Below are 121,896 nucleotides of genomic sequence, written 5' to 3'. Positions count from 1 at the left end.
ACCGCCTGGCATGCAGCACTGCTGGCCCCCAGCCCCAGCTGCCAAAAGAGGCCATGGGCTTGCTCTGTGACTGAAGAAGACTCGCCGCCATGACTGCCAGCACCAGCTCGGCTCCCACCATCCTGGTCTAAGACAAACATTTGTACTTGCAGGCAACATCAGCACTCAGGGACCAGCCCACGGTCCCCAAGGACAGCAGTCCCACACAGCAGCCATGTCTGCTTGCAAAATGCTCCCGCACTGGTCACATGCGAGCCACAGGGCAGCTCAGGTTGGGACCCAAGGGCCAGCAGGGCTCAGCTCCCACCACGAGCTTTGGAGGATGATAGCAGAAACACAGCAGGACTGCAAGTGCTGCCTCTGCTGCTCAGCACCATCCCGAGGTGTTCTCTGAGGGGGCTCCAAGGGTAGCAGTCGCTGCAGATGGGGACATGCAACTACTGCAACATGCAACAACTCCATATGCCTACAGCAACACCAGCCCTAGAACATGTAAAGCCACCAAGGAAATGGTAACAAAATAGTTTTATTCTGCTTTATCAAAAGAACTTAACACTGTGCATGTAAACTTGAACATATGTATCGTGTTTCCTTAAAGAAAGTGCAGATCCAGTGGCAGACCCCTTTAGTCACACGAGCTCAAAGGCCTTTTGAACAGAGAGAAAAAACAGTTCAAACCCACGTTCCCAGTTGCACCCATCTTTCTGCTCTGCAGCTCCCAGCTCAGAGAGAAACAAAGCCCAGACTGAGGTGTCAAAGCCATGGCGATTCCCTCCTCTTGCACACCTACTCAGGCTTCTGAAGCGGTGGCTGGCAAAGCAGAGAGGGATGGAGGAGGCTTTTGCAGAAGGCACTGAGCATCACGCACACGTTGCTGCAGGACTTCAAACTCCAGGAGCATGCCCAGGTGTCCCTCAGACCACATGGTAAGAGGTGGCTAACGCAGGATGACATTTAGCCAGAGTGACAGCCACTCATGGCAAATCCACCTGGACAGCTGCAGGGAGGCCCAGCAAGGCTCAGATCCAAAGGGAAGCAGTCCTTCCTGCAGTGGCCTGGAATGATTTCCAGCTCCCCGCACAGGGATCTCACTCTGATCACTGCAGGAGAGCTGTGAGCTGTTTGCTTATTGCTTCTAGTAGTTCCCCTCATGCCCTTTGCTTCCTGTCATCTCCAGCTGGCAGAACCTACCCTGTCCACTTGGTTTGATGCCAGCACTGGGTAGTGCCCAACCCCAGTGAGTACCACAGGGAAACAAGTCTCCTCCAGGAGTGCTTCTGTTCTAAAAAGCCTGCCTTTGTCTCAAAATTCAACCAAAGTGGCTGCTGCAAGCCAGCAACACCGAGGAGGTGGAAGGTCAAAGAGATGCAACTCCACTGGCTCCTCAAAGCCCTTCCCAGAGGAGAAAGGGGACCTTGCGAGTCAGACAGTACTTTCAGGAGACATTTCAACCACCACAGCTATGAAATATGCCGCCATCCCCTATCTGTCCTCATACCCCTCCCCTGGGGAGGGCACTGCAGAGTCTAATGGGGCTAACGCTGTGCCTGCCCGCTTCTCTTTTGCCATCAGCCATGGGTTTCAGCTCTGCCCTGCCTGCTGGCTGAGCTGCCTTCCAGCATGACATGCAGACATCCTTCCTGCTCCTCTGCCCACCAGTGTCCTTTGAAGGCTGCTCTTCACCAGGGGGGCACTGTTTGCCCAAGACTTGGGCAGGTGAAGATGAGCCCCGCCACACAAAAGCTTGGCTTAGTGCTCCCCATGTTGGGATCTGCAAGGCACGTGGCTGTGCCACAATGCCTGTGCACCAGCTGTGTGCAACAAAAACTGGAGAAACCTCTCCTCCTGGCAACAGCAGTACCCTTCCTCTCACCCTCAGAGCACGAGGAAGCATGCTCACTCACCACATCCCTGGAAGCTGGGATTGGTGCTCAGCACCTTCAGCTGGCCTCGTACTGGGGCAGGGTCCTGGTCCCTGGCTCCTGCCGTGGCTGGGTTTGAAGAGGAGCTGGTACCCTCGAGCAGAGCACCAGCCAGGCCTTGGGAGCTTGCAGACAGATGGAGGAAAGAAAGACCACCTGAAACTGCTGCAAAGTCCCACAGCCAAGCTGGCCAGCAGCAGGAGAAGCAGGGTCAATGCATCCCTGCTCTGCCCCAGAGTTGGAGGAGAGGCAGCCAGGGCAGGAGCCGGGACAGCATAAGGCACCATATGTTACCAAACTTCCTTGAGGAGAGAGACTGCCATCCTCCGTGTCAAGCCACATAGGATAGGAAATCAGCACTGGAAAGCCTGAAGCCCACAATTCATTTGGACAAATCATTAGCAGAGGAGAAGTTCAGGCCATTTGTTTTGGGTTGAGTGTTTCACCAAGGCAAAAGCTAAGCATGTTCCTTCCCTTGCCATGAGGTTGCAGATGGTGCCAGGGACAGCAGATCTGAACGCCAGCACCAGCCGGCCTGTCCAGTGAACCACGCTGGGCCGAGCGCGGCACCTGGCTGCACCTGAGGGGACAGGAAAGCCGGATGAACATACAGATATCCCAGGCTGGCAGAGAAGAGGCAGGCTCTGATCATGCAGTGGGTTCAGAGGCAGGCAATGCTGTGGTGCTACCAGCTGAGGAACAGCGTTCCAGCTCAAGCTCTTGCCAGTTGCTTCCCCAGCCATCATCTTCTGGGATCATTGCAGAATATGAGAAACAGGTCCTAGAAACAAGCACATCCTCACAGACAAAGGGGAGGACAGAGGAAAAGAGGAAAGAGATCGTACCAGATTTGCCCCCTGAGCACATCTCTTTCTCTCACCCTGCAGTGGCACACATGGAGCAGAGGTTGGATATATTACAACGCACACCAGGAGAAAAGATCACCCTGCCAGCAGTGCCCGTGAGTCAAAAGCCCTGCAACACAGCAAAGCCTGGCCAGTGACGAGAGGGCCAGCGACAGACTCCCCACCGCAGCTGTTCAAGGACACACGAGGGAGGTCCCACTCCTTGGAGCAGTGGATTTTGCACTGGGGAGCAGTGATGCCTCACCCACTTTGCAGCTGAGGTGTCAAACATCTGATCTGCAAGCAGAGCAGGGTCCCTTCAACTCTTCTCTTCCCCTTCGCTTTGCCAGCAAGGCAGAGCAGTGGAAATTCAGCCCCCTTTCCCTGGTGAAAAGACCTACAGGGAGGCTGGGGTCCGAGCAAAGATTTCCCAGCTCTGTTCCCAACCAGCAGCTTGGAGGTGCTCCATGCACTCTGAAATCTGGTTTAGGGTGCAAGGTGAGACCCAGCCACCCATCCGAAACGTACTACAGTCAGTCACAGGCAGCCTGCGTGAGCCTCTTGCTTGGAAAGGGAGAGTTACAGAAGCCTGTTAGAGATTGCTTGCTCCGAGTTGTTACCTAGTGCCACTGCCTACAGGAAAGATGATTATGGTTATGCAGATCCTACTGAAATAACCTATTCCACACCAAACCACGCCTCGCCCTGAGCAGGAACACGCAGCCTCCACTGGCTAAGGAGAGCCCACTCCACTGGAGTCCTTGAGAAGAGTTAGATAGCGCTGGTAGAAACCTGCCTCCGAGTCCACAAAGCGAAGCTTCATCGACAGGATGAAGGAAACCTCTTCACTTGGCCTCAGCAAGGAGCACTGGGGAATGACCAGTGTGCAGCAACATAGCACTCAAAGCCACATCTCCTACCTCCAGAGTAATGCTTGCTAAATAATTGCACCTACTGCAGAAGGCTTTCCTGGTGTCTGTCTTTTAATATTCCAGTATAGGTATGTTAGTACAGGATTATCCCTCATTTGGAAGCACCAATTTAATAGGGGAAGAAACGGAAGAGGCAGAGCACTTGCAATGTGTTGCTAGAAGAAAATCAACCCAACTGCCACCTATACACAAGATGTCCACACATGCGCTGCATCTGCCCCACCAGCACAGTGCAACATCCCCATTCACAGCCAGGCTAGCTGTTGAGCTATACCAGGTATCTTTCTACCTCTGTCAGCCAGTGTTTTCCTTTGCTCTGAGGTGGCTTTCTCCAGAGGTCTCTGGGGCCTCCTGTGAAGGAAGGTTTGTTTCTTGGGCAGTCCTCAGATTGGCTTGCTGGAAGGCACAGGAATCCAGAAACACGTTGGGAATGCGGTCACCAAAATACAGCTTGCTGTTCGCAGCTATCGCTTGGTATTTCTTTAGTTCCAGATACTCAGGGGTAAGTTTCAGCTACAAAAAGAGAAACCAGAGACCATAAGAGACAACCTTCTGGGCCCCACATCATTAGATTTCATCTCAGGCAGCTGCTTCCTGGGGTGTGGGCTGTTAAATCAAGTGTTTTCCCAGTGCTGCCCACCTGAACCTAATCTCCTGTGCAGAGGAAAAGTGTAAGCAAGTCCTTTTCTGACCAGCTTTCAAGTGCTCACCTTGTTGGAATCAGCCAGCTTCCGAGCAGTGTAGTACTCCGCATCAGCTTTTGCCTTCTCTCTTGCTAGGAATGCAGCATCTAACACAGCAACAGAGGACAGACAGGAAAAGAAGCATTAGCAAGCAAATAGCCCCATCACATGGAGCACCTGAGCCTTTGTCCCACTGGGACGAGCTGACCCAGGTGTGCCCATGACACAGCCTGGCTGCCCGTGTACCTGCACTGCTGGCTTCTTGGAGAGGTACCTGCAAAGGGGAGGAATGACCCCAGCGCATAACCTTGCACTACTGCACCCTTTATTATTTTTGCAGGATGGCAATGCCTATCAGCTCAGTTCTAAGGTTCCTCTACCTGCTGCCACCCTCAGCTAGAACACGACCCCAGCAGCATGCCAGCACCACAGTTACCTTCAATCTCAGAAATTAGCTTCTCCGTTTCCTTCTCCATAATCTTCTGTTGATAGTGAATCCTGGCCACCTGAGCAGCCTTCTCTGCCTCTGCAATCACAACAGGCTCAGCTCAGACATTCAATTCTCAGGGCTCGAGCATCAGCACCCTGACCCCAGCACCTGGTCGCAGGATTTGCTATGCCAAGTAGTTTGCTCTCTGCTGCCTCCCTTTCTGCTTGGGTCCTACAGTGCCAGCTTGTACTCCAAGCAATACAGTTACAGAAAGAAAACAGGGCTGACATTTCTAGAGCGGCACTGGCTGACATCCCTTTTACAAGTGTGATTCCCCCTGGCACAGGGACATTTAGCTTCAAGCCCAGCCAGTTTTTCTGGCAGAGCTGTTACCTCTTGGCCTGCTGTAGCAGGAGCCCCCCTGTAGGACAGAGGTATTCACTGCTCTGCTGCTATGGGGAGGGAGGTGGGACATGGACACAGCAGCACAAACATTCATATTTTCTAAATGACTGCTGGTGCAGCCAGGCTGTGCTTCCTTCAGGGAGCCGTCAGCAATGCAAGACAACATCCTACCCTAGCTTACTGGGGGAGGTAGGAATGGAAATTCAGTCTGGCCCCCATCCACTAGTACTCCCAGCTGGTGACATACCAATGAGCGCTTTCTTCCGGTCTGTCTCTGCCTCCTTCTCTACTACCTTCTGCTTCTGGGCTGCGATCAGCAGCTTGGTCTTCTCAGCCTCCCTGCAGGGTGAGAAACGTTATCAGAGGGAAATAGAGCTGGGAGCAGCTCTGTAAACCAGGGCATGAGAGGCCAGAGGGACAAGAAGCCAACCAGTTGCCAGCATCATGTCCTCACAGCCATGAGGACTAGCTCTGTCTTCAGCTGTATGAGCACATGCATAGCCAGCAGGTCAAAGGAAGGTATTATTCCCCCTTCTCTATTTGGCACTGGTGAGGCCACATCTGGATGCTATATACGGTTTGAGGCCCTCAGGATGAGGAGCAAGTCCAGTGCAGGGCTACTGCAGATGTAGGGTGGAGGCCAGGGCATGTGAGGAGAGGCTGTGGGAGCTGGGCTTGCTCAGACGGAGATGAGGAGGTGAAGTGGGACCCAATGGCATCTCTGCCTGCCCAAAGGAGCCCCTGAGATGCCAGGGCTGGACTCTGGAGGGGCACAGCAAGAGCCCCAGAGGCACCGGCACAGCTGCAGCACAGGAAACCCAAGGAAACAGCTTGTCCCCATGTGAGCGGGGCATCCCTGGGACGGGGTCTCGAGCAGTGGGGGATCCCCATCCCCAAGGATGCCTGGACACAGCCCCCATCGACCTGCCGCAGCTGTGGCATTGGCCCTGTTTTGGGAAAGGGCTTGGACAGGAGATCTCCATCAGTACGTATGGGACTAAAATCTGTCTGCAATTCTGTGAGTTAGCTGGAGGGGAGCTTATGGGTGAGACATCAAGACCCCTGAGCCCTGAATTCAGTTTACAAGTCTTCTACAGGTTCTCTGCATCACACCAGCGTCCCCTCTACATAAAGCAGTAGGGACATAGCCTTGATACGGACTCTGTACACACAACCAACCATCTTTGTGAAGGGCTGAAAGGCTTCAAGGTGAAAGAGCCATGGAAATGGAGAAACAGAAAGCACAAGCGCACCTAGCCGACCACACGCTGACTAGAGCCCACCTCTCACCTTCTGAGCACCAGCTAAGAGCTTTCTAATAGCATTATGCCTGTGCTGGACCCTCAAAACCAATGCATACAATTTGATGTACAGCTACTCACATTAGCTCAAAATTTCTTCGGATGGCTTCTGGGATTTTGGGTTTTGTAACACGCACAGCCTATGAAAAAAGAAAAAGTGAGTATTTTAAATTAAACGTTTTGATGAGAGCTGAGTAACTAAGAAATGTCTGTGCAAAACCAGCTGTAGTGCTCTGGACATCTCCACATTGATCCAAGACCACACATAATGGTTCCCAATCCTCTTGTACAACACAGCTGGGCACAGTCACTCTCACAGAGGTGCCTTACATCTGTATTTCCTGTCTTTGCATCTTTTACGGCACCTAAGCGATCAAGTAAGGCCTGCAGAATAGACTCCTGAAGAGTTCCACCACCTTTGTTAAAAGCAGCTTATCTTCCCACCCCAAAGACTCTTCAAACATCATCAGACAACACTTCCCAAAGTACTGCTCAAGAAAGGGGCTCACAAACCCAAAGAAATTAAATTGCAGGAGTGAGACTTGCAAAACAGAGGCAAGGCTACGAGCTCAGGAATGGGTTTTCCAGGAGAAAAGCTTGCAAAAGTGACAACACAATGAGAGACATATCAGCAAAGACAGGGGAGAGCAGCAGGGCACGGATGGCAGCTGGGGACTGCTGTTGTTTGCAACTGCAGATCGTCAAGAGTGATGTGCACGGCGATGCTGACAGCAATACTCAGGTACATGCCAGAAACAGCCGCTAAGCTGCTCTGCGGAAGACTCCCTCTGAAATATATGGGAAACACCTCCAGAGGCAAGACCAGGAGCTACTGCTGCTCAGCTGGCATGTTGTGTGGCTTATTACCAAGCTTTGGGAGATGCAGATTGAGTCCACGGCTGTAAAATTGCTTCACGACCCTCCTGCTCCATCTCCACTGTAGATCTAGTGCTGAACCTGCTGCTTCTCTCTGGGGTAAGTCTGCAAAGAACCAGAGGGCTTCCACAGAGGGGAATGGGATACACACACGTTCAGACAAGTCTTCGTATGCAGTGCAAAAAGGGAACCGCTTCCACGTGACAGGCACCCTGCGTGGCAAACACACCCTGCCTGGGGAGAAGGAGCCAGCCTGTCATCAAAGCAGGACACTCGGGAATCACAGAATGGTTTGCATTAGAAAGGACCTTCCAAGATCATGCAGTCCAACCCCCTCTGGCCACAGGCAGGGACACCTTCCACTAGATCAGGTAGCTCAAAGGCCCGTCCGACCTGACCTTGAACACTTCCACTGATGGGGCATCCACAACTTCTCTGGGCAATCTGTTCCAGTGTCCTCATCACCCTTATCGTAAAACATTTCTTCCTTGTATCCAATCTAAACCTCCCCTCTTTCAGTTTAAAACCATTGTCCCTTGTCCTCTCACTACAGGCCTTGGTAAAAAGCCCTCTTATACATTGAAAGGCCGCAATAAGGTCTCCTGGCAACCTTTTCTTCTCCAGGCTGAACAACCCCAATGCTGCTGCTTCTCTGAAGGAGCGAAGAAAGCAGATTTATGGGACATCAGACCAGAACATCCTTCAGTGAAAGGATTTTTCTAAGCTCCTACCAAGTCCCTAGAAAGGTACCACACACAGAACGCTCACCTCAGCAGCCACCACAGGGTACGCAGGGGGATATTCTTTCTACCTCTATAATACCCTCTGCACCAAAGCAAAGATTGGTTTCCAGAAGCATGGCTTTTCCAACATAGGCAAAGATTCCCCTGTAATCAGGAAAGCCACCAGGTCTTTGAAAATCTCCACTAGCTGCTTCTTTTTCAAGCCAATGGCTCAACCTATTTAACGGTGAGATCTACTTCAATCTCCTAGGTGGAAACACTACTGTGCACTGTCAGTACTGTTAATAATCAAATGTTAAGGCATTGGGAGACACGGGAACTAACTGGCTGAGCAACAGCTTTGCAAAAAAGAGCATGAAGGAATCAAAAAACAAGCTGATTATATGACAGCATCTTCTTCCTGTGGCCATGAAGTCCAGCCACATCCTGATCTGTGCTGGCAAAAGCTCAGCACCAGGTTGAAGGCAATGTTATTCCAGTGTGGGGAACCCAGTATAAGAGATGCCAACAAACTAAGAGTGCAGTTGAAAGCCACTGAGATGGCAATCTAAACGTTGCAGAAAATGGGAATAGGCTGATGGTACGGTGCTTCTCCTCTCCTGTTGATCCTCATCCTTAATGCGTGAGTGACATTTGCCTATTTCCAGTTATTAGGGACCTTTCTTGAGCACCGCCATCTTTCAAAACTAAGAGAGTGGCTTCACGATGGTGTGGGCCAGCAACTCAGCACTGTGGATAATGCTTCACCTCTGCAGACTCTGCTGCAAGGGTAAGGAACGGGGAGGCCCAAGGATAGACCTTGCCAGAAAGAAGTCAAAGGTGGCGTTCAGCCTTTTCCAAGTCCTTGGTCACTATGTCCCTTGCTCCACAGCTTCCTTTTGCTGTGGATGCACCTCAGAAGCACTCTGGGTTGCCCTACACAGCCATCATTAGGTCCAAGCCTAGCTGAGCTTTGGTTTTCCTAACTCTGTCCATGCCCTCTCAGTCCAACTAGGTTTATTGCTCCCAGCTCATCTATCCCTACTCCACCTTTTGTGAGCTTCCTTTCTGCTTTTCAGCTCAGTCAGGAGCTCCTTGTTCATCCACACCGGCCTCCTGCCTCACCTCCTTGACTTTCCACACTTTGGGGTGTCCTTGGCAATGATGTAGGGCCTCCTGGCCTCCTTTGCTGACCAGGGCAGTCTCCCACAGGACCCCACCAAGCACATCTCGCACAAACCGAGTTCTGTTCTCCTTAAGCCCAGGCCCGTAATTCTTCTGGTTCACCTCATTCCTCCAAGAACCTTGAACTCACCATCTTACAGCGGCTACAGCTCACACTGCTACCAGACTTCACCTCTCAACCAGTTCTTCCTTGTTTCTAAAAGGTCCAGCAGAGCATCTCCCCAGTGAGCTTTGCTCACCACTGCCAAAACCTGTGTTCAACACGCTTCAGAAACATCCCGCATGGCTTGCACCCAGCCCTACTGCCCTTCCAGCGGACACTGAGGTGGTCAGAGACCCCCGTAAGTACTAGGGTCTGTGATCATGAGGTTTCCTCTGGTCTTCTACACAGCTTTACCTACATCATCTTACTAACTGGGTGGTCTGCAGCAGACAAAGACCATGTGATCCTCCAGGTTGGTCTGATTCTTACCTATATTGACTCTTATCTAAGCTGTTCCTCATCCATCCCAAAGCAAAGCTCCACATGATTTGAGCCAGTCTTTTGCAGGCAGCACAACCCTGCTACCTCACCTTCTCAGCCTGTCCTCCCTAGAGAGCATGTACCCATCCACAGCAGCTCTGCACTCAGGTGAGCTATCCCACCAGGCCCTGGGACTGCAAACACATGGATTTCCGGTTTCTCAAGTTTTTTTCCCAGCATGTGTGTGTGTGTTTTGTCCAGACACTTGAGACAAGCCCCAGGGTGTCCTGCTTTCACAGGGAAAGCACAGGAGCCTCCCCTATGACACTACCCCTAGACACTTCTTATCATCCACCGGCCTCTACTTCTCTTCAGGCTGTGGCCACCATTCCAGTTAGGAAAGAATGTTTTCCATCAGGCAGCTTGGAGGGCTTGTGAAGATTTCATATACACTAGTTTTAATAAACCTAGAAATAAATGCTGTTAATTCCCCCTAACAGCATCTTTTCAACAATGAGTTATTTTCTGTGTCACTTCTTTCAAAAATGAATTGTCAGCGATCTCTGAAGTACTCATGCATGCAAACATGCTCTTCAAGAGGAAAGCATTATGCCCAAATACAGAATTATTTCCCTTAGAGCTCATAAAACAATTCAGTTCTAGGTAGAGTTAAGTTAATCCGGGTTACACAGCTGCAAGTTAACTTGGACATTTGGAAGAGCGCTGCCATCTCAACTTTTGTGACAAGACACTGCCTGTGGTTCACCCTCATCAAAATAGAGCAAGCCTATGCACAAATGAGCTGCAAAGCAGCACAGTATTTACCGTAGCATTTCATGTGCTGCAACGGGAGGCTTTCCCTCCTTGCATGCAGCCAGCCAGCCTAGCTAAACGTAGCAACAAGAACGGCAAAACAGATTTGGTCTCACTCTTCCCTACAGTGGAAATCTCCAGAGATTTCCATCTTAGCCCTTGCGAGCCTAAGGTATATTTTTCTCAGTTGATTGCCCTGAACTTCAACATGCCAAAAAGCCAGAATGTCCCACAGCCCAGCTAAGATTAAACATGATTTTCCAATGTTAAGTGTAAGCAGAAAATGACTTAAGATATAACATCTTTCCCCATCTCTGGTACAAGCGCAGAGAAGATGAAGATCTCTTTTATTTTGCAATTACCTGTAGGAACTGCACTGGCACACTGGAGCGCCCAGCTCTGCAGCGGTGCCAAAGGTAGTTTAAAGAAAAACACTTTCTTGTTCTTTGAAAATTAAATCCAGTACCTGCAGGTCTGTGGCCTGCAATGTCCTTTTCTCTATTCTGCAGGTCTTCCCCTAACATAAAACTAGCACTTAGAAGTGGTCACTGTCATAGGGACAGTGACCACTGACAAACCTCAACTCAACTATTTCACATTATGTGGAAAACCAAAGCAAGAAACCTCATCAATCTAGTGAAAGGTGAGCAAATTAGAAGTAGAAAAAAAGACTAATCTTTGTTAGGGAATGAACCTACCTGGATAGTGAGACCTGGTGCCATGACATTGAGATCCTTCTGCAGTGCCAACTTCAGATTCTCATCTATCTGATCTGTGTTTGGAGGACAAGAGAGACACCACTTAGCTTATCATCATTTCTCCTACAGCTTGTGTGGCAGAGAGTCAGCTGGCCTTGAAGAGCAGGTATCTCTCTGGTGTAAGCTAAAGACTCATTTTCAGATCATTTGGCACATTGTTTCCCTTCCCACACCCCCTGGAAAATGTTCCCAAGAGGAAAGCCATACACTAGTGTCTCTAGAAAGGTTCAGCTATTGATGAACTCATGGTATCTGAGCTGCAGGCAAATGGCTTTCAGCATCGCAGCAAGAAAAAGTACCCAGAGCCTGAGGTAGAAGTCTATGCCTTCCTAGCCAGAGCCACACCAACCCTGCTGCCTGCAGCAAGCTCTGCCTTTAAGTCTCTAGGGACTTGCAGGATCCAGTACTTGCTACTGAAAAAATGCATTTTTGTCACTTCCAAGCTTCAGGAAGATCTTTCCATAGAAACAGCCAGTTATGAAGGGATTAAGCTCCATGCAGTATCAGGAAACTCCTCTCTGACTATGGATAATTGGCAAGCCTGAGTACAGCATTCAAAGATTGACAATCTCTTAATATTAAAACTATGGCAACCTTTTGTCTTCCATAAACCCATTTTCCCCTGCTCAAGAAGGAATGTGACTCTGTTATGTCTTTGGGAGTGCAGGTAGGTACCAAGAAGGAGAACACTAAATTTGCTCATTCCTGAACCACTGCTACCACCTTCTGAAAAAACTAGAGCACTGCAATGAACTGAGAGCATGTGCCTTCTGGCTCTCACTTGCTGAAAACAGCCAGAAGGAAGCTTTTAAAGTAAAAAAGTCAATTCAACAACAGAACAGGGGCCTAAAAGTAGAAGTAGACAAGGCAAAACCATCGTCATAGTGAAGGCAATGGGAATGATTGCACGTGCAAGAGCAGAGTGGCTACTTTGTGCGTCCAGAATTTAGACTTAAGTGGAAAAGGACCAAAATCAAATTCCCATGTGCAGATATGGAAAGACAAAGAAATCTGAATCATTAAAGTGTAAAGTTACAGAGGAAATGACATATGGATATATAAGGAGCTGGATTCTAGACTGCAACTCCAATCCACTTACCGAACAGCTCAATGTATACTTCCTGCAGAGTATGGGCACTGCAGAACTGATTCAGTTCATGATGAATTTTATTGAAGATCAAGGTCTTATCGTAGTCTGCAGTGTAGTTTCTCACAATATCGTACACTGAGGAAGTAAGAGAATTATCACAGGTCACTACTGACATGTGCTCCTTTCTGCAATGCCACAACCACAAAACAGCAGCTCAGGGTGTTAGGAAAGCAGTGCAGCACTGGGACAGGTGGGTGGGGGGTCTCCACCCTTGGGAGTTTTCAGGACTTGGCTGGACAAAGCCACAGCTGCCCTGCCCAGCTATTAGCGAGAAGCCTGTTGTGAGTGGGAGGGAGGTCAGAGGAGAAACCTGCAGAGGTCCCCTTCACCAGTGCTGCTGGGATTATATGACTCTGAAGAGCAGATATACTGCATGGTCCTGTTTTTTGATCTGCATAAATAAATGAAACAGTAAAGCCTGTCCAGGAGCTGCATGCATAGGAACAGATACTACTGTAACATGAAAACAAGTATCATTCCCACAATTACAACATGAATTCACCCTTCAATGCCTCAATAACGCTAGCGTTTTGCATTAAGCTGTGCTGCTGAAAAAAAAAGCTGTGTGGGTCCTTGGTTCAGCAGCTCGTGAAATGAGAAGGTAAGAGGCTCCTACGCAGGCTTTGCCTTTGTAATTTCCCCGGGAGCTGAGCTGGCCAGCACCTGGGGGCTTTGTCTCATGTATTTAGTTTCACAGCTGGTCTCCCCTTCAGCAGCAAGAAATAGGACTGCTTGAGTACCCATCACATTTCTAAATGTACAGGGGAGAAGCAATCCCAGAATTAATTTTCATCTTTGCAAATCTGCGGCTCTTTGAAAAGCTTGCAGACACATGCATGAAACTAAGTGCTACGGTACTGGGAACCATAAGGATAACAAGACGCAGAAAATGGAAGTCTTGCAAACCAAGACAGAGAGGCTACAGGAGGAGTGAAGACAGCCACAGCACTGCTTGTTGAAACAGGACGGGAAATACCTGCATACGGTGCCAATTTATTCACAACTTCTATTCGGTCAATGTAGATCATAACACCGCCACTGTAAGTGAAAAAGAGAATTCATGAATTATTACTGCAACTGTTAACAGTGGTCCATATTTAAAGCAAAGTCATCTTTTTCCTCTTTTACTAAACTCACCCAGAACAATTCTGACTCCTTGAGCACTTTGCAATTAGATGGCAACAAACCCCAGCTTTGTACAGACTGGTCCCACTCTCTGCATAAATCAAAAGCGTGCTCCAGCAAGTCTGCAAAGCACTTCTGCTTCACTTTGCTATCTCCTACTTAGCCAGCAAAAGGAAAACGTTTTTGAACAGGAATGCAGCTGCAACTATCAGAAAGGAGGAGTCCAGCACAATGAAGGGAAGGCAACAAGGACAGTGGACGATGCCTGCAAGCAGCAGAGCAGACACAAACTGCAGACGCACCACAGCTCTTCTAGGCAGCAAATACATTCTAAACAGAAAAGCCCCTAGTTTAAGTTCATGCATTTACTAACTCCAGCAGGAACCTGACAAGGCCCCTGTTAGAAAGGAAGAAACAAAGCACGTAACAGACTTTAATTCACATTCCCTGCATCAATGCCATGTTGCAAACAGCCCTCCCGCAACACTGCAACTGTGCACCTGCGCCCAGGCACGTGCACTGTCAAGAAGCTCCAGACACCTCATTGGAAGAGGCCTGCAGGCAGCCCTCTCCCCAAGGGATCATCTGCTGCCAGACCGGCAGAGAAAAGAGGGAATCAGAGGTAGGCCTTGACCCCAGCCTCTGCTCTTACTGACATGGCTTTCAGCAGGTCGTGCCCACTCCTGGGTACCTGCAGCACAAGGGAAAAGCACAAACTCTACAGTGAAGAAAAAAACCCTTAATTTTCAACAGCTCGTAAGTCTCTCGAGAGCGTATTTTTAAAGCACTCTTGCCATTTTGTCCTCAGGGAAAAGGCAAATCACAAACAAGAAGCTTTAAGCAGAAACTGTTTAGGGACAGCTGATCCCCAGCAGCAGACCTCACACATTTCCAGACTTAGTCTCTGTGGTGTTTTAACTCAAACATAAACCCCATGGCAAACTCGGTTTCTTATTTTGCAGATCTTAATCTCTGGCAGTTGAAAGCTAAGTCTGCAGAAAAATCACCTGAATTTGTCCACATCTGTCCTCTTTTAGAAAAGGTCTCCCAGGCACTGCCTGCATTCGCTCTGCAAACCTGCCTGCTTCATGGCAAGCTACGAGGTAAAAACATTGATGGTGGACTGAACTTGCCTGCCGGATGGGACAGGCCAGCAAAAAAAGTATTTGTGGCTAAAGAGAGACTTACTTCCTAGTGAGATACTACTGTTAAGAGTATTAACCTCTTTTTCACTCAGGATTTCTCTTTAGGCCATGGTCATTCTTGCTGGCTCTCTCTTAAGAAACGTTACTATTATTTTTAAATAAGATAGGCTTATGGATCTTTTACAGGTATGTAGGCTGTGCAAGCAGTTATAATGGCACGGTATATGTGTTCTTCTCTCATCTGTTCTACACTCTAACTGTCCCACCATATCCAATAAAATGACCATTTATTATTGCAGGGGACATCCAACAGCATTCCTCATGATCCTCTGAACCTGCTTTCATCCTCCTGATTTGTTCCAGTCACGACATCTCCACCAGGACAGGGAAACCTAGCTACCATCTTGAGGTATCTTCTAGGTATCCTGGTGAGGAACCAAAGCAGAGCACGTGGGCTTCTTCCACCAGAATCTCCTCCACAGCACCACCTTATGTTGGGGTTGTTTTGGCATTTCAATTTTATGGGGATGTTAGAAGGAAAAAGAGAGCACCCGAGACAATCTGCTTACTATGCAGGACTAACCCACGACCCCTCATCACCTCACGTGGAAGAAAGGCTGGCACCTCAGCCCAGAGGGGACTGCCTGCTGCCCGTCTGACTCAACCAACACCATCCACAGCAACCCTGCCAAGGATCTCAACCAGCATGGGTCAACAGGGTGGGGCAGAAGTGAATTATATCAGTCCTGCTGGTCAGGCAGTGGCTTCAAGGAAACAGGTGCCGCTCAAGGAAACAGGTGCCACTCAGAGCCCAAATACGCTGGCCACCTATTTCCCCCCTGTGGGCTTAAGGTTAAAACAAGCCTACAAAGCACTTACACTGTGTTTTCCAGCCAGCCAATTGCTGGAGCCATCATCATTTCACATTGTGCAATGGGGATGGCCCTCTGGACCTTGCTGCTGTAAACCCAGGAGCCAAACTGAACTGTAACACTCTGACCTTAAAGTGAGCATCTCAGACAAGACCTCCTCTCAAACAGCCTGGTCCAGAAGATGTTAGTAAACTCCTGGCGTGCAGGAGATACAGTCCTGGGCAGTTTTGGGACAGTTGCTCTGGCAGAGCATCATGCACTGATTTGGGGCGATTCACACACCTTGTTGACCTGGAACTGTACAAATACTCTCATCATTCACAGCTGCTTTCCTTGCCCTTTGGCACCTACAGCTTAAACACTGGCTCATTCAGTGCTCTTTCCATTCTACCAAGCCACTACCACTCTCAAAACATCTTTGTTTGCCAAAGCCTGCTTCTTTCCAGATGCAAGGCAGGGTGACTCCTACCAGGAGATTTCCAGTGCTTGCAACTCTCCACTGCAGTTTCCACAGTGTAACACAGGCATTTGCAGCCTCTGTAAGGGCTACTCACACCCTGCACGGTCCTCACTGCAGAGCTGCTCATGAGGCTGGTCAGGCAGAGCAGCACTGAGTTGAGCAGGCTCTTTGGTCAGGGAGGGAGGAACAAGAAGAAATTCATAGGAAGTCTGAAAGGAGGATCAACGCATTGACTATGTGCACCTGGGAGAAATTTAAGCATAATTAGGCAGCAATAGTGCCTAACTTTACAGGTGTCCTGGTTTCAGCTGGGATAGAGTTAAGTTTCTTCCTAATAGCTGGCATAGTGCTGTGGTTTGGATTTAGTAGGAGAATAATGCTGATAACACACTAATGTTTTAGTTGTTGCTCAGTACTGCTTACACTAGTCAAGGACTTTGCAGCTTCCCATGCTCTGCCAGGCACACAAGAAGCTGGGAGTGGGTACAGCCAGAATAGTTGATCCAAACTGCCCAAAGGGCTATTCCATACCATATGATGTCATGCTCAGTATAGAAACTGGGGGGAGTTGGCCGGGGGGAGCGATCACTGCTCGGGAACTGTCTGGGTATCGGTCGGCAGATGGTGAGCAATTGCATGGTGCATCACTTGCTTTGTACATTATTACTACTATTATTATTATATTGTTATTATTACTACTACTTCTTTACTCCATTTCAATTATTAAACTGCTCTTATCTCAACCCAGGAGTGTTTCTCACTCTTACTCCTCTGATTCTCTCCCCCATCCCACAGGGGCAGGGGGAGTGAGCAAGTGGCTGCGTGGTGCTTAGTTGCTGGCTGGGACTAAACCACGACAACAGGACAAGGTGAAAGTGTACAGGGGACTAACATACACTAGCAAGCATTTCAGTAGACCTTAGAAAGCCTCACACATTTCAGGATTTTAGCTTATGCCAGGCCAGGAGAAGTCAAAGGAAAAACTGAAGGATGTTGCCATAAAAAAGGTGCTGTAAAAAAAAAAGGCGAAGGTTTAATTCTTATTGCTAGAGCTGACCACAAACAAGACCAGACCAGGTTAGACAATCAGAGCATGCAAAAATTGGGCTTAAAGGTCAGGTCTGGGATTAATGCAATACATCCACTTGCAATATTCATGACACATTTTTCCATGTGACTGGCTAAGAAACAGGGATCTGTCCCAGAACAGCATTCCTCCAGTGCTCTGTTTGCGTTCCTGCCAACGATCTGCAGCACAAGCTCAAGATGACTCTCACACCTTTGCAAGTAAACATCTAATGCTTGAGCAATATTACTGCTTAGCGTCCTGACTATCTACCGTTTCTTGGAATTGTAAAAACCTGTACAACATTTAGCATGATTCTTTCCAGTTAAGTTTATAAGAAAAAATGCTACTTACCTAATTCTCTCGTGCAATACTTGCACGACACCTTTTTCAACCCATTTTTTGTATTCCACAATTAATATACTCATGAGTATATTAATCCTCAATTAATTCTTTGAGTCAGTCCTTTGGAACACTTTGCTCTTCTAAAACTATTTTACTGAACTGATTTTCCATCAGTTTTTGGAGATCAGCAGACCTGCCATGAGGAAACTGCTGCACTTTCCAAGGAACTGTGCACACATTTTCTTGTTGGGAAAAGCCAGAAATCTCAGACACCAGAGGCAATTCACAGCTTAGAGCAGATACGTATTCTTCCTGCTGTAATGAAATGGTTTCCGTCTCTGGGGTGACAGCTGTTTTATGAAAAACAGTCACCTGGTGCCAAAGTATTTTAAAATCTGTATTTAATGTATTCACTTAATGCTGTCAAATATAAATGGGACAGGTAAGGCAGAAATTGGGGATGGGACACCCACACAGTCGTTCACAAGCTTCCTAATGTAGATGAGGATACAGGGAACAGGAATATGAATATGGTGGAAGAGAAACCCAGCCTTTAAAATCTGATGGTTTAATATACAATTACAGAAATTTAAATGCTTTAGGATCTATTCTTGTCATGAACTTTGAAATGGGATAGTAGAATTTCAGATTTGATCCATCTGTTGTTTATAAGCTTAACGCTTTGCTACAGAAATGTGGATTCAAAGCTTTGGCATGGAGCAGCTGCAGACTTTGATTCAAAGTGCAGCAAATTTAAAGGCTCCTGCAGCAACACCTTAAAAATGGACAGGGCTACTAGGACCTTTGGTCTGAAGTGTATTCAATTATTAACTAGGAACTGCTTCACCAGCTGTTTGGTGTTTTAAAGCACATTTATTACCTGTAACTTCACAACCACCTGTATCACACACAACTGAATCCCACAATGCTGAAACGTAACAGGAACTTAATGAACTAACTATACAGAATTAAACAGAATATTTAGCTCCTGAATCACAGACACACAGAATAGTCAAGGCTGGCAGGGACCTCTGGAGCTCATCTTGTCCAACCTCCCTGCTCATGCAGGGTCAAAGCAGCAGAGTTTTATTTTTGACTGCGTTAGCATGTCTAATGTGGTTAAGCTTCAGCGGAAAGCTTTGCTTGGTCTGCTGAGAAGGCTTGCAGGACAGCAGCACACCATCCCTGCCCCAGAGACATGATGCTATCTTACAACGTCTGGCAGGTGAAGTATTACTCCTATTTATGCTACTTAGGAGCTAAAAGTTGCCATTAAACACATCGCTAAAACTCTGCTCCAATAACTTATTTTTAACTATGCCATTTAAAAGATACTGATACAGAACATAGTGAGTCTTATTCCTCCTTCCTGCAATTACTTTTCGCTTTGAATCTTCACCTGACCACAAAGCCCTGTCTGCAGCACTGAACACTAGCATTATTTACAGACACTCCTGAAAGAGGTTTGAGATCTAAAACTAAAATCAGCTAGGCCCCATGAGAACTTGGTGTTAATATTTAAGCCCAAGTGATGTCTGATGAGTTGCTACAGGAATAGTTCCAAGAACTCATTTCAATAAGGGCTAAACTGGATCAAAATTAACTTTGCCTCATTAATGTTGCCACTGATGTTCAACTTTTAATTTCAACATGGTCCTTATGTGTTATCAATCAAGTCATACTGACTTTTTTTTTTTTTAAAAGAAAGAAATATTGTTGAGTAACCCAGAGCTAAAAGACCAGGATAAAAACAAAACTGGTGATTCTCCTTAAGAGAGAGATTCAGTCATCACTTCAACTCGTCAATGAACCAACACAACAGGATTTGCAACCCAGCTCAACTATCCCTCTCCTGTTACTGCTCCGCTTGTTAAAATTATACAGATCTGTGCTGACAAAGGGATCAGCTTAATTATGAAGCAGGCAGGTGCCACCCATGCATAGAGTTCTTTATCCTTTCTCACTCTCTCTTTATGTCAGGTCAAACGTCAATTCCAAAAACGCCCAAATGATTCCAGGAGACTCATTTTCATGAGCTGTTTTTGAAATGAACCATCTCCCACCAGGAGGACTCCCATTCACCATTTACTTTTGCCCACTGCTGGGGCCACACAATTCAGACTAGAAATACTGCAAAGCAGAGGGCAGACCAAAGCACAAGCAACAGGCTATCAGAGTAATCAAGGGAAGAAACCAAGAAAGATTAAGAAAATGTCTCTATAAATGCAAATACCCTCTAAACATCAATTCCAGCAAAAGCAAGGGCACTCCTTCCCATACCGCCTGCTCTATTATTTCCAAGTGTAACGTATGTGTGCATGTTTGGGACTAATTTTAGGGTATGTGCCTTCACTGTTCAGCCTCTCTGTCGCAGCACTGTAAAGGACTAGCTGCAAACTACACAACAGAGCGCATGTGTTCATTGCCAGAAGAAACAGAAAGGAAAAACATACCTTGTCCCACAAGGCACATTTTTCACTTCATCAGTCTGCAACGTGGTCTGAAATAAAAAAAAAAAAACCAACCAGTGCTCACAAAACCTCTCCATTCTTCAGGAAGATCATGCTGTGCCCAGACTCTCACAACCATGACACGGGAACACAGAGCCAAAAATGTCTCCTCTGCCTCCCTCCTGACTTTTGCAGGTGTGGGCAGAAGACAGACTTCTTTTCAACTTGCCTTTTGGGAGATAGAAAGGCAGTTGTGCTCATTTCCCTACTCTCAGCTCCTGCAGCACTAAGGCCTGCAGCTCTCCTGGGAAACAACTGGGGCCACACACACAGTCCATCCTCCCAGAGCAAGACATCTCCTGTCCCAAGCAATGCTCACACACATTGTGGAGATTCCACCAAAATGACAAGTCCCAGTGCACAGCTGGGTCCGGCACCTAAGGCAGAAGGAACCAAGGGCTTCCTAGGAGCTGTTGCTCCGACTACCATGTTACTGAGCCACTCTGCAAACACCACTTGCACAAATCGGCCCCATCCAGCAACATCCCTACCGACATCTGCTCCCACACCCCCTCTTCCAAGACAAGATACTAACCTGCACAGATTTGAATGTGGTAATGAACGGGAGCATGATGTGGTAGCCTGGTCCGCTCGGACTAGTTAACAATGCACCACCCCTACAGAGAGAGAGAGAAAAACGGGGAAAAGGCTCAAGCAAGTGGAAAATAGTCTAAGTGCTGGCTTTGAGAGCAAGTACATTCAAACTACTAGAGGTCACAGCTGTGGTAGTGCAAATTACATTACTCACCTGCACCAAATTTGCCACCAATTCCCCTACAAAAGGGCTGACTGCACATGATGCTTGCCTGCTGCAACTCAACAATCCTTTGCTTTGGTCCTGTGAGCAATTAACTTTTAGAGAAGGCAGATATCACTAAATTCTTCCATCAACTGCAACATTGCAGAGAGCTTCAAGAACACACATTTTCCTCTCTAAATAGTTCACTGGTCACCATGGAAAAATCCAGCAGTTGATGTGATCTCGCCGGTTTGGATTTCCACAAGGTATTTGGCACAGTCCCTTACCCAAAGCACAAAGAAAACCCACAGACTCTTCTGGGGACTGGCAGGTGGTTAAAAGACAGGAGACAGAGGAGAGCTCTAAGCAATCGATCCTCACAGTGCAGTAAGGTCTCCTGCAGCATCCCACAAGGGCCCGTGCTGTTCAAAACACTTGTAATTAAAGAGCAGCGCAAAGGAAACCGGCCTGTGGTGGTGAGTGTGAAGGGTAGAAGAGACAGGACAGAAATATAGCAGATACGGCAAAAAAAGCAGAAAGGCTGTTGCTGAACTTCTCTGTTTCTTTATTTAAATTTGAAGCAAAATCTAGTCAAGATGTGGCATTCAGTGACTATGACCACTCACTGTTATGGACTGACAACAAGTTGCTCTACAGGTGCTATTCAGGGCAGTACGAGCCCCAGGTGAAACTCAGCCCAGGGCCAGGGAGAAGACCCATTTCAAAGCCACAGCAAGGTGGGTACTCTGGCTGGCCAACAGTGTTGGGACAGTGGTGACAGCCCTCGACAGTAGAGGGAGAGATCAACAGACGTGAAAAGACTGGATGGAGCAGGAGCTTTGGTTCTCTAAGCTTTGAAATCCAAACTGTGACCCAGAAAGGGGGAGGAAAGGAGAGGGAGGAAAAGTAGCTGAGGATTCAGAAAGACCAAAACTCGTAATGATTCTGCACAGAGCCAGGCTACCCAGGCCCACGTCATTTCTGGTGCAAGCAAGCAAAAACAACACAGCCTGTCTGCCTCGGGGCAAAACCTGGAGGGAAACACAGAGGAGAGCGATCACCTCCCCAGGTGATCTGGGGCCAGGGGGGAATCCCAGCTGCGAGACAAAAAACTCAGGGAAGGCTGCAGAAGCCATCGAGGCGCTGGCAGGGCACAGTACCTGTAATACACAGCCAGATGCCCCTCCTCAACCTTGTGGATGGAGGAGTACAGGAAGAAGATGAGGAGTCCCGCGGCAGCTGCGATTACGGCTCCAGCCTGGGCCATGGTCATCCTCACATCACCTGCGGGACAGAGAGCGTTACCACCAGCGTCCCGCCGGGGCCGCCGCTTTTCCGTCGCCTGCACGGAGATCTTCAACGCCGCCCCTCGCTGACGGCGCCTCTGCCCCTTTTCCAATGAGAAAACCTCCTCGGCTTTTGGCCAAAAAGCCAGGGAGCAGCCTGAGAGCACCCCGCTGCGCCACCCCCCTCACGCCAACCACAGCCGCGCACGGCGACCTTCGCCTGACAAGACCGCCGGCGCAGGCACGCCCGCCGCACCGGGGGCCGGCAGCCGCCCTTGCGAGAGCCGGCGGCCCGCAGAGCTGCTCCCCGCCCCGTCTGGGCCCGCCGGCGGCCCCCCCGGGCCTGCCGGTGCCCGCACCTCAGGCCGCTTCCGTGGGCGTTGACGGCCCCCGCCGGGCCCCCCCCCCCGCCCCGGGAGCCGCACGGCGCCGGCACCTCAGGCCCCAGGCCCGCCCCCTCTCCGCGCGCGACCGTACCTGCCGCCGCCGCGTGCCCACGTGCGGCTGAGGCCCCGCGCCCGCCCCGCCGCGCACGCGCCGCCGCTCGCGTCCCCCCGCCCCCCAGCACGGCGGGGCGTGTCGCGGGGGAAGCGGGCGCGCCGCGCGGCGCCTACCGATGGCGTCACGGCCGCCGCCCTTGTTGCTCGGCAACCGGCGTAAGGGCGACGGCCCGCCCCCCCGCAGCTAAGGTCTCGCCACAGCGTTTATTGCAGTTATCTGTATTTAAAATATACATACATAATCTATACGTTCATATGACACACGTGCGCAGTCGCGGCTGCCACCCTTCGCTCTCCACTCCCTTTCCAGGTGCCGCTGGGAGGGCAGCGGGCAAGGCAGGTCGCGTCTCTCCTACAAGCAGGTTACTCGTTTCGGTGAAAGCCCAACTAGGCGGGAGCCCGTCACACACTGCTTGTCACGGCCAAGGGTGTATCTGCCACCGGCCACCACCTTCGCAATCAACGCCACTAAGGTTTATAAAAGACAAGGCAATGGATCAACCAGTCCCCTCCAGCGCGTCACACGGAAGGCTTGCCAAGCCACCTCTCAGCATGCAGGCATGTTGCAGATAGCAGCACATCGGCTCCTTTGGCTATTTCAGCCAGCTCCAATCAAAACTCTGAAAGAAGAAGCAAGGAAACAACTGAAGTGCGGGAAACGGCTCTTGAACATACATTTCCGAGGTGGTGACCAAAGGATGCTCGATATCCTGCGTCTCTCTCTTCTCACAGAATCATATTGATCTAGCAGCCGAAAAACAATCTCACAGTTTCACGGCTCAGTTTGCCCCCGATACAAAATCCCCCATACTTATAGTGCAGTGCTGAGGCATGTCCCATGTACTTGCTTTGGAAATCACATTTTGCGCCGGCACAAAACCTGTCACCGGGGTTCCTGTGGGACGTACTGGTAGTGCAAGAACACAAATGAAAAAGAAAGAAAGGCTTCAAGCCAAACGTATCCAAGAATAGAGAAAAGGTTGTTCTTCATCCTTTTTTCCTCTCTTTTTTCCCCAAGCAAATTGAAGAGGACAAATCCCGTTTTCTGCTGCTTTCCTGTTGCCTAACTTCTGTCCCCTGATGCAAGGAAAAAGGGAAAGAAACCAAACATAACAAACCAGGTGCTGATCTGTGGAGCGTGAGTCCATAACAATGAATAATCTTTCTGGGCTAAAACATGTCTGAGAGATGCTGCAGCTTGGATTGTGGGAGATGACAGAGACATGGATGATTAACATGGATGATAAGAAGCCCGTCATACGGCTTCTCACTCGTCTCCAGCCACAGCAAGGAGACAGGACAGGAGAGAAAATTGTGCTACACAAGTGATACCAACCCTGTCAGAACTGAACAAAGAAGAACAAAGCATTCATCAACCAATGGATGAAGACCAGGGTATGCAAAATTAAGGCTGTTTTCCCCACTAACATAATTACTTTGCCTTAATCGGTAGCTAATTTCATTTCCCCATTCACATTGCTCAATCTCTTGCTAATACAGTGTCATCTGCAACTCACACCAATAAGCTTTCATTTCACCATCCCAGATAACTTAGTAACTCCAGTAAACTCTTGGTTCACTCTTTACTATTATTCATAAACATTAGAACATTAAACTGTTTATGAATTGTAAAAGCTCCATTCCATCAACCACCTCCACTTCCCCAACCCCCTGTTCCTTCTTATGTCAGCAGTTACAATTGGTAAACAGCTTCAACTTTTTTATCCCACAAGAATGGAAGTTAACCCTAAGGAGACCTTTAAGAAGCTTTTTGAAAATCCAAGTTACAGCATATCAGTGGATCTTTGACATCTTTACAGGACTGCAATAAATTTGTGAGACAATCTCATGCTAACAGAGGCTGTATTGACTCTTCTGCATTATAAACAGGTCAATCTACATGCCTAATTGTCCTTTTGTCATTATATTTATACAGGTGCTTCTATGGTATAGCCTCTAAAATCAGCTGAGAGCCTCTTCTAAAAGACCAGTAATCTGTGGCGCTCTTCATTCTTCTGCGAGCCGGGCTCTTTTGAGCAGTAACTTACTGGCTTCACTTAGTAGTTGAGGAACATAGTTTCAGACTGTATCAAAACATCTGGGTGATCGTTATTCACTTTTTTCACTTCTTGCTATTTCAAATACCAATTTGTGCAAAGAGCATTCTTAGGACTCTCTAAAGCCCCACTTCTGCCATAAGGAGAGCTTCAGTTAATGATTAGGAAAGGGCTCTGGAAATGGAGAGCCCTGCCCACGCCAGTGCAGGGACACAAACCAGGACTCTCCAGTCGAGAACGCAACCAGCATTCAGAGCAAGCTCTACCAGCCGGAGGGTCCCACAGAACAGCCCACTCCGCCACGCAGCTGACACTACCACCAAGTGCTACCTTCCATAACGATCAGCATGTTAGTGGAGTCCAGGAGCGTTGACAGACATCACACGCCAGCCACAGCAACTCACATCATCACAAATGACCCCATTTAAGGAGTTCTCCACACCCCCAGAGGACCCTGCTGTGGCTCTTTAAAAATCAGGTCCTCAGAGATACATCAACAAACTTACCATCATACTGTTGTTCTGCTCCTGCCTCGCCTCCTGCAAAATACTGCTAAAGAGTTCGAGGTAATTCAGATTCTCTTCTATCACATGGACAAAATTTTCCCTGCAGGGAAGGGAAGGTATAAGATGACGGATTTAAAACACAAAGCAACACCAATGTCAAAAGGCTCTGCACTGGGGAAAAAAAAAAGACCAAACAAAAACCAACCCAAAAAACTCATTTATAGTTCTCTGCAATTGTAGGAGCTACCTTGCAGGGCACAAAAACATGCCTTGAGGTGGCATCCTGCAGATCCCCACCCTGGAATTGTGGAGTTTTGCTCTCCTTCCCTACGGAGGAACTGCACAAACCACACTGAAACTCAGCCTTAACAGAACCTAGGAAGCGAGCCGAGTACGAGGGGCCTGAAATTACTGCCCACTCCCCATGAGGTTTACATCTCTTGACTCTTTGTACAATGCCTCGTACAGTGAAGTGATGGTCTGAAGAGGAGCTCTGAGGCGACCCAAAGGCACCTTGCTCAGGAAAGCACCTATTAAAAGGTGATCAACCCACATTACTCAGAGGCGAAAAATGCCCCGCAGCAGCAGACAGAAAAGAGGAAGCAGAAAAGGTTGCTCAGGGTTTCAGAAAAATCAACTGACTTCCAGCAAAAGCCTGCTTAGAAGATGTGTATCTTCAGAACCTAGGTATTTCCCTGACCACCGAGAAAGAGATGGCCAAATAGTTTGATGCCTATGTTCACAACCCCTGCCCAGCACCCCCCAAACCAGCATTGCTCCGGATTGAGGGCTGAGCAGTCTTTGCAGGGTGTCTTCCCTTTTGTTACGCTGACTGGAAGTAAATTTGCTATTGAAGCAAAGAGAAAAACCCCTCAGCTCCTGACAACCCTCTTACTCAACTAGGGCTGGCTGAGAGAGAGGGGCCTTAATAACCAAATCCAACCCCAAAACAGAATAACATGACATGCAAGAAATGAATAGCACAGTGCCAGCTGATGGAGATCACAAGCTTTAGCTGAGAGTGGTGTGTGGAACCTGCTCAGGACCAGAGAGCGGAGCTTTCAGAATAAAGAGTTCAACCCAATTCCTAATTTTTTAGAGCATTAGTAACATATGAGCTATGGAAACATCTTTTGGAAGGATAAAAAAAAACCCAGATATTGAACCAGATGGATTGCTTGGTACTGACCCCGACTTCAGACCTCTTCAGAATTAAGACTTTTTAAAAATCACTGAAGCTGTAAGAAGCACTAAATATGGCCTGATTTATCTGGGACTTACACTAGAACTCAGGCATGAAAAGAAACTGCATTTTGCTCAAAATCTCATTGCTGCATTTTGCTGTGGTATGGCCATAAGTAAGTTACTAGAACTCCAGCCAGGAGTTGAACAATGCTGCCTTCAGAGACAGTCTAGCATGCCAAAACTGTCCCTGGCCAGCATATCCAAAAACCCACCACATGGGACATGGTGAAGAGATGCCCCTCAGGCCCCCTCAGCACTGGAGACTCCAGCAGCAGAGGACAGGATTTCAGGGTGTATGCGTACAAAATGGCTACACCAACTTCTCTGCAGTGGCCTCCTCTCCCAACAGCTCTTACCCATCTTCGGGAATTGCCACAGATGACAGAGGGTGAGGTACACTCCCTGAGGAGCTCTGTGGGAGCCACATGGCTGCCGGAGTTGAGGCTGTCCCTTCCAGGCTAGAGCTCACCAGCGATCGAGAAGAGCTCTGAGTCTAGAAAAAGAAGAAATTCATCTGCTGTGATGGGCAAAGGAAGAATTTAGTCAGGCTGAATTATTTTGTACACAAGACTTGCGATTAAACATAAGCACTGTTTGTAACGTAACACACACAATCTAGGCCATGCCTGTGGCCGGCAAGTCAGCTGATAGAACCCTCCGCAGTTTTGCAAATAGCTGGTACCAAATGTCTCTGCATGTAAGTCACCTGTGTTGTTCACGGCATGTCTTCTACACTGAAGAATTAGGAGGCAGTGCCGTGTCCTAAACTGTGAGTCACACACAGCAGCAACTCTCCTGACAGGGGAAAGACATACACGTTTCCTATCCTGACCTTGAATGTAGGCATGCGGAAATCAGGAGATTGCTTCAGCTGTATAGTCACTGTAATTGATGCAGAAAAAGCAGTGTAGTCTTATAACACCTTAAACTAACCAGGAGAGCACCTATTCCGCTTTTGCAGCACTAAAATCATGATAGGTTTAATACATCAGGCTGAAGTGCACCTATCACAGTGTATGCCCTTGCAACAGCAGCACTAGAGGTTCAGGGAATGTAAGAACAAGGCGTGTGGCACGGCATGTCTGCTGTACTCCAGCCACCAGTGATTTCCAGTTTGATGACTTACTGGGACCAAGGACTCCTCTACTGGGCTTCTTTTCCATGAATTTGTCTAGCCCCCTTCTAAAACTGTGTCAGCTTTTAGCATCTCAAACTTCCCTTCTCTACAGTGAAATCAACCATTGTGTGGAAGTTATCCCTTTTTGGTCTCTTCAGAGTTGCATTTGATGTTCCCTGGCTCCTGCACTGGATGGAAGAGCAAACAAAGAGTCCAAAAGCTACTCACGCAAGCAATTTTCAGCAAATGCCATATCTCCCTTTGTCTTTTGCCCTGCATCTGCATCACAGAGTTGTCAGCTTCCTTGATGTTATTTAGAGCTACTTCAATCTTTGGAAGCAAGTCAATGATCTTCTGCTTACAGCCCAAGAGCTTGCTATAATAAAAACCAAACACAAAGTTACTTTCCAGCTTGTGTGGCAATATGTTTTGGCAAAACCAAAAGCCTCACCTTAGGACTCAAGAAAAATTCTGTGATAACACCTCTTTCTCTTAGCACAGCACTGTGATACCTGCAGGTACAAAACCTGCAAGACTGGAGGGACCCCTGGACTTCTCCAAATCCAGTTAAGACTCAAAAAAGCAGGCAGACAACACTACTATTAATAGCCACAATATAAGCTCTTCTTATTTGAAGTGCAAAAATTGATCCTGATGACAATGGACAGCACAGCAACTCAACCATGGTATTTTGTTAATTTTCCCTGATCTGTGCTGGTCTCTGTGGGCTGCCCATGCCATACCTAACAACTTTCTTTATGGGATCTACTATGCATAAGCCACAGATGAAAATAAAACTAAATCACACTTTGCTGACTACTGAGATCTGCATAATGACATTTTGTCTGAACTGCTTGAAGAATTAATGAATTAATGAACAAATCACTGTGGTATCTTCTCAGTTGTTACACTATTTCTTTTTTTCCCTTAAGATTTTAATCCTAACCTAAACGCTGGCAGAATTTGTCTCATTTTAAAGTGAACTCTTGGATGCTAACAGCACAAGCCATTGCATTCTCCTCCCCTTCCCTATTAGCTATAGACATTAGCTATACGTTTGAAAAAAAAGTACGTGGAAATTCAACACAGACACAAAGGAGCAAATTAATATTGCTATAAGAAACGTACACCTGTGGGTGGAGCTTTTGGGCTCTCATCCCCATGGTTTTCCCTCTCCTTTCCTGCTACAAATGCTGCAAGTTGCATTTGTTTGGGGTTTTTTCTGCAAAAAGTACCTGAGATGGCCGAAGAGCTCCTTGAGAACTCGATCTTGGCTCTGTACTGTCTGCACAATGATCTTCACCATGTCCGTGCTGTCACTGTAGGCATGATCTGAAAGGGCCATCAATCACCACGTTAGTAAAATGCTCTTCAGTGAGGAGCCACTCGGGACAGAAATGCCCAGAGTCAAGGAAAGATTTGATTTAATGAGTGCAGCCAAACAAACTGAAACACAATGAAACATCTTAAAATCTGTCACAATCTCTCATTAGGCACAGCTTTTCCTTTATGTCTCTTCTCTCCACACAGTAACATATACAATTCCAGCCACTCTTGCTGTCTAGATACTCTCTCCAATAAGGACTGCAGGTAGCTGCCAAATGCACAAGTAATTAAATCTTTCCGCTCAGCAGCTACAATGTTCAGAACATAATAATCCCTTGGGTTGGAGCGACACCAGAGGAACAGCAGCTCTTCCCGTGTCTGGGGGGAGTAAAGCAATAGTACTGGGGGCAGGCAAAAAGGCAGAGAATGCCAGAAGGCAGACACGTGTTCAGGGCAGATGCTCCAAGACTGAAAACCAAAAGACAAACCCAGGGCTCAGGAACAGGACTACAGTAATCTGGGAGAGCTCTAGGCTCAGCAAAAAGATGAAATCAGCTTCAGGTATGCCCTTGAGTCTGGTTAACTTTAATACAATCATCTGCCTTCTCCTACCAAACGGTATTTTCTGGGTTTGAGCTCTGAAAAATTAGTCATGGGGTATGAGTGTGAAACAGCCTTTGAACCATCTTCTTCCATACCTGGAGGTCTTGTTTTTAATTGCTTGTAGAGGTCTATGGCTCTCTGTTCCCTTTAAAAAGAAGAAAATGATTCATACATGTATCAACAAGCAGGTGACTCGAAAAAAATTACCCTGCAATTAAGTTATGCCTTGCTGAACCTCATACATCGGAGCTGCCACCTTATTCTATAGCTAGTACACAGGTATGACATTTGGAACACAGGGATGGTCTTTCCATGATGGAAACCAACTCTTCCCGAAAAGCTGTCTCTCTTTTCCTCCGAGTATGCATTTTCTCAGATAACCATACCAATTGGAGGTTCTTTACAATTTCAAATTCTCACATGGCTCAGCTGTGTTTTCTTTCCACGGTATCCTTAATTATAAAACTTCATTTTTCTAACTATAGGTACTTCTGCACAACTGCCTGAGATATTCTTGTTCCTGTTCTGCATTTTTTTTCCTGAATTTTACAGTGATATTCTGCAAATGGAAAGAGACAGCTGCATCACAAACAAGAGGACAGAGTTTCTCTTCTTCCCATTAAATACATGTTACTTCCCTCAATATTTGAAAAGCAGCCAAACACTGAAGCTTCCACCCTTGAAAAAGTCTTCACTGTTCTAAATCAAAAGTCTGACAGAAACAAGCAGCAGTTTAGCCAGTTCTAACTCTGCTTTTGGGCCCTCACCAGCCCTCTTCTTCCCCTTAGGTGCCCTTAGATCACCCCAATACTGTTTCAAGAGATCATGCAAGCTGCTTCTGCTTCTGTAAGTCAGCATTTCTAGCGTGCTGGATAGTTATCCATCTTGAAACTCCTGCATCAGCCAAGGACAGGGGGAGAGGTGCCCTGCTGCACCGGGAAAAAGAGAACATTAGCATCCAGCACCATCAGGTAAATTTGAGACATCACCCAGGATCCCTGTGTGTCTCGTGGCTGTGTATATCAAACCTTAAGGTAGTGCTCTGCAGCATGCTTTGCTACAGCCCCAAAAACTAAAGAGCAGGAGACTCAATCTGTTCTCCACTTCACTCATTAAGAGGAGTAGCTTTGGACCAGAATAATCAACAGCTTAGGGCACACTTTAATCACCTTGCAAATAGCTGATACAGCCTTGGGTTTGCAGTGGTGAAAGTGCTTAAAAACAGTGTTTTATGGGGCAGGTTCCTGATTAGTTTAAGCTGCTCTGAATGTGGGCTACTGCTGCAAGAGGTGGTTTCTCCCTTCCACCACTTCCTCCCCTGCGCACCAGTTCTGCTGCTCCTGCAACTACACATGGTAGCAACTTCGTGGATCTAGCTCTGCAAAGAGGGAGGGGGGAGAACATGCCAAGAACAGGCACATTTCCTCGCAGAATACTCAGTCATTTGAAAGAGCTCTTACTAACAACAGATTTAGTGGCTATTCAATCTTGGTGGCTATTTGATCCCTCTCTTTTCTAATTGCCACTTGTGCTCTCAGCAACAGCCCAAACTACAATATTTGCTTCCTACTTCTTAACATCAGTAATACCACTTAGCTCTTGTGTATTTTAATACTTTATAAAAAAATAAGTATTCAAGTTTCTAAATATTCAAGTATCCATGAGCTGTTAATTATTAGGGCCACCAAAATGACCTGAGGGCTGGAGCACCTCTGCTACGGGGACAGGCTGAGGGAGTTGGGGTTGTTCAGCCTGGAGAAGAGGAGGCTGCAGGGAGACCTTATTGTGGTCTTCCAGTACTTAAAGGGGGCCTACAGGAAGGATGGGGAGAATCTTTTTAGCAAGGCCTGTTGTGACAGGACAAGGAATAATGGATTGAAACTAAAGAAGAATCTGACTAGACATAAGAAAGAAATTTTTTTACAATGAGGGTGGTGAAGCACTGGAACAGGTTGCCCAGAGAGGTAGTGGAGGCCCCATCCCTGGAAACATCCCAGGCCAGGTTGGACGGGGCTCTGAGCACCCTGATCTGGCTAAAGCTGTCCCTGCTCACTGCAGGGGGTTGGGCTGGATGAGCTCTAAAGGTCCCTTCCAACCCAAAGCATTCTGTGATTCTATGATTATCCTTGCTTTGAAAACACATTGAAGATATATTTAACAGGATTTTACAACGATCTTGTAATTTTCTGAGTCAACACTGTAAAATTCACTCTTGTCCAATACAAAAAGAAATCCTGCATTTTTCAGTTGAGACTAAGATATATCTTAGGCCCACCCTCTTCTAAGATGAAGTTTCACAGTCAGTGACAGAGAAATGTCCTGTCCTCCCCAGCTGTTTTCCATGTTTCCCCAGGTCTAGTCATTGTGTGGCTGGAGGGTAAGTTCGGTAAGTTAGATGAGTTTACTCCTGTGACTGAATGTTAATCTTTCTTGCACAGCTAGCTTTCAGATACAGCAGTGTCCTGTTCTGCCTTATAGTGCTGCCAAATGATCATTAGAACTTCAAGAGGAAGGAGGAACTTACAGCCGCAAGAGGTGGGATCTTCCCTTTTACCAGCAAAATGATCTTAAACCGATTGTAAACTACTTCATACTCACAGTTTGCAAAAAGGCAAGGAGTGCGTTTCAAAAGTGCCGATGGAACCAACAGAGAAAAAAAAGCCCCTCAGACAGTGAAATACGTAAAATCCATTTATGTGCAATAAAAACAGTAAGCAAAGGACTTACAAGCTCTCCATGACCTCTCCTTGGCGCCTTGCGTATGGACTCTTCTGAAGCTCTACAATCTCTGTGTGCAGAGCCATGATCTGCTCATCCAGATATCCAATATCTTCAGCCTAATGGGGAAGCGTAGGTACAAATCAAACTGAAGGAGGAGAGCAATAAAGCAGATAAAGATATCCAGAATACTTCTTTGGATAATGGGCTGACTCCATGCAGAGTTTAGGAGAAAAAAGCTCTTTGACATGACTGCTGCTACAATAACTGAGGTTACGGTTATTATCTTCTCAGTGCATGATAGCACCTAGATCCAAATCTCTGACAATCACACTGGATGAGAAAAATCAGCTTCTTCATAAATGATATCTCTTTGAGATGCGCACTGCACACACACACACACTCTCTGGCTCTACATACATTCCAGCAGCAAAGATTTATTCTCCTACTCTTACAGCATAGACAGAGGGTGCTCTCAAATTTTACCCTCCTGTATACATTTTGGGTTAACGCTTCTCCAGTATTTCACACCTTACTCAAAGCAATATAAAAGTTACCAATCTCATGCCAAGCCCCCACAGTAAGTTAGGTGAGGCAGCCAACAACAAAATTTCTGAGTGTGAGGAGTAGCTATGTGGTGCCAGACATGCACTGGAGATCCCCAGCATGGTTAAGAAAGCACTGGTCACCATAATGGGTCTTGGCACCATGGACTGTGGGCACTGATCTGCCTTCCTGAGAAAGTATTTCGAGATATTTCAGCTTCTCCTTTCTGACCTGGGGCTGTAGGACCTGAAATTGAACATTTTCCAGAACATACCCCTTGCTGAAGCTGCAGAAGTACTTGGTGTGAGGCTATGGGATGTGATCCCTGACCTGAAAGGGATGTCTGTAGGTCTTGCAGGTAAAGAATAAATCAAGAAGAAGCAGCAGCGAGAAGCCACATAATCAAAGGCGAATCGGATTGTGAGAAAAGAAGTAAACTCTGCTTTCAAAAGAGATGTCTTTATCTGGAGCACCATGACTCACCACACAGCATAACTCTGTCTCTTGAATTCACAGAAGTTAAGCTGCCTGCTAGATAGACTGAGATACCACTGTGCATCACAGAGTAAAACATTTTCCATTCCTGATAAATGGACACGGTGTGACTGTACACGTGGACTGCACAGCTTGAAGACAGAACATAATTCTGATGGTCTGCAAAGTAATTATTTGTTGAGGTTCCCAGTTTTCTGGAAACAGCCACTGACAGCTTTGAGTTATTCTGCTAGAAGCAGCCTCCCTTTTATCTTTGTTGCTTCCTAACAGGAAGCAACGAGATCCCAAAACTTAGAGAGCTAAACAGAGGTGAATTCAGGTGGGAATCCCAATTCCCCTTATCTCCATCACAGGAGCAAGCAGAATCAAGGCTCTAAGAACCTTTTGACTTAGATGAAGATAGGTAATGGATCCCAGAACCTGAGCTACCCAGTCTATTCCTTCACAGAGGAAAAAAATAGGCAGAGTAATTTATTGTTTGTGTTTCTAATGGTGTCTGGGATTTTTATGTATTAATCAGTGTGCTCTGTATTACTATGAGAGCCAATACAAGAACTCCCTGCAGGGGAGAGCAGAAATGCGAGACATCAGCCCAGCAAACCACGTGACAGTCCTGGTCAGCAGAACACGCAATGTTCTTGGCACTCCTGCAGCTAGCTACTATTGCAGAGCACAAAGAAGAGAGTACTTTTTGAGAAATTTTAAACTGAGAAATACATTACAAATGTGCTGATATTTTTTTTTTGCATTCCTTCTGAATGTCGCCACTTCTGAATGATCCCCTCTGAATGCCTCCCCCCTCACAAGCTTTATTCAGTACATCCAGTAGAAGAGAAGAAATAGCTTTTGACAATAAACTACGACCATCCTAACCCTGTCCCTAGTTTTCACCGCTAAAAGCTTATTCCTTCCCTATAGGCCTGGACAGAAATGTAGGCAGAATTATTCTCTGTCAAAAAGGCCTCTGTCTCCTCATCATTTTCAGCGGAAGTAAAATTAAAATGCGCATTCTCAAAAGACAGCGATCAGAATTCTAAGCAGTCGATAAATTTCAACTAGCCTTTCTCGCAGAACTAACTCTGAGAAACAGAAAGCCATTATGTCAGCTCAACTGTCCATAAACCACAAGTGAAAACATCTGTTAACTATTAGGACTACTCAGAGTAAGAATTGGCTCTAGCTCTGCTCTAAATTTCTTAAGGATGACTCTTATTAAAAACTAATTTCCATACTTACTTGCAGAATACCAGAAACTTATGTCTGTACTCCTAAATGAAGTACTGCAATTTTGAAATCACTGCATAGTAAAGTGATTGGTATTATTTTCAGCTTTAGCAATGGAAATTTTTGTGTGCAATAAATCCAACCAGGAAGACTCTTGTCTATAGCAACACCATTTCTTCTGGGCAATAATGTGTCTCTATAGTCTACTTTCCTATATAGACAACTGAGCCTAGTGACGTTTGTGCTGGTTTTGTTCAAATCACTAGATTCAAACAACTTGGTGACTGAGGACTGTTTCTTTTTTAATGCATCTGCAATGCTATTCTCATTCCCACAGCAGGCAGGATATGAAACACACTGAAAGGACATGGCAGTGGCACATACAGCACTAAGTTCCTGTCATGATCTCCTTCACAGAGAGATAATGGAGCTTCTTTAATATCCCCTACCTGCGCACACTGAGAGGCCTTCTCTTCCATCTCCTTCCAGGCTTTCAGCATCTTTTCTGAAGCTTAAGAGAAGAGAGTTGTTAATTTATAAAAAGATATAGACACAAAAATAAAGCACGACCTGACCTTTATGTACATCAGTTGAACACAAAGAGCATGACGCTGAATCTGCAAGCGGGAGTCATGACCCAGAGAGCAAAGACAGACAGCAAAGTTGCAACTTAACAACTCCATGCTTGACCTTAACTCACACGCGAACCCTTTGGTAGGATTTCACTGTTTGCAATCACCGGCCTAAAATGAGTTTGAGTCTTTAAACTCCACAATTAAGCTCAACAACTGCCACTTTTGATTAAACACAGACTGTCCCAAACCAGTTCACCAAGTCTTTACATCTTCCATCATCATCCTTCAGACCAGTCATAATTTTTGACTCAAGTTTTGGTTTTTAGCCATATATCCAAACTATGCATAAATCTTACTATTCTCCCCTGAGTATTATTTGTAAGATCCAGATGTTTCTGTGACATTAAAACTGTAGCTGACGCTTTTTCACCTCATCTCTCAACCTGACTCATTCTACCTCCTGATATCAAGCACAGCAGCGTCACTCCCTTAGCACTGTTCAGAACGGTGTTTCTGCAGTCACCACGCCTGTTTGTTCTGCCATGGATGGTTAGTGGCCCTTCCACTGTACAGCAAGTGCAGCAGCTCTGCCCTCCACTTTATGCCCAGTGACAACTCCAAATTAATCAGACTCTGCATGAATAAATAGCAAACATTTACATCACCAGTACTATTAATACTCCAATTTTCTTAGCTTGGTCTCAGTGGGGAAGAGCTGACCACCTGTTTTGCTGTCACTGAAGGTCTCTAAAAACATTTTATTTTTTTATCCTCCTGCCTTTGCTTCTGCCAAACTCTTCTCCTGCATCTGCTCCAGCTAAAACATACCCATAAAGATGCTGAGGAACACAATAGCAGCTCCTGCATTCATTTTCTTTTAAGCTCTTACCCACAGCCCTTCATAGTCAGCCTGATCCTTTACACAATCAGACAAGACACCCAGGCAAGTATTACACAACACGTACATATGCCATAAGCCATCTGGTCACTGTATCTCTCCAGGTCAAGGCGAATGCTTTGATGAAAGAATTCCAGCTTTGCTTTCAGTTGCTGAGATGCTGACACCATATTGTTTTTCATTTTGATTAGGTTGGCATTATACCGAAGAAGACTGAGCCTAACAAATGAAACAAGAACGGCACACATTAGTTGAAAAGTGTATCTGGACTTACATGGCCAGTGCTGTCACATTACCTGAAGGAAATACATAGCTAGCAAAAAATCTCATAAGATCCTTGGAACAGGGAGTCTCAGTGGGGTCATAAGACTCCATCTCATGTTCTCAGAAGCTGCACATCCTCAGCAAGCAAAAGAGAAAGTCCTTCCTCATTTCCCAGGATTTTTTTTTTTTTTTGTCAAGCCCAGTTAAACAGTTTTTGCAGTGTAGCGTATTTCTTAGCATTTACAGGGTCCTGTAGTGCATCTTGTCCCTGGTGAATGCTGGCACCTTTTTTATCACTTGGGATATATGACACTGCCCATTCTGTGATTCAGTCACAGGACAAAACCCTAAAAATATAACAAACAGTTCCACTCATTCTGCCACTTGTGAAATTACTATCCTGGACAGCCTTAGAAGGAATGTTGCCAGCAGGTCAAGAGAGGTGATCCTTCCCCTCTGTTCAGCACTGGTGGGGCTGCACCTGGGTCCAGTTCTGGGTTCCCCAGTACACCAGAGACATGGACATACTGGAGAGAGGCCAGTGAAGAGCCATGAAGATTATTAAGGGACTGGAGCATCTCTCCCATGAGGAAAGGCTGAGAGAGCGGGGACTGTTCAGCCTGGAGAAGAGAAGGCTGAGTGGGGATCAAAACATACCCGAGGAGAGGGTGCATAGAGAACAGAGCCAGGCTCTTTTCAGTGGTGCCCAGTGACAGGACAAGAGGCAATGGGCAAAAAATTGAAGCACTGGAGGTTCCCTCTGAACATCAGGAAACCCTTTTTTACTGTGAGGGCGACGGAGTGCTGGCACAGGTTGCCCAGGGAGGTTGTGGAGTCTCCCTCCTTGGAGATACTGAAACGCCATCTGGACATGGTCCAGGGCAACCAGCTCTAGGTGGTCCTGCTTGAACAGTGGGGCTGGACTGGATGACCTCCAGAGGTCCCTGCCAACCTCCACCATTCTGTGAGTCTGTGACTATATTCAAGGTTCAAGTTTTTTCAGTTATTACCAATGTCAGGCACTACACGGTAGAATTCCTGGAGTGGAATAAGCTCCCAGGACAAGTATGTTTTATAATGTAAAAGTATAGAACAGCAGAGGGCTGTAAAACTTTGGGTAACCAAAACTCCTTAAGATGTACATTTCCATACAAACATTCTCTGTATTTGCATAATAGTGAATCTTCTGAATGAGGAGTAACAACTTACATGGCAGCTCTCTGGCCCTGGAAAAGCCTGCTATAATCTTCTTTTAGCCCAATCACGTAGTGAACTGCTTCTGCCCATACCTTGCGCAGCTGAGGAATTGGCAGTTGGATTTTACTATCCTGTACTGAATGCAAGAAAAACACAATTGTACACAAACGAAAGGACAACTCTAGAAAAGGACTTCAGTGCTTACAACATTCCTAATTCCTGCTTCAGGTGCCTAAACTAAGGGATCACGCCACATAAGGTCTGCTCAATTTTTATGTGACGCTGCCTAAGCATATGTAAGCTTTTCACATTACAGCTCCCCAGGTGTTTGACAGCCTACTACTGGCCAGGCAACAGCTCATGTTTGAACTCACAGCTACAACAATACCAATTTCTTTGAACACTTTGGCCTACTGGCACTAGCAGACATGGGGCACGCTGCATGAAACATAGCACAAGGCAGGACCCATGGGTGGTTTTATCCAAAAACTCTACCTAGAGCACTTGCCTAAGCAAGCAAAGCAAGTTTAACTGCTCCATTTAATCAGTTGATATTGGTCACTGTCCTGATGTGCATTTCATCTGAAAATGTCTTCAAACCTTTTATACATTTCTTCCTGGATTCCTGACATGGATGTTTAAGGGAAAAAGACACAGGATTTATGTGTGTTCCCCTATAGAGAAAGGGAACTGTCAGTACATTGGGATATCAATAAACACGTTGTAAAAATCTTGCCTTAGCTCCAAGACATTCAGCACAACGACACCATGCAATGAGATTCACCAGAATAAAATAGCCCAGAACACAGAAAAGAAACAATCAGAATAAACTGGAGTGAGAGTAAAAGGAGACAGGGAAAACCAGCACAACTTCTGCAGAGCCAGGCCAAAGAAAATTATGCTACTTAACAGTAACTGTATGTCACAAGGCATTTCCTTTACATGCAGTATGCCAGTAGGTGCCTCCTGTTCCTTGACATTATTTTTTCTTTCATATAGGTATACAAGGTCCTTCATACGGGTATATTGGGTATATATATATATTGGGTATATATATTGGGTATATATATACCTTCACAGATGTATATTAGGTCCTGCAGATGACTGCTGTCATTTCAGGAGACATGGAAGGGAAGCTGTAAGCAGATAAGCAGCTTTCATGCATGGTCTAGAAGTATACTGACGATGCCAGGGCCAGGCAGCAGGACCAGAAATAAGAGGGACCAAGTGGAGCAGATCCCACCAGCATCCATGCAGCAGTAGGCAGGCTCTACTCCTAACAACTCAAGAGGCAAGAGGGGCCCGGGCATTCTCAGACACTTGGCTCTGCTTGGTGAGACCAGAAGTAGGATCAGTGCTATGGGGTTATGGACACATTATCAGTACAGCTGAAAACTGTTGAGAAGACTGTACAAGAGTGCAGGTTTTGAACCTCTGCCAAGTGTCTCTGAAGACCAGCCCTAATGCATAACCTCCACAGGGGGTTGACAGCAGCTCTGCAACTGGTGGAACACGGCCAAACACACTGGCTTGGCCCTGTGATCAGAGCAAGGAGGATTTCCTCATACAGGGCCTGAACGATCAGCAGCATAGAATGAGGGACCTGTTCTTTCACTTAGGTGAGACACAAGAGATGGATCACAGGTGAAATGCAACTATCACAGATAGTACAGGGCAAAAAGGTAATCTGTATCCTCAGGATGCTGATATGGGGTTCAGAAGCATAAATCTCAGAGAGCTGTAGGAGGGCAAGTGCTCATAAACATCCAAAGCTCCCAGTCTCAGGAGACCAGACTGCAAGGAGCTGAAGCCTGTACCCATGCCCAGGGAGGAGGGAAAGAGGAGAAGGGATATGTGCACAACTTCTACAGATGCTAAACCCTAAGGTAAGAAGGTCCCTGACCCTTGGTACCACCAAAGGACATCTATGTGGGCTATCACTCAAGTTCTGCAAACATCTCCCGGCATGATGCCACTGCAACACTCTGTGGGTGTGAAGGGACAAGACCCTTTAGCAGAGCGGAAGGCCGTGCAAATGACACCACAGTCCCCAAGTGAGAATCTTCTTTCCAGAATGTAGCATGCAGACATAACCAAAAGTTCCCCTCTTTAGGCCACAAGATTAGGTTGTGCGTATTACCTCCCAAGCCTTCATTCACATTGTGGTTCTGTTTAAGTTGGGCAATGCTTAGGTTTAGGTATTTAGGTGGGGTAGATGCTGTTCAGGACACAGAATTTAATACAAGGGCAAAAACCTTAAATGAATTCTTAAGTTGGTCTATAGGAGAATTCCCAAAAGGCAGGCAATAAATTCTCTGAACTGTTATATCTACAAAATGTGGAGATACAGTACTGTAGATGAAACTTTGTTAGGCTGTTCCAGGTTCTTAAATGGTCCTCTTTGAATTAGAGAGTGCCCTTCAAGATAACACGTAAAGATTTGTAAGGCAAATCTACTTTCATATTACACAAGAAGCAATGCTTTCAGTTCCCAGCTGTCCTCCAGCGTACTTACCAATGTAATTTACACAGTCAGACAGACTTCGAGAAGCAAAGGGTCCATCATAGACAGTTTTGCTTTTATCAAACAAATAGACCATGTAGCTATCCCAACCTCTCTGGCGAGAAAAGATAAGAGAACATAAACAAGAGAAATCCCAAATACAGCTCATACTAAGCCAGAGGGTCCTGGCTACATCATGAACTAGTTACCGTGGGCAGACACTCTTCTTATCATGTGCCTTAAAGAAAATGATTTTGATAGAACCCACAGAAAACACAGGACCCTTTGCTAGCAAGTTACTTTATTTAAATATTTAGACAAGAGTATAACTATAGGGATCTGCTTACGTTACCCGATAAATGAAATAATGCTAGAGCTGAGAAGTCACTACACTTGCAGAGCAAACTGTCCCCAGTGGGAGAAGATTAAGGCAATTTATCTTCCCTAAGATTTTAAATTCCCTGAGAATGTGAAAGACATCAAACGAACAGAATCATTCTTACCACACCATCAATAACACACTGGGAAGCAGGTTTCCGAGGGTCCAGGCAAATCCCCGTTTCCAACAGCAGTTCCTGATTTCCAGTACTTATTCCAGTTTCAAACTCAATGCGAATCTGAAGGGAATGAAGGCTTTCCTCGGGATGCAAGAGAAATGAAACAATCTTGGCAGAGGTCATGTTTAGGATGTGTACTATCTGTAATGAGTACAAGTTGATTACAAGTCACCGGCTATCAAAGACAAAGGACACAAAGACCTGGGAGGGACTATGTAGCAATTAATATGTTAGACTGAGAGCATCATTTGAGTTTTAATGACTACAATCATCAAGTTCAGCAGTAAAGGCCCACATAATAAAACTCAAAGTCTGGGCCTATAACTTTTAACTTAATGTCAGAGAAAAATTACAGTCAAACCCACTAATAGCCTTCACAAGCCATGCTGCAGCTTAATTACATCAAAGGAATGGTGACAAGCTAGCATAAAGGCCACCTTGAGCCTTGTTGTCTCTGATGCTGGCCAGTAGTGCTCCCAAGAAAGGGAGTCCCATTTCCTTTAATTCCTCCGTACAAAAAAGCGGTTACATGCCAGTGCTTGTCTTCTCACTGCTCTCATGGCCCTCTCTATAGTTTAACCATATCTGGGCAGAGACTGTAGGACCCAAACCACACCATGATATACATATTTTTGACAAGTCCCAATTATGGGCACAATATTTTGTTTTTTGGGCTTTAATTCTTTTGGAATCCTTCCAGATCGGACAAAATTATCCTCTGGCTTCTACACATGCTTGCCTCAGCTAGTCTTACTCCAGCAAAGCTCCAACAATTACTTGAAGGGAAGAGTCAGGTGAATGTAATCTCTGCTCTGCTACAGGTACTACTATAGTACATGGGCCTGGAGGTCACAGCATCAGCAGTGGAGTTCAGGAAAACTGTTATTAGCAAATATTAAACTATTATTTGATCTTCGTGAGTCCTTTCTGAGATGACACAGTAATATAGGGTCATTCTTCTACTCCAACGGTAAAGCTAGAGATTAATATTCCTGGTGACATTTGGCCTTCAGGTATGTACTGTACAGGCTATATATATATATCCACTCACTTCCCAATACCAACAAAAACATTCCTCATGATCCTGCAGCTGGATGATGCCAGGATTATAGCTTTGCTCCACTGAACACGCTTTCTGTCCTCTGAGATGCTTTCAGTGGGCCTTTAAACCCAGTAACAGCCCTCACTCACCTTCAAATTCAGTATGTGATCCATTATTACAAAACACTTTGGACGACTGGTCTCAGGATCTAAACCTCCACCCCTCTGTTGTGGATCCCAATTCAGCATCAGTTGCAACCAGTTTTCCATTGGTTCTACAATTAAACTAAAACAGAAGGGCCGTAAGAAAGAGGAGGCAGATACTCTACAACACTTTGTCCACTTAGGAAACTAGGGTCTCACAACAGCAATAAGGTTACAACTCTTTGGTTAGAGACCATACGTGTGCAACATCCGCTGAACATGTGTGAAGATCAGCGATTTCACTGCAGTCGCTCATCCCGACAGCAGGGAAAGCCTGGAAGGGGAGGAAAGCACACACAGAGCGAGCATCCCTGCTGTGACAACAATCTTCACTGAGCTCAGCAGGAGCACATGCCCGTCCCATATACCTTGCATTACACTTCTCCCTCTTCCTGACTCATATTCATTGAGTCAAAAGTATCTTGACACATCAGTAAGGTGTGCCAGAATGGATAAGAGGGAGAATTTGGGTTTTTTTCCTCCAAAACACATCCGTGATACACATAAAATCAAATAGTTTTCAAAGCCTGGTCTGCAGAATAACCATTCCTGTGCTGCAGAGTTGCCTGGAAGGTTCTCCTCCACGTTTATCCACACAAGAAGCACATAAGTTTATTGTCAAGAGCGTCTTTAAAGACAGTACACAGTGCAAAAAGTCCAAAGCACTGGCACAAAGCCACTTATTTCATCCTCAACTCCAGTACTTTTCCTAGAAATCTGCCAGTGCCAATGAATTGTGCTGCACTGCTGGGCGCATCTAAAGACACAAGTGCTAAGTAAGCGACAAACGATCAAAGTCTTGGTACAGACCAATGAATTCGGGTTGAAGACCCTCCTGGAGGTCTACAGTCTGAGCCCTAGCCCACAGCAGGGCCAATGTCGCAGCTACAGCAGGCTGCTCAGGACTGTCCCAGCGAGTCTGGGCAGTCCCCACAGATGGAGATCCCCCACTGCTCGGGGCCCTGTCCCAGGAGCGCAACGCTAGCACGGGGAAACCTTTTTCCTGTGCCCAAATTTCATTTCCCTTTTTGTAACTTGTTCTGTTGCCTTTGGTCCTTTTGCTTTGCCTCTCTGAGAAAAGCCTAGATCCGTTGCCTCTGTAACACCCAACTAGATAGTAGAAAATAAAATTAGATCCCCCTTTGCCCCTTCTCTTCGCCAGACTGAAGAAGCCCAGCTTCATGGGCCTCTCCTTGTGTGCTCTATTCAACAGGCTCTGACCATCTTTGTGGCCTCTGCTGGACTTGCTGCAGTTTTCCCAACACAAGTACTAGAAGCTTCTGCTTTCATGGGGCAGCGAACTCAACTTGATGGTACTGAATCTCATAAATCAAGCACTTATCAGGTAGATATCACTCAGTGGCCTCAGCTAGTTTTACTCCAAAACTGCAGGGCAAACTGCCACTAGAGAGGCCCAAAGTATCAAAAAAGAGCCATGAGGCTACGGGCTATTCCTTAACAGCAAACGGTAGCTTGCCAGGAGCTTGAAACGCTCTTTAAGAGAAAGAAGGAGGACCCCTCAGTACTTGGCATAAAGAAGGAGGAGCCCTCAGTTTAAAAGACAAGCCAAAAATTACCACACGTAGTCACAAGGACACACTTACCCACAGAGGCTGTGAGGCTGTGGCAAATGGGTACTAAAGCGAACCTCCCCATTCATCTCTTCAGAAGCAAAGATGTGCTTTGGATCCTTCTTCTTGATTTTTTCATGCCTAGAAAATAAAATCCTTTGTGGATATACTGACAATGTTACTTTTGTAAAGGGCCAATTGAATATATGGCAGCAGCAAAAAGCACCAGTCTAGTAGCTTTAGAAGACAAACTCTTCTTTCAGGACAAAGACAACGTTTCCAAACAACCCACCCAGAACATCTCCAAGTGGGAGAGGAGAGTCCTTGCAGTTAACTCTGTCTCTGGAAACATTTTTGCGCCTGCTTGCAAGGAGGTCTGGCGAGCGTCAAACAAGAGGATCAATAGGTAAACAATTCACTGACCACAGAGCAAGCCTGCACAACAAAATGAGCCTCCACACGTTAATGAGACAGGAAAGATTTGCAAGAGTCATCTGGCGAAACCTCTGCCCTTACCTTGAGCCAAGTGAAGCATCTCGTAAGTGTTAGAAATGCAGCATGCTATTGGATCCAGTACCAGGGAAAGCATCACCAGCAACTTTGCCTCAGTTTCCTCACCTTGGCTCACTTCAGCACTGGTACAAACCTTGCCTCGAGCTCAGCTGCTGCCGGAGCAGCAGGATTTCCCAGGTCAAGTCGACCGTCATCAGTCAGCTGTGAGGCAGCTGAACACTTCCTGCTCCTGGAGGCTGCCAGCCTGCTCTCTTTCCCAGTCAGCACCAACTGGAACCAAAGCCACACGTGTGTGGCCTGCGCTGTTCTCTTCTTTTATGGACAGGGAAGAGCTGTTTCTAATCTCATTCATTCATTAGTTTTCTACTGCTTGCATTAGGAAACCAAGTTTTCCATGTTGGAAAAAAATGCAACAAATATTGAACTATTAAAATAATAAAATGCCAAGAATTAGCAGTTAAAAGGGCAGCTATTGCAACATATCGGTTAAAATTATTTTTTGTTAACACATAATAACTTTTTAAGCTAACACTTGCATAAAATCTCAAAATTACCTTTTCTCCTGCTATTATTTCAATGCTAACAGAAAAGCAAGTTTCGTATTTTTTCTGTTGTGGAATCACCCTTTTAAAAACCAAGCTTACATACACTCCTGGTATTGCAAGGTAAGAAATGGAAAGACAAAAATATATATTTTTGCCCCTTCTAGCCCTTCTTCTAGCAAGCAGAAACCACATGCAGGTTAAAGTCTTTCAGTCACCTCTTTTGTAAAGTTACTTACAAACACATGACTGTGCGTTTACTACACAAAACATGCTCTGTCTTGCTGTGTTATTTATTGCTAAAAATAAGTAACCTCACAGCCTAGGTGAGCAAAGGACTGTATCACTCCTTCCCCTTACATTTTTCTGACACTGATACACAGACCGGTTTATAATTATATTTTTTGATTCAAATTTCACTTGTGAAGGAATCAGTATAACCAGAGGCTACCACACAATGTCATAAGCGCATACCACAATACGTACAAAGAGACAGTCAAACTGTCATTGATACTACTAAAGTATCAATGGCTTCTGCAAAGCTTAGCAGACCACCAGCTGCAGCACCTAACGAACAATAAATTTATCATTCTGGTTCACGCTGTCACCTCACCACACACAGCAGCTGTCATTCCTATTGCCTGGCATCACCACTTGCAGAATAAGTGTCTTACCAGGTAAATGGCTGCAGATTATGTAAGAAAGGTCTAAATCCTGCAATGCATTCAAACACCATCGTTCCAAAGCTCCAGTAATCAACAGTAACCAAGTAGGATTTATTCTCAAAGAGTTCTGGAGCCTAAAAAGGATCATGAAAAGACACTTTGAAAGGGGTGTTTAAGGTCATCTATTTTCTTGCATTTCTGCAGAGACAAAACTGTGCCTAGGCGTGGCCCCCAGCTCCACAGAGGCACGGGGACCCTGCTGCGGCCCTGCTTAGGCTGGGCCTGGAGCACCCAACCCACGAGGAGAAAGGAGGGAGCTGGGCTTGTTGGGTCTGGCTGTGGGGAGGCTGGAGCGGGGGGCAGGCTGAGAGCAGCCCCCGACCGTGGCACAGGAAGGGATGGAGGGGATGGACAGGGCCAAACTCGTCTTGGAAGCGACAGGTGATACAATGAGGGGCAACAGGCCCGGATCACCATCTGGGGGGTTGAGGTTGGACGTGAGGAAACACTTCTTGCCCTGGACAGGCAACAGCCTTGGGAAGGGTCCCCAGGAAGGTGCGGGATCTCCATTTTCGGAGGTTTCAGGGCTTGACTGGGCCAAGCCACGGTTGCCCTGACCTGCTGGTGACAGTCCTGCTGCGAGCAGGAGCCTGGACAAGGGACCTCTGTAGGCTCCTTCTGACAGACACTTCTGTGATTCTATAAAATGTGGCAATACCACATCACTTGTGTACATGAAAAAAATAATATCTTACCAAATATTGTAATGTTCCAACAAATGAAGTGCATAAACTTCCTTGATCCAGATCCTTTGCGTATCCCAGGTCTATTATTTTGTGAACAATCTGTAGACAGTTTAAACAGTTCATCAGAAGAGCAAATTCAGAGAAAAAAAAAAACCACCAAACCACCCAAATATCTATGCAGTGACATGCACAGCATGCACTCAAGAAGAGGAAAGCCAGAATGGAAATGCTGGAGAAAGTCCATAGCAAAGCTTTGATACATGACACAGCATTAAGGCTTTCTGTTTCACCACATAAGCTAGCGTTGTCCACCTATCTCAGCTTAGACTCGACTTTAAATAAAGCAGCTTGCCAGTTACAGCTTGGCCAAACAGAGTATCTAGCTTTTTACCTGGGAATATAAAGTTATTTGTTTAAAGAGTAACAATAGAGAAAACAAATTTCATTACAAAATCTATCAGGCTGACTCTCTGAACTAGCTTGATTTTACATGCAGTCCTCAACGCCACAAACACGGGGATATGCTACAATCTCATATCGTTCATATTCTGTTGCAGGCAAAATCTATCAGGCTGACTCTCTGAACTAGCTTGATTTTACATGCAGTCCTCAACGCCACAAACACGGGGATATGCTACAATCTCATATCGTTCATATTCTGTTGCAGGCAGGATTCTTGAAGCAAAAGTGGTTTGTTTTTCATGACAAGGATTTAAGAATAAGGCACAATAGGATTTATGGCTTCAAGAAGACATAAGCTTTTAGTAAATTCACAGTGCAGTTTTCAGCCCAGTTCACTGCCACAAACAACTACTTCTCTTTTATTTCTCTCAGGCAAGACAAAGCTGCTGTCAACTTCCAGAAAGGACAGTGGGAACACCACTGACAGAGGCCACTTGACTTACCTTCCCACCTTCATCCTGAAGAACAATATTTTCAGGCTTTAAATCTCTGTGTATAATTCTGTTTTCATGCAAATACTGGATACCAGACCCTGAAAGACATGTTTGATTTAATAGAAAATAAACTCACATTGATTAAAGATACATCTGATAAAATCTAATATCTCTTGACTTTGGGGTTGACATCAATAAATTTTCATTTTAAATCACCATTAAGAACTATTAACTAAAACATTCATCAGCTTAATGCTAGGACTGAACTAGCTCTGTTCCTCTGCTCTGCAGAAATGGAGGTTACTATGGCATTCAGACCTCATGACATAACCGCAGGTCACATCTCTTGTCTGTAAGCCAAGAGAGAAGACAGCTGAATTCTTCTCAAACTGTAGAGTTACAAAATGAACCACAGCATGCAGACAAGCAAAACAGGTCTCCAAAATGTGCAGGCAGCTTGAAACAGCTCTGCATGTCCTTTAGCCTAAGATCTTGGTAAATTAACACAGGATAACAAAAAGACCCATTTATATATGTGAGCACATTATGCGAGATGCTGACGAAAGAAAGCACTGAAATGAATTAAGCAAACGAAACAAGTCGAATTTCCCTTTGATCTAGAACAACTGCCAAACAGTGGCTTATAGAGCTTCCAGTAAACTTTCACCATTGCCAAAGCACCACAATGCAAACCATCCCATCAGGGAAGGGACCATCCGGCTGCGACGAAGCAGAAGCATGGCTAGAGCTAAAAACTGATTCCTGGGCAGCCTCTGGTTAACGCTGTGTGGAGCAGCTGACCAAGGTGCTGCTAGCAATGCCCCGGTCAGTATTACCAACACTGAACTTAAGGGCTCAAGGCTTCCCCTCTGCTGGTGGGGGACTGGTTCTGTCACTCCCACTGCTAAAAATGAAATTCCATGATTGCTTTAAGCCAACCTATGGGGCTGTCCCCAGAAGGAACACAGTTTCCTAAACTCTCCGTTCCCAGACGCAAATTTCCATGGCAGCACAAGCATTTATGTCACCGCATGATCAGCTTGATCCTGGGACAGATCCAGTTGGAAACCACTAAGAAAAAAAATCAGCAGGTTTTATTCAGGCTGGTTTCCAGAACCTGCTCCTCACCTGGGTACGGGAGTGGCTGTAATAGGGGAGGGAATGGGAGCGGGTGCCCAAGAAAAGGCAAAGAGCAGAACTTTGCCTTGCGGCAACAGTCCACACTTGAACTGCCTTGAAGGGACTGTGGAGCCACTAACAAAAAAGAAACAAGAGAAATCCTGCCTGCAGGAAGGGCGAAATTTGCTACTGGCCCACCCAAATAACAATACTGGCCACTAAATAAAAGATTATCAAGCAAGTGTCTGCCACAGGACATAGCCACAGACAAAACAGAAAAGACGACTTTCAACATTTGAGGTTGGGGTTTTTTTGGTTTGGTTTGTGGTTTGGTGGTGTTTTTTTTAAAAAGTCATGATTTTTCAATCTTGGAGATGTGAAAGTGGAAATTAAAGAAAAGGTCCCATGAAAGCCCCAAAGCAGGTACTGTATTTTCTCATCTCCATCACGGGGTATTTTAAATTTTCCTATGCTAAAGATACTCTGACTGCACATCGTGCAAAGCCTACTACCAGCCGTGATTGTAAATTCTTTACGGGATTATTTTATGAGAAATATTCAACCAGTATGCTTTGTCCACAGTTTGAACACTTTCTCCCATGAGGGAGAAAGTCCCCAGCCTTCACTGATTTACCGTTTATACATTTAACAGCTTCTAACTTGCATTTCTTCCCACTGCATTTTCAAATCTTTGTCAAAGACATGCCAAAGACATTCAACTTATTATGAAGACAACAGATCCCGTTCTGCAAGTGGAAGGGGAACAAGTATGAAGAAATGCAGAGTTGCACTTGATTTTGGGAACTCAACTACAAGCCCTCTGAATGCTGAAAGGACAGAAGCCCAGGCCAGTAAGTCCAAAATGCTTTCTCATGCCAAAACGATCTCCAGTCCTACAAGCAGAGATGGGTTATCTGTAAGAGAACTAAAAAACCAAGGAGCTGTACTGAGGAGCTCTCCTGGACAGCCTGCTTGCTAGAGAAGCCATCTGTAGAAACCTTCAATCAGATGAATTGTCCTCTCCAGGGTGTCCAAGCAGCCAAGGTACTTCCTGATGGACAGGAAGGCCAGTCTGAAGTCTCACATCTTTTGTTTTCTTGCAGTGCTCTCAGTGGTCAAGAATGGCATCAAGCATGCTAAAGCTCAACAGTTTGAAAAATGAGATATGTGATGAAACACTTCTGGACACCATCAAGTTTGTGTCGCAGAATGATTTCAATAGATCACTACAGCCTTGGGAAATGGCTCTAAAGCAGGCACCCAAAGGTATCAAATTAAATTGTTCCCTATGAGCAATGCTGTCACCTTGGGCTACTCCCATCCTGTATGGATTTGCTGCCTGCTCCCTTCCCAAACTGCAGAATCTGAAATCCACATGATATCAGACACCTTCTGTAACATGGATCAAGTTGATGTCTGGCTAATTCTCATCTGGTCATCACTCTGCCTCCCTATAGGCTGCCTTGGGACCCTCCCTAGGGCTGTGCACAGCACAGCAGCAGTGTTGGTGGGAAAGGTGGTTTCTTCTCCAACCTCATGCTTCAGCCTCCCATGGCGCAACATGGGGCTGGTGCCCCTTGTTACACAGCTCACCAAGTACAGTTTGGTCCCATCTATCACCTTTGCATCTGCCCTTTCTGTAGTCACAGGCTGCGCTCAGACCCTCCTCAGCCCCCCTGCACTCAGACCCAGCAAGCCCAACTCCTGGTGGGTCAGGTGCTCCAGGCCCTGGGCAGCCTTTGTAGCGCCTTGCCAGGATCTCCACATCCCTCTGGAACTTAGGGCCAGATGTGAACAACTGTATCCAGATGTGGCCTTCCCAGTGCTGAGTAAAGGAGACAATGATCTCCATCACTGTGCTAGCCACAACTCTAAACCAAACAGGATTGCTCTTCTAAAATGAGAAGCTTCTCAACTTATTTTAATAAGGCACACTTATTTTGGGATCACCTACCTAATTAACCCTCAGTTGAGAGCAAATCATTAGCCAGAAGATCGCTGGACTAGCCACGGCATGGTTGGCTTCCTCTTCTGCTATGCTCTTACCTACTTTGCTCTCAGCTCCACTCCAGTTTAGCATCTCCTCTGTACTGTCACCTGGAACAAACAGAATTTCCCTCCTACTAAGCAAACCCTACGCAGTGCGGCTACAGGGCAATTTTGGCGCTTCTCACGTTGGTCTTCCTTTTTGGCTTGTAAAAGTCACATTCCTTCAACTGATGTGCAGTTTGGCACCTCCAGAGCCACGAACAGAAATGGGTTTGAATGGAAAACCATAACCTTAACTAAACGTTATGGTCATAGTTACCTACAACTGACCACTACACAGCTTTTCCAATCCCATTCCACAGACATGTCATTAGTGCAAGCTTCTTGTCTCTGTGATGAGCAGGGATACCAAGTCCTTCCTTTGCACTAGAAATGTGATCTGTTTTAACACCCTGTTCTCATTAGTTCCCTTTTCAGGGTCAGCTGAAAAAGCAAAATGCCATAACACATAATTAAAAAAAAAAACCCAACCCCCCCCCAAAAAAAAACCAAAACACAAGAAAGGCATTAGACTACGTACCAATGTCGCTAAGCAGAGAAAGTATTTGACTTTCCTTAAGTCCGCAGCAGTTTTCTGGTTTGTTTAGCAGCTACAGTAAAGAAAAAGATGTTTAGACCCACAGCGCGACAGTTAACAGTCAAGAACAACATCTTCCATCCCCTGCTGACACAACACTGAAAACAGCACAGCTCAAATATAACTCTAGTTGAATGAGGCAGTTGGCTTTGTGAAATAAAAGCACAGGGCAAAAAGAAAACAACTTGGACAAAATGAAAATTCATTGCACACAAAGATGGGTTGAAAAGAAGATTTGGACTGCTAGAATAATACCACAAAAGCATGAAAGCCATCAGAAAGCATATATTTGCATATATACTTCCTTTTACTGCCAACCTCGTCTCTTAGAATTGTCCCTACTGTTTTAAACAACTTGAAAACATAAAAAGAGGCTCAGTAAGTTACTGATACAGTAGCTGCTATCGCAGATATGCAGTTATTGCATTCAACATCTGCTCACATTCCTCCAGTGCCATTTAACACTGGTAACAAAAACGACAACAGAAAAATGAACTTCCTGATCGCTTAGATGAGGCATTTTCTAAGCCAACCTTAATCAACAGGGATTTGCTTCTTCAACCCTATACAAATGGTTGCTTCCTGAATCCAGCTGCAATGGAAAGGGAGCATGAACTCTTATCGGGCCACGCAGCCGCTGCCTGGGGAACTACTGAAAGGTTCCTTTACTCTTGGGTGTTGTTGCTTTGCAGAAGGGCAGTTCCCTGTTCAGCAGGAAACAGGAAAGTCTCTGAAGGCCTGGAGGCCCCAACCCAGTACCACAAGGATCCTTGCCTGCGCTGAGAGCAATACAACACTGGATACATGCGAACCAAAGCCAGGTCAGACTCCAAACAGTCTGCAGCAGACTCCAAACAACACTGCAGCAAAGCCAAACACTCTGGGTGCGAGTATCTAGGCTACAGCAAGCTGTATTAATGCTAAAGCAGTTCCATGAAAGGACACGCTGCTTCAGGACAAAAGCGTATCTGCCCTTGGATTGTTCTCTGTCCTCTGGTTTAAAAAACACAAGCCTCATTTCCCACGTGGTTTTTTTCCCCACTTTCCATTTACTTCCCCACGCCTGTACCTAAAAAGAAAAGCGCCACAGAACGTACACAGTTTCACAGACAACCATGGTTACAGAAACAGCATTAACCACTTATTTTGCTACATATTGCAAAGCAAAGCAGACATTACCTTCCGGAGGTCACCCCCCGAACAATATTCCATTGCCAGAAGAGGAACGTTGTTAACCAGAAAGTTCATCTCCTCGGGAACTTCACAGGCTCTTACTACATTGGGATGGTTCAACCTAAGCACATGGAAAGCTGGATGAAAACTCTGGACTCCTCTTTTGGAAAAATGAGACAACAGATTGTCAACCAACCATATTTCATGTTACAGGTACAATTTCTGTTCCCCAAATGTATCCTTGCTGAGAAGTACGCTCTTCAACTGGTACTTACCAGTATCCAAATGCATAAAATCCATACCTTGGGAACACACAAACCAGTGGTAAGCAGAAACGACATCTCAAAGTCCAGGTACAGCACTTTGATGATGGGGATCTAGGCTCAAGTTCTGGATTCCTGCACATTCCTGGCAAAGTCCTTACATACATGTCTCTGTTTCTGCATGTGGGGACAGTTTCCCCCCCAGTCCAAGGGTTTCATGGGAATCCGTTAAACTTGTACAATTGTACTAGGGAGGTAGAACCAGGCAGGTGAAATCCACATACATCGGGAAGGATTCATTTCTGCAACTGAATTCAAACAGCTGCTTCCCAACTGTTTCTAATACATGTTGCTCATGAGAATAAAAGACACATCCAGAAGGAAGTGAAGACAAATTACTTCTGTGTACACCTTCCAAAGCCTCTGGAAGCCACCACAAGAGCAGCTCTAGCTGTGCGGCTCAGTGCTTGGGTGCAGAAAATGAATATGGTGAAAACACTAACAAGATCACCAAGCCCCAACTTACAAACTCAGGTTGCCTGCAAGTGGTTTCCTCCAATGTTAGCGCATATGGCGAGCAGCAGGAGAGGGTGACAAGGCGGCAGAGCAGAAGCTCAGTAAAGCTCTGTGCAGCCAGGGCACTGCAGGCCTAGGTGAGGACAATTCACAACAAAAATGAGCAGCATCCCTGCTCCCACCAGTGGGGCGGAGCATTTCATGCTCCGGGATCTCTCTCAAAAGGGAGGAGGAATTCTCAGGACGAGGGAACAACTGTATGAGACCCTGACATCCAGAACCAGTCATGTCCACGAGGACAAACCTGGCCAGCTCTGGTTCACAGGTACCTCAGAGTGACATGCCGGAGAGAGGGATGGCAGGCAGAATAGAGTACACAGTTTCTCACAAGAAAGCGTTAGGAGACATTATTCTGTATATGCAGGAGTGTGACAGGAAAGAAGAAATTCCTCACCCTCCGTTTGCTAAATCACAGATGAATGCACTACACGGTATGGAACTCGGGGGTGTTCTCATGTCACCACATTAAAATGCAACGCATCGCATGCCGCAAGTTTGGAGGAATTTAGTTCCCATCACTAGGGGATGGATGGCCCAGGCAGCACAAGACCGCAGAGGGTTTGCACGTTGCTAGGTCCCAAGCCAAGACATCAGCTAGTACACCAGAGCAGACGCACTTGGGCATCTTGGGATGACAGATAAAGCAGCGCAGCACTGCTAGGCGACAGGCAGACCCTCAGCCTGGCTGGCCCAGGGGCTGGGAGCCGGCTGTCCCCACGCTCTGGTCCTTCAGCCTGGCTGGCTCAGGGGCTGGCTGTCCCCACGCCCCGGTCCCTCAGCCCGGCTGGTTCAAGGGCTGATGCCCCGGCTCCTCCATGCCCCGGTCCCTCAGTCTGGCTGTCCCCACGCCCCGCTCCCTCGGCCCGTCCGGCTGAGGGCCGCCATGCCCCGGCTGCCCGTGCCGTGCCGTCCCGTCCGCACTCACTTCTTCATGATGTCGATCTCGTGGCACCAGCGATCCTTGTTCTTGACGCTGAGCTCCAGCCGGCAGGACTTGATGGCCACCCGGGCGCCCGAGTCCTGCGGGACACAGCGCCGTCAGCCGCCCGGCCCTGCCCGCCCCGGCCCTCCCCGCCGCCGCTCCGCGCCGCCCCACCTGGTGCTGGTAGAGGCAGACGTTACCGAAGCCGCCGGTGCCCAGGCGGTCGCGCATCTCCCAGGGCCCGCAGCCGCCGGCCGGCTGCCCCCGCAGGGCCGCCCCGCCGGGGGCCCGCTCCGCGCCGCCGGGCCCGGGGGGGGCGCCCCGCTCCATCGCGCCGCAGCCACTCGACGCCACCGGCAACTCCGCCTTTATTGCCGCGTCACCGCGCGCGCGCCCGCCCGCCCGCCAATCGCCGCGCGTTCAAGCCGCCTCCGTCAGCGCCCGCGTCAGCAGCGCCGCCGCCCGTCCTCAGGCCTGGAGGGCGAAGTCGAAGGGCTGGAAGTCGCGGCGGAAGGCTCGGGCCTGCGCCGCCTCCTCCGCCCGCTCCGCCGCGCACCGCCGCCAGTCGGCCCGCTGGGGCAGCGCCAGCAGCGTCTCGCTCGCCAGCACCTCCCTGCAAGCACAGGCCGCGCGTCACCGCCGACGTCACGCGCCCGGGCGTGCCGTCAGCGCCGCGGGGCCGGGGTTTTGGGGGCGGGGGGGAACGGGGGAAAGGCACCCACCTGCCGAAGTGCAGCGGGAAGCGGCCGCGGATGCGGTGGAAGAGCTTCTCCCCCGTGTCCAGCTCCACGTAGAAGTAGGGCGTCCCCGGCTGCGCAACCTGCGGGGGGGAGAGGCGGGGAGAGGGGAGCCCGCTGCGGACCCCCGCCCCCCCAGCAGCACCGCAGCCCCCTGCCAGCTCTGCCCGCCTTTTGGAAAGGAGCAGACGTTTCCTAACCAGTCATATCTTTACAGAGCTCAGCAAAACAAACCAATCCACCCAGACACGCCAAACTGCACCCGCGGCCAACGTCAAACTGTCTTCCAAGGGACAATGAAGCGATGCATCACTTTCCACTGGCATCATCAGCTGAGGATGCATACAGGGCACTACCATAATATTTTTTGTGGTTTCATTCTGCAGTTACCACTACAGAGTCACTAAATGAGCGCGCCAGGCAGTTCTGATCATTCTTAACCTGCTAAGAGCTAAGTCATAGAATAGAATCATAGAAGTCATCCCGTGCTAACACGGCACATTTTTAGAGGAAGGAGAAAGCACGTGAAGAGACTACATTCACATTTCTCAGCTGAGAAATCAGCCTCGAAGCTTGCCAACGTGGGTATCAACAGCTGCGACGGCACAGAAAGAGACAAGTATGCACATGTGCTATTTCTGGCTCCTGCTGCAGATCAGGTCTCCCTGTGAATGCTGAGTGCAAACGCAAAAAAAACCCCTATGTCACTACTGACTCATTTCTCTGATACAGCAGGAAGATTTCTTTCAAATTCTTATCCAAGGGAACCTAAAACTACCTAATGTGGAGCAGCACTGAAAAGAGGGCTGGTGTTTGGTATCAGAAGGCATGAATTCAGCAAGCCTACACATAGCTGGAATAGTTTTGAGGTAAGCAACGCATCTGTTGTTCACAGGAACTTCACCCGGAGCAGAAGACATCTAGCACATTTCCCAGATCTACAATGGTCTGCCTCCAACAGCTTAACCCTACCACACAAAGTGACCTCAGAGGGAAACAGCAGCCCAGACAGGACAGAGGGAAAGTAAATAACAGGTAAATATCAAATAAATTCTTGTCTCATACTTGTGTGATATCTGAGTGCTCTGGGATTTCTAATAATTCAATCTGTTGTTCCTGTGCCTGTACAATAAAGGATTCTTTAATGTCTTCAGAAGTACACTGGTCCAATGGGACAGGAATCACCTGGAGAGGGAGGACAACATTTCCGTAAAAAGAAGAAAAGACAAAAAAAAACCCCAAACCCACTTGCAGGAAGCAATCAGTCCATCACTGGAGCTGTTGTGCTCCTCAGTATAGCTCAGTATCATCAAAGAAGACAGGTGAGCACCTATCTGTACAGACTTAAACTTATGAGATTTTTTTTTCTGTAGGAGCTGAACAAAAAAGCTGAAAACTAAAAGCTTGAAGAAGTTCTCAGCACAGCCTTCTCCTTTCTGATCTCTGTGGTAGTTCAAGGCCGCTCTGATACAGTTGCAGATCTGCCAAATACAGAAACCACCACAATAAACCCCTAAATGATTGACACACAAGGACAAAAAAAAAAAAAAATAATCAAAGGCTGGTACTGGTAGACTATGACCAGAGTTCTGCATGTAACTTTAGATTTTCAGCCTACTTCAGTTACAAATGTGAGCACCATGGTTCATGTGCCTATGTGAGCCGATCAGAGCCAGAACAAGGTCTTGCAACTTATCTGAAAACCTTATGGGCTTTTTAAATCAGTTCCATGCAGGGAAAAGTTTTCCACACCCACTCAACACAATCAACGCTGTGCTGCTGTAACACAAAGGATTAAATGACTATGGCAGAACCAGCACCGGTTTTATTTTTGCTCTGGCTCTATCTGTGGGTATGACGACTTCTCTCCATACTCTGGGAAGGCACAGAATAAAGAGGGAAATTTGAAGGTGAGCTTTCTCCTTCAATTCATTTGCAGATAAGTGCAAGTTTATATTCTCCAAGGGTGACACTAAAACCATACCTGTAACTGCAGATGCTGACTCCTATAGTTTCTTTCAAATAGGACATATCTCTTTCCCTTGCTTCTGAAAAATTCCTTTAGGGCAGACTTGTACTTGGTCACTTCTTCCACCACCTCTGAAGATAAGTCAACCACTGACTGATAGTGCCCAATAGGCAAAATCAAGACATGATCAGGTAATAAGCCACCTTTGGCCAGGGCAAGATAGCACTAGAGTGAAACAATACACACCAGTTACTCACTGCAAGCAACACTTACTTACCATGCTGTGGAAATTTACTCTCTGACTGCATTCTGAGTATCCTCCAGCCTAACGATTCTGCCTCAGGAACAGGAAAGTCGTCTCCTCTATGTCACTTATTGGGGATTGTTTATTAGCAATTTATTAATTACTAGAGGAATGAGAAAGAGAGAGGGACTCCTAAAGGACCAAAAAAAAAAAAAACCCAAAACCTTTTGAATGCCAGAGAATGACTTGTCTGCAGGAAAGTAGCTGAGTGAACTTCAGCACTCTGGCTAGAATTTCTTATTAGGACAAGAAAATCCATGTGAAAATTGCCTTTCAAATAAGCCCATGAACAAACCTGTCCCTGTAGCAGTTTGAAGTAGATTATGCTATACAGGAGCAATAACTTTAAGCAAAGTGAATATACCAATGATTGAATTAATCTCCAAGATGTACTTCCAGATGTCAACTTCAAAGCTATCTTATCTTCTGTTTAATCTATGTATAACAAAACTGGAACCAATCATCCCAGGGAGATCTGGCATAACTCCAGACAGTGCATCTTGCTGCCAAAGCAGGTCCCAGTTTACACAGAGTTCATACTGGAAAAGTTCTGCCAGATGATAACATAAGCAAACCATGAGGGCTGACACAGCAAAAAGTGTTCAGGCACTGTAATCCAGCTCTGCTGCCAAGGCAAAACTGGGCCATGCTTCATTTTTTAAAAGACTTTATATAATTTTGTAGGGGCGATGAGAAGAAACTGAAACCAAAACCAAGAGTCAGCTTCAAATAACGGGGTTTTTTTTAAGATTTAAAAGTAGAGATTGGTATTTTATATTGCCATGTCTTAGCATGATTCTGCCATCATGTAGCAAAGAACATGCTACAGGTACTTACATGCGTGCCAATACTAACAACCAAGTGCTTCTCAACTTCTGGACTGGCGAGGCAGAACCAGCAGGGCCCCGTGGGCTGTGCTTTATTGGGAGAAGAAAGAGAAACAATTGTTAGCACAAGGCTTATTTGTCAGAACAAGGAATGGAACAAGATCAGGAATTCCAGGTGGCTGGAATCTTCCAACCACCCTTCCCAGTTGATAAAGTGCTGAAGATGTCAGAAGGACACAGCTCCTGGAAGCAGATGTGGTCAGAGAACTGGTGCCTCTGGGAAATTCCAGCAAGAGAGGAGGTGGCAGCGGTCACACCCTTGTTGACTGCCATCCTCATCAAGTGCTCTAATTTAACGGAAGAGCACTAATTCCTGGAATCTAGTGGTTACTGCTCACTAATAAGAAAGCACCAACAAATTTAAACAAACAAATCAAAATGAGGCAAAATTACTGCACAGGTAGAGACCAGGACAAACTGTCAAACACACCTGTCAGTTCTGGCCTATTCATCACACTCAAAACACCTGGGATTCACACCCGAATTGCGATACCTGAGGTGACCTTTAATATAAGTTGATGGCATCGATAAGCTAGGCCTCTCCTTAGGGTCAAACACTTTATTCACATCCTTTGCAGGCTGTGTACAAGAACAGACAAGCAGCTTTGCAAATGCAATAAACATGACGGGGCTCTCCCAAGAACTGCAGGAAACCAAACGTCCAATTCTGGGGTTCATTTCTGAGCAGAACAGTGTAACAAGGCTCTCTTCTCATGTCATCAAACTCCAGAGGACTTTGGAAGTTATATGAATATGCACACTGGCACACTATATCCTACAGAAGTGATGGGGGAAAACAGTAACACCCACACACATTCTTTCATCAAAACGTCAGTTTGCCATTACAGCCGGTTCTGCCTCTGCAGGCATGTACATCTTAGCATAAAGTAATTTAGCCTGTAGAACTGTTACGTGCAAGGACTATGCAAAGGGTTTGAAAATCTAGTAAATAAAAACTGAACAACTTAGTCTCGTGTAACAAAAGCAACCAGACTTATCTACCAGAGGCATTTTTGAAGAATGTCTTCTTACCTGCTAGCAGTGGGAATAGCTTTCACAGAAACAAAGGGAAGGCTGACACCTACCCTATTTGGGCATTTTAAACCCAAATTTCTTTATAACCAAGACCAACATTTCTAAAGATACATGCTTGCAATAACACTGTCACTGAGAAGTCATGGTCCTTAAAGATTTCATTTCAATTTCTTCAAGTCAGACAAACTAATGAGATTTACAGCACAGAAATACAGAGGTAACAGAAAGGCTTCCTTCCTTCCCAGTTCATTAATACTTTGTGAACTCACAGCACAGAACAACTAAAGTGGTGTTTCAAGAACTCATCAGCACGTGATCCAGTCTCTTGCAGTCCCTCTGAATGGAAACATGCTGCTTTGTGAAACTGCCTGTTGTCACGTTCCGAGGCCAGTCTGATTCCAAGGGTAAATGGCATCAGCCCAACCACAACCACCACAGATCCAACTAGCTTTTCAACTATGCTTTTGACTTTTCTTTACTTATTGTCAGGTTTGTAGGAAACAAGGGACCCTTCATTCTTCTGTATTCCCACAGCATCTAGTATAGTGACAGAGCACATTGGCAAGCTGACATATTCAGATTAACAGCTTGAGAAAAATGAAGAGTGAGACAGTCCAATGCCTCACAGCTCAGGAAAAAGCATCCATATACTTACGGGGTTTTTTGGCTTGCTTAGGTTGGGAGTTCCCTCTGTCTTTCCCATCTGAGGGACGTTTCTTTCCCTGATGCTTGTTCAAATCAAAGAAAAACTGACAAGCTGATTCTTCCTGTTTAGAAAATGAAAACCAAAGCCCCTTATAAGTACATCCCAGAGACACAGTACATACAAGAATTTGCTTTTTCCAGAAGAGGTGTGTAACGACCCTTGAAAAGCATCAACAGCAAAAGCATCGATACCCTGGAACAGAATTAATTGAGCTCTTCCGGTAACGGAGCAGACTTTGCCTGCTGTCCTGGTTTCGGCTGGGATAGAGTTAATTTTCTTCCTAATAGCTGGCATAGTGCTGTGGTTTGGATTTAGGATGAGAATAATGTTGATAACACACTGACGGTTTAGTTGTTGCTAAGTGCTGCTTATGCCAGTCAAGGACTTTTCAGCTTCCCATGCTCTGCCAGGTGCACAAGAAGCTGGGAGGGAGCATAGCCAGAAGATGATCCAAACTGCCCCAAGGGCTATTCCATACCATATGGCGTCATGCTCAGTATATAAGCTGCAGGGAGTTGGCCGGGGGGAGCGATCGCTGCTCGGGAACTGTCTGGGTATTGGTTGGCAGGCGGTGAGCAATTGCATGGTGCATCACTTGCTTTGACATTACTATTACTATTATTATTATATTGTTATTATTACTACTGCTATTTTACTCTATTTCATTTCAATTATTAAACTGTTCTTATCTTAACCCAGGAGTGTTTCTCACTCTTATTCTTCCAATTCTCTCCCCCACCCCACAGGGGCAGGGGGAGTGAGCGAGCAGCTGTGTGGTGCTTAGCTGCTGGTTGGGGCTAAACCACCACACCTGCCTAGATACGCAGTCTCAGCCAGGGAAAAAATTCTGGGAGAGCTGCCCCAAATTGCTATGTTCTCCTATTTAGCCTTATGCTGAACATTCAGAATTGCTTGATTTTATGGATTACTCAAATCTCTTTTTCACTTGACAGGCAGTGCCAAAAGAATGTCTTTATTTTGTAGAGATGTTAACCTCTCAATAGACTCCCACAGAGGCTGAAAACATTGGACTAAGTTGTCATGTAGGGCAAAATGCCATTAGAAGGCTTTAATGCTGCAGAGGAAAGCACTTGGGAAAAGGATGGCACAGAGCAAGGCTGCTCACGCAAGCTTAGCTTGGCTCCCACTGGGGAGTACAACTGCAGTCTAAAATCCAACTTGCGCTGGAAGAACTGGCACGTACAGCGGAAGCATTTCTCCCAGTAAACTTGGCAAGCTTTTGTGCCTGTCTTCAATTGGATATTGAAGCTCAAAGGTACAAGAATTTTTGCTTCCATCAAGGTATTGACTGTTTGGTCCATGTGCATGCTGCGGGGAGAAAGGCCAGAGGGCAGTGCTTGCACTTCCTACCTGACACACTGTTCCAGCAAAGCCCAAGTCAAGCCTAACTTCAGGCTGAGTATTTCCCGCCCCCCCGCCAATGATTTCCCAATTTGGTTTCTTTACATTACATTAAGATATACAAGCATAGCTACTCCGCATTAGCAGAGTATCCCACAATGTTTAGAGGACAAAACATGGTCTGCACAGGGAAATAATCTGAGTCTCTACACTGATGAACACAATCCACTTGTCTGATGATCAAACTATGAAGCTGGCGATTTCAAAGCTTCTGACACCAACAGCTCAATGTTCAGGCCCCAGGAAGGAACTCTTCTGCCCTCAGGTGGCAAGCAACTGGTATTTAAAGGAGCATAGAGCTGGTAACTCAGGACACTTGAGGAAAAAAAAAAACAGTACCCAACACCACTTTCACCAGCATTAAGGGATACAGTGGAAATGCAACATCAAAAAAAGTAGCACCTGAGTAGCCAGCAGTCTAAAGGAGAAAAGTGGGGGCCAATTGCAAAGGACTAATTTGTAGTCTACAACTTAGAAAGAAGACGACCATGCGTGCTGAGGTGCCCATAGGAGACAGGCCTGACAAGCAAGCAGATTTAACTACAGCATCACCATGCAGACCTGCAGGAAGAATCATAGAATGGTTTGGGTTGGAAGGGACCTTTGAAGGTCACTGCCCTGGTTTCGGCTGGGATAGAGTTAAATTTCTTCCTAATAGCTGGCATAGTGCTGTGGTTTGGATTTAGGATGAGAATAATGCTGATAACACGCTGATGGTTTAGTTGTTGCTCAGTACTGCTTATGCTAGTCAAGGACTTCTCAGCTTCCCATGCTCTGCCAGGGGCACAAGAAACTGGGAGTGGGTACAGCCAGAATAGTTGATCCAAACTGCCCCAAGGGCTATTCCATACCATATGGCGTCATGCTCAGTATAGAAACTGGGGCGGGGGGGGGGGGGGTGGCCAGGGAGCAGCGAGTGCTGCTTGGGAACTGTCTGGGTATTGGTCGGCAGGTGGTGAGCAATTGCACTGTGCATCACTTGCTTTGTACACTATTATTACTATCATTATTATATTGTTATTATTATCATTACTATTTTATTTTATTTCAATTATTAAACTCTTGTTATCTCAACCCAGGAGTTTTCTCACTCTTACTCCTCTGATTCTCTCCCCGATCCCACCAGGGGAGGGGGAGTGAGCGAGTGGCTGCGTGGCGCTGAGCTGCTGGCTGGGGTTAAACCACGACAGTCATCCAGCCCAACCCCCCTGCAGTGAGCAGGGACACCTTCCACTGGATCAGGTTGCTCACAGCCCCATCCAACCTGACCTTGAATGTTTCCAGGGATGGGGCATCTACCACCTCTCTGAGCAACCTGTTCCAGTGTTCCACCACCCCCACTGTAAAAAATTTCTTCTAAGTCTGAATCTACCCTCTTTTAGTTCAAAACCATTACCCCTTGACCTATCGCTGCAGGCCCTACTAAAAAGTCTGTCCCCATCTTTCTTATAAGCCCCTTTTAAGTATTGAAAGGCCACATTAAGGTCTCCTCGCAGCCTTCTCTTCTCCAGGCTAAACAACCCCAACTCTCTCAGCCTGTCCTCGTAGCAGAAGTGCTCCAGCCCTCTAATCGTTTCTGTGGCCTCCTCTGGACCCACTCCAACAGCTCCATGTCTGTCCTGTGGTGAGGGCCCCAGAGCTGGACGCAGGGCTCCAGGTTAGGTCTCACCAGAGCAGAGTAGAGAGGCAGAATCACCTCCCTCAACCTGCTGGCCACACTGCTTTTCATGCAGCCCAGGATACGGTTGGCTTAAGAAGGGGCAAACTTAACAAACTCCCATGCATTGCATCTATACAATTTAGTTGACGCAAATAGTTTACACAAAACCCTGAAGTGTTTTGGACAGATATATTCCAAGCTTAAAGCCAAACACTGTTCTAAGCTCCCTGAACACAGAGTGAAACCAGAGTGTGTACATGGGGGAGAAGGCAGCGGTACCTCTGCACACAGGGGTGCTTTGGTCTTCTGTGCCTCCTTCTGCGATTTTCGGTATGGATTTTCAGTGACGTCCTGTGGCTGTTTCACCAGTTCTGCAGGGTCCATCAAGCTCATCGGCACAATGCTGAAGGCATAGAGGTACTAGAACAAAAACAGATGGCTCAAATGCAAGAAGCTTTTGCCATGACTGCAACTCCGAAGAGGTCAGCTGTGAACTAAGCCACCCTGAAATGGTAACACACAACTTAGCACTGCAAGAACTCAGCAAATCAGCGTTTAAGCTAAGGCAGGACATGAAAAATGCACTCCCTGTGCCAGACTCCCACCCAGTGCAACCGAGAGTTTATGGAGTGTTTCCAAGTGGCTCATTCCTTTTACTTTAAGAAAAGATCTTTTTGAAACGCAGCAGTGTATCCTAGTTGAAAAAGAAACCATCTTGATCCTCACTTGTTTCCAGGTCTTCTATCTGTCCAGAACGCCTAGACCTTTTTTTGTTACCAGCCCAGGTTCCTATGCCGCCTTAACCACTAGCAACCTGTCCTTCTATACCAATATTCTGTAACTTCCTTAAGGGGAGAAGAGAAACAGCTTAAAAACACCCCAAACCAAAACAGCCCCTTCCCATCCCAGAAGTTAGTTATTTTCAGTGACTTGTAAGGGCTCCTTTGGAATTTTACTTCCTTCTTAAAGCAGGCCATGCGAACAGAAAACACGTAAAGCAGTTGGGGAAGAGGAAGGAATGGCAGCTTTCTAACCACTTTCCTCTGCAGCTGTTTTCACAACTACCTGCCATTTGACCAAGTAGAGAAGAACAACGGTGCCTCAGAACACGTCTTGCAGCCCTTACCCTTCGGACATAACGGGTAAATGATATCTATTACTCAAGTAAGATAGATCCCTCCACTTCAGTCAAGCTTTTAAGTGATCGTCGCTATCCTCTAGCTAGCCAAAGCTGGGCTTACTGCCCTATTGCTTGTACTTGAGCAAAGAAGAAAGATTTAGGAGCGTCAGTACCTTTTTCTTGCTTGTATTGCCAACATCAGCAAGTGCAATAAACCTGCTCACATGCTGTGGGGTCTGCTGTAGCACTGTGTGATTTCTGTAAGGAAGCAAAACATGATTGTACTGGCACATACAATATAGAAAAGGACAGTGGGAAAACCACGTGTCCTCCATGAAGCTACTCAGACAGCACGCCAGCCATGTAGTCTTTGGCCAAGAACATGGAGGCTTGAGGACAGACAGATTCATGAGACCTAACAGCAATCAGCTGCACAGACCACAATGACATCTCATTGCAGTCCAAATACAGAGATGAGAGGACAATTCACTAGTCTGAAAACAGCTACACCTTTAAAGTGTTTCCTGTGGAAAGGATAATAATCTTACCCACCGTTAACATGGCAGCCTTAGTTTTATTTGTAGGTTGCTCTGACACCTACCTTACATGAGTAGTAACATTTTATGTACAAAGTTATGACTGAAGACACCAGTCTCTTCACCACACAAGAGCTTTTCCACGATACATTTTCAGAGACACACACCTGAATTAGGCTGAACACTGTTTAAATGTGACTAAGAGCAACCAACTTGGCATCAGATTCACAGCAATGTACTCAGGCAAGTGTTGTCAGCAATGGCACAGTTTTCAAGGGAGCAGGAATTATGGTAATAAGATGCATCTGAGAAACAATCTTAACCCTGTGTTGGGGCTGGATGAATTCATAAAATTATTTTAAAGTTGTCCTCCTGTGTTCTTTAAAAACTGAACTCTTATTAGAAAATAAATGAGATTTCACATGGTCTTACAAACCTGTAAGGAAGTCTTTCATAATAGGCTTTCTCCAGGGCAGCAAAGTGGTACCTTGGTTTGAGACTTGCAGCTAGATCAGATACTAACTTGGAGCCACATTTCTTGGTATCTATTTCTCCCTACAAAATACAAACCAAGTTTTATTTAAAAAAAAACTGTCAGATTGCAGTGAAAAGAAACAGCTTTATACAGAACTGCATGCTGGAAACATGGAGACTGACTGTAGTGGTCGCCATTACCTGGAAGTGGGGAAAAAAGTCAAAAGGGCTCTTATCAACAACCAGAGCTTACTCTTTTAATCCATTCTGTGTGCTCAGGGTTTGCATCCACTCATTTCACCAATCCAAGTTTGTCATGTTTTCCTTCTCTTGGTCTTGTGAAGCCAGGGCAGCACAGAGTGAGTTTGGCAAACACCAACAGATGTCAAAATCATTAAGACAAGTTTTGACCACATGCCCAGAGTGCCAAAGCTTTAGTGCATGAGTCAAGCGAATAGGAAAGCTCTGAGGTTTCCTTAGGAAGCAAAATTTTATCCCGCTCCCATCCCCAAGAAGTCAGAACAAAACAAAACAGAGGAAGAACCAGACCATTTAGTACAGCTGACTGACACTTAAGGAAATAAACACCAAAATGGTTAAAAAGTCTTGAAGAGGGGGAGAAAGAATGACTTAATGTCAAGTGGTATTGAAGATGCTTAGAGCATAGCATTCTCCATCGGAGACTAGCAGCATCGTTCCACAGCAACTGCAATCAACTGAATTCAGAGCAACATTTGCGATCAGATGAAAGCTATTGACTCTGATTTTTCAGCCAGGAACAGATACAATGCCCCAAAGTTTCACAAATCCCCCTCCCCATTGGTCCCTCTTCTCTGAAGAACCAGAACATCTGCTGTCCATTTTTCACTCTCAGCTTTCTCAAGCACTTGGAGATGGCCCAACTGCCCAAATCGCCACAGCAAGCAGAAAGGCAATCCTTGTTAAATCCATCTGGAAACACATTCCGACAGAAAACAGAACACTTACCGCACTGTTGCCAAAAGTCCCCACGTCTCTGGGCCAGGGGGATGTCAGCAATATATCCACACCTTTGAAGTTTGGGGTTGATAACAAGGATGTTTTTAATTCTGCCACATCCTTTGCGCTGAAACTGTAGGCAGGAGCTGGCTCATCCTGGGACTCAGTACCACTCAGGTATGCGATCTGCAGTCCAGAAGTACCAGTATAAAGACCTCGACGGCCTGCATTAATACACAGGCATGCATTTTGAGATGTAGACATTGCAAGTAATCTCTTAGTCGCATCATAGAGAGAGGATCAAATTCAGCAGTCCTGCCATACTTCTGCTGAAACTATCCTTACAAACAGCTCATTTTCTGTGCCCATAAACTGTGGTAAAGACATGTTTTAGTGCAATGGCTCAAACCCTGCCTACAGTGAAGAAGCCGTTCAGACAACCCCCAGTCTTCTCACTGCTATCTTGCTTCCCAAAAATCAATCCATATCAAAAGCTTGGTATGAAGGCTGAGTAAGAAAAAGAAAAGCCAACTGCGAGTGCCTTTACTTGTTACATTTTTTGTCAGGTGGCATTCTAGAAAGAAACTAGTTTTTCCTTTTAGCTTTGCTACAGCTTCATTACCTTTAACGGTGACACTTCTTACCTCTGCTACTCCAGTAAGAGCCTCAGAGCATAGCAAAAATCATACTTCAAGCAGCAAACCTTCCCCATACAAAGACAGGCATGCTATGGGAATAAGATATTCTCAAAGAACAGGCTCTTTCAGCTACTCTTCCTTTTGGTTAGCAAGTTCAGTGTTAGAAAACAACAAAAAAAGCAGGGTTCTCTTTCACATTTAACATAGCAGATTGTATCAGCCTTTCAACATGGAGTTCAACTCTAGTCTGAACCCCGGAACAAGAAATGCCACCTTAAAATTTCCAGAAAAAGGAAGAGCGTTGAAGTGGGAAGATCAGAAAGCATTCATGAAAGCACCACCAGGCAAATGCACATTCCTTATCACAAACCACCTGCAGCCTTACCTAAATAAGTGATGTTCTCAGCTAATTCGCAGCCACTGACATCTGGAAAATAGCTCACGGTCTCTTGGTCATTAGCGCCAAGCACGTAGGTTGGAATGGGAGCTGAGGAAGAAAACCACATGCACTCAGTCTGCTTGAATTCAAGTACATTAGCACAAGTTCAGTCGATGTTTATTATGAATTGCAGCAGGTCCCATCCATTCCTACAGGCCCCAACAGCACTCCTTTGCAGTGTGCCCAGGAGCAATAAGCACAGAACAAGAAAACTTCCTTCAAAATAAGTCCCCAAGCCTGGTGTTTCCACGGATGCACACAGAGAACAACCTCTGCTTTAACTACAACTCACTCTGCTGCCTACTTAAGAAGATCAGCTCCGAAATGATACATAGCCGTAAAAACACGGGTCTTCCCTACGGCAATGCTAAGCAAATACCAGAGCACAGGGACACCCTGTGATTCAGTTTAAGCTGATCCAAATTCGTATGGCTATTGGAAAACTGCAAACCATTGATGTTTTAGCGGAAAAGCTCAAGTTCATCAGCTCTTTGATTCACTTGGTAGAAAAACTTGCTGCATGACTTCACCTGAAACTGGTGGATATAATAAAAAAAAAAAAAAAAGCAATGGAAAGAACCAGTTTAAATTTCTCCATGGCTAGGTGATCAATAAAAATTGATTTATCCAAACAGCATAAATAAAATCTTTTCAAGCTATTAAAAGTTAGAAAAAGCAATGACCAATGTCAGAGACACCTCCTGTAGATTTCTTGGCAGACCCGTACACCAGTAAGCTGGTTAACAGTTCACCTGGTGAGCAGGTCTTAAGTTTTTCACTGAATAAAAACCACCTATAGTTTCCTGCTTAAGAAGGGAGAGCAGCAGCAATACAGCAGCTCTGCTACAGCTGTTCTTAGACTGTTGCTTGAAGTTCCAGCTCCCAGTCAGAAGATACCGGAGACTGCTTTCAATTGCAGAGCAAGAGTTTGAAAACCTTATGAACGGCTTAAAATCAAAATGAAGTGACACGAATCTTGTTTGTATCTGTGTGCATATAGATGAGGTTATAAGCTATAGATTTTTTTAACAGTTCAAAGGGTAAAGACAATTCAAGTGAGGAGGAGCAAAAATGCATCAGTCCAGGGAAGATTTTGCTGTTAACACCCACTCTTCTCCCTGCGGGCACAGGAGAGCTTCCTCAGGGAGTGAAGTTTAAACCACTAACAATTCTTCTTATATTCTCATAGCAACAGGAACACAAGGCAGCATGCCTCGCCATTGTAAGTCCTCAGCCACAAGCAGCAAACGGGACAGTCTTTGTCCAGATGCACAAACAAGCCAGGGATAACTGGGGAGTGATGCAGCAGCAGAGAGGAACTGGAAAGCAAGAGTCCCAGATCCCTTCTGGCTTGCCTCACACCAGGGTGAGAGCCAGAGTTGCACCGAAGAGGAAAGAAGAACACTACAAATGCTCGTGAGGTAGCATCTCCCTCAGAGACGGGTGTGGAAACAGGCAAAGAAGTCCACATAGGACTTTTCATATCCACGGCTGGAAAAACATCTTCAGTACAAGGGCTGCGGGGACCAAGGAGGAATGGGCAAACCCTGCTCCTTTGGAAAGCCTTCTGATCTCCATGGCTGGAGAACAGAGATGCTCAGCCCGCCGGCACCTCCGCTTTCCTCTTTCTCCTCAGGCCTGAATGCAGGGAGGGGAAGAAACCACTGCTACGCACTGCGGGAGAGGTCTGTGGTGGAAGCGCGAAGGTGCGTGTGAACAGGGAATGACCAGGAATTTCTGCAAGGGAAGCACCAGGAGTGGCAGAAGAAGGGCCACATACCAGTCGGCGTCCTGGGATCCAATGGCCTGCTGACCAAAGCACCGTAAACATTGACATACAGCTTCTCAGGCTACCCAGGTTGAGAAAACAAGGACCGCCCCACATGGCAGCCTACAGGCTGAAACTGTAAGGAGGCGATGGTAGGAACAGAAGTGCAGCCATAAGACATCCAGGCAAGGAGAGAGAAGACCCTGACGCCAATTAGAAGCATCCTATGACTGCAAACAGTGCTGGCCAGATGACCCAGGCACAAGCCTTGATGCCCAAATCATGGCAGGCTACTCAGGCACATGCATCTTCGTGCTCCCAAGTCTGAGAGCATGACGGAAATGAGTTTTGTTTTAAAACAAACCCATCTTTCCCTCCTGGGTGTTTTCCTACTTGAGTTTAACTGCTTTAACATTACACCGTTTAACTGCGACTTCTGAATTCAAAAGCATGCTGCGATGAGACAGTGAAGTGGGTCGCGAAATAGTGCAATCACCAGCATCCAGAGTGACAACGCTTCCCTTACCTTTCTTGGCCCCTGTGCGATAGTCTGCCCATTCTGTCTCTGAAGTAGAGCCAAAAAAATTCCCAACGCACAAAAGCATCTAAAAAAAATCAGATAAAGCAAGAGTTGCCATTTGACCAAAGACACAATAGATGCAACTTTTTCGCTGTATTGTCACAACATTGTGATGCGCATCACTTCAACAGCATTTTCTTTGGTATGGTAAAGAGGTTCCTCTGTGTTATCTGCACCTCCTATCAAACGCATAACAGCAACATTAATGGGGTTTTGACATGGCAAAGAGACAGTTGCTCTCCCGCACTCTCTGCCCACAGATTACGGTTCCTCCCAACGCTCTGGTGCTGTTCAGGGAGGGCTGAGGGGGTGCAAAGCCAGCAGAAAGAGGAGGGTCATGGCCCCAGAGGGACAAGGAGCGCTGCAACACCTGCCCCAGCACCCCCAGCACGTGCCCTCCACGCAAAACCCACCCAGGAACTTCTCCCGTGTCACCCCAGGCAGGCCCCTGACCCGCGCCACCCCAACGCCGCTGCTCACCCGCACGACAGGCACCGCCACCCCAGGCGGCACGGCCCCCATTCGCCCGCGCCCGCCGCCCCGCAGGGAGCGGAGCGGGGCACCCCGCACCCCGGCCCCCCGCCACAGCCTTACGTCGAAGCGGCCGCTCTTGTCCTGGATGGCCCGGACCCGCCCGAAGAGCGTCTCCAGCCGCCCCTCCACGTCGCCACACGCCAACCTGCGGGACACAGCGCGTCAGTGGCGGCCGCCACGGCCCCGCCGCGCCTCAGCGGCCCGCCGCCCGCCCCGCCGTACTCACACACGCAGCGACGCTGCCGCCATCGCGGCGGCGCCCTACCCAGCGAGACGCCACCGAACCTCCCGCCGCTTCCCGCTTCCGCCGCCTGCTTCCGGTGCTCCGCCTCCCAAAGCGCTCTGCCGCCCGCTTCTGGTGTTCCGCCGCCCGCTTCCGGTGTTCCGCCGCCCAAAGCGCTCCGCCGTCCGCTTCTGGTGTTCCGCCGCCCGTTTCCGGTGTTCCGCTGCCCAAAGCGCTCCGCCGCCGCTGTCGGTGCGAGCGGCGGTGTCCGGGCGGGAGCGGGCGGGCCCGTCAGGGACAGCCGGCACCGGGCCGTGCCTGACAGCGGCTGGCGCCCACGGGGGCTGAGGGAGCTGCCTGGTGTCCGTGCGGGGCCACTCTCCGTGGCCTTGGAGAGGGCCCAGCAACGGGAGAGGTTCCCAAATGTCGCCCATCGTGTTATCCAAGACTGATGCTGCTATAGAATGTCCTCTGTAAAGCCCTACCCTGTCTATGCTTTTGTTTTGTTAATAGATCCCTAATGACAAATTGTCCAGGGACAGGACATAAGGTGATCTATTATCGTCTTGACTACTAAACCATGAAGAGTTAATAAAGATCTGCCCAGAAGGAAAGTAGGGGAGAGGTAATTTCGGCAGGGGGAGATCGCGACGACCGACTCAATTAAAAACTAGAAAGACTACCGCCCCCGCCCTTGAGCATGCATAGTAAGTTAAAATCATGCTGTACCTTTAAATTTAAGCGAAGAAGATATGAACCAGTAAGACAAGTATACTTAGCTAATGTAATGATTATGTAGTAGATAGGTGTGGTGTGTTAATTGTAATGTATAAAAGTTAGACAAGACTTTGGTAAGTGTGCTAGCTCTGTGGAATTACTGCCCAGCACCCAAACTTGTGCAACTTTGAGAATAAAACAATATCTCGTCTCAGTGTGGGAAGATTGGGTTATTGCACACTGGGTAAACACGCCCTGTTTGGGACAACAATCTCTTCCAGAAGGACAAGAAGGAGGATCTGAGGAACTGCCAGCCCGCTGGGCTTCACTGCAGTCCCTGGGAAGGGGATGGAGCAACCAACCCTGGAAACCATCTCCAGGCACACAAAGGATGGGAAGGTGGTCGGGAGGAGTCTGCGTGACAAGGGGAAACCACACTTCCCCAGTCTGATCGCCTTCTACAGCGAGGTGACCGCGGGCACCCTCAGCCAGTTGGCAGGTGGTACAAAGCTGGGAGGAGCGGCTGGGACACCAGAGGGTCATGCTGCCATCCAGAGAGACCTCAGCAGGCTGGAGAACTGGGCTGAGAGCAACCTCATGAAGTCCAACCAAGGGAAGTGCAAAGCCCTTCCCCTGGGGAAGAATTCCACCATGCACCAGGACGTGCTGGGGTCTGACCAGTTGGAAAGCAGCTCTGCAGAGAAGGACCTGGAGGTCCTGAGTGGTGACAAATTGGACGTGATATACCATGATGTGATAAAGAAGAGGTTTCATCCTGACAGAGCATTTTTTTACAGTGAGAACAATCATTCACTGGAATAACCTCCCCAGGGATGTGGTAGAGTCCCTGTTGCTGGAGGGTTTCAAGGTGTGACTGGAAAGGGTGTGAGGTATAATCTGGGCTCCCTTTCCCACAAGAGGTTGGACCAGATGATCTCTGGAGATCCCTTCTGACCTAGGCTCCTCTATGATCTATGAGTCTATGAGCCAGTGGACTGGGTTGACCCCAGCTAACAGCCAAGCACCCACACAGCCACTTGCTCACTCCTCTCTTCCCCAGGACGGGCAGAAAATAGGAGGTGGTGAGGTGGCTCGTGGACTGAGATAAAGGCAGTTTAATAGGTGAAGGAAAAGCTGTGTGCACAAGCAATGCAAAATAAGGAATTTATTCACTGCTTCCCATTGGCAGGCTGATGTTAAGCCACTTTCTGGGAAGCAGGGCCTCAGCACACACAGTCTTTCCTTGGGTCGACCAATGCCATCACCAAAAATGTCCCCCCGTCCTCCTGCTTTGCTTCAGCTGGTGCTGGGGCAGGCTGGCTCTGACTGGACGCTCTAAGGGGAGGCAGGAAGGTCCGCAGATCCACCCATGCTTCCTGGCCTGGAGAGGCCCCAGCCATGAAACCCTTCCCTCCCAGGGTACGTGATGGCTCTGCCACCACAACCGCCCCTTGCCAGGCCCTGCCTGGCCCTCGCACCCGACCCTGGACCTCTGACTGGTGCCTGGGCCAGCACAGCCATCATGCTCCCCCTGCTCTCCAGCGTGCCCTGAGGAGAAGCACTGGTGGTGGGTCCTGCAGGCAGCATGCAAGGAGCAAGCAGCTGCTGCTGTGGCCACCAAGGATGAAGCGGCCTGAGCGGGGCAGTGCCCAGCAGAGCTCCCCAGCCTGGCCCCCACTCATCACACCCTACCTCTGCTCCGTCTGGACTAGTTAGCCAGTGAGTTGGTTATGTGTGATTTGAGCTCTCCCCATGACGCAGCAGCCTCTGCCCACCTGGATGCACAACCTCAACCAGGGAATGTGCACAGACACGCACATGCATGCCCAAAGACAAAAGCAGAGGCAAAGACACAGGTGCACGTGCAGACGCACCCTCAGACACAGGCACATGCGCAGACACACATGCATAGACACGTGCATACACAGACAGACACACACACAGAGATGTGCACGCACACGCAGACTCATACAGACACACAGACACACAGAAACAGACACAGACACTCACAGCCCAGCGCACACACTGACACACACACAGATGCACAGACATGCACGCTCACACAGACACACACACATGTACAGACACACAGACAGCCAGACACTGACACAAGACACCCGTGCACGCACACATGCTCACACAGACGCACAGGACGCTGGCACAGGTGGTCGTGCAGCTTGCCGCAGCCCAGGCACTGCAGTCACGATCACACACCAGCACTGACAGCCATGTCTCCTCCTCCAGGGCTGGCACAGCCACAGGGTCACTTGTGCAGACACACACACGACACTCAGGGCTCGCAAGCACACACACATTTGGGGATCCCCCAGGCACTGGCACTATGTTTGGGGGGGGGGGGGGGTGTCAGGGGTGCATGGGTCTCTCGTGTGTGTGTAAGGGGTGTGTGGGTCTTACTGTAAGAGTGGGGGGGTGTGGGTAGGTGCATGGGAGTATCAGTGTATGTGTGTGCAGGCTGAATGGGTGCGTGGGTCTCTGGGAATGCAGATTTTATGGGACTGTGTGTGTACTGGCCTGTCTGTATGTGAGAGGGGCACATGGAGCCGTGTCTGTGGAGTGCATGGGTCTGTGTGTGTGTGTGAAGGGTGTGTGTTTATTGTCTGAGAGCAAACAATGAGGCCCATTTTGATCAGCGTGCAGCGGGGGCTGTCCTCATTCCCCTGAGAGCAGGAGACACCACATCCCTGCACTCAGCATCACACCCCTTGCTGACTGCTGCCAGCGGACTGAGTCCTGAAATCACACAGTTCCCAAAAGGAGGCCAGAGGAAGACCTGTCAAAAATGGAAGCAAAAGTCTCTCCAGAGTATTGCCTTGCAAAGCCAGTCTTCTGCTTCTTTGCCATCCAAAATAGGAGGTCTACAGCTGCACCAAGCACATGCAAATTCTGTAGCCACACAGCTTCTCAGGGACCTCATGTCCTGTTGCAGCTCCACCAGACATGTCCAATTGTCCAACATCCTCTGCACCTGCAGTGCCACGGCCAAGGCAGCACATCCCAGCTCATCTCTCTGGGCAACCCTACTTCCAGCACTCCGAAGATGAAGCAGCCCCCAGGGAACTGCAGCCTGTGACCTCCACCCTGCTGCAGGCACGTTAGGGCCTGCCCACCCTCCTGCCTCTCTGGAGGGTCTTGGTGGCCCTGGGGGAAGGTGGGACATGCAGCCTCCATGGCAAGGAGGAGAGGCTGTTGCATGGCAGAGAAGTGACATGGAGGCACCTGGGCAGAAGGTGCCAAGCCAGAGCATGGCAGGGGCTGCTCCTCTGCACAGGGACACTGGTGGGGCTGCCACAGGGTGGGACAGTGCCCTGGGGTGCCATCCTGGTGGGAGATGGAGGCCAGGCTGCTTGGGACCACAACTGCCTTGGGGCTGCCACGTCTCCCTGTTGGTGTGACCAGGCTGCTGTCGCCTTTCTTTGCTGGGCCCTTTGTGAGGCTCTGGGCTCTGTCCCTGCTGGGTTCCCTGCCCTGTCACCCTGTGCTCCAGGGTCCCTCTGCCACCACAGAAAGGGAATAGTCAGGTCATACATAACCTGGCTTTGGGAAGTGGCTTCTCCTGCCACCCTACAAGCAGTCGGGTGGCAGAGCAGAGCCAGGGCAGTGCCAGGAGCTGGGCACTGACGACCTCCTGGGAAAGGTGGAGGGTTGGAGTAAATGTGAGCTGTTTGGGGCACCAGATCATGGCCCCGGCATGCATGTGGGATTGTGTTCCTCTCCCTTCCCACAAGATCAGTGTTCTTGTGTGTGCTCGGTCTGCCTGGGGTTGAGCTAGTTATCTTCACACCAGCCCATATGGTGCTGTGTTTTGGCTTTGTGACCAAAACAGTGTTTTGGTACCCAGAGAGTAGTCTGGGGTGGGCAAGAGGTTGGAAGGGGACACAGCTGGGTCAGCTGACCCCATCTGACCAAAGGGATATTCCATACCATATGACTTTGTGCTCAGCATTAAAACTGCAAAGTGGTGGTGGGGACCATCGCTTGGGGACTGGCAGGGCATGGTCTGCTTGTGGGATGTGATGAGTGACTGCCTTTGCATCACTTGCTTTGGTTTTTTGGAGCTGCTGTTGTTTTTTCTTTCTTCTTCCTCTTTCCTTTGCTTATTAAACTCTCCTAATTTCAACCCACAAATTTTCTTGCTTTTGCTTTTCCTATTCTCAGGGGTAGGGAGGGGGCTGGGGGGAGTGAACGAGCAGCTAGGTGGATTTTGCTGCCAGCTGGGGCTAACCCACAACAAGATGTCACCTGCATAACTGGTCACTCCTTCCATTTCTTCCAGTACCTTTCCAGAGCACCTTCTGAATTATCTTTTTTGAGGCTTGTACTCTTCCAAGGTCTTGATTATTAGCCTCGAGATTTCTCTGCCAACACCTCATCAACAAGCAAGTCCTATTGCTGAAACAACTCACTTGGCTTTGTCATGTATGCTGCTCTACAGCCCAGATCCTGTGCATCCACACAGGCCTTTCCTCCCACCCCCTCTCCCCACCTTAGACCTCCTTTCTGGCTGGATACCTCTTCCCCACCATGTAATGGTCTTGAGTAATTAAGCATCTGCCACCCTCCCCCCCCCACCCCCAACACTAAAGGTCTCAGTTTTCTAATAACCCCTTATGGCTACTTTCTTCACCACCATAGGCTCCTGTAGTGGATGGTCTTCCTCACCCTCTCAGTTCCAGCTACCCCCATGAGACATGCCTGGATCCTGATCAGCTTTACTTACAGATGCTACTCTTCTCTGACTGAAAACTTTTCCCAGAGATATCACAGCAGCCAGGCACCACACTTTTCTTTGTAGCTGAGTCTTATCAGCATTCAATGTATCAAGTTCCTCCTTCAGTTCTCACAATTGCTCAGCTTGTTTCTTTACCAGTGTTATTGAATCTTAGTGGTCATATCTAATTAGGAACCATTTCTAAATTATTTTGTGCACTTAACATTGCAGTTTTTCTCCCACTGCAGCTTATAAAGCACTGACAAGATCAAACCTCTGCCACCGAAGAGCAGAGCGGCTTTTTTTCCTCCCTTTGGATGATATGGAGAGGTATATTGTTCCCATTTTTTAACACTTTTGAGAGAGGGAAGAAGACAAGTAAATTGCTAATCCCAAAGATCCCCTCCATGCTCCAACAGAGCCTACACCATCAGACTCCTGCCTTCTTGGATCAGCAGATTGTTCGGAGTATCACTTCACCAGAATATCGCTGCAAGTAATACTGGGTTCCAAGTCCCAAAGTTCCAATGTAGGATTAGTACTGATACGCAGTTATGTTACTATAAAGAAATCTCATAAATCACCCACACCATTAACCTGCCATCCTGCTGTACTTAGTATCAAGGTATAAGCCTGCTCCTCCATTCAGGTTCATCCCTCCCTAGTCCAACCTTCCATGCCACGTCTTTTGGACACAGGCCTGATGGAGAGTCTGGTGAGGTGACCCACCTGGGTGCACAGGTCAGCTTCACCACTGCCCACGGGCATTTGCACTTCTACTTTTTGGCAAATCCCCCTGTTCTTTCTTCTCCACCTGATTTTGCACATTATTCTCCCTTCTTTCCCTGCACCCACCTTTTTGCCACTTCTGCTCCTTCTTTTCTCTTCCCAGACTTGTCCCATACAGACAAAGTGCCCCTAATGCCTTTTCTCATGGTCTCAATTCTGTTACACTTATATTCATATTTGGTGTTTCTGACATGGTTATATAAGAAACTTTGGCCCAATAGTATATTATTGATATTGTCATCAAGACGAGGGTGGTCTTGCATCACAGCACTTCATCTGACTGTACTGCTCATGCTTTTTATGCTTCATGTTTTCTGGACAGATTGAGCTAACGTTAGCCTGCCTAATTCCGATTAAACACAAGCAGTTCTGTTCTTCTGCATGCACACCAGAGCAGAAACATAAATCATTTTGTGCTCAGACTTTACCTTTGCCCTTCCATAGCTTTCATCATACTGCTGGTTGCCATCAAATGCTTTGGCTGTTTTTGAGGCTTCATGTTCCAGTTGGACATCCTGCTCCCAATGTTTTGGAATGCTAACAAACGCCTCTTCTCTTGCAGCCATTATAAATCGTAGTTTAAAAGATGAATCAGTATACAAGGACAAGGAGGCACTGTCAGGCTTTGAAGATGAGCTACCTCACCAAATGCCTAGTAGACAGGTAAATGCCTGTGTCTGTTCAAATTCTTCAGACTTCTGGGTCTTTGTAAACCAAAACGATCCAGAGACTTTAGGACATGTGTATTCCTTAGAGGACTCAAGAAAAAATGGACACATTCTGTCCATTTAGTTAAAAAATCTATATGGATTTGTATAGCCATCTTTATCCTTCCAGTTGCTCAGGTTGTTAAATAGGAAACTGCAGGCCAAATATGGTGCTGAGAAGAGTGAATTTCCTTGTGCCCTGTGTCCCCAACACAGCCAGCATCACCAACCTGGATTTGCCTCCCAGCTTGGTGTGGAGTTCAGCCAACACATCAGCCACCCACTGCAGTGGGATATGGGAGGCTTCTCCATCCACCAGCTCCATGAGTAACTCTTTCCAGCATCAGGTGGGATGCTGTATCTGGGAGCTGGAGAAGTTGTCACTGGCCCTCTTGGGCCTCATAAAACTGCACCATCTCCCACATGAAATGCTCCACACATAAGGAGCTCTCCAAAATGCCTTTATCAAGCATATTTAACAACTTTGGGTTATTCCCTGATCACTTATTTTCCTCTTTGTATTGGGCATTCAGATGGGAAAGCTTCTCCCTGGCAATGTTGATGCAAGGTGAATTTCAGCTGTTTCAGGAAAAACTGTTTTCCCACTGTAGAATGCAACCCTATTGCAGTAATAAATTCAGTCAAACCAGGGGGTACATCACAGTGATTTTGCTCTGCCTGGTGCTGCCCCGCATGGGTTTTGTGGTACCTGCGGCGGTGTGCCCCGGGCAGCGGCTCTGAGCAAGGCTGGGGGCCATCTCCCCAGTGGGCGGGAGAGCAGGGGAGAAGTCAGGCGAGCGGCGCCTCAGAGGCTCTCCTCTGAGGGCTGGAAGCTAGCAGCAGAGCGCGGGACGAGTAGCGCTTGCTCGCCAGGGGCTGTGTCGCGGGAGAGGAAGGCTCTGAGCCACGCTTCCTGCTGCTGCGTGTGTCAGAGGCATGCAGGGGGCCAAGGCTCGTCAGCGTGCTCCTGGTGCGTGACGTCCTTGGGGCCTGCAGGAGCGTGGGCCTGGCTCTGCGGGGCAGGGGAAGCTGAGGGAAGGGACTGTGTTGAGGGGAGACTGCCACCTTGCTGGGGCTGAAGTAGCCCTGAACGTGGCCCTGGCCTGCAAGGCCACCCTTCCCTGGCTGCAGAGCCGGAGCCGGAGCCGGAGCCGGAGGCAGCGCTGGCACCAGGGCTGGCGAGGCTTTTCCCAGGGCCACGTGTCGTGTCCCTCCCCCCCCCACCGCCACTTCCCAGGCCGTAGCTCTCCACCTCCCCCAGGTCCTGCACCATATTCCGCCTCCTGCCCTGGTTCCCACAGGCCATAGCCCTCCCTCTCGCCAAGGCCGCAGGAACTCAGCTGCCTCTCCCTCAGTTCCCAGCGCCACAGCCCTCCCTCTCCTCCCGTTCCAGCATCCACACGCCTCCCTCTCTGCCACTTCCTCAGCCATATCCCACCCTCTCCCCAAGTTCCCACAGCCATAGCCTTCCCTCTCCCCAGGCTCCCAGAGCCATAGCCCTCCCACTCCCCTGCTTGTGCAGCAACGAGCAAACCGGCACGGAAGAAAGCAGGCGCAGGCCCCTCTCAGCATCCCCGGTGTTTTTATTTCAGAGGGACCCCGGGGTTCCGGCCGCCCCGCTCAGAAGCGGAGCCAGGGCAGGCGATGCGCGTGGTCCCCAGAGCCTGGCTCCTCCTCCCGCACCCTCTGCAGCCATGAGGCATCTTCGCCGACCACCGTCGGGGAGCGCGGCCGGCTGCGCGCATCGCCGTCCCCCTGCCAGGACAGGCCCCAGGCACGCTGGCGGGGCACGGGGGGACTGCGCTCCCCACGCTCAGCAGAGAGTCTCCGGCGCCGGCGACCTCTGGGGCCCCGCTGCTGCTGCTGCTGCTGCTGCTGCTGCTGCTGCTGCTGCCGCCGTGGCGGCCCCGCGTAGGGACGGTAGCGGCCACGGCGATGGTGGGCCACCCCAGCATGGTCATCCTCCAGCTGCAGGTGGCGGATGGCCTCGATGGGCCGCCGGCAGAGTGGGCAGGTGGCAGCGACAGCGGTGTCAGCCCAGCGCTGGATGCAGGCATGGCAGAACGCATGCCAGCATGGGTCCACGCCAGCGGGCTGCTCGAGGGGACCCAAGCAGATGGGGCAGGTGTCCCCCCGCCGGGAGCTCCCGGTGGCTGCCGGCGCCGCCGGCTCGTGCCTGGACGCCTCCAGTGCTGCTGCTGGGCCTGGCTGTCCTGTCAGCTGTGGCTGGGCCTTGGTGTTTCGTCTGCTGCTGGCAGGACTGGACGGCTGCCGCTGGCGGGCCTCGGAGGCTGGGGTTCCGCCGGCGGGACTCGGTGGCTGCTCAGCTGCTGGCAGGTCACAACGTCTGGCGTGCCGTTGGCAGGACTCGACGGCTCGGGTGCTGCCCACGGGACTCGACGTCTCGTGTGCCGCTGGCAGTACACGACGCTGGCGTGTCCTAGTGGCCGCCGCAAGTGACGTCGCAGGGTGACTGTGACTCTCTGGTGACATCACAGGGCTGTCGGAGGCGCACGTGGGGACGAGCCCAGGAGCTCAGAGAGAGACCCTGTGACGCAAAGCCCATCTGGCAGCGTGCTTGACACCTCCGCGTTTGCTCAGGCCCCTTTCAGGCGGTGCCTGGTGGTGGTGGTGGTTGTTGTGCCAGCATCGCACCCTCCCAGAGCGCTTGGGGTTGGCAGGGACCCGCGGAGGTCCTCTGGTGCAAGCTCCTGCTGAGGGAGGGCCACCCCGAGCCGGCTGGACCCTGGGCACCGCACCGCACCGCACCGCCCAAAAAGAGCCAGGCTCCGTCTTCTTTGCACCCTCCCTTCAGGTATTTTGGATCCATGGAGAAGAGCCCCCCCAGCCTTCTCGCCCGCGAGCCTTCTCTTCTCCAGACTGAACAGTCCCACCTCCCTCAGCCCCTCCTCGTTGGAGAGATGCTCCAGTCCCTTCCCCGTCTTGGTGGCCCTTTGCTGGCCTCTCTCCAGTCTGTCCCCGTCTCTCCTGTCCCGGGGAGCCCAGCACTGCACACAGCACTCGAAGCACACCAAGGCATAAACTAGGATTTAACGTGACTAAGCTACGTAAAAGCTCAACGGTGGAACCGCTGATCTTTTGCATCCTGCCCCTAAATACTCAGCTATGCGGTGAAAAACTTGGAGTTCTTCCTGCCCTCTTTGGAGGCTTCTCTCGTGTCAAGAACACAACTGCCAAGCGATGTCTAGGAGGCTTTTTGTTCCATACGTCTTTAGTTTTCCCTGGGCACACAGAAACACAAGCGCAACTGTCCTGGTTTCAGCTGGGATAGAATTAATTTTCTTCCTAGTAGCAGGCACAGTGTTGTGTTTTGGATTTAGTAGGAGAAGAATGTTGATAACACACTGATGTTTTTAGTTGTTGCTAAGTACTGCTTATGCTAGTCAAGGACTTCTCAGCTTCCCATGCTCTGCCAGGCACACAAGAAACTGGGAGGGGGCACAGCCAGAATAGTTGATCTAAACTGACCAAAGGGCTATTCCATACCACGTAACATCATGCTCAGTACAGAAACTGGGGGGGGTGGGGGTTGGCCGGGGAGGAGCGAGCGCTGCTCAGGAACTGTCTGGGTATCGGTCAGCGGGTGGTGAGCAATTGCATTGTGCATCACTTGCTTTGTATATTATTATTATTATTATTTTATTGTTACTATTATCATTACTATTTTACTTTATTTCAATTATTAAACTGTTCTTATCTCAACCCAGGAGTGTTTCTCACTCTTACTCCTCCGATTCTCTCCCCCATCCCATCGGGGCAGGGGGAGTGAGCGAGCGGCTGCGTGGTGCTGAGCTGCTGGCTGGGGCTAAACCACAACAAACATGTTGGGGACTGGCCCATGCTTATAGAGCCCTGTTCAACACTATTCTCCAAGACCCACCACAGGTACTGCAGCCACTCCAACCCCAGTGACAGGCAACGTGGCTAAAACAGAGAATCAACCCGCGCTGGTATCAGTTGCCCCTATGCAGAAGAAAAAATACACAAGAAAATCAACTCATTTAGTAAGGGATGAAGATGAACCAGGGCCATCACCAGAGGAGGAAGAACCCATAAATGAGATGGTAACCACCCGATCCCTATCCCTGGGTGAGCTGCGAGATATGCGAAAAGATTTCAAGTCATCATCCAGGTGAGCACATCATCACCTGGCTACTCTATTTCATTTCAATTATTCAACTGTTCTTATCTTAACCCAGGAGTGTTTCTCACTCTTATTCTTCCAATTCTATCCCCCACCCCACAGGGGCAGGGGGAGTGACCGAGCAGCAGCGTGGTGCTTAGTTCCTGGCTAGGGCTAAACCACGACGTGCTTAACAGTATGTTATATTATGTGGAGAGAAGGGGGGCATTCTTCTCACCGTCACCCTCTTCCCAGGTAAGCCCTCAGATCACAGCGGTGGCTGCTCAACAGCTCATCGTCACCCCGAAGTTAAGCGCTCCTTTCCCTGCAGCAACAAGGTAGATGTAACGTACAATGACAAGAGGGGAAAAAAGCTGAGATATACCGAAGCGATCCTGGAGTGAGTCAGCCTGGGCATGACACAGCAGAGACACGCCGTGGGGTAGAGAAACATCTTGAGAATTCGTCTTCGACAAAAAGCTTAGAGTCACGCACGTGCTTTCTTCACCGAGGGAATGCTGCACATGCTTCAGCGCAGCTGAGGCACGCTGCCTTAAAAATCCAATGGAATAAAAATCAGTTCCTAGCTGCAAGTCATTTTATTAATACAATAGTGCACCGTGATCAAAGCACTCACTGGCAATGTCAGCTCATCTGTCTGGAAAAGACATGATTGCTGAGCAGTGCCCCCATGAACCATGGCGAGAAAAAAAATCAACACAGGCGAACCAAAGAGGACTAAGGAAATATGGTCATGGCATTGTGACCCACTTGAAGTGCGTGGAGGAAAGGCAAGTGCGGTTCACCGCTGTGCGTTGTGCCTGCGGTAAGCGCCGGCAGGGCAAGGTGAAGGAGCAGCCAGCACGCCCAGGGCTGGCGCCGTTGGCGTGGGAGAACGAGCTGGGCGCCTGCAGCCGTCGGAGCAGGGCTCCGCCGATCGCGCACAGCGGCGCTCCGTCCTTGCTTAACTCCGAACGCTTGCCAGCGCTCTCTCTTCACGGTCGGCGGAGCCCTGCTCCGAGGCCGCGGGGCCTCCAGCTCGTTCCCCCGCAGCGAAGGGACCGGCACGGAAAGCTCTCGCTCTTCCTCACCGTCCTTTGCCAGCGCTTCGCTGGCGACACACGCGCGCACCGCAGGTGAGCGGCACTCGCTTTTCCTCCGCGCACTCTGAGCGCGCAGTCTCGGGCTCGCTCTCGCTCTCGGCACGGCTCGGCCCCCAAAGCGCAAACGGCCAGCCTTTTGGCCCACAGCCTTGCGAGGGGACAGCACCGAAAGCTGCCGCTCCTCACCTTCCCTCACCACCGCTTTCGCAGCCAAGCACGCGCTGCGGCTGCGCGCGTGCCCGGCCCCGAACCCTGCCGGCACTCTGTCTCACTGTCCCGACCGGCAGAGCCCTGCTGCGTGCGACACCGCAAACGCCCGGCGCGGCGTTCTCCCGCAGCGCAGGTGAAAGCCCTGGGCTGCTCCCTGGGCTTTGCGTGCCGCTTCGGTGGCAGCCAAATGCACGCTGGGGCTCCGAGCTTGCCCAGCTCCTCGAAGTGCCAGCAGCGCTCTCTCTGTCTCGCCGTCCCCATCGGCAGAGCCCTGCTCCCACACGGCAACCGTCCGGCGCTTTCTCCCGCAGCAAAGGTGCGCGCGCCGAACAGCTCTTGCTGCTGCTCACCGGTGCCGTGCCAGCGCTTTGGCAGAAGAACTCAGAGGCGCGCGAAGAAGGGCCGGGAGGGCAGTTGCCCGGCGTTTGTCACTTTGGCAGCTAGCGTGCGCCGAGAGGAGTGAGCGTGAGCTGGAGAACGTGTATTGCGCGTGCTGGGAGGCCAGGCAAGGGCAGATTCCCCAGTGCGCCTTGTAGCCGCGAAAGCGCTGCTGAGGGAAGGGGAGGAACGCGCCGGAGCGCGAAGCCCTGCAGACCTGTCGTGTGGAGACATCGCCGCCGGTCGTTTGCACTTTGGGAGCTGCTCTCTGCCGAGGGTGGGAGCGCGCTTCAGAACGTGTGCTCCGAGTGCCTGGAGGAAAGGCAAGTGCGGTTCACCGCTGTGCGTTGCGCCTGCGGTAAAGCGCCGGCAGGGCAAGGTGAAGGAGCAGCCAGCACGCCCAGGGCTGGCGCCGTTGGCGTGGGAGAACGAGCTGGGCGCCTGCAGCCGTCGGAGCAGGGCTCCGCCGATCGCGCACAGCGGCGCTCCGTCCTTGCTTAACTCCGAACGCTTGCCAGCGCTCTCTCTTCACGGTCGGCGGAGCCCCGCTCCGAGGCCGCGGGGCCTCCAGCTCGTTCCCCCGCAGCGAAGGGACCGGCACGGAAAGCTCTCGCTCTTCCTCACCGTCCTTTGCCAGCGCTTCGCTGGCGACACACGCGCGCACCGCAGGTGAGCGGCACTCGCTTTTCCTCCGCGCACTCTGAGCGCGCAGTCTCGGGCTCGCTCTCGCTCTCGGCACGGCTCGGCCCCCAAAGCGCAAACGGCCAGCCTTTTGGCCCACAGCCTTGCGAGGGGACAGCACCGAAAGCTGCCGCTCCTCACCTTCCCTCACCACCGCTTTCGCAGCCAAGCACGCGCTGCGGCTGCGCGCGTGCCCGGCCCCGAACCCTGCCGGCACTCTGTCTCACTGTCCCGACCGGCAGAGCCCTGCTGCGTGCGACACCGCAAACGCCCGGCGCGGCGTTCTCCCGCAGCGCAGGTGAAAGCCCTGGGCTGCTCCCTGGGCTTTGCGTGCCGCTTCGGTGGCAGCCAAATGCACGCTGGGGCTCCGAGCTTGCCCAGCTCCTCGAAGTGCCAGCAGCGCTCTCTCTGTCTCGCCGTCCCCATCGGCAGAGCCCTGCTCCCACACGGCAACCGTCCGGCGCTTTCTCCCGCAGCAAAGGTGCGCGCGCCGAACAGCTCTTGCTGCTGCTCACCGGTGCCGTGCCAGCGCTTTGGCAGAAGAACTCAGAGGCGCGCGAAGAAGGGCCGGGAGGGCAGTTGCCCGGCGTTTGTCACTTTGGCAGCTAGCGTGCGCCGAGAGGAGTGAGCGTGAGCTGGAGAACGTGTATTGCGCGTGCTGGGAGGCCAGGCAAGGGCAGATTCCCCAGTGCGCCTTGTAGCCGCGAAAGCGCTGCTGAGGGAAGGGGAGGAACGCGCCGGAGCGCGAAGCCCTGCAGACCTGTCGTGTGGAGACATCGCCGCCGGTCGTTTGCACTTTGGGAGCTGCTCTCTGCCGAGGGTGGGAGCGCGCTTCAGAACGTGTGCTCCGAGTGCCTGGAGGAAAGGCAAGTGCGGTTCACCGCTGTGCGTTGCGCCTGCGGTAAAGCGCCGGCAGGGCAAGGTGAAGGAGCAGCCAGCACGCCCAGGGCTGGCGCCGTTGGCGTGGGAGAACGAGCTGGGCGCCTGCAGCCGTCGGAGCAGGGCTCCGCCGATCGCGCACAGCGGCGCTCCGTCCTTGCTTAACTCCGAACGCTTGCCAGCGCTCTCTCTTCACGGTCGGCGGAGCCCTGCTCCGAGGCCGCGGGGCCTCCAGCTCGTTCCCCCGCAGCGAAGGGACCGGCACGGAAAGCTCTCGCTCTTCCTCACCGTCCTTTGCCAGCGCTTCGCTGGCGACACACGCGCGCACCGCAGGTGAGCGGCACTCGCTTTTCCTCCGCGCACTCTGAGCGCGCAGTCTCGGGCTCGCTCTCGCTCTCGGCACGGCTCGGCCCCCAAAGCGCAAACGGCCAGCCTTTTGGCCCACAGCCTTGCGAGGGGACAGCACCGAAAGCTGCCGCTCCTCACCTTCCCTCACCACCGCTTTCGCAGCCAAGCACGCGCTGCGGCTGCGCGCGTGCCCGGCCCCGAACCCTGCCGGCACTCTGTCTCACTGTCCCGACCGGCAGAGCCCTGCTGCGTGCGACACCGCAAACGCCCGGCGCGGCGTTCTCCCGCAGCGCAGGTGAAAGCCCTGGGCTGCTCCCTGGGCTTTGCGTGCCGCTTCGGTGGCAGCCAAATGCACGCTGGGGCTCCGAGCTTGCCCAGCTCCTCGAAGTGCCAGCAGCGCTCTCTCTGTCTCGCCGTCCCCATCGGCAGAGCCCTGCTCCCACACGGCAACCGTCCGGCGCTTTCTCCCGCAGCAAAGGTGCGCGCGCCGAACAGCTCTTGCTGCTGCTCACCGGTGCCGTGCCAGCGCTTTGGCAGAAGAACTCAGAGGCGCGCGAAGAAGGGCCGGGAGGGCAGTTGCCCGGCGTTTGTCACTTTGGCAGCTAGCGTGCGCCGAGAGGAGTGAGCGTGAGCTGGAGAACGTGTATTGCGCGTGCTGGGAGGCCAGGCAAGGGCAGATTCCCCAGTGCGCCTTGTAGCCGCGAAAGCGCTGCTGAGGGAAGGGGAGGAACGCGCCGGAGCGCGAAGCCCTGCAGACCTGTCGTGTGGAGACATCGCCGCCGGTCGTTTGCACTTTGGGAGCTGCTCTCTGCCGAGGGTGGGAGCGCGCTTCAGAACGTGTGCTCCGAGTGCCTGGAGGAAAGGCAAGTGCGGTTCACCGCTGTGCGTTGCGCCTGCGGTAAAGCGCCGGCAGGGCAAGGTGAAGGAGCAGCCAGCACGCCCAGGGCTGGCGCCGTTGGCGTGGGAGAACGAGCTGGGCGCCTGCAGCCGTCGGAGCAGGGCTCCGCCGATCGCGCACAGCGGCGCTCCGTCCTTGCTTAACTCCGAACGCTTGCCAGCGCTCTCTCTTCACGGTCGGCGGAGCCCCGCTCCGAGGCCGCGGGGCCTCCAGCTCGTTCCCCCGCAGCGAAGGGACCGGCACGGAAAGCTCTCGCTCTTCCTCACCGTCCTTTGCCAGCGCTTCGCTGGCGACACACGCGCGCACCGCAGGTGAGCGGCACTCGCTTTTCCTCCGCGCACTCTGAGCGCGCAGTCTCGGGCTCGCTCTCGCTCTCGGCACGGCTCGGCCCCCAAAGCGCAAACGGCCAGCCTTTTGGCCCACAGCCTTGCGAGGGGACAGCACCGAAAGCTGCCGCTCCTCACCTTCCCTCACCACCGCTTTCGCAGCCAAGCACGCGCTGCGGCTGCGCGCGTGCCCGGCCCCGAACCCTGCCGGCACTCTGTCTCACTGTCCCGACCGGCAGAGCCCTGCTGCGTGCGACACCGCAAACGCCCGGCGCGGCGTTCTCCCGCAGCGCAGGTGAAAGCCCTGGGCTGCTCCCTGGGCTTTGCGTGCCGCTTCGGTGGCAGCCAAATGCACGCTGGGGCTCCGAGCTTGCCCAGCTCCTCGAAGTGCCAGCAGCGCTCTCTCTGTCTCGCCGTCCCCATCGGCAGAGCCCTGCTCCCACACGGCAACCGTCCGGCGCTTTCTCCCGCAGCAAAGGTGCGCGCGCCGAACAGCTCTTGCTGCTGCTCACCGGTGCCGTGCCAGCGCTTTGGCAGAAGAACTCAGAGGCGCGCGAAGAAGGGCCGGGAGGGCAGTTGCCCGGCGTTTGTCACTTTGGCAGCTAGCGTGCGCCGAGAGGAGTGAGCGTGAGCTGGAGAACGTGTATTGCGCGTGCTGGGAGGCCAGGCAAGGGCAGATTCCCCAGTGCGCCTTGTAGCCGCGAAAGCGCTGCTGAGGGAAGGGGAGGAACGCGCCGGAGCGCGAAGCCCTGCAGACCTGTCGTGTGGAGACATCGCCGCCGGTCGTTTGCACTTTGGGAGCTGCTCTCTGCCGAGGGTGGGAGCGCGCTTCAGAACGTGTGCTCCGAGTGCCTGGAGGAAAGGCAAGTGCGGTTCACCGCTGTGCGTTGCGCCTGCGGTAAAGCGCCGGCAGGGCAAGGTGAAGGAGCAGCCAGCACGCCCAGGGCTGGCGCCGTTGGCGTGGGAGAACGAGCTGGGCGCCTGCAGCCGTCGGAGCAGGGCTCCGCCGATCGCGCACAGCGGCGCTCCGTCCTTGCTTAACTCCGAACGCTTGCCAGCGCTCTCTCTTCACGGTCGGCGGAGCCCCGCTCCGAGGCCGCGGGGCCTCCAGCTCGTTCCCCCGCAGCGAAGGGACCGGCACGGAAAGCTCTCGCTCTTCCTCACCGTCCTTTGCCAGCGCTTCGCTGGCGACACACGCGCGCACCGCAGGTGAGCGGCACTCGCTTTTCCTCCGCGCACTCTGAGCGCGCAGTCTCGGGCTCGCTCTCGCTCTCGGCACGGCTCGGCCCCCAAAGCGCAAACGGCCAGCCTTTTGGCCCACAGCCTTGCGAGGGGACAGCACCGAAAGCTGCCGCTCCTCACCTTCCCTCACCACCGCTTTCGCAGCCAAGCACGCGCTGCGGCTGCGCGCGTGCCCGGCCCCGAACCCTGCCGGCACTCTGTCTCACTGTCCCGACCGGCAGAGCCCTGCTGCGTGCGACACCGCAAACGCCCGGCGCGGCGTTCTCCCGCAGCGCAGGTGAAAGCCCTGGGCTGCTCCCTGGGCTTTGCGTGCCGCTTCGGTGGCAGCCAAATGCACGCTGGGGCTCCGAGCTTGCCCAGCTCCTCGAAGTGCCAGCAGCGCTCTCTCTGTCTCGCCGTCCCCATCGGCAGAGCCCTGCTCCCACACGGCAACCGTCCGGCGCTTTCTCCCGCAGCAAAGGTGCGCGCGCCGAACAGCTCTTGCTGCTGCTCACCGGTGCCGTGCCAGCGCTTTGGCAGAAGAACTCAGAGGCGCGCGAAGAAGGGCCGGGAGGGCAGTTGCCCGGCGTTTGTCACTTTGGCAGCTAGCGTGCGCCGAGAGGAGTGAGCGTGAGCTGGAGAACGTGTATTGCGCGTGCTGGGAGGCCAGGCAAGGGCAGATTCCCCAGTGCGCCTTGTAGCCGCGAAAGCGCTGCTGAGGGAAGGGGAGGAACGCGCCGGAGCGCGAAGCCCTGCAGACCTGTCGTGTGGAGACATCGCCGCCGGTCGTTTGCACTTTGGGAGCTGCTCTCTGCCGAGGGTGGGAGCGCGCTTCAGAACGTGTGCTCCGAGTGCCTGGAGGAAAGCAAGTGCGGTTCACCGCTGTGCGTTGCGCCTGCGGTAAAGCGCCGGCAGGGCAAGGTGAAGGAGCAGCCAGCACGCCCAGGGCTGGCGCCGTTGGCGTGGGAGAACGAGCTGGGCGCCTGCAGCCGTCGGAGCAGGGCTCCGCCGATCACGCACAGCGGCGCTCCGTCCTTGCTTAACTCCGAACGCTTGCCAGCGCTCTCTCTTCACGGTCGGCGGAGCCCCGCTCCGAGGCCGCGGGGCCTCCAGCTCGTTCCCCCGCAGCGAAGGGACCGGCACGGAAAGCTCTCGCTCTTCCTCACCGTCCTTTGCCAGCGCTTCGCTGGCGACACACGCGCGCACCGCAGGTGAGCGGCACTCGCTTTTCCTCCGCGCACTCTGAGCGCGCAGTCTCGGGCTCGCTCTCGCTCTCGGCACGGCTCGGCCCCCAAAGCGCAAACGGCCAGCCTTTTGGCCCACAGCCTTGCGAGGGGACAGCACCGAAAGCTGCCGCTCCTCACCTTCCCTCACCACCGCTTTCGCAGCCAAGCACGCGCTGCGGCTGCGCGCGTGCCCGGCCCCGAACCCTGCCGGCACTCTGTCTCACTGTCCCGACCGGCAGAGCCCTGCTGCGTGCGACACCGCAAACGCCCGGCGCGGCGTTCTCCCGCAGCGCAGGTGAAAGCCCTGGGCTGCTCCCTGGGCTTTGCGTGCCGCTTCGGTGGCAGCCAAATGCACGCTGGGGCTCCGAGCTTGCCCAGCTCCTCGAAGTGCCAGCAGCGCTCTCTCTGTCTCGCCGTCCCCATCGGCAGAGCCCTGCTCCCACACGGCAACCGTCCGGCGCTTTCTCCCGCAGCAAAGGTGCGCGCGCCGAACAGCTCTTGCTGCTGCTCACCGGTGCCGTGCCAGCGCTTTGGCAGAAGAACTCAGAGGCGCGCGAAGAAGGGCCGGGAGGGCAGTTGCCCGGCGTTTTTCACTTTGGCAGCTAGCGTGCGCCGAGAGGAGTGAGCGTGAGCTGGAGAACGTGTATTGCGCGTGCTGGGAGGCCAGGCAAGGGCAGATCCCCCAGTGCGCCTTGTAGCCGCGAAAGCGCTGCTGAGGGAAGGGGAGGAACGCGCCGGAGCGCGAAGCCCTGCAGACCTGTCGTGTGGAGACATCGCCGCCGGTCGTTTGCACTTTGGGAGCTGCTCTCTGCCGAGGGTGGGAGCGCGCTTCAGAACGTGTGCTCCGAGTGCCTGGAGGAAAGGCAAGTGCGGTTCACCGCTGTGCGTTGCGCCTGCGGTAAAGCGCCGGCAGGGCAAGGTGAAGGAGCAGCCAGCACGCCCAGGGCTGGCGCCGTTGGCGTGGGAGAACGAGCTGGGCGCCTGCAGCCGTCGGAGCAGGGCTCCGCCGATCGCGCACAGCGGCGCTCCGTCCTTGCTTAACTCCGAACGCTTGCCAGCGCTCTCTCTTCACGGTCGGCGGAGCCCTGCTCCGAGGCCGCGGGGCCTCCAGCTCGTTCCCCCGCAGCGAAGGGACCGGCACGGAAAGCTCTCGCTCTTCCTCACCGTCCTTTGCCAGCGCTTCGCTGGCGACACACGCGCGCACCGCAGGTGAGCGGCACTCGCTTTTCCTCCGCGCACTCTGAGCGCGCAGTCTCGGGCTCGCTCTCGCTCTCGGCACGGCTCGGCCCCCAAAGCGCAAACGGCCAGCCTTTTGGCCCACAGCCTTGCGAGGGGACAGCACCGAAAGCTGCCGCTCCTCACCTTCCCTCACCACCGCTTTCGCAGCCAAGCACGCGCTGCGGCTGCGCGCGTGCCCGGCCCCGAACCCTGCCGGCACTCTGTCTCACTGTCCCGACCGGCAGAGCCCTGCTGCGTGCGACACCGCAAACGCCCGGCGCGGCGTTCTCCCGCAGCGCAGGTGAAAGCCCTGGGCTGCTCCCTGGGCTTTGCGTGCCGCTTCGGTGGCAGCCAAATGCACGCTGGGGCTCCGAGCTTGCCCAGCTCCTCGAAGTGCCAGCAGCGCTCTCTCTGTCTCGCCGTCCCCATCGGCAGAGCCCTGCTCCCACACGGCAACCGTCCGGCGCTTTCTCCCGCAGCAAAGGTGCGCGCGCCGAACAGCTCTTGCTGCTGCTCACCGGTGCCGTGCCAGCGCTTTGGCAGAAGAACTCAGAGGCGCGCGAAGAAGGGCCGGGAGGGCAGTTGCCCGGCGTTTGTCACTTTGGCAGCTAGCGTGCGCCGAGAGGAGTGAGCGTGAGCTGGAGAACGTGTATTGCGCGTGCTGGGAGGCCAGGCAAGGGCAGATCCCCCAGTGCGCCTTGTAGCCGCGAAAGCGCTGCTGAGGGAAGGGGAGGAACGCGCCGGAGCGCGAAGCCCTGCAGACCTGTCGTGTGGAGACATCGCCGCCGGTCGTTTGCACTTTGGGAGCTGCTCTCTGCCGAGGGTGGGAGCGCGCTTCAGAACGTGTGCTCCGAGTGCCTGGAGGAAAGGCAAGTGCGGTTCACCGCTGTGCGTTGCGCCTGCGGTAAAGCGCCGGCAGGGCAAGGTGAAGGAGCAGCCAGCACGCCCAGGGCTGGCGCCGTTGGCGTGGGAGAACGAGCTGGGCGCCTGCAGCCGTCGGAGCAGGGCTCCGCCGATCGCGCACAGCGGCGCTCCGTCCTTGCTTAACTCCGAACGCTTGCCAGCGCTCTCTCTTCACGGTCGGCGGAGCCCTGCTCCGAGGCCGCGGGGCCTCCAGCTCGTTCCCCCGCAGCGAAGGGACCGGCACGGAAAGCTCTCGCTCTTCCTCACCGTCCTTTGCCAGCGCTTCGCTGGCGACACACGCGCGCACCGCAGGTGAGCGGCACTCGCTTTTCCTCCGCGCACTCTGAGCGCGCAGTCTCGGGCTCGCTCTCGCTCTCGGCACGGCTCGGCCCCCAAAGCGCAAACGGCCAGCCTTTTGGCCCACAGCCTTGCGAGGGGACAGCACCGAAAGCTGCCGCTCCTCACCTTCCCTCACCACCGCTTTCGCAGCCAAGCACGCGCTGCGGCTGCGCGCGTGCCCGGCCCCGAACCCTGCCGGCACTCTGTCTCACTGTCCCGACCGGCAGAGCCCTGCTGCGTGCGACACCGCAAACGCCCGGCGCGGCGTTCTCCCGCAGCGCAGGTGAAAGCCCTGGGCTGCTCCCTGGGCTTTGCGTGCCGCTTCGGTGGCAGCCAAATGCACGCTGGGGCTCCGAGCTTGCCCAGCTCCTCGAAGTGCCAGCAGCGCTCTCTCTGTCTCGCCGTCCCCATCGGCAGAGCCCTGCTCCCACACGGCAACCGTCCGGCGCTTTCTCCCGCAGCAAAGGTGCGCGCGCCGAACAGCTCTTGCTGCTGCTCACCGGTGCCGTGCCAGCGCTTTGGCAGAAGAACTCAGAGGCGCGCGAAGAAGGGCCGGGAGGGCAGTTGCCCGGCGTTTGTCACTTTGGCAGCTAGCGTGCGCCGAGAGGAGTGAGCGTGAGCTGGAGAACGTGTATTGCGCGTGCTGGGAGGCCAGGCAAGGGCAGATCCCCCAGTGCGCCTTGTAGCCGCGAAAGCGCTGCTGAGGGAAGGGGAGGAACGCGCCGGAGCGCGAAGCCCTGCAGACCTGTCGTGTGGAGACATCGCCGCCGGTCGTTTGCACTTTGGGAGCTGCTCTCTGCCGAGGGTGGGAGCGCGCTTCAGAACGTGTGCTCCGAGTGCCTGGAGGAAAGGCAAGTGCGGTTCACCGCTGTGCGTTGCGCCTGCGGTAAAGCGCCGGCAGGGCAAGGTGAAGGAGCAGCCAGCACGCCCAGGGCTGGCGCCGTTGGCGTGGGAGAACGAGCTGGGCGCCTGCAGCCGTCGGAGCAGGGCTCCGCCGATCGCGCACAGCGGCGCTCCGTCCTTGCTTAACTCCGAACGCTTGCCAGCGCTCTCTCTTCACGGTCGGCGGAGCCCCGCTCCGAGGCCGCGGGGCCTCCAGCTCGTTCCCCCGCAGCGAAGGGACCGGCACGGAAAGCTCTCGCTCTTCCTCACCGTCCTTTGCCAGCGCTTCGCTGGCGACACACGCGCGCACCGCAGGTGAGCGGCACTCGCTTTTCCTCCGCGCACTCTGAGCGCGCAGTCTCGGGCTCGCTCTCGCTCTCGGCACGGCTCGGCCCCCAAAGCGCAAACGGCCAGCCTTTTGGCCCACAGCCTTGCGAGGGGACAGCACCGAAAGCTGCCGCTCCTCACCTTCCCTCACCACCGCTTTCGCAGCCAAGCACGCGCTGCGGCTGCGCGCGTGCCCGGCCCCGAACCCTGCCGGCACTCTGTCTCACTGTCCCGACCGGCAGAGCCCTGCTGCGTGCGACACCGCAAACGCCCGGCGCGGCGTTCTCCCGCAGCGCAGGTGAAAGCCCTGGGCTGCTCCCTGGGCTTTGCGTGCCGCTTCGGTGGCAGCCAAATGCACGCTGGGGCTCCGAGCTTGCCCAGCTCCTCGAAGTGCCAGCAGCGCTCTCTCTGTCTCGCCGTCCCCATCGGCAGAGCCCTGCTCCCACACGGCAACCGTCCGGCGCTTTCTCCCGCAGCAAAGGTGCGCGCGCCGAACAGCTCTTGCTGCTGCTCACCGGTGCCGTGCCAGCGCTTTGGCAGAAGAACTCAGAGGCGCGCGAAGAAGGGCCGGGAGGGCAGTTGCCCGGCGTTTGTCACTTTGGCAGCTAGCGTGCGCCGAGAGGAGTGAGCGTGAGCTGGAGAACGTGTATTGCGCGTGCTGGGAGGCCAGGCAAGGGCAGATTCCCCAGTGCGCCTTGTAGCCGCGAAAGCGCTGCTGAGGGAAGGGGAGGAACGCGCCGGAGCGCGAAGCCCTGCAGACCTGTCGTGTGGAGACATCGCCGCCGGTCGTTTGCACTTTGGGAGCTGCTCTCTGCCGAGGGTGGGAGCGCGCTTCAGAACGTGTGCTCCGAGTGCCTGGAGGAAAGGCAAGTGCGGTTCACCGCTGTGCGTTGCGCCTGCGGTAAAGCGCCGGCAGGGCAAGGTGAAGGAGCAGCCAGCACGCCCAGGGCTGGCGCCGTTGGCGTGGGAGAACGAGCTGGGCGCCTGCAGCCGTCGGAGCAGGGCTCCGCCGATCGCGCACAGCGGCGCTCCGTCCTTGCTTAACTCCGAACGCTTGCCAGCGCTCTCTCTTCACGGTCGGCGGAGCCCTGCTCCGAGGCCGCGGGGCCTCCAGCTCGTTCCCCCGCAGCGAAGGGACCGGCACGGAAAGCTCTCGCTCTTCCTCACCGTCCTTTGCCAGCGCTTCGCTGGCGACACACGCGCGCACCGCAGGTGAGCGGCACTCGCTTTTCCTCCGCGCACTCTGAGCGCGCAGTCTCGGGCTCGCTCTCGCTCTCGGCACGGCTCGGCCCCCAAAGCGCAAACGGCCAGCCTTTTGGCCCACAGCCTTGCGAGGGGACAGCACCGAAAGCTGCCGCTCCTCACCTTCCCTCACCACCGCTTTCGCAGCCAAGCACGCGCTGCGGCTGCGCGCGTGCCCGGCCCCGAACCCTGCCGGCACTCTGTCTCACTGTCCCGACCGGCAGAGCCCTGCTGCGTGCGACACCGCAAACGCCCGGCGCGGCGTTCTCCCGCAGCGCAGGTGAAAGCCCTGGGCTGCTCCCTGGGCTTTGCGTGCCGCTTCGGTGGCAGCCAAATGCACGCTGGGGCTCCGAGCTTGCCCAGCTCCTCGAAGTGCCAGCAACGCTCTCTCTGTCTCGCCGTCCCCATCGGCAGAGCCCTGCTCCCACACGGCAACCGTCCGGCGCTTTCTCCCGCAGCAAAGGTGCGCGCGCCGAACAGCTCTTGCTGCTGCTCACCGGTGCCGTGCCAGCGCTTTGGCAGAAGAACTCAGAGGCGCGCGAAGAAGGGCCGGGAGGGCAGTTGCCCGGCGTTTGTCACTTTGGCAGCTAGCGTGCGCCGAGAGGAGTGAGCGTGAGCTGGAGAACGTGTATTGCGCGTGCTGGGAGGCCAGGCAAGGGCAGATCCCCCAGTGCGCCTTGTAGCCGCGAAAGCGCTGCTGAGGGAAGGGGAGGAACGCGCCGGAGCGCGAAGCCCTGCAGACCTGTCGTGTGGAGACATCGCCGCCGGTCGTTTGCACTTTGGGAGCTGCTCTCTGCCGAGGGTGGGAGCGCGCTTCAGAACGTGTGCTCCGAGTGCCTGGAGGAAAGGCAAGTGCGGTTCACCGCTGTGCGTTGCGCCTGCGGTAAAGCGCCGGCAGGGCAAGGTGAAGGAGCAGCCAGCACGCCCAGGGCTGGCGCCGTTGGCGTGGGAGAACGAGCTGGGCGCCTGCAGCCGTCGGAGCAGGGCTCCGCCGATCGCGCACAGCGGCGCTCCGTCCTTGCTTAACTCCGAACGCTTGCCAGCGCTCTCTCTTCACGGTCGGCGGAGCCCCGCTCCGAGGCCGCGGGGCCTCCAGCTCGTTCCCCCGCAGCGAAGGGACCGGCACGGAAAGCTCTCGCTCTTCCTCACCGTCCTTTGCCAGCGCTTCGCTGGCGACACACGCGCGCACCGCAGGTGAGCGGCACTCGCTTTTCCTCCGCGCACTCTGAGCGCGCAGTCTCGGGCTCGCTCTCGCTCTCGGCACGGCTCGGCCCCCAAAGCGCAAACGGCCAGCCTTTTGGCCCACAGCCTTGCGAGGGGACAGCACCGAAAGCTGCCGCTCCTCACCTTCCCTCACCACCGCTTTCGCAGCCAAGCACGCGCTGCGGCTGCGCGCGTGCCCGGCCCCGAACCCTGCCGGCACTCTGTCTCACTGTCCCGACCGGCAGAGCCCTGCTGCGTGCGACACCGCAAACGCCCGGCGCGGCGTTCTCCCGCAGCGCAGGTGAAAGCCCTGGGCTGCTCCCTGGGCTTTGCGTGCCGCTTCGGTGGCAGCCAAATGCACGCTGGGGCTCCGAGCTTGCCCAGCTCCTCGAAGTGCCAGCAGCGCTCTCTCTGTCTCGCCGTCCCCATCGGCAGAGCCCTGCTCCCACACGGCAACCGTCCGGCGCTTTCTCCCGCAGCAAAGGTGCGCGCGCCGAACAGCTCTTGCTGCTGCTCACCGGTGCCGTGCCAGCGCTTTGGCAGAAGAACTCAGAGGCGCGCGAAGAAGGGCCGGGAGGGCAGTTGCCCGGCGTTTGTCACTTTGGCAGCTAGCGTGCGCCGAGAGGAGTGAGCGTGAGCTGGAGAACGTGTATTGCGCGTGCTGGGAGGCCAGGCAAGGGCAGATTCCCCAGTGCGCCTTGTAGCCGCGAAAGCGCTGCTGAGGGAAGGGGAGGAACGCGCCGGAGCGCGAAGCCCTGCAGACCTGTCGTGTGGAGACATCGCCGCCGGTCGTTTGCACTTTGGGAGCTGCTCTCTGCCGAGGGTGGGAGCGCGCTTCAGAACGTGTGCTCCGAGTGCCTGGAGGAAAGGCAAGTGCGGTTCACCGCTGTGCGTTGCGCCTGCGGTAAAGCGCCGGCAGGGCAAGGTGAAGGAGCAGCCAGCACGCCCAGGGCTGGCGCCGTTGGCGTGGGAGAACGAGCTGGGCGCCTGCAGCCGTCGGAGCAGGGCTCCGCCGATCGCGCACAGCGGCGCTCCGTCCTTGCTTAACTCCGAACGCTTGCCAGCGCTCTCTCTTCACGGTCGGCGGAGCCCCGCTCCGAGGCCGCGGGGCCTCCAGCTCGTTCCCCCGCAGCGAAGGGACCGGCACGGAAAGCTCTCGCTCTTCCTCACCGTCCTTTGCCAGCGCTTCGCTGGCGACACACGCGCGCACCGCAGGTGAGCGGCACTCGCTTTTCCTCCGCGCACTCTGAGCGCGCAGTCTCGGGCTCGCTCTCGCTCTCGGCACGGCTCGGCCCCCAAAGCGCAAACGGCCAGCCTTTTGGCCCACAGCCTTGCGAGGGGACAGCACCGAAAGCTGCCGCTCCTCACCTTCCCTCACCACCGCTTTCGCAGCCAAGCACGCGCTGCGGCTGCGCGCGTGCCCGGCCCCGAACCCTGCCGGCACTCTGTCTCACTGTCCCGACCGGCAGAGCCCTGCTGCGTGCGACACCGCAAACGCCCGGCGCGGCGTTCTCCCGCAGCGCAGGTGAAAGCCCTGGGCTGCTCCCTGGGCTTTGCGTGCCGCTTCGGTGGCAGCCAAATGCACGCTGGGGCTCCGAGCTTGCCCAGCTCCTCGAAGTGCCAGCAGCGCTCTCTCTGTCTCGCCGTCCCCATCGGCAGAGCCCTGCTCCCACACGGCAACCGTCCGGCGCTTTCTCCCGCAGCAAAGGTGCGCGCGCCGAACAGCTCTTGCTGCTGCTCACCGGTGCCGTGCCAGCGCTTTGGCAGAAGAACTCAGAGGCGCGCGAAGAAGGGCCGGGAGGGCAGTTGCCCGGCGTTTGTCACTTTGGCAGCTAGCGTGCGCCGAGAGGAGTGAGCGTGAGCTGGAGAACGTGTATTGCGCGTGCTGGGAGGCCAGGCAAGGGCAGATCCCCCAGTGCGCCTTGTAGCCGCGAAAGCGCTGCTGAGGGAAGGGGAGGAACGCGCCGGAGCGCGAAGCCCTGCAGACCTGTCGTGTGGAGACATCGCCGCCGGTCGTTTGCACTTTGGGAGCTGCTCTCTGCCGAGGGTGGGAGCGCGCTTCAGAACGTGTGCTCCGAGTGCCTGGAGGAAAGGCAAGTGCGGTTCACCGCTGTGCGTTGCGCCTGCGGTAAAGCGCCGGCAGGGCAAGGTGAAGGAGCAGCCAGCACGCCCAGGGCTGGCGCCGTTGGCGTGGGAGAACGAGCTGGGCGCCTGCAGCCGTCGGAGCAGGGCTCCGCCGATCGCGCACAGCGGCGCTCCGTCCTTGCTTAACTCCGAACGCTTGCCAGCGCTCTCTCTTCACGGTCGGCGGAGCCCTGCTCCGAGGCCGCGGGGCCTCCAGCTCGTTCCCCCGCAGCGAAGGGACCGGCACGGAAAGCTCTCGCTCTTCCTCACCGTCCTTTGCCAGCGCTTCGCTGGCGACACACGCGCGCACCGCAGGTGAGCGGCACTCGCTTTTCCTCCGCGCACTCTGAGCGCGCAGTCTCGGGCTCGCTCTCGCTCTCGGCACGGCTCGGCCCCCAAAGCGCAAACGGCCAGCCTTTTGGCCCACAGCCTTGCGAGGGGACAGCACCGAAAGCTGCCGCTCCTCACCTTCCCTCACCACCGCTTTCGCAGCCAAGCACGCGCTGCGGCTGCGCGCGTGCCCGGCCCCGAACCCTGCCGGCACTCTGTCTCACTGTCCCGACCGGCAGAGCCCTGCTGCGTGCGACACCGCAAACGCCCGGCGCGGCGTTCTCCCGCAGCGCAGGTGAAAGCCCTGGGCTGCTCCCTGGGCTTTGCGTGCCGCTTCGGTGGCAGCCAAATGCACGCTGGGGCTCCGAGCTTGCCCAGCTCCTCGAAGTGCCAGCAACGCTCTCTCTGTCTCGCCGTCCCCATCGGCAGAGCCCTGCTCCCACACGGCAACCGTCCGGCGCTTTCTCCCGCAGCAAAGGTGCGCGCGCCGAACAGCTCTTGCTGCTGCTCACCGGTGCCGTGCCAGCGCTTTGGCAGAAGAACTCAGAGGCGCGCGAAGAAGGGCCGGGAGGGCAGTTGCCCGGCGTTTGTCACTTTGGCAGCTAGCGTGCGCCGAGAGGAGTGAGCGTGAGCTGGAGAACGTGTATTGCGCGTGCTGGGAGGCCAGGCAAGGGCAGATCCCCCAGTGCGCCTTGTAGCCGCGAAAGCGCTGCTGAGGGAAGGGGAGGAACGCGCCGGAGCGCGAAGCCCTGCAGACCTGTCGTGTGGAGACATCGCCGCCGGTCGTTTGCACTTTGGGAGCTGCTCTCTGCCGAGGGTGGGAGCGCGCTTCAGAACGTGTGCTCCGAGTGCCTGGAGGAAAGGCAAGTGCGGTTCACCGCTGTGCGTTGCGCCTGCGGTAAAGCGCCGGCAGGGCAAGGTGAAGGAGCAGCCAGCACGCCCAGGGCTGGCGCCGTTGGCGTGGGAGAACGAGCTGGGCGCCTGCAGCCGTCGGAGCAGGGCTCCGCCGATCGCGCACAGCGGCGCTCCGTCCTTGCTTAACTCCGAACGCTTGCCAGCGCTCTCTCTTCACGGTCGGCGGAGCCCCGCTCCGAGGCCGCGGGGCCTCCAGCTCGTTCCCCCGCAGCGAAGGGACCGGCACGGAAAGCTCTCGCTCTTCCTCACCGTCCTTTGCCAGCGCTTCGCTGGCGACACACGCGCGCACCGCAGGTGAGCGGCACTCGCTTTTCCTCCGCGCACTCTGAGCGCGCAGTCTCGGGCTCGCTCTCGCTCTCGGCACGGCTCGGCCCCCAAAGCGCAAACGGCCAGCCTTTTGGCCCACAGCCTTGCGAGGGGACAGCACCGAAAGCTGCCGCTCCTCACCTTCCCTCACCACCGCTTTCGCAGCCAAGCACGCGCTGCGGCTGCGCGCGTGCCCGGCCCCGAACCCTGCCGGCACTCTGTCTCACTGTCCCGACCGGCAGAGCCCTGCTGCGTGCGACACCGCAAACGCCCGGCGCGGCGTTCTCCCGCAGCGCAGGTGAAAGCCCTGGGCTGCTCCCTGGGCTTTGCGTGCCGCTTCGGTGGCAGCCAAATGCACGCTGGGGCTCCGAGCTTGCCCAGCTCCTCGAAGTGCCAGCAGCGCTCTCTCTGTCTCGCCGTCCCCATCGGCAGAGCCCTGCTCCCACACGGCAACCGTCCGGCGCTTTCTCCCGCAGCAAAGGTGCGCGCGCCGAACAGCTCTTGCTGCTGCTCACCGGTGCCGTGCCAGCGCTTTGGCAGAAGAACTCAGAGGCGCGCGAAGAAGGGCCGGGAGGGCAGTTGCCCGGCGTTTGTCACTTTGGCAGCTAGCGTGCGCCGAGAGGAGTGAGCGTGAGCTGGAGAACGTGTATTGCGCGTGCTGGGAGGCCAGGCAAGGGCAGATTCCCCAGTGCGCCTTGTAGCCGCGAAAGCGCTGCTGAGGGAAGGGGAGGAACGCGCCGGAGCGCGAAGCCCTGCAGACCTGTCGTGTGGAGACATCGCCGCCGGTCGTTTGCACTTTGGGAGCTGCTCTCTGCCGAGGGTGGGAGCGCGCTTCAGAACGTGTGCTCCGAGTGCCTGGAGGAAAGGCAAGTGCGGTTCACCGCTGTGCGTTGCGCCTGCGGTAAAGCGCCGGCAGGGCAAGGTGAAGGAGCAGCCAGCACGCCCAGGGCTGGCGCCGTTGGCGTGGGAGAACGAGCTGGGCGCCTGCAGCCGTCGGAGCAGGGCTCCGCCGATCGCGCACAGCGGCGCTCCGTCCTTGCTTAACTCCGAACGCTTGCCAGCGCTCTCTCTTCACGGTCGGCGGAGCCCCGCTCCGAGGCCGCGGGGCCTCCAGCTCGTTCCCCCGCAGCGAAGGGACCGGCACGGAAAGCTCTCGCTCTTCCTCACCGTCCTTTGCCAGCGCTTCGCTGGCGACACACGCGCGCACCGCAGGTGAGCGGCACTCGCTTTTCCTCCGCGCACTCTGAGCGCGCAGTCTCGGGCTCGCTCTCGCTCTCGGCACGGCTCGGCCCCCAAAGCGCAAACGGCCAGCCTTTTGGCCCACAGCCTTGCGAGGGGACAGCACCGAAAGCTGCCGCTCCTCACCTTCCCTCACCACCGCTTTCGCAGCCAAGCACGCGCTGCGGCTGCGCGCGTGCCCGGCCCCGAACCCTGCCGGCACTCTGTCTCACTGTCCCGACCGGCAGAGCCCTGCTGCGTGCGACACCGCAAACGCCCGGCGCGGCGTTCTCCCGCAGCGCAGGTGAAAGCCCTGGGCTGCTCCCTGGGCTTTGCGTGCCGCTTCGGTGGCAGCCAAATGCACGCTGGGGCTCCGAGCTTGCCCAGCTCCTCGAAGTGCCAGCAGCGCTCTCTCTGTCTCGCCGTCCCCATCGGCAGAGCCCTGCTCCCACACGGCAACCGTCCGGCGCTTTCTCCCGCAGCAAAGGTGCGCGCGCCGAACAGCTCTTGCTGCTGCTCACCGGTGCCGTGCCAGCGCTTTGGCAGAAGAACTCAGAGGCGCGCGAAGAAGGGCCGGGAGGGCAGTTGCCCGGCGTTTTTCACTTTGGCAGCTAGCGTGCGCCGAGAGGAGTGAGCGTGAGCTGGAGAACGTGTATTGCGCGTGCTGGGAGGCCAGGCAAGGGCAGATCCCCCAGTGCGCCTTGTAGCCGCGAAAGCGCTGCTGAGGGAAGGGGAGGAACGCGCCGGAGCGCGAAGCCCTGCAGACCTGTCGTGTGGAGACATCGCCGCCGGTCGTTTGCACTTTGGGAGCTGCTCTCTGCCGAGGGTGGGAGCGCGCTTCAGAACGTGTGCTCCGAGTGCCTGGAGGAAAGGCAAGTGCGGTTCACCGCTGTGCGTTGCGCCTGCGGTAAAGCGCCGGCAGGGCAAGGTGAAGGAGCAGCCAGCACGCCCAGGGCTGGCGCCGTTGGCGTGGGAGAACGAGCTGGGCGCCTGCAGCCGTCGGAGCAGGGCTCCGCCGATCGCGCACAGCGGCGCTCCGTCCTTGCTTAACTCCGAACGCTTGCCAGCGCTCTCTCTTCACGGTCGGCGGAGCCCTGCTCCGAGGCCGCGGGGCCTCCAGCTCGTTCCCCCCGCAGCGAAGGGACCGGCACGGAAAGCTCTCGCTCTTCCTCACCGTCCTTTGCCAGCGCTTCGCTGGCGACACACGCGCGCACCGCAGGTGAGCGGCACTCGCTTTTCCTCCGCGCACTCTGAGCGCGCAGTCTCGGGCTCGCTCTCGCTCTCGGCACGGCTCGGCCCCCAAAGCGCAAACGGCCAGCCTTTTGGCCCACAGCCTTGCGAGGGGACAGCACCGAAAGCTGCCGCTCCTCACCTTCCCTCACCACCGCTTTCGCAGCCAAGCACGCGCTGCGGCTGCGCGCGTGCCCGGCCCCGAACCCTGCCGGCACTCTGTCTCACTGTCCCGACCGGCAGAGCCCTGCTGCGTGCGACACCGCAAACGCCCGGCGCGGCGTTCTCCCGCAGCGCAGGTGAAAGCCCTGGGCTGCTCCCTGGGCTTTGCGTGCCGCTTCGGTGGCAGCCAAATGCACGCTGGGGCTCCGAGCTTGCCCAGCTCCTCGAAGTGCCAGCAGCGCTCTCTCTGTCTCGCCGTCCCCATCGGCAGAGCCCTGCTCCCACACGGCAACCGTCCGGCGCTTTCTCCCGCAGCAAAGGTGCGCGCGCCGAACAGCTCTTGCTGCTGCTCACCGGTGCCGTGCCAGCGCTTTGGCAGAAGAACTCAGAGGCGCGCGAAGAAGGGCCGGGAGGGCAGTTGCCCGGCGTTTGTCACTTTGGCAGCTAGCGTGCGCCGAGAGGAGTGAGCGTGAGCTGGAGAACGTGTATTGCGCGTGCTGGGAGGCCAGGCAAGGGCAGATTCCCCAGTGCGCCTTGTAGCCGCGAAAGCGCTGCTGAGGGAAGGGGAGGAACGCGCCGGAGCGCGAAGCCCTGCAGACCTGTCGTGTGGAGACATCGCCGCCGGTCGTTTGCACTTTGGGAGCTGCTCTCTGCCGAGGGTGGGAGCGCGCTTCAGAACGTGTGCTCCGAGTGCCTGGAGGAAAGGCAAGTGCGGTTCACCGCTGTGCGTTGCGCCTGCGGTAAAGCGCCGGCAGGGCAAGGTGAAGGAGCAGCCAGCACGCCCAGGGCTGGCGCCGTTGGCGTGGGAGAACGAGCTGGGCGCCTGCAGCCGTCGGAGCAGGGCTCCGCCGATCGCGCACAGCGGCGCTCCGTCCTTGCTTAACTCCGAACGCTTGCCAGCGCTCTCTCTTCACGGTCGGCGGAGCCCTGCTCCGAGGCCGCGGGGCCTCCAGCTCGTTCCCCCGCAGCGAAGGGACCGGCACGGAAAGCTCTCGCTCTTCCTCACCGTCCTTTGCCAGCGCTTCGCTGGCGACACACGCGCGCACCGCAGGTGAGCGGCACTCGCTTTTCCTCCGCGCACTCTGAGCGCGCAGTCTCGGGCTCGCTCTCGCTCTCGGCACGGCTCGGCCCCCAAAGCGCAAACGGCCAGCCTTTTGGCCCACAGCCTTGCGAGGGGACAGCACCGAAAGCTGCCGCTCCTCACCTTCCCTCACCACCGCTTTCGCAGCCAAGCACGCGCTGCGGCTGCGCGCGTGCCCGGCCCCGAACCCTGCCGGCACTCTGTCTCACTGTCCCGACCGGCAGAGCCCTGCTGCGTGCGACACCGCAAACGCCCGGCGCGGCGTTCTCCCGCAGCGCAGGTGAAAGCCCTGGGCTGCTCCCTGGGCTTTGCGTGCCGCTTCGGTGGCAGCCAAATGCACGCTGGGGCTCCGAGCTTGCCCAGCTCCTCGAAGTGCCAGCAACGCTCTCTCTGTCTCGCCGTCCCCATCGGCAGAGCCCTGCTCCCACACGGCAACCGTCCGGCGCTTTCTCCCGCAGCAAAGGTGCGCGCGCCGAACAGCTCTTGCTGCTGCTCACCGGTGCCGTGCCAGCGCTTTGGCAGAAGAACTCAGAGGCGCGCGAAGAAGGGCCGGGAGGGCAGTTGCCCGGCGTTTGTCACTTTGGCAGCTAGCGTGCGCCGAGAGGAGTGAGCGTGAGCTGGAGAACGTGTATTGCGCGTGCTGGGAGGCCAGGCAAGGGCAGATCCCCCAGTGCGCCTTGTAGCCGCGAAAGCGCTGCTGAGGGAAGGGGAGGAACGCGCCGGAGCGCGAAGCCCTGCAGACCTGTCGTGTGGAGACATCGCCGCCGGTCGTTTGCACTTTGGGAGCTGCTCTCTGCCGAGGGTGGGAGCGCGCTTCAGAACGTGTGCTCCGAGTGCCTGGAGGAAAGGCAAGTGCGGTTCACCGCTGTGCGTTGCGCCTGCGGTAAAGCGCCGGCAGGGCAAGGTGAAGGAGCAGCCAGCACGCCCAGGGCTGGCGCCGTTGGCGTGGGAGAACGAGCTGGGCGCCTGCAGCCGTCGGAGCAGGGCTCCGCCGATCGCGCACAGCGGCGCTCCGTCCTTGCTTAACTCCGAACGCTTGCCAGCGCTCTCTCTTCACGGTCGGCGGAGCCCCGCTCCGAGGCCGCGGGGCCTCCAGCTCGTTCCCCCGCAGCGAAGGGACCGGCACGGAAAGCTCTCGCTCTTCCTCACCGTCCTTTGCCAGCGCTTCGCTGGCGACACACGCGCGCACCGCAGGTGAGCGGCACTCGCTTTTCCTCCGCGCACTCTGAGCGCGCAGTCTCGGGCTCGCTCTCGCTCTCGGCACGGCTCGGCCCCCAAAGCGCAAACGGCCAGCCTTTTGGCCCACAGCCTTGCGAGGGGACAGCACCGAAAGCTGCCGCTCCTCACCTTCCCTCACCACCGCTTTCGCAGCCAAGCACGCGCTGCGGCTGCGCGCGTGCCCGGCCCCGAACCCTGCCGGCACTCTGTCTCACTGTCCCGACCGGCAGAGCCCTGCTGCGTGCGACACCGCAAACGCCCGGCGCGGCGTTCTCCCGCAGCGCAGGTGAAAGCCCTGGGCTGCTCCCTGGGCTTTGCGTGCCGCTTCGGTGGCAGCCAAATGCACGCTGGGGCTCCGAGCTTGCCCAGCTCCTCGAAGTGCCAGCAGCGCTCTCTCTGTCTCGCCGTCCCCATCGGCAGAGCCCTGCTCCCACACGGCAACCGTCCGGCGCTTTCTCCCGCAGCAAAGGTGCGCGCGCCGAACAGCTCTTGCTGCTGCTCACCGGTGCCGTGCCAGCGCTTTGGCAGAAGAACTCAGAGGCGCGCGAAGAAGGGCCGGGAGGGCAGTTGCCCGGCGTTTGTCACTTTGGCAGCTAGCGTGCGCCGAGAGGAGTGAGCGTGAGCTGGAGAACGTGTATTGCGCGTGCTGGGAGGCCAGGCAAGGGCAGATCCCCCAGTGCGCCTTGTAGCCGCGAAAGCGCTGCTGAGGGAAGGGGAGGAACGCGCCGGAGCGCGAAGCCCTGCAGACCTGTCGTGTGGAGACATCGCCGCCGGTCGTTTGCACTTTGGGAGCTGCTCTCTGCCGAGGGTGGGAGCGCGCTTCAGAACGTGTGCTCCGAGTGCCTGGAGGAAAGGCAAGTGCGGTTCACCGCTGTGCGTTGCGCCTGCGGTAAAGCGCCGGCAGGGCAAGGTGAAGGAGCAGCCAGCACGCCCAGGGCTGGCGCCGTTGGCGTGGGAGAACGAGCTGGGCGCCTGCAGCCGTCGGAGCAGGGCTCCGCCGATCGCGCACAGCGGCGCTCCGTCCTTGCTTAACTCCGAACGCTTGCCAGCGCTCTCTCTTCACGGTCGGCGGAGCCCCGCTCCGAGGCCGCGGGGCCTCCAGCTCGTTCCCCCGCAGCGAAGGGACCGGCACGGAAAGCTCTCGCTCTTCCTCACCGTCCTTTGCCAGCGCTTCGCTGGCGACACACGCGCGCACCGCAGGTGAGCGGCACTCGCTTTTCCTCCGCGCACTCTGAGCGCGCAGTCTCGGGCTCGCTCTCGCTCTCGGCACGGCTCGGCCCCCAAAGCGCAAACGGCCAGCCTTTTGGCCCACAGCCTTGCGAGGGGACAGCACCGAAAGCTGCCGCTCCTCACCTTCCCTCACCACCGCTTTCGCAGCCAAGCACGCGCTGCGGCTGCGCGCGTGCCCGGCCCCGAACCCTGCCGGCACTCTGTCTCACTGTCCCGACCGGCAGAGCCCTGCTGCGTGCGACACCGCAAACGCCCGGCGCGGCGTTCTCCCGCAGCGCAGGTGAAAGCCCTGGGCTGCTCCCTGGGCTTTGCGTGCCGCTTCGGTGGCAGCCAAATGCACGCTGGGGCTCCGAGCTTGCCCAGCTCCTCGAAGTGCCAGCAGCGCTCTCTCTGTCTCGCCGTCCCCATCGGCAGAGCCCTGCTCCCACACGGCAACCGTCCGGCGCTTTCTCCCGCAGCAAAGGTGCGCGCGCCGAACAGCTCTTGCTGCTGCTCACCGGTGCCGTGCCAGCGCTTTGGCAGAAGAACTCAGAGGCGCGCGAAGAAGGGCCGGGAGGGCAGTTGCCCGGCGTTTGTCACTTTGGCAGCTAGCGTGCGCCGAGAGGAGTGAGCGTGAGCTGGAGAACGTGTATTGCGCGTGCTGGGAGGCCAGGCAAGGGCAGATTCCCCAGTGCGCCTTGTAGCCGCGAAAGCGCTGCTGAGGGAAGGGGAGGAACGCGCCGGAGCGCGAAGCCCTGCAGACCTGTCGTGTGGAGACATCGCCGCCGGTCGTTTGCACTTTGGGAGCTGCTCTCTGCCGAGGGTGGGAGCGCGCTTCAGAACGTGTGCTCCGAGTGCCTGGAGGAAAGGCAAGTGCGGTTCACCGCTGTGCGTTGCGCCTGCGGTAAAGCGCCGGCAGGGCAAGGTGAAGGAGCAGCCAGCACGCCCAGGGCTGGCGCCGTTGGCGTGGGAGAACGAGCTGGGCGCCTGCAGCCGTCGGAGCAGGGCTCCGCCGATCGCGCACAGCGGCGCTCCGTCCTTGCTTAACTCCGAACGCTTGCCAGCGCTCTCTCTTCACGGTCGGCGGAGCCCTGCTCCGAGGCCGCGGGGCCTCCAGCTCGTTCCCCCGCAGCGAAGGGACCGGCACGGAAAGCTCTCGCTCTTCCTCACCGTCCTTTGCCAGCGCTTCGCTGGCGACACACGCGCGCACCGCAGGTGAGCGGCACTCGCTTTTCCTCCGCGCACTCTGAGCGCGCAGTCTCGGGCTCGCTCTCGCTCTCGGCACGGCTCGGCCCCCAAAGCGCAAACGGCCAGCCTTTTGGCCCACAGCCTTGCGAGGGGACAGCACCGAAAGCTGCCGCTCCTCACCTTCCCTCACCACCGCTTTCGCAGCCAAGCACGCGCTGCGGCTGCGCGCGTGCCCGGCCCCGAACCCTGCCGGCACTCTGTCTCACTGTCCCGACCGGCAGAGCCCTGCTGCGTGCGACACCGCAAACGCCCGGCGCGGCGTTCTCCCGCAGCGCAGGTGAAAGCCCTGGGCTGCTCCCTGGGCTTTGCGTGCCGCTTCGGTGGCAGCCAAATGCACGCTGGGGCTCCGAGCTTGCCCAGCTCCTCGAAGTGCCAGCAGCGCTCTCTCTGTCTCGCCGTCCCCATCGGCAGAGCCCTGCTCCCACACGGCAACCGTCCGGCGCTTTCTCCCGCAGCAAAGGTGCGCGCGCCGAACAGCTCTTGCTGCTGCTCACCGGTGCCGTGCCAGCGCTTTGGCAGAAGAACTCAGAGGCGCGCGAAGAAGGGCCGGGAGGGCAGTTGCCCGGCGTTTGTCACTTTGGCAGCTAGCGTGCGCCGAGAGGAGTGAGCGTGAGCTGGAGAACGTGTATTGCGCGTGCTGGGAGGCCAGGCAAGGGCAGATCCCCCAGTGCGCCTTGTAGCCGCGAAAGCGCTGCTGAGGGAAGGGGAGGAACGCGCCGGAGCGCGAAGCCCTGCAGACCTGTCGTGTGGAGACATCGCCGCCGGTCGTTTGCACTTTGGGAGCTGCTCTCTGCCGAGGGTGGGAGCGCGCTTCAGAACGTGTGCTCCGAGTGCCTGGAGGAAAGGCAAGTGCGGTTCACCGCTGTGCGTTGCGCCTGCGGTAAAGCGCCGGCAGGGCAAGGTGAAGGAGCAGCCAGCACGCCCAGGGCTGGCGCCGTTGGCGTGGGAGAACGAGCTGGGCGCCTGCAGCCGTCGGAGCAGGGCTCCGCCGATCGCGCACAGCGGCGCTCCGTCCTTGCTTAACTCCGAACGCTTGCCAGCGCTCTCTCTTCACGGTCGGCGGAGCCCCGCTCCGAGGCCGCGGGGCCTCCAGCTCGTTCCCCCGCAGCGAAGGGACCGGCACGGAAAGCTCTCGCTCTTCCTCACCGTCCTTTGCCAGCGCTTCGCTGGCGACACACGCGCGCACCGCAGGTGAGCGGCACTCGCTTTTCCTCCGCGCACTCTGAGCGCGCAGTCTCGGGCTCGCTCTCGCTCTCGGCACGGCTCGGCCCCCAAAGCGCAAACGGCCAGCCTTTTGGCCCACAGCCTTGCGAGGGGACAGCACCGAAAGCTGCCGCTCCTCACCTTCCCTCACCACCGCTTTCGCAGCCAAGCACGCGCTGCGGCTGCGCGCGTGCCCGGCCCCGAACCCTGCCGGCACTCTGTCTCACTGTCCCGACCGGCAGAGCCCTGCTGCGTGCGACACCGCAAACGCCCGGCGCGGCGTTCTCCCGCAGCGCAGGTGAAAGCCCTGGGCTGCTCCCTGGGCTTTGCGTGCCGCTTCGGTGGCAGCCAAATGCACGCTGGGGCTCCGAGCTTGCCCAGCTCCTCGAAGTGCCAGCAGCGCTCTCTCTGTCTCGCCGTCCCCATCGGCAGAGCCCTGCTCCCACACGGCAACCGTCCGGCGCTTTCTCCCGCAGCAAAGGTGCGCGCGCCGAACAGCTCTTGCTGCTGCTCACCGGTGCCGTGCCAGCGCTTTGGCAGAAGAACTCAGAGGCGCGCGAAGAAGGGCCGGGAGGGCAGTTGCCCGGCGTTTGTCACTTTGGCAGCTAGCGTGCGCCGAGAGGAGTGAGCGTGAGCTGGAGAACGTGTATTGCGCGTGCTGGGAGGCCAGGCAAGGGCAGATCCCCCAGTGCGCCTTGTAGCCGCGAAAGCGCTGCTGAGGGAAGGGGAGGAACGCGCCGGAGCGCGAAGCCCTGCAGACCTGTCGTGTGGAGACATCGCCGCCGGTCGTTTGCACTTTGGGAGCTGCTCTCTGCCGAGGGTGGGAGCGCGCTTCAGAACGTGTGCTCCGAGTGCCTGGAGGAAAGGCAAGTGCGGTTCACCGCTGTGCGTTGCGCCTGCGGTAAAGCGCCGGCAGGGCAAGGTGAAGGAGCAGCCAGCACGCCCAGGGCTGGCGCCGTTGGCGTGGGAGAACGAGCTGGGCGCCTGCAGCCGTCGGAGCAGGGCTCCGCCGATCGCGCACAGCGGCGCTCCGTCCTTGCTTAACTCCGAACGCTTGCCAGCGCTCTCTCTTCACGGTCGGCGGAGCCCCGCTCCGAGGCCGCGGGGCCTCCAGCTCGTTCCCCCGCAGCGAAGGGACCGGCACGGAAAGCTCTCGCTCTTCCTCACCGTCCTTTGCCAGCGCTTCGCTGGCGACACACGCGCGCACCGCAGGTGAGCGGCACTCGCTTTTCCTCCGCGCACTCTGAGCGCGCAGTCTCGGGCTCGCTCTCGCTCTCGGCACGGCTCGGCCCCCAAAGCGCAAACGGCCAGCCTTTTGGCCCACAGCCTTGCGAGGGGACAGCACCGAAAGCTGCCGCTCCTCACCTTCCCTCACCACCGCTTTCGCAGCCAAGCACGCGCTGCGGCTGCGCGCGTGCCCGGCCCCGAACCCTGCCGGCACTCTGTCTCACTGTCCCGACCGGCAGAGCCCTGCTGCGTGCGACACCGCAAACGCCCGGCGCGGCGTTCTCCCGCAGCGCAGGTGAAAGCCCTGGGCTGCTCCCTGGGCTTTGCGTGCCGCTTCGGTGGCAGCCAAATGCACGCTGGGGCTCCGAGCTTGCCCAGCTCCTCGAAGTGCCAGCAGCGCTCTCTCTGTCTCGCCGTCCCCATCGGCAGAGCCCTGCTCCCACACGGCAACCGTCCGGCGCTTTCTCCCGCAGCAAAGGTGCGCGCGCCGAACAGCTCTTGCTGCTGCTCACCGGTGCCGTGCCAGCGCTTTGGCAGAAGAACTCAGAGGCGCGCGAAGAAGGGCCGGGAGGGCAGTTGCCCGGCGTTTGTCACTTTGGCAGCTAGCGTGCGCCGAGAGGAGTGAGCGTGAGCTGGAGAACGTGTATTGCGCGTGCTGGGAGGCCAGGCAAGGGCAGATTCCCCAGTGCGCCTTGTAGCCGCGAAAGCGCTGCTGAGGGAAGGGGAGGAACGCGCCGGAGCGCGAAGCCCTGCAGACCTGTCGTGTGGAGACATCGCCGCCGGTCGTTTGCACTTTGGGAGCTGCTCTCTGCCGAGGGTGGGAGCGCGCTTCAGAACGTGTGCTCCGAGTGCCTGGAGGAAAGGCAAGTGCGGTTCACCGCTGTGCGTTGCGCCTGCGGTAAAGCGCCGGCAGGGCAAGGTGAAGGAGCAGCCAGCACGCCCAGGGCTGGCGCCGTTGGCGTGGGAGAACGAGCTGGGCGCCTGCAGCCGTCGGAGCAGGGCTCCGCCGATCGCGCACAGCGGCGCTCCGTCCTTGCTTAACTCCGAACGCTTGCCAGCGCTCTCTCTTCACGGTCGGCGGAGCCCCGCTCCGAGGCCGCGGGGCCTCCAGCTCGTTCCCCCGCAGCGAAGGGACCGGCACGGAAAGCTCTCGCTCTTCCTCACCGTCCTTTGCCAGCGCTTCGCTGGCGACACACGCGCGCACCGCAGGTGAGCGGCACTCGCTTTTCCTCCGCGCACTCTGAGCGCGCAGTCTCGGGCTCGCTCTCGCTCTCGGCACGGCTCGGCCCCCAAAGCGCAAACGGCCAGCCTTTTGGCCCACAGCCTTGCGAGGGGACAGCACCGAAAGCTGCCGCTCCTCACCTTCCCTCACCACCGCTTTCGCAGCCAAGCACGCGCTGCGGCTGCGCGCGTGCCCGGCCCCGAACCCTGCCGGCACTCTGTCTCACTGTCCCGACCGGCAGAGCCCTGCTGCGTGCGACACCGCAAACGCCCGGCGCGGCGTTCTCCCGCAGCGCAGGTGAAAGCCCTGGGCTGCTCCCTGGGCTTTGCGTGCCGCTTCGGTGGCAGCCAAATGCACGCTGGGGCTCCGAGCTTGCCCAGCTCCTCGAAGTGCCAGCAGCGCTCTCTCTGTCTCGCCGTCCCCATCGGCAGAGCCCTGCTCCCACACGGCAACCGTCCGGCGCTTTCTCCCGCAGCAAAGGTGCGCGCGCCGAACAGCTCTTGCTGCTGCTCACCGGTGCCGTGCCAGCGCTTTGGCAGAAGAACTCAGAGGCGCGCGAAGAAGGGCCGGGAGGGCAGTTGCCCGGCGTTTGTCACTTTGGCAGCTAGCGTGCGCCGAGAGGAGTGAGCGTGAGCTGGAGAACGTGTATTGCGCGTGCTGGGAGGCCAGGCAAGGGCAGATTCCCCAGTGCGCCTTGTAGCCGCGAAAGCGCTGCTGAGGGAAGGGGAGGAACGCGCCGGAGCGCGAAGCCCTGCAGACCTGTCGTGTGGAGACATCGCCGCCGGTCGTTTGCACTTTGGGAGCTGCTCTCTGCCGAGGGTGGGAGCGCGCTTCAGAACGTGTGCTCCGAGTGCCTGGAGGAAAGGCAAGTGCGGTTCACCGCTGTGCGTTGCGCCTGCGGTAAAGCGCCGGCAGGGCAAGGTGAAGGAGCAGCCAGCACGCCCAGGGCTGGCGCCGTTGGCGTGGGAGAACGAGCTGGGCGCCTGCAGCCGTCGGAGCAGGGCTCCGCCGATCGCGCACAGCGGCGCTCCGTCCTTGCTTAACTCCGAACGCTTGCCAGCGCTCTCTCTTCACGGTCGGCGGAGCCCTGCTCCGAGGCCGCGGGGCCTCCAGCTCGTTCCCCCGCAGCGAAGGGACCGGCACGGAAAGCTCTCGCTCTTCCTCACCGTCCTTTGCCAGCGCTTCGCTGGCGACACACGCGCGCACCGCAGGTGAGCGGCACTCGCTTTTCCTCCGCGCACTCTGAGCGCGCAGTCTCGGGCTCGCTCTCGCTCTCGGCACGGCTCGGCCCCCAAAGCGCAAACGGCCAGCCTTTTGGCCCACAGCCTTGCGAGGGGACAGCACCGAAAGCTGCCGCTCCTCACCTTCCCTCACCACCGCTTTCGCAGCCAAGCACGCGCTGCGGCTGCGCGCGTGCCCGGCCCCGAACCCTGCCGGCACTCTGTCTCACTGTCCCGACCGGCAGAGCCCTGCTGCGTGCGACACCGCAAACGCCCGGCGCGGCGTTCTCCCGCAGCGCAGGTGAAAGCCCTGGGCTGCTCCCTGGGCTTTGCGTGCCGCTTCGGTGGCAGCCAAATGCACGCTGGGGCTCCGAGCTTGCCCAGCTCCTCGAAGTGCCAGCAGCGCTCTCTCTGTCTCGCCGTCCCCATCGGCAGAGCCCTGCTCCCACACGGCAACCGTCCGGCGCTTTCTCCCGCAGCAAAGGTGCGCGCGCCGAACAGCTCTTGCTGCTGCTCACCGGTGCCGTGCCAGCGCTTTGGCAGAAGAACTCAGAGGCGCGCGAAGAAGGGCCGGGAGGGCAGTTGCCCGGCGTTTGTCACTTTGGCAGCTAGCGTGCGCCGAGAGGAGTGAGCGTGAGCTGGAGAACGTGTATTGCGCGTGCTGGGAGGCCAGGCAAGGGCAGATTCCCCAGTGCGCCTTGTAGCCGCGAAAGCGCTGCTGAGGGAAGGGGAGGAACGCGCCGGAGCGCGAAGCCCTGCAGACCTGTCGTGTGGAGACATCGCCGCCGGTCGTTTGCACTTTGGGAGCTGCTCTCTGCCGAGGGTGGGAGCGCGCTTCAGAACGTGTGCTCCGAGTGCCTGGAGGAAAGGCAAGTGCGGTTCACCGCTGTGCGTTGCGCCTGCGGTAAAGCGCCGGCAGGGCAAGGTGAAGGAGCAGCCAGCACGCCCAGGGCTGGCGCCGTTGGCGTGGGAGAACGAGCTGGGCGCCTGCAGCCGTCGGAGCAGGGCTCCGCCGATCGCGCACAGCGGCGCTCCGTCCTTGCTTAACTCCGAACGCTTGCCAGCGCTCTCTCTTCACGGTCGGCGGAGCCCTGCTCCGAGGCCGCGGGGCCTCCAGCTCGTTCCCCCGCAGCGAAGGGACCGGCACGGAAAGCTCTCGCTCTTCCTCACCGTCCTTTGCCAGCGCTTCGCTGGCGACACACGCGCGCACCGCAGGTGAGCGGCACTCGCTTTTCCTCCGCGCACTCTGAGCGCGCAGTCTCGGGCTCGCTCTCGCTCTCGGCACGGCTCGGCCCCCAAAGCGCAAACGGCCAGCCTTTTGGCCCACAGCCTTGCGAGGGGACAGCACCGAAAGCTGCCGCTCCTCACCTTCCCTCACCACCGCTTTCGCAGCCAAGCACGCGCTGCGGCTGCGCGCGTGCCCGGCCCCGAACCCTGCCGGCACTCTGTCTCACTGTCCCGACCGGCAGAGCCCTGCTGCGTGCGACACCGCAAACGCCCGGCGCGGCGTTCTCCCGCAGCGCAGGTGAAAGCCCTGGGCTGCTCCCTGGGCTTTGCGTGCCGCTTCGGTGGCAGCCAAATGCACGCTGGGGCTCCGAGCTTGCCCAGCTCCTCGAAGTGCCAGCAGCGCTCTCTCTGTCTCGCCGTCCCCATCGGCAGAGCCCTGCTCCCACACGGCAACCGTCCGGCGCTTTCTCCCGCAGCAAAGGTGCGCGCGCCGAACAGCTCTTGCTGCTGCTCACCGGTGCCGTGCCAGCGCTTTGGCAGAAGAACTCAGAGGCGCGCGAAGAAGGGCCGGGAGGGCAGTTGCCCGGCGTTTGTCACTTTGGCAGCTAGCGTGCGCCGAGAGGAGTGAGCGTGAGCTGGAGAACGTGTATTGCGCGTGCTGGGAGGCCAGGCAAGGGCAGATTCCCCAGTGCGCCTTGTAGCCGCGAAAGCGCTGCTGAGGGAAGGGGAGGAACGCGCCGGAGCGCGAAGCCCTGCAGACCTGTCGTGTGGAGACATCGCCGCCGGTCGTTTGCACTTTGGGAGCTGCTCTCTGCCGAGGGTGGGAGCGCGCTTCAGAACGTGTGCTCCGAGTGCCTGGAGGAAAGGCAAGTGCGGTTCACCGCTGTGCGTTGCGCCTGCGGTAAAGCGCCGGCAGGGCAAGGTGAAGGAGCAGCCAGCACGCCCAGGGCTGGCGCCGTTGGCGTGGGAGAACGAGCTGGGCGCCTGCAGCCGTCGGAGCAGGGCTCCGCCGATCGCGCACAGCGGCGCTCCGTCCTTGCTTAACTCCGAACGCTTGCCAGCGCTCTCTCTTCACGGTCGGCGGAGCCCCGCTCCGAGGCCGCGGGGCCTCCAGCTCGTTCCCCCGCAGCGAAGGGACCGGCACGGAAAGCTCTCGCTCTTCCTCACCGTCCTTTGCCAGCGCTTCGCTGGCGACACACGCGCGCACCGCAGGTGAGCGGCACTCGCTTTTCCTCCGCGCACTCTGAGCGCGCAGTCTCGGGCTCGCTCTCGCTCTCGGCACGGCTCGGCCCCCAAAGCGCAAACGGCCAGCCTTTTGGCCCACAGCCTTGCGAGGGGACAGCACCGAAAGCTGCCGCTCCTCACCTTCCCTCACCACCGCTTTCGCAGCCAAGCACGCGCTGCGGCTGCGCGCGTGCCCGGCCCCGAACCCTGCCGGCACTCTGTCTCACTGTCCCGACCGGCAGAGCCCTGCTGCGTGCGACACCGCAAACGCCCGGCGCGGCGTTCTCCCGCAGCGCAGGTGAAAGCCCTGGGCTGCTCCCTGGGCTTTGCGTGCCGCTTCGGTGGCAGCCAAATGCACGCTGGGGCTCCGAGCTTGCCCAGCTCCTCGAAGTGCCAGCAGCGCTCTCTCTGTCTCGCCGTCCCCATCGGCAGAGCCCTGCTCCCACACGGCAACCGTCCGGCGCTTTCTCCCGCAGCAAAGGTGCGCGCGCCGAACAGCTCTTGCTGCTGCTCACCGGTGCCGTGCCAGCGCTTTGGCAGAAGAACTCAGAGGCGCGCGAAGAAGGGCCGGGAGGGCAGTTGCCCGGCGTTTGTCACTTTGGCAGCTAGCGTGCGCCGAGAGGAGTGAGCGTGAGCTGGAGAACGTGTATTGCGCGTGCTGGGAGGCCAGGCAAGGGCAGATTCCCCAGTGCGCCTTGTAGCCGCGAAAGCGCTGCTGAGGGAAGGGGAGGAACGCGCCGGAGCGCGAAGCCCTGCAGACCTGTCGTGTGGAGACATCGCCGCCGGTCGTTTGCACTTTGGGAGCTGCTCTCTGCCGAGGGTGGGAGCGCGCTTCAGAACGTGTGCTCCGAGTGCCTGGAGGAAAGCAAGTGCGGTTCACCGCTGTGCGTTGCGCCTGCGGTAAAGCGCCGGCAGGGCAAGGTGAAGGAGCAGCCAGCACGCCCAGGGCTGGCGCCGTTGGCGTGGGAGAACGAGCTGGGCGCCTGCAGCCGTCGGAGCAGGGCTCCGCCGATCACGCACAGCGGCGCTCCGTCCTTGCTTAACTCCGAACGCTTGCCAGCGCTCTCTCTTCACGGTCGGCGGAGCCCCGCTCCGAGGCCGCGGGGCCTCCAGCTCGTTCCCCCGCAGCGAAGGGACCGGCACGGAAAGCTCTCGCTCTTCCTCACCGTCCTTTGCCAGCGCTTCGCTGGCGACACACGCGCGCACCGCAGGTGAGCGGCACTCGCTTTTCCTCCGCGCACTCTGAGCGCGCAGTCTCGGGCTCGCTCTCGCTCTCGGCACGGCTCGGCCCCCAAAGCGCAAACGGCCAGCCTTTTGGCCCACAGCCTTGCGAGGGGACAGCACCGAAAGCTGCCGCTCCTCACCTTCCCTCACCACCGCTTTCGCAGCCAAGCACGCGCTGCGGCTGCGCGCGTGCCCGGCCCCGAACCCTGCCGGCACTCTGTCTCACTGTCCCGACCGGCAGAGCCCTGCTGCGTGCGACACCGCAAACGCCCGGCGCGGCGTTCTCCCGCAGCGCAGGTGAAAGCCCTGGGCTGCTCCCTGGGCTTTGCGTGCCGCTTCGGTGGCAGCCAAATGCACGCTGGGGCTCCGAGCTTGCCCAGCTCCTCGAAGTGCCAGCAGCGCTCTCTCTGTCTCGCCGTCCCCATCGGCAGAGCCCTGCTCCCACACGGCAACCGTCCGGCGCTTTCTCCCGCAGCAAAGGTGCGCGCGCCGAACAGCTCTTGCTGCTGCTCACCGGTGCCGTGCCAGCGCTTTGGCAGAAGAACTCAGAGGCGCGCGAAGAAGGGCCGGGAGGGCAGTTGCCCGGCGTTTTTCACTTTGGCAGCTAGCGTGCGCCGAGAGGAGTGAGCGTGAGCTGGAGAACGTGTATTGCGCGTGCTGGGAGGCCAGGCAAGGGCAGATCCCCCAGTGCGCCTTGTAGCCGCGAAAGCGCTGCTGAGGGAAGGGGAGGAACGCGCCGGAGCGCGAAGCCCTGCAGACCTGTCGTGTGGAGACATCGCCGCCGGTCGTTTGCACTTTGGGAGCTGCTCTCTGCCGAGGGTGGGAGCGCGCTTCAGAACGTGTGCTCCGAGTGCCTGGAGGAAAGGCAAGTGCGGTTCACCGCTGTGCGTTGCGCCTGCGGTAAAGCGCCGGCAGGGCAAGGTGAAGGAGCAGCCAGCACGCCCAGGGCTGGCGCCGTTGGCGTGGGAGAACGAGCTGGGCGCCTGCAGCCGTCGGAGCAGGGCTCCGCCGATCGCGCACAGCGGCGCTCCGTCCTTGCTTAACTCCGAACGCTTGCCAGCGCTCTCTCTTCACGGTCGGCGGAGCCCCGCTCCGAGGCCGCGGGGCCTCCAGCTCGTTCCCCCGCAGCGAAGGGACCGGCACGGAAAGCTCTCGCTCTTCCTCACCGTCCTTTGCCAGCGCTTCGCTGGCGACACACGCGCGCACCGCAGGTGAGCGGCACTCGCTTTTCCTCCGCGCACTCTGAGCGCGCAGTCTCGGGCTCGCTCTCGCTCTCGGCACGGCTCGGCCCCCAAAGCGCAAACGGCCAGCCTTTTGGCCCACAGCCTTGCGAGGGGACAGCACCGAAAGCTGCCGCTCCTCACCTTCCCTCACCACCGCTTTCGCAGCCAAGCACGCGCTGCGGCTGCGCGCGTGCCCGGCCCCGAACCCTGCCGGCACTCTGTCTCACTGTCCCGACCGGCAGAGCCCTGCTGCGTGCGACACCGCAAACGCCCGGCGCGGCGTTCTCCCGCAGCGCAGGTGAAAGCCCTGGGCTGCTCCCTGGGCTTTGCGTGCCGCTTCGGTGGCAGCCAAATGCACGCTGGGGCTCCGAGCTTGCCCAGCTCCTCGAAGTGCCAGCAGCGCTCTCTCTGTCTCGCCGTCCCCATCGGCAGAGCCCTGCTCCCACACGGCAACCGTCCGGCGCTTTCTCCCGCAGCAAAGGTGCGCGCGCCGAACAGCTCTTGCTGCTGCTCACCGGTGCCGTGCCAGCGCTTTGGCAGAAGAACTCAGAGGCGCGCGAAGAAGGGCCGGGAGGGCAGTTGCCCGGCGTTTGTCACTTTGGCAGCTAGCGTGCGCCGAGAGGAGTGAGCGTGAGCTGGAGAACGTGTATTGCGCGTGCTGGGAGGCCAGGCAAGGGCAGATCCCCCAGTGCGCCTTGTAGCCGCGAAAGCGCTGCTGAGGGAAGGGGAGGAACGCGCCGGAGCGCGAAGCCCTGCAGACCTGTCGTGTGGAGACATCGCCGCCGGTCGTTTGCACTTTGGGAGCTGCTCTCTGCCGAGGGTGGGAGCGCGCTTCAGAACGTGTGCTCCGAGTGCCTGGAGGAAAGGCAAGTGCGGTTCACCGCTGTGCGTTGCGCCTGCGGTAAAGCGCCGGCAGGGCAAGGTGAAGGAGCAGCCAGCACGCCCAGGGCTGGCGCCGTTGGCGTGGGAGAACGAGCTGGGCGCCTGCAGCCGTCGGAGCAGGGCTCCGCCGATCGCGCACAGCGGCGCTCCGTCCTTGCTTAACTCCGAACGCTTGCCAGCGCTCTCTCTTCACGGTCGGCGGAGCCCTGCTCCGAGGCCGCGGGGCCTCCAGCTCGTTCCCCCGCAGCGAAGGGACCGGCACGGAAAGCTCTCGCTCTTCCTCACCGTCCTTTGCCAGCGCTTCGCTGGCGACACACGCGCGCACCGCAGGTGAGCGGCACTCGCTTTTCCTCCGCGCACTCTGAGCGCGCAGTCTCGGGCTCGCTCTCGCTCTCGGCACGGCTCGGCCCCCAAAGCGCAAACGGCCAGCCTTTTGGCCCACAGCCTTGCGAGGGGACAGCACCGAAAGCTGCCGCTCCTCACCTTCCCTCACCACCGCTTTCGCAGCCAAGCACGCGCTGCGGCTGCGCGCGTGCCCGGCCCCGAACCCTGCCGGCACTCTGTCTCACTGTCCCGACCGGCAGAGCCCTGCTGCGTGCGACACCGCAAACGCCCGGCGCGGCGTTCTCCCGCAGCGCAGGTGAAAGCCCTGGGCTGCTCCCTGGGCTTTGCGTGCCGCTTCGGTGGCAGCCAAATGCACGCTGGGGCTCCGAGCTTGCCCAGCTCCTCGAAGTGCCAGCAGCGCTCTCTCTGTCTCGCCGTCCCCATCGGCAGAGCCCTGCTCCCACACGGCAACCGTCCGGCGCTTTCTCCCGCAGCAAAGGTGCGCGCGCCGAACAGCTCTTGCTGCTGCTCACCGGTGCCGTGCCAGCGCTTTGGCAGAAGAACTCAGAGGCGCGCGAAGAAGGGCCGGGAGGGCAGTTGCCCGGCGTTTGTCACTTTGGCAGCTAGCGTGCGCCGAGAGGAGTGAGCGTGAGCTGGAGAACGTGTATTGCGCGTGCTGGGAGGCCAGGCAAGGGCAGATCCCCCAGTGCGCCTTGTAGCCGCGAAAGCGCTGCTGAGGGAAGGGGAGGAACGCGCCGGAGCGCGAAGCCCTGCAGACCTGTCGTGTGGAGACATCGCCGCCGGTCGTTTGCACTTTGGGAGCTGCTCTCTGCCGAGGGTGGGAGCGCGCTTCAGAACGTGTGCTCCGAGTGCCTGGAGGAAAGGCAAGTGCGGTTCACCGCTGTGCGTTGCGCCTGCGGTAAAGCGCCGGCAGGGCAAGGTGAAGGAGCAGCCAGCACGCCCAGGGCTGGCGCCGTTGGCGTGGGAGAACGAGCTGGGCGCCTGCAGCCGTCGGAGCAGGGCTCCGCCGATCGCGCACAGCGGCGCTCCGTCCTTGCTTAACTCCGAACGCTTGCCAGCGCTCTCTCTTCACGGTCGGCGGAGCCCCGCTCCGAGGCCGCGGGGCCTCCAGCTCGTTCCCCCGCAGCGAAGGGACCGGCACGGAAAGCTCTCGCTCTTCCTCACCGTCCTTTGCCAGCGCTTCGCTGGCGACACACGCGCGCACCGCAGGTGAGCGGCACTCGCTTTTCCTCCGCGCACTCTGAGCGCGCAGTCTCGGGCTCGCTCTCGCTCTCGGCACGGCTCGGCCCCCAAAGCGCAAACGGCCAGCCTTTTGGCCCACAGCCTTGCGAGGGGACAGCACCGAAAGCTGCCGCTCCTCACCTTCCCTCACCACCGCTTTCGCAGCCAAGCACGCGCTGCGGCTGCGCGCGTGCCCGGCCCCGAACCCTGCCGGCACTCTGTCTCACTGTCCCGACCGGCAGAGCCCTGCTGCGTGCGACACCGCAAACGCCCGGCGCGGCGTTCTCCCGCAGCGCAGGTGAAAGCCCTGGGCTGCTCCCTGGGCTTTGCGTGCCGCTTCGGTGGCAGCCAAATGCACGCTGGGGCTCCGAGCTTGCCCAGCTCCTCGAAGTGCCAGCAGCGCTCTCTCTGTCTCGCCGTCCCCATCGGCAGAGCCCTGCTCCCACACGGCAACCGTCCGGCGCTTTCTCCCGCAGCAAAGGTGCGCGCGCCGAACAGCTCTTGCTGCTGCTCACCGGTGCCGTGCCAGCGCTTTGGCAGAAGAACTCAGAGGCGCGCGAAGAAGGGCCGGGAGGGCAGTTGCCCGGCGTTTGTCACTTTGGCAGCTAGCGTGCGCCGAGAGGAGTGAGCGTGAGCTGGAGAACGTGTATTGCGCGTGCTGGGAGGCCAGGCAAGGGCAGATTCCCCAGTGCGCCTTGTAGCCGCGAAAGCGCTGCTGAGGGAAGGGGAGGAACGCGCCGGAGCGCGAAGCCCTGCAGACCTGTCGTGTGGAGACATCGCCGCCGGTCGTTTGCACTTTGGGAGCTGCTCTCTGCCGAGGGTGGGAGCGCGCTTCAGAACGTGTGCTCCGAGTGCCTGGAGGAAAGGCAAGTGCGGTTCACCGCTGTGCGTTGCGCCTGCGGTAAAGCGCCGGCAGGGCAAGGTGAAGGAGCAGCCAGCACGCCCAGGGCTGGCGCCGTTGGCGTGGGAGAACGAGCTGGGCGCCTGCAGCCGTCGGAGCAGGGCTCCGCCGATCGCGCACAGCGGCGCTCCGTCCTTGCTTAACTCCGAACGCTTGCCAGCGCTCTCTCTTCACGGTCGGCGGAGCCCTGCTCCGAGGCCGCGGGGCCTCCAGCTCGTTCCCCCGCAGCGAAGGGACCGGCACGGAAAGCTCTCGCTCTTCCTCACCGTCCTTTGCCAGCGCTTCGCTGGCGACACACGCGCGCACCGCAGGTGAGCGGCACTCGCTTTTCCTCCGCGCACTCTGAGCGCGCAGTCTCGGGCTCGCTCTCGCTCTCGGCACGGCTCGGCCCCCAAAGCGCAAACGGCCAGCCTTTTGGCCCACAGCCTTGCGAGGGGACAGCACCGAAAGCTGCCGCTCCTCACCTTCCCTCACCACCGCTTTCGCAGCCAAGCACGCGCTGCGGCTGCGCGCGTGCCCGGCCCCGAACCCTGCCGGCACTCTGTCTCACTGTCCCGACCGGCAGAGCCCTGCTGCGTGCGACACCGCAAACGCCCGGCGCGGCGTTCTCCCGCAGCGCAGGTGAAAGCCCTGGGCTGCTCCCTGGGCTTTGCGTGCCGCTTCGGTGGCAGCCAAATGCACGCTGGGGCTCCGAGCTTGCCCAGCTCCTCGAAGTGCCAGCAACGCTCTCTCTGTCTCGCCGTCCCCATCGGCAGAGCCCTGCTCCCACACGGCAACCGTCCGGCGCTTTCTCCCGCAGCAAAGGTGCGCGCGCCGAACAGCTCTTGCTGCTGCTCACCGGTGCCGTGCCAGCGCTTTGGCAGAAGAACTCAGAGGCGCGCGAAGAAGGGCCGGGAGGGCAGTTGCCCGGCGTTTGTCACTTTGGCAGCTAGCGTGCGCCGAGAGGAGTGAGCGTGAGCTGGAGAACGTGTATTGCGCGTGCTGGGAGGCCAGGCAAGGGCAGATCCCCCAGTGCGCCTTGTAGCCGCGAAAGCGCTGCTGAGGGAAGGGGAGGAACGCGCCGGAGCGCGAAGCCCTGCAGACCTGTCGTGTGGAGACATCGCCGCCGGTCGTTTGCACTTTGGGAGCTGCTCTCTGCCGAGGGTGGGAGCGCGCTTCAGAACGTGTGCTCCGAGTGCCTGGAGGAAAGGCAAGTGCGGTTCACCGCTGTGCGTTGCGCCTGCGGTAAAGCGCCGGCAGGGCAAGGTGAAGGAGCAGCCAGCACGCCCAGGGCTGGCGCCGTTGGCGTGGGAGAACGAGCTGGGCGCCTGCAGCCGTCGGAGCAGGGCTCCGCCGATCGCGCACAGCGGCGCTCCGTCCTTGCTTAACTCCGAACGCTTGCCAGCGCTCTCTCTTCACGGTCGGCGGAGCCCCGCTCCGAGGCCGCGGGGCCTCCAGCTCGTTCCCCCGCAGCGAAGGGACCGGCACGGAAAGCTCTCGCTCTTCCTCACCGTCCTTTGCCAGCGCTTCGCTGGCGACACACGCGCGCACCGCAGGTGAGCGGCACTCGCTTTTCCTCCGCGCACTCTGAGCGCGCAGTCTCGGGCTCGCTCTCGCTCTCGGCACGGCTCGGCCCCCAAAGCGCAAACGGCCAGCCTTTTGGCCCACAGCCTTGCGAGGGGACAGCACCGAAAGCTGCCGCTCCTCACCTTCCCTCACCACCGCTTTCGCAGCCAAGCACGCGCTGCGGCTGCGCGCGTGCCCGGCCCCGAACCCTGCCGGCACTCTGTCTCACTGTCCCGACCGGCAGAGCCCTGCTGCGTGCGACACCGCAAACGCCCGGCGCGGCGTTCTCCCGCAGCGCAGGTGAAAGCCCTGGGCTGCTCCCTGGGCTTTGCGTGCCGCTTCGGTGGCAGCCAAATGCACGCTGGGGCTCCGAGCTTGCCCAGCTCCTCGAAGTGCCAGCAGCGCTCTCTCTGTCTCGCCGTCCCCATCGGCAGAGCCCTGCTCCCACACGGCAACCGTCCGGCGCTTTCTCCCGCAGCAAAGGTGCGCGCGCCGAACAGCTCTTGCTGCTGCTCACCGGTGCCGTGCCAGCGCTTTGGCAGAAGAACTCAGAGGCGCGCGAAGAAGGGCCGGGAGGGCAGTTGCCCGGCGTTTGTCACTTTGGCAGCTAGCGTGCGCCGAGAGGAGTGAGCGTGAGCTGGAGAACGTGTATTGCGCGTGCTGGGAGGCCAGGCAAGGGCAGATTCCCCAGTGCGCCTTGTAGCCGCGAAAGCGCTGCTGAGGGAAGGGGAGGAACGCGCCGGAGCGCGAAGCCCTGCAGACCTGTCGTGTGGAGACATCGCCGCCGGTCGTTTGCACTTTGGGAGCTGCTCTCTGCCGAGGGTGGGAGCGCGCTTCAGAACGTGTGCTCCGAGTGCCTGGAGGAAAGGCAAGTGCGGTTCACCGCTGTGCGTTGCGCCTGCGGTAAAGCGCCGGCAGGGCAAGGTGAAGGAGCAGCCAGCACGCCCAGGGCTGGCGCCGTTGGCGTGGGAGAACGAGCTGGGCGCCTGCAGCCGTCGGAGCAGGGCTCCGCCGATCGCGCACAGCGGCGCTCCGTCCTTGCTTAACTCCGAACGCTTGCCAGCGCTCTCTCTTCACGGTCGGCGGAGCCCCGCTCCGAGGCCGCGGGGCCTCCAGCTCGTTCCCCCGCAGCGAAGGGACCGGCACGGAAAGCTCTCGCTCTTCCTCACCGTCCTTTGCCAGCGCTTCGCTGGCGACACACGCGCGCACCGCAGGTGAGCGGCACTCGCTTTTCCTCCGCGCACTCTGAGCGCGCAGTCTCGGGCTCGCTCTCGCTCTCGGCACGGCTCGGCCCCCAAAGCGCAAACGGCCAGCCTTTTGGCCCACAGCCTTGCGAGGGGACAGCACCGAAAGCTGCCGCTCCTCACCTTCCCTCACCACCGCTTTCGCAGCCAAGCACGCGCTGCGGCTGCGCGCGTGCCCGGCCCCGAACCCTGCCGGCACTCTGTCTCACTGTCCCGACCGGCAGAGCCCTGCTGCGTGCGACACCGCAAACGCCCGGCGCGGCGTTCTCCCGCAGCGCAGGTGAAAGCCCTGGGCTGCTCCCTGGGCTTTGCGTGCCGCTTCGGTGGCAGCCAAATGCACGCTGGGGCTCCGAGCTTGCCCAGCTCCTCGAAGTGCCAGCAGCGCTCTCTCTGTCTCGCCGTCCCCATCGGCAGAGCCCTGCTCCCACACGGCAACCGTCCGGCGCTTTCTCCCGCAGCAAAGGTGCGCGCGCCGAACAGCTCTTGCTGCTGCTCACCGGTGCCGTGCCAGCGCTTTGGCAGAAGAACTCAGAGGCGCGCGAAGAAGGGCCGGGAGGGCAGTTGCCCGGCGTTTTTCACTTTGGCAGCTAGCGTGCGCCGAGAGGAGTGAGCGTGAGCTGGAGAACGTGTATTGCGCGTGCTGGGAGGCCAGGCAAGGGCAGATCCCCCAGTGCGCCTTGTAGCCGCGAAAGCGCTGCTGAGGGAAGGGGAGGAACGCGCCGGAGCGCGAAGCCCTGCAGACCTGTCGTGTGGAGACATCGCCGCCGGTCGTTTGCACTTTGGGAGCTGCTCTCTGCCGAGGGTGGGAGCGCGCTTCAGAACGTGTGCTCCGAGTGCCTGGAGGAAAGGCAAGTGCGGTTCACCGCTGTGCGTTGCGCCTGCGGTAAAGCGCCGGCAGGGCAAGGTGAAGGAGCAGCCAGCACGCCCAGGGCTGGCGCCGTTGGCGTGGGAGAACGAGCTGGGCGCCTGCAGCCGTCGGAGCAGGGCTCCGCCGATCGCGCACAGCGGCGCTCCGTCCTTGCTTAACTCCGAACGCTTGCCAGCGCTCTCTCTTCACGGTCGGCGGAGCCCTGCTCCGAGGCCGCGGGGCCTCCAGCTCGTTCCCCCGCAGCGAAGGGACCGGCACGGAAAGCTCTCGCTCTTCCTCACCGTCCTTTGCCAGCGCTTCGCTGGCGACACACGCGCGCACCGCAGGTGAGCGGCACTCGCTTTTCCTCCGCGCACTCTGAGCGCGCAGTCTCGGGCT

General features: G+C 54.7%; 3 protein-coding genes and 1 non-coding gene across 5 annotated transcripts; all 4 read right to left on the bottom strand.

Moving 5' to 3' along the window:
* Nucleotides 1-510: 510 nt before the first annotated feature.
* ERLIN1 (ER lipid raft associated 1) lies at nt 511-22,810 on the bottom strand. Its single transcript, XM_075717801.1, is given in 13 exon segments — nt 511-4,067; nt 4,069-4,212; nt 4,410-4,489; nt 4,819-4,908; nt 5,465-5,556; nt 6,600-6,658; nt 11,276-11,349; nt 12,435-12,560; nt 13,462-13,523; nt 19,952-19,998; nt 20,544-20,625; nt 21,908-22,031; nt 22,772-22,810. Coding segments are annotated over 12 exon segments (1,092 nt in total). The 5' UTR covers nt 22,021-22,031; nt 22,772-22,810; the 3' UTR covers nt 511-3,944.
* Nucleotides 22,811-23,112: 302 nt separating this feature from the next.
* CHUK (component of inhibitor of nuclear factor kappa B kinase complex) lies at nt 23,113-53,439 on the bottom strand. Of its 2 annotated transcripts, none has more exons than XM_075717799.1 (21): nt 53,396-53,439; nt 53,225-53,319; nt 51,467-51,581; nt 50,231-50,300; nt 46,552-46,640; nt 45,656-45,745; nt 44,910-45,034; nt 43,214-43,321; nt 41,556-41,691; nt 40,311-40,505; nt 39,820-39,922; nt 37,317-37,440; nt 35,911-36,062; nt 34,820-34,881; nt 32,115-32,224; nt 29,483-29,532; nt 28,694-28,790; nt 27,687-27,834; nt 26,698-26,834; nt 25,097-25,196; nt 23,113-23,153 (listed from the first exon to the last, which is right to left on the bottom strand). In XM_075717799.1, the coding sequence occupies exons 2-21, from the start codon at nt 53,230-53,232 to the stop codon at nt 23,127-23,129; spliced, it is 2,046 nt and encodes a 681-aa protein (XP_075573914.1). In that variant the 5' UTR covers nt 53,233-53,319; nt 53,396-53,439; the 3' UTR covers nt 23,113-23,126. The 2 variants fall into 2 exon arrangements, with proteins under 2 accessions (XP_075573914.1, XP_075573915.1); XM_075717800.1 differs by lacking the exon at nt 53,396-53,439 and adding an exon at nt 51,763-52,031 and having other exon boundaries at nt 53,225-53,254.
* A 250-nt stretch (nt 53,440-53,689) lies between these two features.
* CWF19L1 (CWF19 like cell cycle control factor 1) lies at nt 53,690-69,257 on the bottom strand. Its single transcript, XM_075717657.1, has 14 exons — nt 69,235-69,257; nt 69,069-69,153; nt 68,421-68,499; nt 66,073-66,174; nt 65,059-65,273; nt 64,034-64,152; nt 63,235-63,319; nt 62,221-62,361; nt 58,809-58,920; nt 57,069-57,148; nt 55,943-56,152; nt 55,024-55,143; nt 53,944-54,041; nt 53,690-53,834 (listed from the first exon to the last, which is right to left on the bottom strand). The coding sequence occupies exons 1-14, from the start codon at nt 69,255-69,257 to the stop codon at nt 53,690-53,692; spliced, it is 1,614 nt and encodes a 537-aa protein (XP_075573772.1).
* Nucleotides 55,324-55,466, bottom strand: LOC142594501 (small nucleolar RNA SNORA12). Its single transcript, XR_012831453.1, has one exon. It is a non-coding gene; the product is annotated as a small nucleolar RNA SNORA12 (small nucleolar RNA).
* Nucleotides 69,258-121,896: the final 52,639 nt, after the last annotated feature.

Source organism: Pelecanus crispus, chromosome 10 (assembly GCF_030463565.1).
Source record: "Pelecanus crispus isolate bPelCri1 chromosome 10, bPelCri1.pri, whole genome shotgun sequence".
Taxonomy (NCBI): Eukaryota; Metazoa; Chordata; class Aves; order Pelecaniformes; family Pelecanidae; genus Pelecanus; species Pelecanus crispus.
This window is presented reverse-complemented; position numbering and strand designations above follow the sequence as displayed.

Excerpts from the sequence above, each read along its gene's own strand:
- CHUK (XM_075717800.1), bottom strand. The coding sequence starts at position 51,890 with ATGTATGTAAGGACTTTGCCAGGAATGTGCAGGAATCCAGAACTTGAG. Across the intron at positions 46,641-50,230 it reads TTCTCTGCTTAGCGACATTG|GGTCTGGTATCCAGTATTTG; the intron begins GTACGTAGTCTA and ends CATGTCTTTCAG. Across the intron at positions 34,882-35,910 it reads CCAGATGGCTTATGGCATAT|CTTCAGAAAAGATGCTGAAA; the intron begins GTACGTGTTGTG and ends TCTTCTCTTAAG.
- CWF19L1 (XM_075717657.1), bottom strand. The coding sequence starts at position 69,257 with ATGGCGGCAGCGTCGCTGCGTGT. Across the intron at positions 63,320-64,033 it reads TATGAAAGACTTCCTTACAG|AAATCACACAGTGCTACAGC; the intron begins GTTTGTAAGACC and ends GCTTCCTTACAG. Across the intron at positions 53,835-53,943 it reads TTCCCGCTGCACTTCGGCAG|GGAGGTGCTGGCGAGCGAGA; the intron begins GTGGGTGCCTTT and ends CTGTGCTTGCAG.